Source organism: Panthera onca, chromosome D2 (genome assembly GCF_046562875.1).
Source record: "Panthera onca isolate mPanOnc1 chromosome D2, mPanOnc1 haplotype 2, whole genome shotgun sequence".
Lineage (NCBI taxonomy): Eukaryota > Metazoa > Chordata > Mammalia > Carnivora > Felidae > Panthera > Panthera onca.
Genome location: NC_138349.1, coordinates 76,876,832 through 77,021,010, shown reverse-complemented (window position 1 = coordinate 77,021,010; position 144,179 = coordinate 76,876,832). Strand labels below are relative to the sequence as shown.

General features: G+C 44.3%; 1 protein-coding gene and 1 non-coding gene across 2 annotated transcripts; one reads left to right on the top strand and one right to left on the bottom strand.

Moving 5' to 3' along the window:
* Positions 1-24,086: 24,086 nt before the first annotated feature.
* MTR (5-methyltetrahydrofolate-homocysteine methyltransferase) lies at positions 24,087-131,256 on the bottom strand. The gene is made up of 33 exons (XM_060642920.3): positions 130,774-131,256; positions 127,040-127,254; positions 123,174-123,263; positions 120,915-120,984; positions 119,069-119,161; positions 117,521-117,627; positions 115,220-115,279; positions 114,377-114,471; positions 102,794-102,894; positions 101,657-101,718; positions 99,665-99,732; positions 96,735-96,814; positions 93,915-94,027; positions 90,367-90,507; positions 87,420-87,605; positions 75,332-75,511; positions 72,844-72,960; positions 72,421-72,561; positions 66,599-66,688; positions 65,379-65,531; positions 63,269-63,376; positions 62,088-62,188; positions 54,002-54,069; positions 53,296-53,416; positions 46,033-46,114; positions 40,814-40,912; positions 39,677-39,752; positions 36,313-36,468; positions 34,857-35,053; positions 31,287-31,487; positions 30,494-30,686; positions 29,104-29,216; positions 24,087-28,657 (listed from the first exon to the last, which is right to left on the bottom strand). Exons 1-33 carry the CDS (start codon positions 130,805-130,807, stop codon positions 28,571-28,573), a joined length of 3,798 nt encoding a protein of 1,265 aa, XP_060498903.2. The 5' UTR covers positions 130,808-131,256; the 3' UTR covers positions 24,087-28,570.
* LOC132685662 (U6 spliceosomal RNA) lies at positions 109,672-109,778 on the top strand. Its single transcript, XR_009613251.1, has one exon. It is a non-coding gene; the product is annotated as a U6 spliceosomal RNA (small nuclear RNA).
* Positions 131,257-144,179: the final 12,923 nt, after the last annotated feature.

Genomic DNA, 144,179 nt, shown 5'->3' with positions numbered 1-144,179 from the left:
TTTGTTGTTCAACAGTTAACTGCATTTTTAAAAGCCACTGTACTTTTTGCCCAAAAGATTTTTTTTTTTTAATGTTTATTTTTGAGAGAGAGAGAGAGTGTGAGCAGGGGAAGGGCAGAGAGAAAGGAAGGGATTTTTTTTTTTTTACAGGATATAATTTTTAAAAGGAATTTTCTTTGGAAATGCCAAAACAAAGCAAAAGCTATCAGATATCTGAGATGTGGTCTTAGAATAATCCTAAGCTACAATCAACCCATATCAAAAGTTGTAACTATCAAGTTCCTGATTTTATGATGAATTTTCATTTATCCAAAATGTTTCCAAATTCTGGGATATTTTTTAAAAAATTCAGATTGAGGGATGCCTGGGTGGCTCCGTCGGTTGAGTGTCCGACTTTGGCTGAGGTCATGATCTTGCAGTTCATGGGTTCAAGCCCTGTGTCGGGCTCTGGGCCGACAGCTCAGAGCCTGGAGCCTACTTCAGATTCTGTGTGTCTCTCTCTCTTTCTGCCCTTCCCCTGCTCGTACTCTCTCTCTCTCAAAATAAATAAACAGACAAACATACATACATTAAAAAAATTAAATAAGTAAATGAATTAAATAAAATAAAATTCAGATTGAAAAAGACAAACCAGAGTGCTGGCTTTGGCAATAAACTCTCCTCCTTTCCATATTTGTGACTGCTTTCTCCAGTGGGGAGAAACATGCATTTTATTAATAAAAGGAGTTTTCTTCCAGCTTTTTTGAGGTATAATTGACAGAACTATAATATATTGTAAGTGTACATGTGATCATTCGATAGACGCATACATTATGAAAGAATTCCCACAATCCCACAATTACCACATCTGCACCTCACATATTTGCTTTTTGGGTTTTTTTTTTTTTTTTTTTTAGGTTTTTTAGCAGGTTTTTTGTTTGTTTTTGGTGAGAATAGTTAAGTTCTCTCTTGTAGTAAATTTCAATTATACAATACACTAGTATCAACTACAGTCACCATGTTATAGATTAGATCCTTAGACCTCATTCGTGTTATAATGGAAAGTTTGTGCCCTTTTATCAACCTCTCCCCTTTACCCCCACTGCCCACCATTCCACTCTATGTTTCTATGAGTTTGACTTGTTTTTGTAAGACTCCACACATAAGTGATACCGTGCAGAATTTGTCTTTCTCCGTCTGGCTTATGTCACTTAGCAATCTCACCACCGTTTGCTATCTCTTCTCTTTTTGCTAATGGACATCCTAACAGGTGTGAAGTGATATCTCATTGTGGTTTTGATCTGAATGTCCCTGATGGTTAGTGGTTCTTTTGTTTTGTTTTTCCTGATGGTTAGTGTTATTGACCACTTTTTCATGTATCTCTATCTGTATGTTTTCTTTGGAAACATCTTCAGATCTGTCGCCCATTTTTTAAGTTGGGTTGTTTGGTTTTTTGCTAGTGAGGTGTATGAATTCCTTGTATATTTAACCCTTTATCAAAGAGGTGGTTTGCAAATAGTTTTTTCCCCATTCTGTAGGTTGCCTTTTCATTTTGCTGATGGTTTGTTTCCTTTGCTGGCAATAAAACTAGTTTTAGAACTGTTAGCCCAGACCACTGCAAAAAGCAAACCTACTAACTAGAGTTCAGTATTCGTTAAATTCATTTCTCCCCTGAGGTACAATTTGCATGAAGTGCAATGCAGGCATGTTAGATGTGCAATTCATTGAGGTTTGATAAATCTACAGTCTAACCAAGATACAAAAAAAAAAAAAAAAAAAAAAAAAAAAAACACAACCAAAAACAAAAAAACAAAAACAAAAACAAAAAAACCACTTGTATTATTCCAGAATATTATTCCAGAAATTGCCCTTGTGCCCTCTTCTGGTCAATCCCAGTCACCATAGACAACACAGCTCTCAAGTCCATCACCAGAGATTACTTTCAGCCTACTCCTGAACGTCATATAAATGGAATCATCAAACCCTTGTTCTTCTATGCCTGGTTCTTCTGCTCAACAGAATGTCTGGTTTTGCCATCAAGATTAAGCAAAGGTCATAGAAAAAACTGAGGACTATTTGATCTTTTATTATTCTCTGGAAGAATATTTCTAAGATTAGAATGATTTGTTCTTTGAAAATATGTCAGAATTTACCTGTAAAAGTCCTCTGGTTTTGGTGTTTTCTTTGTGTGAAAAATTTAAAACTACTATTTCAATTTCTTTATAGATATTGGGTCATTTAGGCTTTCTGTTTCTGTTTTGAGACGATTTCAGTAGGTCATATTTTCCCATGAACTTGTCTAGCTTATCTAAGCTTCCAAATTTATCAGCATAAACCTGTTCATATATTCCTTATTTTAATTTTGGTTGGATCTGTAGTTACATAATTTTTTTCTTTCCTAATATTACTATTTTTTCCTTCATTAATCTCACCAGAGATGTAACTACTTTATTAGCCTCTTTTGAGGACAAAATTTTGGTTTTACTGATGATTTCTAATGTAATTTTTAAAATTATTATTGATTTCTGCTCTTATTTTGTATGTTCTCTCTCCTTCCACATTCTTTGGATGTATTCTATTGTTTTATTTTCTTCAGTTTCATTATATTGACATTATATAGCCTTTCTTCCTTTTCAAAATAAGTGTTTAAGGCTATATATTTCATCCTAAGTATCACTCATAAATATTTTAACATGTATAGCTCGCCTCATTTGAGAAAAGATTTATAAAGAGGCATACAGTACAAGATTTAAAAATAAGATTATGAAGGGGCGCCTGAGTGGCTCGGTCGGTTGAGCGTCCAACTCTTGATTTTGGCTCAGGTCATGATCCCAGGGTCATGGGATGGAGCCCCGCATTGCCCCAAGTCCACACTCCATACAGAGGCTGCTTACGATTCTCTCTCAGCGTGCCTAGGTGGCTCAGTGGGCCAAGCGTCCAACTTCAGCTCAGGTCGTGATTTCAGTTTGTGAGTTCAAGCCTCACGCTGGGCTCTGTGCTGACAGCTCAGAGTCTGGAGCCTGCTTCAGATTCTGTGTTTCCCTCTCTCTCTGTTCCCCCCCGCTCCCCCACCCCACTCACGCTCTCTCTCTCTAAAATAAAAAGACATTAAAAAAAAAAAAGATTCTCTATCTGCCCCATCCCTTGCTCATGTGCCCTCTCCGTAAAAGAAAATAATAATAATAATAATAATCAGATGAAGAGGAGATTCTTTAAAGATGGCAATGGTGGTTGCACAGGTCTGGTTTTAACTGAATTGCTTCTTCACATTTACAGTGGGTTTCTTGTTGGCAGCATGCAGCTGGGTATTGCTGTTTTTTCCAATCTGATAATCTCTGCATGAGAATTAGATATTTATACAATTTATATTTAATGTAATTACTGATATGCTTTGATTTAAATCTTCCATACAGCTATTATTTTTTGTATGTTCCATCTGTTCATTGCCCTTTATACTCTTTTTATGTCTTTCTTTCACTGAGGATTTTTTATTATTCAATTTTATCTCCTTTGTTGTCTTACTAGCTATAACTCCTTGTTGTGGTAGCATTTACTTTAGGGTTTACAGTACACATCTTATTTTATCCATCCACCTTCAAGCAATATCGTGTCACTTCACAAATAACACAAGAATCTTACAGTAGCATGCTTCAATTTCTTTGTAGGAATGTTTATTCAAGTACTTTGTCCATTTTGAAAATGAGTTGGTTATTTTGCTATTGAGTTGTAGGGGTTTCTTATATATTGTGGAAATGTACCCTTTATCAGATAGATGTGTGCAAATACTTTCTCCCATGCTGTAGCCTGCCTTTTCATTTTGTTGATTGTTTCCTTTGCTGTGCAGAAGCTTTTAGTTTGATGTAGTCCCAGTTGTCTAGTTTAGCTTCTGTTGCCTGTGTTTTTGGTGTCATTTCCAAGAAATCATTAGCAAGGCCAATGTCCAGATTTTCTTCCATATTTTCTTCTAGGAATTTTACAGTTTGTCTCATTTTATTTGTCTTTTTGAGGATCGCCATCCCAGTAAATATGAAGTAGCATCTCATTGTGCTTTTTGATTTGCATTTCTCTAATGGCTAATGATGCTGAGCATCTCTTCATGTGCTTGTTGCCCATGTGTATATCTTTGTTGGAGAATTGCTTATTCAAATATTTTGCCAACACTTAAATTGGGTTATTTGCTTTTTTTTAACGTTTATTTATTTTTGAGACAGAGAGAGACAGAGCATGAACGGGGGAGGGTCAGAGAGAGAGAGAGGGAGACACAGAATCTGAAACAGGCTCCAGGCTCTGAGCTGTCAGCACAGAGCCCAACGCGGGGCTTGAACTCACGAACCACAAGATAATGATGTGAGCCGAAGTCGGACGCTTAACTGACTGAGCCACCCAGGCACCCCGGGTTATTTGCTCTTTTATTGTTGAGTTGTAATTGTCTTTCTACATTGTACATGCAACTCCCTTATCAGATCTATGATTGATAAGAAATTTTCCCATTCTGTGGGGTGTCTTTTCATTCTCTTGATGGTATCCTTTAAGGCAGAAAAGTTTTAAATGCTTATTTTGTTAAATTTACTTGTTTTTTTTTCCTTTTGTGCTTGTCCTTTGATGTCATGTCTAAGTAACATTCCCTAATCCAAGGTTGTAAGGATTTATGCCTTTTCTCTTCTAACACTTTCACATGGTCTTTTAAAAAATAGTCTTTTGATACATCTTGAGTTAATTTATGCATGTGGTGTGCGGTAGGGGTTTTTCAACTTCATTGTTTTGCTTGAAGATATCCAGTTGTCCCAGTACCGTGTGTTAAAGAGACTATTCTTTCCCCCACTGACTGTCTTAGCACTCTCCTTGAAAATCAACTGACTATAAGTGTTCAGGTTTATTTCTGAACTCTCAGTTCTATTCTATTAATCTGTATGTTTATAGTTATGGCAGGCAGTACCACATTAGCCTGAAAACTACTCATAGTAATAAGACATAATAACTGTTAGTTATATGTATCAAATGCTTGGCAAGAATTTTCACAAAGGAGATGCAAGTAAAAAATGACAGAAATAAAATAATAGGAAAATTTAGTATACTTCTGTCAGTCCAAGACCAATCAAATGGATTAAAAAATTAGTAAAACTATAGAAAACTTAAGCAACACAAGCAACAAGATAGATTTTATAGATATACACCTAACTCTGAACTCTACTAATAAGGGGTACACATCCATTTCAAGTGCTCATGGAATAGTCAAGAATACTAGTCAGAGTTTAGGTCACAAGCAAAAAATGCTACTAATTTTTGGGTAAAAGGTGAAACATAAAATTAAATAGCAAAATTCTTTTTAAATAACAATAATAAGAACAGTATATATCAGAATCTGTGGGATAAAACTAAAGCAGTTATCAGAGCATTAAATGTCATACCAGTAAGTATTTTAAAATAAAATGAATTAAACACCCAAGTAAAAAAGAAAAACCAAAGAAAATGGAAGACAGAAGAAATATACGAACCAAACTTAATGATTTAAACAACAGAAAACCAACAGAAATAACAAATCAAAAAGCTGACTCAACAAAATAGGCAAAACACTAGCTAGGCTGATCAAGACAAAAAGTAATAGAACATAAATATACCGAAGTATCTGTGACAAATGGGAATAACCAACAAAGAGAAAGAAGTAAGGAAAAACCTATGAGACTACTTTGCACAACTCTCTACAAATAATTTTAAAACCTAGATGAGGGGCATCTGGGTGGCTCAGTCTGTTCAGCAACTGTCTCTTGATTTCAGCTCAGGTCATGATCTCCCAGTTTGTGAGTTCCAGCCCCACATCGGGCTCCATGTTGATGGTGTGGAGCCTGCTTGGGATTCCTTCTCCTCCCTCTCTCTCTGCAACCTCTCTCTGCCCTCTCCTGTTCGTGCTCTTTCTCTCTCTCAAAATAAATAAGTAAACTTAAAAAAAAAAAAAACTAGATGAAAAGGATAATTTTTAAAGGATAATTTTCAATTTGAAAAAATTGATCCCAGTAAATACAGAAAGTCTTAATAGACTACCTATCATAGAAAAAATAAAATGGTTATTCACATACACATGCATGCACACACACACAACATAAAGCAACCAAACACAGGTGGTTTCTCAGGGTATGTCCACCAAGCTTTCAAAGTTCAAATATTCCCAATTAGACTTAAATTATTGTAGAACAGAAACCAAATTTGTTTTATGAAGCAAGAATAACGTTGACACAAAAATTTTTAATGTGATTTTTAAAATGTATTTATTTTAGAGAGAGAGGTTGAGAGAGTGTGTGAGCTGGAGAAGGGGCAGAGAGAGAGAGAGAGAGAGAGGGTGGGTGTGTGTGTGTGTGAGAGAGAGAGAGAGAATCTAAAGCACATGGGGCTCCATCCCACAACCCTGAGATCACAACCTGAGCTGAAATCAAGAGTCAGACGCTCAACCAACTGAGCCACAGGGATACAAAATTCTGATAAAGATTGTTTCAAGAAGAAAACTGAAGAACAACTTTACTTACGGGTGCTGAGGAAATGATCTTAAATAAAATCATGAATATGAAAAGGTTCTCAACATCAATGGTCATAACGGAAAAGCAAATTGAAGTCACAATGTCATAGTACCATCATACACGAAATGGCTAAAATTTTAAAGGCCTGGCAGTACGAGAGTGACAAGGATGTGGAAGACCAGTATTTGAGCTCCCCCAAAGGCTGATGCTGAGACAAGGTTTCAAGGGCAGGTAATTTATTTGGGATGTGATCCCAAATAAAAGTGACGAAGACAGATAGGGAACGGAAGGCAGATAATAAATTACGCATGATCAAGCAAGTTACCACCGGGGGTAACTGAAGCTTAATCCCATGGGAACTCTGAGAGACACTGTAGAACACTTGCCTCAGAGTTACCCTACTTGAGGAGTGAGGGAACTGAGGGGTTATACACCAACTCCTGTCAATTATGGGTTGAGCGCGACTCCTGCAGGCAGTAACCTTATTTTCCGGGATGCCATCTGCATGGGCGCAGCAGGTCCCAGCCTTCAGAGAAAGTCCTGCAGCGGAGACAGATGATGACACTGGCAGCTAGAAGTCAGGGTCAGTCAGTCAGTCACCCTACAACCCAGAGTGACTACTAAATGGACCGACTGGAACTCATAAACTGCGTGGGGGTGTAAAATGGTACAATTACTTTGAAAAATGCTTTTGGAACGATCACGAAAGCTGAAAATACCCTCTAACTACTCTTAGGAATATACCCAATGTAAATGAGCGCATATGCGCACCAAAAGGCAGGCACAAAAATGTTCACAGAAGCTTCACTGTAACAGTAAAACCTGGAAACAACCCAAATGTCTACCAACCCGTAGAAAGAACAAATTGTAGTATATTCAAACAATAGCATACATCAATGAAAAATAAAAACTACTAGGACACACAACATGCTTTAACCTCAGAAATATAATGCAGAGCCCACGTACTAGCATTCCATTTATATACAAAAAATAATTCATGGTGCTAGAACTTAGAATGGGTACATTTGGGAGTGACAGTAACTGGGGAGGAATGAAAGGGAGGCTCCTCAGATGCTGGTAGATCTACTGTGCCTGGATTTGAATAATGGTTACACTGGTGTATACATTTGTAAAAATTCTCTAAGCTGCATGCTTAAGATTTGTGCCATTTTTGCATCTAAGTTGTGTTTCAATGGAAAGACTTTTAAAAATCATATTTCCTTGCTTTTCCCACTGAATAAATCAAGAATCAATGCATCAACCCAGTAGTAATCAGCACCCCTGAGCCAAGACTGTGGTTTCTAAACACGATTTCCCATTAAAAGGACAAGGGATTTTTGAGAAGTGTCTGATTCTAAGGGGAAGGAGATGTAAAAGATAAGCCTGGATCACACAAGAGCAAGGACACTACTAAAGATCACTATACTTCTATCACAGGGACTCTGGAATGAGTGAGTAATACCACACTGGTCAAAGGTAAGAAAATTTGAACAGCAAAATACAACAATAAATGAAATGGAGGAAATCATTTCAAATACGTTAGTATCTATGAGTTAGTTCATAGTGCCATCAAACAAGCCTCATTGGTCAACTTTGGAGACCGGAAACATTTGAAATATGACAAATAAGGTAAAAGAAGTAGCTATTTTTGCTGTTTCTATATTATCTGCACTGTAACCAAATAACTAAAGAGAACGAGTTTCTATCTGCATTAGTACTTGAGCTAAAATAATGAGCTGTCGGAATGAGAGTATCACCCTCTTGTAGCTCCTAATGAATGAAAAGATCTAGACGCTGGTCATCGATGGCAGGTAACGTCACAAAAAAGAGAGACTCCAGACATGATATCCCTCCTGATGGACATTCCCAACACCACCCACTCGGTGGTTGTGCAACACTACAACAAACAAAATCTTCAAATACGCAGGGATTCTGACAATTTACATGAAACAAAAGGAAAAGAGGAACACGCTGAACAGTAGTATGGGGACGAAGACCAAATCTAGACCAAGGAAAATCTGTAAGACAAACATCTTCCTTTCTTCAAAGAAAATTACAATAAAAAATACACAAGAAAACGAGGGAGAATCAATAAAGATTTCAGAGTCATTAAGTCAATTATAACATATGGGCCTTATTTGTATCCCAATTCAACAAACCATAAGAATATAAATAGCAAGAGATAATCAGGAAAATGTAAATACCAACTGGATATTAGAGTATTCTTAAATTTTAGGTGTCATAATGGTACTGTGGTCATTTTCTTTCTCTATAATTTATTTACTTTTTATAATGTACATCCGAGTTACTTAGCACATGGTGCAACAATGATTTCAGGAGTAGATTCCTTAAGCCCCTCACCCATTTAGCCCATCTCCCCTCCCACAACCCCTCCAGCAACTCTGTTTGTTCTCTATATTTAAGAGTCTCTTCTGTTTTGTCCCCATTTTTGTATTATTTTTGCTTCCCTTATGTTCATCTGTTTTCTATCTTAAAGTCCTCATATGAGCAAAGTCATATATTTGTCTTTCTATGACTAATTTCGCTTAGCATAATACCCTCTAGTTCCATCCACATAGTTGCAAATGGCAAGATTTCATTCTTTTTGATTGCTGAGTAATATTCCATTGTACATATATACCACATCTTCCTTATCCATTCATCCATCGATGGACATTTGGGCTCTTTCCATACTGCGGCTATTGTCAACAGTGCTGCTATAAACATCGGGGTGCACGTGCCCCTTCAACACAGCACACCTGTATCCCTTGGATAAATACCTAGCAGTACAATGGCTGGGTCGTAGGGTAGTTCTATTTTTAATTTTTTGAGGAACCTCCATACTGTTTTCCAGAGTGGCTGCACCAGTTTGCATTCCCATGTGGTCATGTTTTTGTGTGTGTGTGTGGGGGGGGGGGGGAAGTCCTTGTAGAGGTACATACTAAAAAATTTACAGATGAAATAATGTCTGGGACTTGCTACAATATGGAGTCCATGTTAGATGAAGTTAGATAAGGAAAGATTAGCCATGTTTTAACAATTGTTGAAGTTGAGCACGTTAGTTCACTAGAGAGGCCATAACTAAGTAACATGGATTAACCTCAGAAATTTAATTCCTCATAGTTCCAGTGGCTACAAGTCTGAGATCAAGGTGTCGACGAGTTCCGTTTCTTCTGAGGACTCTTTTCTTGGCTTGCAGGTGGTCACCTTCTCCCTGTGTCCTCACATGGCCACTCCTCTGTGCATGAATTGTCTCTGTCTTAATCTCCTCTTTTATAAGGACACCACCATATTGGATTAAAGCCCACCTGTATGATTTCATTTTAGTTTACTTACTTCTTTAAAGGACCTTTCTGCAATTACATCCATACTCTGCGGTCATGTCTCCGAACATATGAATTTGGAGGGAACACAATTCAGCTCCTAACACTGGGTGATGATGACAATGGGGTCATTACACTATTCGTTCCACTTCTGTGTAAGTTTGAGATATTCCAGAATAAAATTTCCATTTCTTAAATGAGAAAGTCGGTGGACGAGAAAAAATAGAGTTTGCTGTGAACTACTCCACCGAATCTAGATAGAAACATAGTCACTTATTCTTTATTTTTCCAATTAGTGGCTCAATAATCTGTAGGCCGACTAGTAGACCATCTTTTACGTTCTTGAGGTGCCTCCATCCCCAGAGTCTAAGAAACCCAAGAGTATACTGAATCCAAAGTGCAATCAGACCTCCCCCAGTGCCGGCCACAGAGGAAACTCGGGTCTCCTTAGTTTAACCACTGACTGGACTTTGCTGATGCACAACGCTATTCGTTCCTTCACAACACAGTACACGTGCTTGCTTAGCACTGCAAAAAAAGTGACCTTGATGGCCAATATTGTGACACTGGCTGAGATGTTTGAGGGAGGACAATTGCATCGCTTTATGCTGAGTTCAGATCGAAGTTAAAGTTCTCAGCTTTCAGCTCTTTTAGTGCATTCAGGCAGTCTCTCACTAAGACGCTTCCAAGAGAACTGAGTCAGGATTGTTCCAGCGCATCATGGATTCATGATGGGTGGATTCAACACTCAATTCATAAAGTTGAAATAAGATAAATATCCAAATTAGCTAAATGGGAGAAAGTGGTTAATACCCACAGAATCATAGAACAGCTGACTTCGATTTCTGGCAATAAGGTAGATTACAATAACTGAGAATCTTCCCGCCTGGAAATGTTGCACAAAATATAATAAACATCCTTTTAAATATATAACTAAATTTAAGATACAAAACAGGTGAACATAAGGGACGGGAAGCAAAAATAATATAAAAACAGGGAGGGGGACAAAACATAAGAGACTCTTAAATACGGAGAACTGAGGGTTGCCGCCAGGGTGTTGGGTGGGGAGGGATGGGCTAAATGGACAAGGGGCATTAAGGAGGACACTTGTTGGGATGACCACTGGGTGTTATATGTAGGGGGTAGATCACTGGATTCCACTCCTGAGTCATTACTGCACTATATGCTAACTGACTTGGACGTATATTTTTAAAAAGAGAGAAAAAATAATAAATAAATATATAACTAAACAGGCAAGAAAGTAAGGGAAATCCTTAAGGGAAAAGCCAGAAACAAAACCAAAAAGCAGACGTTCAGACAGCTCTCATGAATTCTGCTGGACTTGACAGCTGTTAGGGAAGGAAGACTTTTTCTCTATCCTTCAAGACTTTTCCAGCTCATCTAAAAATTAAATTGACGTGAGACATTAACAGGAGGAAAAAACCCAAAGATTAATTAAGTGCACATGGCAGCCCATGAGACCTAAAGAAATGACTGAGGCTGACAGTTTTTATACTTTTTAGACAGACAGACAATAAATCTGTGAAGAACTGTAGGACAAAGAAGACTTATTTCAGGTGCTTTAATTACTAAGGAATCCTAGAATTTGGGCAGGGGAAGTAATCAAAGTAACAAGACTTGTTTGTACAGCCGTCTCTACTCTGAATTCCCTACCTCTAGTAATTAGGATGTCTTTTTACCTTTCAGTTTTAGGGTAAGTACCTTTTCCGTGGTAAATTTATTTCCTGCTTTCTGGAGACAAAGGGGGCTTAGAGTCCTTTCTGCACCGGCTGTTTCTTAAGTAACTTAATTTAAAATCATCAATTTATCGAAATAGCACATTTGGTCGGCGGGGGGGTGGGGGGGGGGACTATCCTTGGCCCCTATATGGCCAAGCAGCTATCATTTTAATAGCCATGTTAGGACAAAAAAATAAACAAATAAAGACTTAGACCCATGGTAGAAAAATGGAGCAGAAGTTCTCAAGAGTCAGACCCTCCAGGCTGACGTCCCCAGTAAAAGCGTGAATTAAGAATATGGCCTATCAGCAATGCGATGTAACAAGAGAGCTTTCTGGTTTAATCCTGTGCTTCAAGTCTAAGTGTCTTCAAAATCAACACTACCTTGAGAGTTTGTCCATGGACCTTTTCTATCCTGTGTTTGCACACATTTGTACTACATTTGTGTAGGGATTTCTACATTGCAAGATTCACATAAAAAAGTCATTTCAGGCTGATAATACCCTTGGTATGCCTGAAAGAAAGAACTAGTTAGAGGGACACATCTTTAACCGAAGCCCAAAGGACTCCAGCAGATAAAACTCCACCAGATATGAGCTTACAACCCATAATTATATATGATACTTAAAGAAATGTGAGGACTGAACCCACTCATACATAAATGAACCAACCGAAACCCAGATATTTTAATGACTTGCCAAAGTCACGTGGTTTTTTAGTGGCTGAGCCAGAACAGAGCTCAGATCTTATGACTTGCTTGCAAATTATGTATTTTCTTCTAGCAACAGCCTTTTTTTTTTTTATGGTACTTCTCTCACTTCAGAATTCTAAGGGGAAAACCAGGTCTGTCTTTAAATTCAACGTTCCAACACTGAAAACTGAGCCTTCTGCCCCCAAATAAACAAGTTGATTCTGCTAGTATGATTGTTCAAGTCCACAGGTAGTCTTAATCTGTATTGTAGAAATACTCTGCACCTAAAAAAATACATTTTAAAAATGGGTTACTCAGTACTCTCATGGTCTGCTGATCGGAACATCCTTTTGGAAAGTAATTTTGTTAAACACACCAATAGTTTTCAATGTGATGCTCCCTTGAATAATTCATTCGTAGGATCTTCTCAGAGATGTGAGCAAAGGTTTAGTGCTCAATTAGGCTCACACTTTTGTAATCTAAATGGCAAAAAATTAGAAACGGCGTAATGTTCAACAAGGAGGAATAGTTATATAAATTATAGTACACAGAATAGATTGTTATAAAGCCTCAAAAATATCTTTGAAGGCTCTGATAGAAAACTGAGTGGAAAAAAGGTAATATAAAAATATATGTGTATAAACCACCATTAGGATGGCAGTTACAGAAAAAATAAGAAAATAGCAAATGTTGGCAAAGAGATGGAAAAACTATCTTGTGCTCTGTTGATTATAATGTAAACTGGTACAGCCCCTGTGGAAAACAGTATGGAGGCTCCTCAAAAAACTAGACACAGAATTACCACATGATTCAGCAATTCCATTCCTGGGTATATACCCAGAAGAAATGAAAGCAGGAATGTAAACAGATATTGGTACATCTATACTGTTAGCAGCATTATTCAAAATGGCCAAAATGCGGAAGCAACCCGAGTGTCTGTTGACAAATGAACGGATAAACAAAATGTGGTCTATCAGTACAGTGGAATATTATCCAGCCTTAATCAGGAAGGAAACTTTAACACATGCTACAAAATGAATGACTCCTGAAGACATTACGGGAAATGCCCATCACAAATGGATGAATATCATACGAGTTACAAATCTATGAGGCCCCTAGAGGAGTCAAATCGATAAACACAGAAAGTAGACCAGTGGCCGCCAGGGGCTGGGGGGGGGGGGGGGGGCGGGCAGGGGAGGGGGAGTGGGGAGTTAGTGTTTAATGAGGAGAGAGTTTCAGTTGTGGAAGATGAAAAACTTCTGGAGATAGATGGGGGTGTGGTTGCACAACAACATTAATGTACTTCATGCCATTGGGCTGTACATTTAAATGGTAAATTTGGTGTCTTATATATTTTATCACAATAAATAATGTAGACATGAATATATACAATATATATAAAACATTAACACATAGCATACATAATATATATTGTATCTATTGTTATATACGCATTTGTATACATATATAGTAACATAAATTGCATTAAAAAAGGTATGTGGTAAGTAGGTTAACAGGTAACAAAAACTGTCAAGATTTATGGTGTATTCATTCCTATTATTGCTATAACAAATTACCATAAATTTGGTATCTACAGTCATAGTCTCTTACAGTTGTGTGGGTCAGAAATCGGGCATCAGTATCACTGAGCCAAAATCAAGGTGTCAGGTGCTGGGCTGTCTCCAGAGGCTCTAGGGGAGAATCCATTTCCCGGCTTCTGGAGCTTCTAGAAGCTGCCTGCATTCCTTGGCTCACGGTCCTTTTCTCCATCTTCAAGGCCAGTGGCATTTTGCTTCACTGGTGACCTTGCCTTGTTCTGCATCACATCTCTCCCTGCTTCCCTCATCTAAGGACACCCATGACTGCATTTAGGCCCCACTGGACTATGCAGGATAATCTCCCCATTTCAAGATTCTTAATTTGATGTCATCCTTCACCACAGAAGGTAACATCCACCCTTTTGCCATAGAACACAGCTGTCTTTAGGGGCCATTATTCCGCCTACTCGCACATGGATGGAAAGAAAGAAGAAAGACAACAGAAGGAAATGTCATGAAACATTACTAGTAGCTAAATATGGATTCTAGAATCATGAATCGTTTTCCTCTGTATACTTTTATATAGCTAACATGCTTTTTGCAATGAACAAGTTTTATAATAAAAAAATACTATTTTTTAATGTTAATTTTTGAGAGAGAGAAGGAGAGAGAGAGAGGGAGAGCGCATGCATAAACACAGGGGAGGGACACACAGAGAGAGAGGGAGACACAGAATTTGAAGCAGGCTCCAGGCTCCGAGCTGTCAGCACAGAGCCCAACGCAGGGCTCGAACTTATGAACTGTGAGATCATGACCCGAGCGAAGCTGGATGCTTAACTGACCAGGCACCCCTGAATACTACTTATTTTTAAAAGGGCTTTTAAAATACAGATATAGCTCAGTGTGTTGGAGGTGCTTTTCCAGCTGTGGGTTGGATTTCGCTAAATCTCGTGTAACTCTCCCGACGACCAGAGTAACCCATCTGTAGATGTCAATCCCCTAACACGAACGTTGTCTATGATGTAGAAGCAAAGTAAGTTGCCCACTTACGACTCTGCTCAGGAATGAATCCAGTCAAAATTAAAATAAAACTCCTCTGTAGGGAAGGTTAATATACACAAATGTGATGCTGCAGTTAGAAGACATTTCGCAAAACCCAGATCTCAATTCCCAGCATGGCCTTGGTTTGCACCCAGTTGGCTCGTCTGTAATATTTATGGCTCCTTCTGGAAATCTTCCAGTCTTACCACAGTCAGGTCTCTCCTCCCTGAATTCCTCCTGGGCCACTAGCATTCATAATTAGATTTATACACATTGTCTGTAAATGAGGTATGTGTGATGTGGTGTTGCATCCATTATTTTGGTAGCGTGGTGAAAAAGTGAGAAAATTAAACCTCCCCCAAGGGTCTACACCACCACTCTTCAGTTAGTGAAGATTCTTTTCTTTAAAGTGAGGCACTGTGCTAAGTGTGCAACCACATCCCAGCAGACGCTCAGCCACAGGCGGGTCTTGGTCCAGAGAGACTAAGACAAGACACAGAGACAGCCATCAGGACACAGGTGCACTGGGGCAGCTTATGTCCAGGGGGTCTGGGAACAGCCTACTGCATGAGGCGCCTGCTCTGGGATCTGCAAGCAGACAGCTTTGATGGCGCAGCGACTACCCCAGCAGCGGTCTCTGGCCTCTCCCTCCTGGCACAGCCCGTGTTCCAAGGAGATCAAGGCCTGCCATCCACACACTCTTCATTGCAAAGGAGATGCTTCACACTGACCACCCCCGGAGCCTCTGACCTTGAGTGCTGAACAACGTGTCCCTCTACATAGTCTGCTTGCTGGGAATATGGCGGGAAGACAGGATCTCTACTCTCCAGAGATAGTGATTAATGGGCAGTCAGGGCCTTCTGGCACATCCCGTACAGCTGGATGCTTTCTGGAGAGTACCACGTTCAAGTTCTTGCACTCGCATCATGGTCATTTTATTGATGGAGAAGCTGCAGCTTAGAGAGGTCGTGTAACTTGGCCAAAGTCACCCAAGCTAGTAGTTGTTGGAAGCATGAGTTGGTGGGGGGGGAGGGGGGAGGTATTTGTGAAGCAACACGGAATATACACTATAATTCATCACACATCTCTCCACTGAGAAGACAGGAAGTCCAACCCAAGTCCCCTCATACCACTGGTCATCTTGGGGGGATTATTCATTAACAAACACCTGCTCTCTTCAAAGTTTCCAAACACACAAAGAAAGCAGAAGAGAGAGTTTTGTCCTTTTAAATACCCCACAATCTAATTGGAGAGACAATACATACAGCCTGTGATGTAAATACAGTGACAAAGCAGTATGTAATCTCGGGAGAGCCACACACGAGTGACCGATGAAGGGCTAAGACACGTGAACTGAGGCTGGCGTTCGGCACAGAAGGGGACCTGCTGGTTAAGAGCGTTTATCTTTGAGGGCAGAGTGGTTTAGCGTGATAAACCAGGGTTCTACAGATTTTACTCACCATAAATATGCTTTCATGGCAGAACCAAAAAGATGTTGTAAAGTAAGGCAGGGGCTTTTTAAAATTTATGTTACTGTGCAATTGCTACCTCCTCTGCACCGAGGCTCAGAAAGCAAATTTTTAGGAAAGACAAAGAGGAGGACAAAAAAGGGAATCGTGGTTGAGCGACGGCAGGAAGGCAGGCTGCGTCATTAATCTCTAAAGAGCAGTTGGTTAAATAAGTGGTTTCTCTTTGGAAGGCAGATGTTTATCAGTAAATACTCTCGGGAAGCACAGTTTGTTAATCTTTGGGGGGAGATGTCTGGGCACTTTTGTTCCCCCGGAGGCCGTGGTGTGATAAGGAGGAGGGAAGCCTGACAGCTGGTCTTGGATCTGTATTCGCTGAGCTGCATTTGTGCTCGTGGCTGATCACAGGCCCTTCCCTCTCAAACACAGGAGGAGGCCGCTTGGCCGTGCCCACGTGCACTTATCGTGCCTGGTTCTGGCATAGCAACAAGGACATTAATGTTCAGAACCAGGTCACCGGGGAATGCACCCGTGTTTTCAACAGCACGACATGGCATACTGGTTTCTAGCTGGGTTAAGCTAGAAAGGCAACCAAGCTTACTCAATGAGGTCTAAAACTGGGGGTGGTAAGGGGACAAAGCAAAAGGTCAAAGTTCCCCCCGCCTTTTTTTTTTTTTTAAGTTTATTTATTTCTTTTTTTTTAGAGAGAGAGAGAGAAAGAGCATGAGCAGGCGAGGGGCAGAGAGAGAGCTGTCAGTGCAGAGCCCGATGCGGGGCTCGATCTCACCAACCGCAAGATGACGACCTGAGCCGAAACCAAGAGTCGGACTCAACCGACTGAGCCACCCAGGTGCCCCAAGGTCAAAGTTTCCTAGCGGCCAGCAGTTGCACTCAGAAACATCAGTAAAATCTTGGGAAAGAGGCCTGAAACCTACGTGGGTGGTGCAATACTCCTCCAAGCCGTGCCCCTGAGACCAAGACAGGAGACGGATGCCTCCCCAGCTTTTAAATCTGCAGTGGAGATTCTGAGTTTAAGATGCGAATGACACAAGGTACTGGAGGGAGTCCACTTGCTACAAACTCTGCAGACAATGTTACTCTCCCCGAGCCCAGGAAGTCTGACTCACTTGCTACTGTTGTACACGACGCCCCAGAACAGGACCTCGCCCAATACATAAACTCATGAATGAGCATATAAATGGATGAATTGAATGAATATGCGTGAATGCATAAATGTCATCTCACAGTATACATTTCCCCTCTTGGGGATCTCAGCCAAAGCAAGAGAGAGGGCACTTGCCCAGCCAGCACCTCCTGTCTGTAAGATCTTAAGCACTGTTGGAGCTCGTGAGAGAAGAAAAAAGTACACGTAAATGGCTGCAAATCTTAGCAGGGCCCTGAGAGCCAGGTACCAATCACATCTATAAAATAATAGAAGTTTTTCATATTTTTATCTGAAAGGAGTGATAGAAATGACTGTATTCACATCAAAGCGATTAGCAACACAGCCCCACCCACTTTTTTTTTTTTCCCTATAGAAGGCAGGCTTTGTCCGTCTAATGCTGGTAAGAAAATATTTGGGTAAAGTCCCTTGTGCTCTCTCCCCATTGTTTGGGCCGTCATTATTCTTTCCTACTTCTTTCCTGCCCCCTCCCAAATATGCCCACAAATGTTTGCTCCTTCCATTATCCAACTCTTTGAAAGTTTTACCCTGGCTTCCCACATCCAGAAATATCACCTTTCCACATCTGCTCCAACCCTACACACTGAGCACAGACTTAAAGGTGGCATCCAAAGCTAATAAACTTTTCACTAAACAAAACCCATTAATTACTCTTTCTTAAGAGTCAGCTACTTCTGCTAATCTGATACAAACCATCCCAAATTAGCATCTTCCTCCCTCCTCAATGTCAACGGCACTAAATGACTCAACCTTGCCACGCACCAGCCCCTTCAGCTTCCAGGGGATGTGCTGACATCCTTGTCACGACACACTCCCTCACTCTGTAACCACATTTCTTCTGCATCTTTTCATACACCCTGATGAACCTCCTTCACTTCAGCAACCCTTTCTCTGGGTTAAACAACGTCAGGCTTGGCTCTTTTGCCACACAGTGATAGCAGAAGAAGATACTCTTGTTATCTGACATGATGGGGGAAGAATTCTTCTTGGTCTATTCTGGTTAAGGGAGAAGGATCACACTTCTCACACTTGGGTGGCCAACCTTCAAATATAGTAATTCGCACTAAAATGTACTTAATACTGAAGTCATGCTGAATTTTAACAAGTCTTTGATGATTCAGAAGGCACTGCAGGAATATTGCAATACTTGTGACTCATCGTGATGTAGATCAGTGATCACTGAGTAGTAGATTTTGGAAAGGCCACTGGTGGATGCATCAGTTTTGTTTCTGCCCAATTGTCGCCCTGCATTGAACAGGTGCAGCAAACCTGTGTCTGGAAAAGCTCCAGGGAGTCCTAGCTATGATTATTATTATTGAGCTATAACTGACATATAACACTGTGTAAGTCTAAGACCTAGGGATGTGTGGCTTGATACGTTTATGTATTACAGTAGGATTTTCACAGTAGCTCAGCTCGTACCCTTATCATGTCACATACCATTTCTTTGTTTTTAATTCCACATACAAATGGTATCATACGGTATTTGTCTTTCTCGGATTTATCTCCCTTTCTAGCTGGTTTCTTGATGTTTGAGCTTTTAATACGATTTCGTCCATCCAAGAAATATTTAAATTCCCACTACATGCCTGACGGAATTTCTCAATTTTTGGTTCTGGCTTTAACTATTGCAAATACTCTTCTTCCTTGAGGAGCTCAGCAAACAGAATAGGTACCATGCCTCCTTGCCTCCAACTTTCTGATAAAGGTTTGTTCTTGCCTGTTTTCTTCATGATGGTCAATTATAGCAGACAGATGGAGGGCTCGTAAGTTTTCATAGGGTTCTTCTCTCAACTCATCTAGTCTGGTGGGTAATAAGGCACAGAGTGGGAAACATGAATATTTTCCATTTATTGATCATTTTTCTAATTATAGAAGAGAATTGTACCCAAACCCATCCCTATGCCAAGCTGAGAGGGACCCAACTTCTAACTGTACCAACCTCCTTCCATTATAACTCACCAATTTGGGGGTGGGACGGAATATATTCACTCGTTGACATTTGATCCCTAACTGTATTCAAAACTTAATTAACTTGATGGCACATTGTGGGGGAAATGGGATTCTGCAAAGCAGGAACCAACACTGGCTCTGCTAATGACCAAACTCTCACTTAGCTTCAACTTCCTGAGCAGTTCGAGCAGATCTGTTACAGCCTGCCCATGGCAATGCACGGGGAAAACCGATGATGACTGAATACAAGTTTTAGAGGAGACACGCCATTGAAACAGGACTTGGAGCTAACTACTCCCTTTTCTCAAAAGAGTTGCAGTATTTAAAAAAATAACTGAGCATTTCTGACACTCGGGTATTTTCCACTGACATTCTTTTTTTTTTTTTTTAATGTTTATTTATTTTTGAGAGACAGACAGAGCATGAGTGGGGGAGGGTCAGAGAGAGAGGGAGACGGAATCTAAAGCAGACTCCAGGCTCTGAGCTGTCAGCACAGAGCCCAATGGGGGCTCGAACTCAAAAACCGCGAGTTCATAACCTGAGCTGAAGTTGGACACTTAACTGACTGCATCACCCAGGAGCCCCTCACTGAAATTCCTCAGATTTTTTTGATGTGCTCATTTCAACACAGTTGAAAAACAATCTATCACATCAGGGAAAACTATGTTTCATTAATGATATTTAGCACTATCCACCAAGACAAATGGATTTCCCAGGTTTTCACTGAAAACATGCACAAAATACATGGGTCTTCCATAATAAAATAAACAATCCCACGTGATTACAGATGGGTGAGCATTGAAATTCCTTCAGATAATTCAGAAGGAAATGTCACTTTTCTCTCTTCTGAGTTTCCCTCTGGGTAAAAGAACAAACAGGATTGTAAAAAGTTCAAAGTTCCTTCCTCAGCTGCCAACAGCTTCACATTCTGCAGGCTGACTTATGTATTGCATCATGGAAAGCAGAGACTGTGATAAACATCATTCATCAATCTGTCTGGTTTTTGTTTCTTCCATTTCGTGTAACATCTAATCTTAAGGTTCTCAAAAATCATTTGATCCAACCCTTTTCTAGGCAATAATTACAGAAAATCACTTGTTTTGTGAGTCTCCAAAAGGCTGTAATAATACTTAAAAGCAAAGAATGAGGCAAAAGATATCTTTGAAAATCACATTTTGAAGGGAGTATGTAAATGGAATGAGATATTCCATGTGTTGAGAAATGGGACCACGTCTAGGGCTGAATTGATTGAAATCCTAACTTTTCAGATTATTCAAAATCACATCTATTTCAAGCTGGCTTTGTTGCCACGCTCGTCTTTTTTTAAAAGGGTAACAATAGATGCTTGTTATAAAACTGAAGCCGTGTAGAAAGAATGAGAGATACCCAAACCCTGAGTCCCTCCCCGCTGGCCCCCCAATCCCATTCCCCAAAAGTAACCACTTGAGAATTTCTTGTATAACCTTCTAGGTATTTTCAGTGCACATACTAGCATTTTTTTAGACACACATATGGAATTCTAATATACCCTGTGTTCTGTAATTGGACAACACGTACAGTTGACGTGTGGCCATGACGTGAGCTTGAAGTGAGGTGACTTTTCTGCAGGCCGCCCATGTGCTATCTTCAAGGGGCAGTAAAGAGAGCATCAGCAGGGCTGTTTCTGCTACGACGAAATCCTGAAGGTGGGTGTGGAGGGTACTAGACCGTTTATGTCCCAGTCTCCTTCTGAGCAAGAGAAAATCACCACGGTTCTCCCTCTGCTCACTTAGAACACTCCATGTAGGGAACCACACGGCCGGTGCTGGGCTAGGCTCTGGGGGTTTGGAGCCCAGGCAGCGAGCCTTGGCCCCCACCCTCATGGAGCTTCACAGAATGCTCTCCCCGCAAAACACTGTCCCCCTGAGAGAGTCTGCTCGTCAACTCAAGCCAACCTTTACTGAGCACGTATCAGGAACCAAGCTCTAGTGAGACACACTAATACCAAGATGAACAAGGATTCCAACCTGCCCTTTCAGAATCACAGCCTAATGGGGACATAGATTATTCTGTCACCATGACAGCAGTGGGAAATACGCACGTTGCTACTGCAGGAAGGAAGAGGGGTCATGTAGCTTTGCAGCGGGGAGGTTGAAAGCTTTCCTGAAGCCCATGGATGGAGTGGGGGGGGGGGGGCGGTTATGTCAGGGGGAGGAGACCACGTAAGAAGATACCTCCTACAGGGCATGCAGGAGATGATTATCGAAAGTGTGTAAGGACCTTGGACATATCCTTGGCGAGGGGGACATATTGATCTGGGGAACAGGGCCAGGTGGGCATAAAGGTTCCGAGAGCTCATGGTAACAGCTGTTCGAGTCCAGGATACCCTCTTGGTGTTCTGAGTCCAGAGGAGAAATAAGAATCTTAGCCTGGGCAGGGGAGGAGAGAGGGGCTGAGAGGTATTTAGTGGGTAAAATCATCAGGGTACGGCAACCAACTGGATGTGAAGGTTCAGAAAAAGAGAGGGCAGGGACAACTCCCAGGTTTGAAATGTGGGGGACTGTGAGATGGAAGTCTCTCTGGACTTAGGTTAAAAGATAGGTATTTTCTTACTTCTGCACTATCTATAACGCTCTTAACTTGTATTTTCCCCTTGGCGTGAAAGCCCTTTTCTATATCAAAATACTCTCTCCATTCTTTCTTCTGCTCCAATGTAGTTTTTTGTTTCAAGTTTTTATTTAAATTCCAGTTAGTTAATATATAGTGTAATATTAGTTCAAGAGAATTCAGTGATTCATCCCTTAAATATGACACCCAGTACTCATCCCAATAAGTGTCCTCCTTAATGCCCATTCCCCATTTAGCCCATCCCCCCACCCAAGGCCCCTGTTTATTCTGTGTAGTTAAGAGTGTCTTTTATGGTTTGCCTTTTTTACCCCTATGTTCACTGGTTCTTTTCTTAAATTCCACATGAGTGAAATCATATGGTAATTCACCTTTCTCTGACTTATTTCACTTAGCATAATACACTCTAGCTCCATCCGTGTCGTTGCAAATGGCAAGATTTCATTATACACATCTTCTTTATCTATGCATCAGTCATTGGAAATCTGGGCTCTTTCCACAATTTGACTACTGTTAAAAAGGCTGCATAAACGTCGGGGTGCATGTGTCCCTCTGAAATAATATTTTTGTATCCTTTGGGTAAACACCTAGTACTGCAATTGCTGGATCATAGGTAATCCTTTTTTTTAACTTTTTGCGGAACCTCCACACTGTTTTCCAGAGTGGCTGCACCAGTTTGCATTCTCACCAACAGTGCAAGAGGGTGCCCCTTTTCCCACATCCTTGCCAAAGCTGTTGTTCCTTGTGTTGTTAATTTTAGCCATTCTGACAGGTGTGAGGTGGTATCTCATCATGGTTTTGATCTGTACTTTCCTGATGATGGGTGATGTTCAGCATCTTTTCATGTGTCTATAGCCACCTGTAGGTCTTCTTTGGAAAAATGTCTATGCATGTCTTCTACCCATTTCTTAGCTGGATTATTTGTTTTTTGGGTGTTGAGTTTCAACAAGTGGTGCCGGGAAAACTGGAGAGCAACATGCAGAAGAATGAAACTGGATCACTTTCTCACACCGTATGCAAAAATTAATCCAAAATGGATGAAAGACCTAAATGTGAGGCAGGAAACCATCAAAAGCCTAGAGGAGAACACAGCAGCAACCTCTTTGACCTCGGCCAGAGCAACTTTTTTTTTTTTTTTTTTAACGTTTATTTATTTTTGAGACAGAGAGAGACAGAGCATGAACGGGAGAGGGTCAGAGAGAGGGAGACACAGAATCCGAAACAGGCTCCAGGCTCTGAGCTGTCAGCACAGAGCCCGACGTGGGGCTCGAACCCACGGACCGTGAGATCATGACCTGAGCCGAAGTCGGACGCTTAACCGACCGAGCCACCCAGGCGCCCCAGAGCAACTTCTTTAGTAAGAAGTATGTCTCCTAAGGCATGTGGGGGGGAAAAAAAAAAAAAAAAAAAAAAGCAAAACAAACTACTGGGACTTCATCAAAATAAAAAGCATCCGCACAGCAAAGGAAACAATCAACAAAACTAAAAGGCAGCCTATGGAATGGAAGAAGATATTTGCAAATGACATCTCTGATAAAGGGTTAGTATCTAAAATCTATAAACAGCTTATCAAACTCAACACCCTATGTTCTTTAAATAACAGAGAGCTTCCTCACCTCCCATTCAATCATCAACCCAACAACGGTCCCCCAATGGTCCCTGCAGCCCCTAAAATGCCACAGCTGTGCCTGTGGCTCCTGGTCCTGGAGTCCAGCCCTATCTCGGGTTCCTCACATTCTCCACAAGCTGCCCGTCCACGATTGCAGCCTGAACTCCACCTCCATACCAAAGCCTCCCAATCCTAAGGCCAGTCTTCCTAAATTCCAAAGGCACGCATCCAAGTGCCTGTGTTCAATGTCAAATTTGTTTCCCCCGCCCTCCATCCTGTGCCACAGCAAATGATGCTGCCGTGCACTTGTTCACCAAAGCCCACCATGGGAAGCCACGCTGGCCCTTGCCCCACGGCACCACTGCGTGCACATAAAGCCCCCTCCGCCCCTGCCTCTGCATGGCTGTTCACTCTGGCCGAAAGGTCCTTCCTTTCTGAAAAAACAGCTTTAACAAATACGCAGTATTATGTAAAAAGTCACCATTCCAGATTTTTATTATTTTGTCTTTATTATTTTATAATACACTTAATACATGCATTAAATACATTTCACAAATATAAAACTGTTACATTATAAAGAATATCACAAACAGCCATCGACTACCATACAACCCAAGAACCAGAATCTAACAACCTGCATCCAGCGATGTGTCCCTCTGAGATCTGCTCGGCTTCCCTCTCTCAGGGTTAATTACTCTGCTGAATTTTGTTTTTTCTTCATTTACAACATAGTTTTACTGTTTACATATGCTTAGACAATATACTCTTTGGTTTTGCTTGGTTTTGAGCTCAATAAAAATAGCATCATAGCATATATGGTCTCCTGGAGCTTGCTTTTTTTTTTTTTTTTTTTTTTGGTAATATTTCCTGAGATTCACTCTGATTGTCGGGTACAGCTGCAGTTCACCCGTTTTTACTACTGAACAATACCCTTTAGCGTGACTATACCTAGTTTACTTAACCATTCTCCTACAGACAGATGGACGTTTTGGTGTTTTTGGTTACTGACTATCACAAAGGTGTTACTATGAACACTGTTGCACACACCTCCGGGGACAGGTAAGAGTTTGCTGGATCTCCAAGGGGCAGTCCGAGCCATAAGCCAGATCCTAGGACATGCAAGGGTTCAACTCTGGGAGGCAGAGGTGTTCACGCGCTCACACCATGCGAGCTCTCACAGAACTTCTCTGGCACCCGGTCCTGTCAGGCTCAAGTTCTGCAAATGTTACGGATGCAAAATAGGATCTTGCTGTGGTCTTAATTCGTATTTCCCTGATCTCCATTGCTGTGGAACATCCTTCTACTTATTTATAAGCCATGTGTACTTCCTCTTCTGTGAAATGCCTTTTCCGTCTAATTTTCTGTTGGGTTTGTTTCTTAAATAGGCACCCTCCATATATTCTGCTTGCTAATCCTTTGTCAATTAATTGTATTATAAACACCTCTAGTCAGGACTTGTCTTTTCCCTACTTTAAGTGGTTTATCAGCTTAATGTAAGTCTTTATTTTAAAAAGTTGATACAATCATCTTCTCTTTTGTGATTAGTCCTTTATGTCTCAGGGGATTCTTTCCTGCCCTAAGGTTTGCTCGTGTAAACGCTATTTTTTTTTTTTTTTTTTTTTTTTTTGTATTTAAGACCTTAATATATTTGGAATTGGTTGTTAGACAACACATGAGGCAGAAATCAAATTTCGCTCTTTCCATACGGTAGGCACAGCTCTGCGCCACAGATGGAGTCATCCTGTCCGTCTCTTATGCGCCCAGCCACCACCTCCTTGTCTCGAAGGCCAACACGCACAAGGGTTATTTTCCAGGCTCCGTATTTTAGGGCACTGCTCAGCATGCCCATCTTGGCACCACGTACGACAAAACTCACTACCTCGTAAACTCTGCTTCCCGTTTAAAGCATCCAGTCATTCTGAGTGCTTTGCTTTTTCCACATAAATTTAAATATCTGCCTGTCCCATGTGACAAAACCGCTATTGTAATTTCTGTTGGAAATGGCATTGAACCTATAGACCAATCTGGAGAGATGTGATACCTATACCGCATTAATATTCCTGTTCACAAAGACGGCTCTTCACTTGTTCCTACCTTGCATCTTCACCTTTATCCCACGGGTCCCAGATCAGGCCTTCGTCTAAGCATCGCCTTCCCGATATCTCTCTACCGCCATCCCCACTAAAGTAGGCTCGGTGTCTTCTGTGTGCTAACTCTTCGGACACCTGCTACAGTGTAAGCCAAAGGCGATATGGGCTGAGTGTGAGGGCTCTTGCTGGAGCGACAGCACTATTGTTCATGACTGAATCTCACCATTTGTGAGAAGGTGAGACACTCTGGGTCTGAGGTGTCTGCGTGCCCTCCTGGAAGGGGCTGTGGGATGTATGCTGTGCTCTGCAGGACAAGCTTAGATGGAGACACTGAGTCCGTGAGATCGTCCACTGAAACTATACCGGCGAAGAAGGTCGCTGATGACCGGCCCTTGAGGACACCAGGGTTTAAATGGGCAGAGGAAGAAAAACTAGGAAAATGGCTGAGAAGTGATCAGAGACACAGAAGGAGAATCAGAGAGTGGTGTCAAGGGGGGGGAAGCAGGGAAAGGAGGGTGTTGAAGGAAGTGGTTTGTATTGTTCAAGCCCACAGGGATGAGAATCACTGGGAAGGCCACTGGGTCTGACCCGAGAGGTCACTGATGCCAGGAGAGGCAGGTAAAAACCTAACCTCACTGGATTCAGGAGAGAAGCGGGGAGAAGGTGGGAGGCACTATATGTCGAACGCATACCAGAGAGAACCAGAAAGAAGGCGGACTACTCTCTATGTGAACTCAGCCATAAATGTAGACAGGATGTCGGGGAACATCTCAAAGGAGGAAGTGGGGTTTCATAAACCTGCTCTCACCACCACCTGACAAATCAGACTCCTCAGTGCAGCAGAGAGAGGGGAAGATTCCAAGCAAGGGCCTCTTTGGAAGGAAAAATAAGGTGGGATCCTCAGTGAAATGACGACGCCCACTGATGGTGACAAGAGATTCTGGACATGCAGGCACCGACATGGAAAAGACCCCGAGTTCAGAACGGCCACCTCCCTGCCTTCGAAGTGGCCTGACATTTAGGAAGGGAGGGGTTTTCAACCTGTAGCTTACATTCTTTCACGAACCTACAGGCACTCGAACTCGCACCAATTGTTTCTGTCTCTAGGAAAAAAGGCATCCGTCATGGGATTATATAAACAGTACATTTAAGGAAGCCATTCTAAGGGCAGTCGGTTAAGCGTCTTTCAGCTTGGGTCACACTCTTGGCCTTGCTCGCTCACACTCGCTCACCCTCTCTCTCTCGAAATAAATAAATAAACTTAACAACAACAACAAAAAAGGAAGCCATTCTACCACATAACCAGCTGAGGGAAGAGATGGCAACTATCGAATGAAATCAGGAGACTTAACAACTGTAACTCTGACAAAATACACTCAACTACCCGGAGGAGGTCTTCTTTCTCATAGAAGAATGTACCAAGAATGACACACCTGCTATGGAACCGAAAGTAAGTCCTCCAGCTAAGTGCCTGGGGAAACTGAGTCCCATGCTCACTCAAGAGACCAAGTGCACGTAAAGTCCATGGCTGTTTTTGCCTCGTGGGCCCGGGACGGCTGACAGGGGGGCGGCTCTGTGCGTCCGCGTGTGCACGCTGCACATGCGCGGGGGTCTCGTTTCCTACGGTTCCCCCTTCACCTCCAAGGTCCTCGAATGCACTTCTGACGGAGCTGCTCTGGGAAGCGGGACCGGCTCACCCCCCGAGAGCGAGGGAGGTGGCCGTCACACAGAAAATGGGTACCAAGGTTCACGGGACCCGGGAGGCAGGCTCTCTGTCCCAGCCGCAGTGTAAACGGGGTTCTAATCCCAGAAAGGGCCTCTCGTGCAGTCAGCACCGCCATCACCACCCGCACTCCCCAGGGTCTTTCCACCTCCATCGATCTGCCACCCTTTCCAGGAGGACTCACTGCGTGCCGAGCTCGGGGCACTACCCCCTGAACCCCACAGAGGCTACCGTTCACCAAGCAGCCCTGGGGGGCCAGGTCTACACTGCAGGAACCTGCAGCTGGGTTAGTGCAGACAGACTGAGTGGGATCACAATGCTCTTCACCCATCCAACTCCACCCAGGACAACTCGGCCAGGAAGCCTGCTCCGCTCCAGAAAACAGCTCTGAGATGTTAGCGACCCTCAGCAGCCCTGCTATCTCCCTATCTCCTCTTCCCCCTCGGGGCAAGGGAATGAGGAATTAGAAGATGGAAATGGTAGGAGAACCCACCGTATTTGGCCACACAGGGGCAAACGGCTAGTCAACGGCCTCCTGCCAAGGGGACTCTGCACCCACGTAATCACGACTTTCGAAGATGGGGTCTTCCTGATAGAGCACAGGGTCGCACTCCGTTCCCTGTCCGTTCATCGCTGCACCCTTCTAGATTAAAACACCCGCTTCACACAGTGTGATTTTGCCCCGGGGTCACATTTTTCTATACATTTCTCTATTTAGCTAAGCTTCAGGCTCTTTTCTAAGAGAGCGAGAAAAAGAAAAAAATAAGAGGCCTTCTCAACCCAGAGTAAAAATGAAACAAGCAAACTGCCTTGCTTTGAAATGCAAAAGACCTCTATCTCCAGCTTATCCTTGTCCCTGAAAGACCGGGGACACTGCTGGAGACACCGGCTTACTGCTCCTCAGTCAAGGCCCCCCGGAAAAGACCCTGGTTTCCCAAGGACACAGGAAGGCCCTGATCCTCCACACGGTCCCACCAGTCAATCTTCCGAACCCTGAGGCAGAGCGAATGTCACAGGACAGAGACCTGAGACCCGCGTGTCTGTTGCTACTGTTGTTTTTAAAGGCACTCTAGATTGTATTTCCGTGAGGATCAAGTGCAAAAAAGGATTTTTAAATAGAAGTTACTCTGTATCGTATCCCAAGATGGGTCCCAGCCATTTCTCAACGTCAGCCACAGACATGTTCTTCCTCAAAGCATAATCCTCAATCTGCAAAAGATTAAAAGCAGCGTATCAAACCACAACGGTAAGACCTTCTGAAGTGAAGTTTCCACGGGATTTGCCAAGAAACATTAAATGCCTTCCATTTCTTGTCTTAATAGCAATCTCTGAAGTTCAACAGGGATGGAGATCTATCTGTTCACCGAGTCGCCTTATTCTCTGGGCAGAAAACAACATGCAGTGCGTATGTGGTGCTGGGAGGCTGGCTGGACTGTGGGTATGAGTGCTGGGCGTGGGGGTGTCTATGTGTAAATGGGAGGGCGAGAATCGGGGTAACGGGCTGAAACAATTTAAGACGTTGACTGGAGTAAATTTTGTCGCACTTTCTCCCCTTAGTATTCTCATTCCCACGTGAAATAAAACCAGTTCCACGGTTCCATTTAAAACAGGACCGGCATCTAGGGAAGCCATACACAACGGAACAGCTAACTCACCTGGTCCTTGGAAATTTTCCCCACTGCAAAGTATTTGGACTTCAAATTGGAGAAGTAGAGGCCAGATACTGCTGAAGCAGGTGTCATCGCTAAAGATTCTGTTAACCTGATGCCTAGAGAGAGCAACGTGGGAAACACGGTCACTGCCTCAGTGCCCCGCACAAGCTATCAGCCATTCTTGCTGAACATGGGAATGGAAGGAGCTCATGCCTTCCAGGGGGACACATGACACAGCATGAAAGATGTGGCAATTCCTGCCAAGTGGATGTACCCCCCCACCACCATCAATCTTCCAGGATCGACTACAGAGGCCTCTGTCTGCGCCTCCACCTGGGCTCCCAGACGAGGAGCCCCAACCCCGCGAGGAAAGCTCCATCTGAACCCCAGGCTCCTGGACACCCACACGCTGAGAAGGAGCCCACGGCAGGACTCACAAGAGACGCTTCCTAGGAGCTGGGAACTCTGGGGGAACACCAGGGCTGTCCACGTCCTCTAAGCCATGCATCTCACGGACGGGGAACAGAGCGGCAGAGGGGAAAGAAATGCTCTGCCAGAGATCAGCAGATAGCTGATGGCAGGGAAGCACTCAAATCCATATGTTATGGCTCCGGGAGTCCACGCCATTCCTGCCAACCCACATGCAAATGCCTCCGTCCCTCACCTAAACCTATGTTCCTGTCACTTCATCGGCACTGATGGCATGCTTCTGATTACCGATTAATTCCACTGAAACTGTGAATTTTGTCAATAAAGAGTGAAAGCCAAGAGAGGAAAGAGCTGAGTGGCGGGTTGGGCCTGATGCAAGGCCAGTGTCCAGAGACACAGTCTGTGAGCGATGGGAGGAGGAGGAGGTGGTGCGGACTATGGTACTAAAGGTCACGAAGGTCGCTACTGGAGATAACAACAGTGACAGCCCTGTGACAGGACACAGGGCAGGAGGGATGCGGGGGAGTATGACGAGCTAAATTCTCATGTCCTCGGTGGAGATAAAGCAACTGAAAGTGATCAACCTGAAGATGGGGGAGCGGGGCGCCTGGGTGGCTCAGTCGATTGAGTGTCTGACTTCAGCTCAGGTCATAATCTCGTAGTACATGGGTTTGAGCCCCGTGCTGGGCTCTGTGCTGACAGCCTGGAGCCTGCTGCGGATTCTGTGTCTCCTCTCTCTCTGTCCCTCCCCAACTTGTTCTGTCTCTCTCTTTCAAAAATAAATAAACATTAAAAAAATGTTTAAAGATTGTGGCATAATGATATGGACGTAAAACACTATGACACACAGCTAGAGGTGAGAAAGGATGGGGTTCTGTGTTTCCAGATTTGTGCGTCACGGGGGTAACCGCACACCCGTGTCCTTGGCGGGGAGGGACGGCGCTCGCCAGCTCCAGGCACGTACCCGTGCAGCGCTCCACGTCGGCCAGTTTCCACATGGTGAGCTTCTCGGTGTGGTCGGGCTGGCTGGGGTAGCCAGGAGCCGGACGGATGCCCTCGTAGCGCAGCCTGCGCAGGTCGGCGGCGTCCAGCTGCTCGTGGCTGTGGTAGGCCCACAGCTCCCGGCGGACCCTCTCGTGGAGCTCCTCCGCAAAGGCCTGCAGCCAGGGAGAGGCGTGCTTGGGCAGAGGCGGGGGACCCCCACGTCGGTGCCCCCCGGTGCCCCAGAGGCCGTCAGGGGGGTCCGGGGCGCCCCTGGGGCACCCCTCCACCCCCGCCCCCCCGCACCGCCACGAGGACGGAGCAGGCAAGAGCAGACGGGCTGGGCTCTCGGCTCGCCTGTCGTTTCACTGGCTGCTCTGTAGCCGGCCTTGGCCTCAGCCTGGGCTCTGACGTATCATATTCAACGGTCCAAGGACTCCAGGCCCTTGAACTGAAACACTTCCCTGATGGTCTACAGCAGACAGGGGCCACGAGGAGAAGCCAGTTACTGCTTCCAGGTCCTCCGCTGTCAGCCTCAGGGGAAGAGGAGGGGACCTCTGCTTGGCTCAGGTGACCCCACCACGCACAGGAAGATGGGGAAGCCACAGAGGATGCCAACATGACAGCGAGGGGCCCTGACACAGGAAGCAGTTTTGAATCTTTCAGGCTCCTCGGGAGAGACAAGAACCGCAGCAAAGAGGTCACAGGTCCAAAGACGGCTCCAAACGACGGCACGGAACTGGGGCTCCCCACCCCGCCCAGCGCTGTGGCGCTACCTCGGCCAGCCGGTCTCCCAGGGCCTTGACCATGATGCTGCTGTAGTCGTCACACTCCTGCTCATAGGCCCTGCTCAGCTCCTCCACCCCGAAGCAGGCAACGGCAAACAGGCCCAGGTAGTCGCGGACGCCCGAGTGCAGTGGCGCGATGAAGTCTGAGAGGCAGTAGTAGGGGTCTGCGCTGGCGGCGTCCTTCTCGGCCTGAAAAGCAACCAGTGGCCAGACGGGTGATTAGCACGGGACAGCAGTCTGGTCTTTGCAGATGGCCCTAAGCTTCAAACAGGGGTGTCTGTCTTGTTCACGGTTACACCCCCAGCACTTAGAAGAGGGCAGGATACAAAGTGAGTATTCGACAAATAGTTGTTGAATAAACAAATGAAATTAGATTTTGAAAAAGCGCAAGAAAATGACACATCGGACAAAGGGCTAGTATCCAAAATCTATAAAGAGCTCATCAAACTCCACACCCGAAAAACAAATAACCCAGTGAAGAAATGGGCAGAAAACATGAATAGACACTTCTCTAAAGAAGACATCCGGATGGCCAACAGGCACATGAAAAGATGTTCAACGTCGCTCCTTATCAGGGAAATACAAATCAAAACCACACTCAGATACCACCTCACGCCAGTCAGAGTGGCCAAAATGAAGAAATCAGGAGACTATAGATGCTGGAGAGGATGTGGAGAAACAGGAACCCTCTTGCACTGTTGGTGGGAATGCAAATTGGTGCAGCCGCTCTGGAAAGCAGTGTGGAGGTTCCTCAGAAAATTAAAAATAGACCTACCCTATGACCCAGCAATAGCACTGCTAGGAATTTGTCCAAGGGATACAGGAGTACTGATGCATAGGGGCACCTGTACCCCAATGTTTATAGCGGCACTCTCAACAATAGCCAAATTATGGAAAGAGCCTAAATGTCCATCAACTGATGAATGGATAAAGAAATTGTGGTTTATATACACAATGGAATACTACGTGGCAATGAGAAAAAATGAAATATGGCCTTTTGTAGCAACATGGATGGAACTGGAGAGTGTGATGCTAAGTGAAATAAGCCATACAGAGAAAGACAGATACGATATGGTTTCACTCTTATGTGGATCCTGAGAAACGTAACAGAAACCCATGGGGGAGGAGAAGGAAAAAAAAAAAAAAAAGAGGTTAGAGTGGGAGAGAGCCAAAGCATTAGAGACTGTTAAAAACTGAGAACAAACTGAGGGTTGATGGGGGGTGGGAGGGAGGGCAGGGTGGGTGATGGGTATTGAGGAGGGCACCTTTTGGGATGAGCACTGGGTGTTGTATGGAAACCAATTTGACAGTAAATTTCATATATTAAAAAATTAAAAAAAAATAAAAAAGAAAAAAAAAAAAAAAAAGAAAAAGCACAAGACAGGACATGACATACGGTCAAGAAACCACTGAATCTGCTCACTCACACATGGACCAAACATTTCCCGAGTGCCTCCAGGCACCGTGCTAGAAACTGGAACCTCAAGCATTCATATCAGAAAAAATTTCCCCACAAGTGTTTCCAATTCCAGATCAACACTAGACCCTGAAGCGGCATCCAAAAGGGACCCACCAAATGCACAAGCCTCTGCTTCACGTTGACGGACGCGGCTCGACAAGCTCCCGGCCACAAGCCAAGGGCCACGTACCGCCCACCGTGGCAGTGGCTCAGGAGACGGCCGAGGACGCGCCTGGGCCAGCCTGGAACCAAACTGAGCACTGAGCCGGACCGGCTTCTAAGAGTCTCGCCTCTCACCCCACTGACAAATCAGGTCTCAAACACATTTCACAATCCACAAATACTTACGGAGAAGGTAAACACCTGAAACTGCTATTTACTGAGTGCTCACTACACTCCTGGCTGGTGCTTTACAGGAATTCACTGATTTAAGGCTGTCAACAACCGTGTGAAGGAAATACGTGATGCCACCAGCTCCGTTTCACAGCCAGGAAGCTGAGGCAGACAGAGCGTGACCGGTAGCCCAGGGTCAGACGGCGGCAGGTGCGGGGTCCGGCACCGCAGTGTATACCCCTGACTGCCGTAGGGCACAGGACCAGTCAGGGACTCGGTGGGCGGCACCAGAAGCTACAGGGCTCACTTGCTTGCTGGCCCTGGAAACAAGCACAGCTTCACCGACGCTGGGCAGGAAGTGGTTAAACGGTTGCCGGCCAGAAGGTGTTTGATAACAGCCTGTGGAAATGTCACCAAGCTCAGGGACGGGGACGGCTATGTGGGGAGAAGTGGCTCTCCAGCTGTACATTCTCTGCTAACAAAAGCCAGAGGGAGACACAAAGCTTCCCGGCCCCACAAGGGGAGACAGGTCATAGAGCCCCACAGCACTTAAGAAGAGACAGCCACCAGAGCCACTGAGACAGAAGACTCCCAGAGCAGCCAGAATCTTCCGGAGTGCTGGAAGAAAGAGCTATCGGAATGGGTACTAAATGCACATTGAGAAGTCATTACACTAAACGCCCTGACACAGCCTGCCTGGTTAGGACATGAATGGTTGGACGTAACAAGAGATCAGAGGACGCAGGACCTGAAGGATGAGAAACTGGGCGGAGGCCTTCGAGCCGAATCATACCCGAGAAAGCCAAGCGACCAGTTCCCTAGCAAGCAGGGGCGGGAACGTGGAGCCTGCTGCCTTGTGGCCTATGGTGTCGGCACCCCGTGCACACAGGAATGGTACAGCTGCCTTTGGTGATCCTATCGTGGCATCATTTCACGTCCCGAGTTTAAGAAGCCCTTCAGATGCGGTGACCATTAAAACACTATCGTTATGAAACACATCGCGGTGATGATTAAAAGCAGTAACACTGCTCTGCTTCTGAACGACCCGAAACGGTAGTGACACAGGGTAATTCACCGCGACCCTTTGTTAACGACCCTGGTGCATCCTGGTTCCAATTCTGGATGGGGACAACTGTATTTTGTAGCAGCTATGGGACACACACAGGACGTCTGTACTGTCACAGGGTGAGCATGAGAGGCGGCCGTGCCGAGGGAAGCCAGCGCGCACAGGCCGGGTTCACACTCTGGATGCTAAGCACTTAGTTCCATCCCATCGTCCTCTGTTCCTGCCCCTGCAGGATGGAGATGTGGACTGCCCGCAGCAAGGCCGTGTGGATGTGAAACACGATGGTCCGTTCAGCACCTCTAGAGCACCTGGCACCGCCCAGACATGCAGCAAATGTTTGTCCCCACCTGTCTTCCCCTTCAGAAAGGGAGCCCCCAGCCTGTTTTAAATAACACGCATGCCTGCAAACCCAGGTTTGGGAACAAGATGTGCGTCTGTGTGTGACGACCGAGGCAACGGTGGCATTCCTCACCCATGAGTCCCGCCGGTGCCCGAGGGGCCAGCCTCTCCACCCACACTGGCTGCTTCTCTCCATCGTCCTCACAAACGCCTTGGCCTCGGGCCTGTGCATGATCATTTGGGGGGGAGCTGGGGCAGCCCTGTCATTTGCACAAAGCTCAGACTTATTTAATTCTTATTTATGCTTTTTCAGTGCTTCCACCAAAGCAGCAGCAGCGGGGTGGTCAGTGCGGCTCCGTACCTGCTGCCTGAGCCCGTGGAAGGTGGCGATGGGCTCTGCAGCCTGGGGCTCCACACCCTCCGCGTACAGGTGGATGTCGTCTCCCACGCTCTGCGCTGGCCAGAACCCAACCACGCCCCTGGCTCGGAGCTTCTTTTGAGCAATCAGCGCCGTCAGCATGGTTTGGGCATCATCATAGACTTTTCTGGCCTCTTCACCTATTAGGAAAACACCGTTAAGAATTCACCTAAAAGAGCCAATGATCGTCAGCGAAAACCACTTCTTCCTCAAGCCACCACCCCTCCTGAGCCATCGTCTCTGGTCACCCTCCTTTCCCCTCAAATACTGCACTGGTGCCTGTGAGCAGCACGACTTAAGGGGAGCGGCTGGGGGCTGGTGGCTCCTGCTGACCACATGTCCCGCCCGTCTCCCCAGCACAAACCACTGACGTGCCTCCAGGCGGCAAGAGGCAGAGAGCCTAACATGTGGCTCCCAGCACAGTCACCAGACAGGGCAGGCCAGACCCTTCCTCGCCGACCTTGCTCGTGTGCCCATCACCCCACCGACCTCCCAGGGGCCTCTGGGGATGTGGGACAGGTTGCAGAGGCAAGTGTGGCCCAGGCCCTCTTAAGTGGCTTTAGCACCGCACACAGGTGGCCCCAGCTCAGGGGCCTCCCACAGTTGTCCCCGTACAGTGGGGACTGCCCTGACCCCACACTTCCAGCAGGCCACCTGCCACCTTGCTCTCATCTGGCTCTTTCCTGATCCTTTGACTGGCTTGGCACCGTGAACCCAGGCCTTTGGGGGCAGGTTCTAGGGGTGGGGCTACAACTCCACTCACCCCCACTTCTCTTGCTGATCGCCCCAAATCCCCTCCCCTGACCAGTGCTCCAGGAGCAAGGGACTCCTGGCATTTCCCCAAATGGGCACCTGTGACTGTGCCTTTCCGTGCTGTCTCCTTTGCCTGGGACGTCCTCTTCTCCGGTGCTGTCTCACATCCCCAGTCCCAGCCTCAGTAACTCCCCTGTGCTCTTCCAAAAGGAGTTCAAACACCACCCCCCCCAGGAAGCCTCCCCTGACCTCCCAGTCTGAGGTCTGTCTCATCTTGGGTCCACAGAAGCCCTGGGCTCAGCCCCACGGCAGGAGCTCGGCATGCCACGTGGGAACCGCCCATCGCCGTCGGCTATGCCAGCTACTGGCCACATCCCAGAAGGCAGCGGTGTGTTTATTCCCGGTGCCCAACAAAGAGCCTGGCTTATTAAAGAAGAGATAAATGAAATGCCAACTACAGTCCATAAAGACCCATCTAGCAGCTTCAAGCCACCGAAGAGGTAAACAACACCCCACACGTTAGACCACAACGAGAAACCATCTCCCACAGCATCTGAACTCTCGGCTCTCCACCTGTTCTCCCCTTCAAAGTCCCAACACTGTGTCTCGAGTATCCGTGCAGAAAGGAAGGGTCTGCTGAACGAACCTACAGTTTTGTCCTTAAATATCTTGGGAAAGTTCCGATTCGGGTACTTGCCACGGAGCTGCCAGACATCAAAGAAAGGCTTCCAGTCGATGTAGGCCACCAGCTTCCACAGATCGTAGTCTTCAAAGACCCGAGTCCCAAGAAACGTGGGCTTCACTGTAAAAGTGAAGTAGTCATGTCACACGGATGCCGCAGCCTGGGGCTAAGCGCCTAACGCGCACGGCAGGGGTCTGTGCCATGCCTCCCGGGCCAGCTCTGTACTGCTCCGGGGGCCCCACACTCTCTCTCCCCGCAGTCACCCACAGGAGCTGCTTTACAAGGAGGGGAACTGTAAATTTTGCAGTCAATCTTAAATAAAACTACCCTTCCCAGACAGCTGTCTACACCGGCCCTTAAAAATTCTTCCCTCTGCCCTTTGGTCAAAGAGAAAAGACTTGGGTTTCTCTTCACTTGTACAGACGGAAACAATACTAAAGTAAATGCCACTGTAGAGAGACACATAAGGTAAACCACTTACCAGAAGTGTGAAAACAAGAATCAGCAATCTCCACTTCCCACTGATACATGTGTATATGGGCAAAGTATAAGGACACGCACAGAAACAAGGCATCAAATTCGGGATTGTGCAGGGGAGGGAGGGGCACACAAGCAGCTTCAACCACTTATGTACTGGTTTTTTTTAATGTTCATTTTTGAGAAATAGAGAGAGCGCACGAGCAGGGGAGAGGCAGAGAGAGAGGGAGACAGAGGATCCGAAGCAGGCTCCGCACGGTCAGGGGCTCGAACCCATGAACCGTGAGACCATGACCTGAGCTGAAATCAAGAGTTGACGCTTAACCAACTGAGCCGCCCAGGCGCCCCGGCATTGCTTTGTTTTTAAAATGGGCACCAGGTTATTTCTGAGGTGGCTGGTGGTATTCGTGGACGTTCGACATATTGTGCTTCACACCCCGTGAGTGTAAAACAGGACCCGAGTTAACTAATGATGAGGATCCTGAGAAACTTAACAGAAACCCAGGGGGTGGGGAAGGGGAAAAAAAAAAAAAAAAAAAGAGGTGAGAGTGGGAGAGAGCCAAAGCATAAGAGACTCTTAAAAACTGAGAACAGGGGCGCCTGGGTGGCGCAGTCGGTTAAGCGTCCGACTTCAGCCAGGTCACGATCTCGCGGTCCGTGAGTTCGAGCCCCGCGTCAGGCTCTGGGCTGATGGCTCGGAGCCTGGAGCCTGTTTCCGATTCTGTGTCTCCCTCTCTCTCTGCCCCTCCCCCGTTCATGCTCTGTCTCTCTCTGTCCCAAAAATAAATAAAAAACGTTGAAAAAAAAAACAAAAAAAAAACTGAGAACAAACCAAGGGTTGATGGGGGGTGGGAGGGAGGGGAGGGTGGGTGATGGGTTTTGAGGAGGGCACCTTTTGGGATGAGCACTGGGTGTTGTATGGAAACCAATTTGACAATAAACTTCATATATTGAAAAAAAAAAAAAAATAATGATGAGGAATGAAGAAGAGCAGCACACCGGCACCCTGCTTGCAGCGGGGTCAGCGGGGTCGGGCCGGAGTCGGAAGTGATGCCCACACACGAGCTTCCTGGCCCTCAGTTTCCTGGTCTGTAAATAGGGTCAGAGAACTTACACCATCCTGCCCATCTCAGGTGCTTGGGACCAAAGTCCCAAGAGCACTTTTGTCTCGTCAGATGGTAAGAGGCGGACGTGAGGCAGCAGTACAGGAAAAGAGCAAGCTGCTGCTTAGTCTTGCCTGGAAATCGCTATCTTTTCACACATGTTCGCAGTAGCTCTTTCTCATTTGTTCCTGGTCGTGTTTTTACTATTGAGAATAATCACTTCTTCATCATATTCCAGTATGTTGCTTCGTTTGACAGACAAAAGAAACTACAGATTTCCTCCTGATGAATGTCTCCTCTTGCCTAGAAAGGCAGGGAGAAATGCCCTGTCACAGTCACTGAGGGATGTCAGTCTTGAATTTTACCGCCAACGACCTTGAGAGAACCCTCTGTCTCCCTTTCCTGACTTCCTGCAACTAGTCTAAGACTGGGGTGTCCTCAAAAACATTTCTGAGGGCTGTACGTCAGTGCCTCGATCTTCTCAAGCAGCAGGTCCAGAGCCTCGCAGAGGCCCCGCACTGGGGACAAGTGGCCGTTCGACTGCTGCCTGGCACCGTGGGCCTTCAGAGGAATGTCCCCACTGAACTGTGTCTGGATGTCTGACTTGGTTAAAATGGACTTCCCTTATGAGACTTTTCCAATTTCACAGTGAAAGGTAAAGAGAAAATAATAGACTATATAGTTATTTACATTTTTCGAAGGTTTATCTTTTCTTATCCTTACAACCTTTCACAGGGTGACTCCTTCTTACACATCAGAAGAGGTCGAACATGGATGTAGGATGCTCAAGGTCAGTGATTTGCAGCCGGGAGGCAAAGTGGGGTGAGAACCAGGCCTCCCGACTCCTGACGTGGCATTCCTCCTACTAAACCACAGCGGGCTCAGCAGGACTGAAATCAGAACTGAGCTCACCTACATTTCCAATTTAATGCTCTCAAGTCAGCCAAGGAGCCGCAGAACACAGATGTTGTGAGCAAGGAGAGCGGATCTGAGGTATTACCTTGGAGATACAGATTCAATGAATACAACCCCTGTTCACCCTGTCTGGGCTGTGCGTGTGTATCTCATGCCTCTCTGAGCGTGTCAAACATCTTCCATATTTTACTCCCTCGTGAACACCTCTATCAGGCAAGAGAGCTGGCTAGAAATAAGGGGAAAAAAAACAAATAAAAGAAACAAAAAGAGGGAAGCATGCAGAGAGACAATGGGAGAGAGCGAACAAGAAACAGGAGCTCCAGCTTTGCCGCAATGTTCTAAAGTTCTGTTCAGTGTGAGGGCATCTTCAATCTCAGAACTACACATCGGTCCTGGGGCCTGGCCTGTGACCCAGGCCACTCAGTGACTATACCACCCAGAACCTGCGTCAGGCTTGGGGGGGGTGGGGGGTGGAAATTGAGCACAGCACAGAGGAGGGAGTGTGGGTTAGAAGGGGCAGACCAGGGATAGAACCCAATAACCTTTCGGGCTCTTACCCGAAATTCGGGGTTTTCACATTTAAGCGGGGATAACAGCACATTCACTACGGGGTTGTGTCAAGCACTCAGACACTCCAAGCGGTCTCAGGACATAGTTTGGTCCTCCATAAATGGTACCTGTTTCCTTTCATTTTCAATCATCAATGTCCTTCATCACCATTATTAGACACGATAAAGCATCTCCAGCTGCCTGATTCCCAGCCAGCTAAATGCAAACGTCTCTCCAGTCACATTATCACCCACAGCCTTTCTCCAACTGACAGTCCAACAGACCTGGAGGAGCCTCCGACAGCCAGTCCATATGGAAACCGTTTTTTCTAGCCTGACTTAAGGTTAAGTATCTTCTCTCCTATGAAAAAAGAGAAGTTATTTAGTCAGAGACGCTTAGTTTTTCAGCTGCTACTATGAAAGTATGTCTGAAAAGCTAGTACATGTTTTATTTAAAAAAGGAAAAGGAAAAAAAAAACCCCACAAATGCTTTCATTAATGAAAATTCATTTCCTGAAAAGTTCTTCCTTTTCCACCCAATGTGAGGGCTTCACATCAGCACCAGAACAATGGAGAGTAAAGATTCAATAAATATCCATTAAATATTGATAGGTGGATACAAAGCTGACCTGTGCCCTTCTCAGAGCGGTGTCCTGCCGGTGCTTCTAGAATACCTGAGGCCAGGCTTATCTGGCCTGCCATTGACCGCCCCCTGGACCAGAGGGCAAAACTAAGAAATTTTCAACTGTGAGCAAACCTAAGAGGCGGAACGCCAGCCACAGTATCTTGGGCTGGTCACCATCTCACAAACACCTCTTTTCTTCCTGCTGTTTGTTGTCTCATTTCGCTTGCCTCGCCACCCCCCAAATGCACCCCTCTACGCACAAGGACCAACAGGCAGATGAACCAGGAAGAAATATTCCAGTGACTTCTAAAGAGTGATTATGCCTCCTTTCCAAGGAACCCCTGAAGCTTATCTAGAGAAGGGCAGTTGTTGAGACACTGCTCTGCACAGTCCGTGCTGGGCAGTCAGGGAGAGAGGCGGACAACGGTCCCCTCTAATGTCATTTTTTTCCATTATTTCAAGAACAAGGATCCGTGGGAGTCACTTTCTATACGCTGCTTCAGTTTCCGTTCTCCCGCTGCATATGTTTTATTCATTCTCATAGCTCTGCTGTCTAGCACAGCACCTAACACCTACTGTGTACCCGATAAATGTTTGGTGGAATAAATGAAATTAGTTTTAGTATAACCCCAAGTTATCAGGAACTTCGACACCAGAGAATTCTGATTTGAACATGAAAACAAGGCTTCTCTAAAATGATGCTAAACCTGTTGCCCTCCTTTAAACAGTGAAGTCACATTTTAAAAAAAAATGCAGGATCGGTTTAATACCCAAACTAGCAGGTATTTGTCACTTACCCTGAGAGACTCGTAATGGTCCTGTCTGATCTCTTCATATTCTTCTAAGATCTCCTCAAAATATTCATCCTTGAGATTCTCATCTAATAGCTGAGAGCACTGAAAATGCAAGATCAAAGTTCAAGAACCACAGAGGAGCAAAAGGAGATAAATAAAATATGGACAACACTGGTCAGTGCTGGCGACACCTCCTTCAGGAAGCTTCCCTTGTCAACGTCATCCCCCCTCCCTTCACCAGCTTCATGAACTCCTGCCGGGGTGTGCAGTTAAGAGCTGCCTCAGTGGACCTAGGATGTCCAAATCTCACACATTCGAAAGAAAGCCCTTCATGGTTCCTGAGAGATAAGCTCTAAGCCCTTGAAATGTCCTGCCTGATGAGACACTTCGTCTACATGGAGCCCTGGGCCACCCTGGATGGTCTATGCTAACTAACAACGTGACTAGGGACGAAGGGGGCCCCCTTATTCATGTTGTATCCGTCTGACCTCTGGAGTAACTAAGGTTCTGGTAACTAAGGTCAGTCAGGTCATTAAAGCACTCCTATGTGACTGACTCCCAACAGAAGCCCTGGATACTAAGGCTCAAGAGAGCCTCCCTGGTTGGCAATGCCCCCCGTACACGGTGTCACTCATCACTGGTGGAAGAATTAAGCACTGGCCACGTGACTCCGCTAGGAGAGGACACCAGGAAGCTGGTGCCTGGTCCTGCTTGGATTCCACCCTTTACATCCTTTGCTGACTCATGGCCATCCGCCATGATTATAACAGTGTTTCTGAGTTCTGTGAGTCCTTCTGGCAAATCACTGAAGGGGAGCGTGGTCCTGGGGACCGACACAGCACACTAGTTAGGCTTCTCTCTTCAGTGTTTCAAAGATACCCAGTTCACGTCTTCATCACTGCATTTACCTCAGGCTTTTAGTACCTGTCTATGTACCTCCTTGCCTCACTAGAGGACAAACCCTTTGAGGGCAGGGCTGCGCCTTAACCACTCCGTGTCCCTGGTTTCTAGTTCTGTGCCTGACACGTGCAGGGCGCCTCCTCACTAAACTCTTGCTGAAGGAATGAGGCTAATCTTCACAGTCAACTATGACTGGCTAAGAAAAGAACAGAAACCCGTCACCTGACAAATACGAGGCTACTCGGTAAACTGTAAAGCTAGGATCTGCGAAATATTATTTGTGACCAGCATTATCAAGTTGGTGGAAGTAGAGCCAAAACCAAAGCTCAAAAACAAGAAATGGCTGCTTCTGATCACGATCACTTCACGACGAGGCACCGCCCCACCCCTGCGCCTCCAGCTGGATTCCGCCCCCTCCCCTCCCCCCCCAACACACACACACACACACACACACACACACACACACACACACACACGAGGGCAGGGAAGCCGAGAACCATGACGTGAAACTGAGCAGGGCAGGCCGGACGATGGCTCAAGGGCCCACCGGCTTTAAGTGTCTATGATTCTGTGTGACTTTTCTAAGCATCTCTACCAGCAATCCGATCCCTGAAGAGTTAGTACAAAGCCAGACCACTTTCTTAAGGAACCTAATGAGAAAAGACCCTTGCGGTGAGCCTAAAAACAGGCTCCTGAATGGTGTTCACACCACAGGGTACCTCCCAGCCTTACATTAACCTCGGCTCAATGGAGTCCCCGTTTAGGAAAACCAGCAGAGCTCAATGAAAACAGCAAAGGGATGCCTACTCCACAGCTCCCCAAAGTACATGCAACCAGTGTCTTAAAATATTGTTTAAAATATTGCATTCTGCTAGGTTTTAGACTCTGAGAAGGCAAAAGCCTGCTTTTCTAAACATCCAAAGAACTTAACCATACGCTGCCACAGCGACTATTGGGAAGACGGAACACACCCTGGGGGGCCCCCTGTTCCCAGAGCCAAAGTGACAAGCCAGTCCCTCCATGCCCAGTCTGACTTGCTTGATGGAAACAAGTCTGTGGTCAATTATACAGGCTAATCTTCATGATCTTTCCATCATAAAACCACAGCCCAGTCACGCGTCTTCATGCCAACCATTTGGACACAGCACAGCTTCTCTCTTCCTCCTTTTATTCTTTGTTCTTGGTGACAATAGCAGTGAATGAGAGGGAATAAGTTGAAAATATATTTTATAATTTAGAAAGAACTAAATACTGGCACCTCGTTTATTTAAAAAGAAAGAAGGGGCACCTGGGTGGCTCAATCGGTTGAGCGTCTGACTTTGGCTCAGGTCATGATCTCACAGTGTGTGGGTTCAAGCCCCACATCGGGTTCACTGCGGCACAGCCCCCTTCGGATCCTCGGCCCCCCTCTCTCTGCCCCTCCCCTGCTTGCACTCTCTCAAAAATAAATTAAAAAAAAAAAAAAAAGAAGAAAGGAAAGAAAGCAGGGGCATCCCGAGGTCTAAAGCTCCAACTACCAGGTCGTTGCCATGTTTGGGACTCTTTCAAACACCTGCGCCAGTGACCCAGAGCACAGGCCGCTGGCATGCGTCTCGCAGCTGAGCCCGAAGACACAGAACCAAAAATCGGCCTAAACAAACTGTACCACTGATCCCGAAAAGCGTCACTAGCAATAACCCAAACAACTTACTGTTGGACTTATGTCTGAGTAATTTCAGAAGGCGGCCACTTCTCTGGACCCAAGAAGCACTAACCACTGCTGGCGGTCCAGCTGGACGGACCCATAAGGAGCACCAGTGCCCGTGCTCATCTTCTGGCTCTCCGCTCGGCCCTTACTGCTTAGCTCTTCTAGACGGCGAAGGAGGGAACTCAAAATGGAATCCAGAGGCTGGTTCCTCCCAGCCAAAGTCCTCTCCCGATGCAATGCTAGCACCATGTACTTGAAGAGGGCCAAGGGCCTGGTCTCCATATGAGAAATGTTCAGTCATTCATTAGTATTTGAAAATAGCAACAAGCCTTAAAAAGAGGTCCACTGGCTAGTCAACTATGAACTCCATACGAGCTCCTTATGAAGCACAATTCAAATATAAAATACAAAAACTGTCCTGAAACTAACTTGGAGACACCTACTTTATTTACACATTAGTTTACGTCAAGAGTAAATAAAAATGTGACTTTATGATTCCAGTCTGATTTAACCGTATCTTTTTTTTTCTTTTTTGAGAGACAGAAAGTGCAAGCAGAGGAGGGGCAGCGGGAAGGAGGGGACAGAGAAAGCAAGAGAGTGAGAGAGAATATATCTTATTCCAGGCCCAGCTCAGAGCCCAACATGGGGCTGAATCCCACGACCCTGAGATCACGACCTGAGCCGAAATCAAGAGTTGGATGCTCCAGAACAGATGAACATAAGGGAAGGGAAGAAAAATATTATAAAAACAGGGAGAGGGACAAAACATAAGAGACTCTTAAATATGGAGAACAAACAGAGGGTTACTGGAGGGGTTGTGGGAGGGGATGGGCTAATTGGGTAAGCGGCATTAAGGAATCTAATCCTGAAATCATTGTTGCACTATATGCTAACTAGTTTGGATGTAAATTCAAAACAGAAAAAAAAAAGAAAAAGAAAAAGAAAACTCTTTCTACAAAAGAAGCATACAGTATTAAAAGTACATAGTCATGTATATAGAGTGTTTATAAATATTCATAAGGAGGTCAGCAAGATTTGACAGTTCACAGAGGAGGATGCATGAATATAAAATTATTCACGCTAATTATTAAATAATTAAAGTTTATAACAACTTAAAAATAGAAACTAAACAATAATAATTTTCTTAAAAAAAAAAAAAAAAGGCTGGATGCTCAACTGACTCAGCCACCTGGGAGCCAATGATTGTATCCTTTTTAATAAGAATCACTGAACATTAATGGGAGCACATTTCGTGCAGCAGAGAGTAAGACCACCGGCCTTCACGCCCTACCCTACCGCTTGATAGACGTGTGGCCTCAAGAGAGGTGCTAACCTCTCTGTGCCTGTTTCCTCTACTCTAAACATGGTTAATGAGAGTATCTGCTTCATGGAGATTAAATTACAAATCCATGTAAAGCACTCACCACAGTGTCTGGCACACTATCAATTTTTAATAAAGTTAGCAATTATTGTACAACCTCCATATAAATAAATTCATAGATCTGGAAGGATGTCTTTGGAAAACGGTTCAGGCAATGTGGCCACCCGAGCTTCGGGCTGCACCATGTCACCTGATAGTTTCACAAATCACCAGACCCTCCTTGGTAACCCTCCTCACCTACAAATGTGAAGGCTGGACTAGATCAGCAGGTTTGGTCTGTTGTGTTTTTTTAAGTTTTTATTTATTTACATGAGAGAGACAGAGACAGCATGAGTGGGGGAGGGGCAGAGAGAGAATCCCAAGCAGGCTCCACGCTGTCAGCACAGAGCCTGATGTGGGGCTCGAGTTCAAACTGTGAGATCATGACCTGAGCTGAAATCGAGTCACATACTCAACCAACCCAGGCGTCCCCACAGATTAGCAATTTTCAAATTGTGCTCTTTCAAGAACTAGGTGTGGGGTGACGGATAGGAGGGGCTGCTCTAACTCATACTGTACTGAGCTTCCAAGTAAGACATCACTGGAAGACAAGCTTTCTGTCACTAAAACGAACTTGGAAACCACTGGACCACATGGTCGTTCAGATTCCCTCCAGCTATGATGTCCTCTTAGTCAATGAAAATAACGAAACACGTAACGAGAGAGGACGTTAGGCTTCAGTGACAGAGAAAAACCTAAAAGACCACTCAGGAAAGTGGTTTATTACATTCACCGAGAAAAAGAATCTATTATTCTGGATGGTGAACATCTAGAGAACGTTCTTCTCTCTTTGGGTAGGGTCAACCGGCCCATTCCAGATTAAATGTCTACCTGGAAACAGGTCGTTTAAAAGATTCCACATTCCTTCTAGCCTCGGCATGGAGTTAAGACAATATATGTTCACACTTGTAAATATATGTAAGTGGCTGAAATCTCTCTCCCTCTGGGTTGGTGTCGAGGTCACAGGGATCCTGGCAGGGCTTCTCGGTGACTCAGACGCGGTCTCTGAAAGCACAGGACACACTCACCTGGCCCCCCTCCAGCAATGCAGACGACCACAGCGACACCATCCTAACAAGCCCTCACACATTCTTTCACATATTTTAGTAGAACTGGACAAAAATAAAAGATCATCTTGGGAAATACCCCTTATTCAGAACACAATCTTTTCTCCTCTCCTTACATAGCGGAAATAACGGAAGGCCCCACACTTACCACCACCACACTCTTGGACGCGTCCAGGACGTGGATGACAGGCGCGCTGTATCTGGGAGCTATTTTAACTGCCGTGTGGGTTCTAAAAAGAGGGGTCAGGAAGAAAAACATATCCATCAGCGCTGACAGCTCCCACATGACCCCTGTCTGGAACCATCAGAGACAACGTGTTTCCACAGGGTGCTTTCCAGAGAACGAACTTCACGCGTCCCTCGTAAAACAAGACTGACTTCCTCCCCACCCTAAGACGGGGAATCCAAGGGGAGAAGACAGGGGTCTGTCGGCTCAGGCTACGAGAAATCTGACAAAACGAGGAAGACGCTGCCCTCAGCTCTCTGCCCTCGGGAATGAGACCGTGACGCCGCACTCATTAGCGGCCTGCCTGAACCGAGGGAGCTCACCAGCCCAGGTGACTGCCCTTGGCTGCCATACAGGTCAGACTGCGTTTCCTCCCCCAAATGAGCTGGGGTGGCAGCCAGGGCGCCCGAGAAACCAGACCCAAGGCGGCGGGCCCAGGCCGCACCGGCCACGCTCCTCAGCCCCGACCCCACCTCGCACTTGTAATAAGGGGCCCCGGACCCTGAATAAATTTGGCACGAAGGAACCGAGAGGCATAAGCAGCAACAGTCTTCTACTAACGTCGGCTCGGCCCCAAACCCCTCCTGCCAGACTCGGGAACATCAGCGGTGAGGAACACGCTTCAGTCCTTGAGACGACCTGACTGAAGTACGCGGCAAGCCGTCTCTGGGGACTCAGTCTTACCGCACAGGGTACACACCCGCTCTTGCCTCACAGAACACGGCCCACTACGTGAGGGGTGAGGATGGACCCGCGTGCCCTCCCGACTGCGGTTAAACCAGGGCCCTGAGCACAGGCCGCAGTGCCGCGTCCAAGGGCGGCAGCCGTACATCCCCCAGGACGGGCAGGGAGGGGGCCGTCCCTGCCGGTCTCTGCTGGACCCACGTTCGCCCCCAAGGCAGCTCCTCCCCGTGTCAGATGCTTTCACATTCTCCGCCTCGGCCCAAACGCATTTTGTTCGGGAAGAATGTCCAGACTATGCTACTATGTGGGGAAACAACAAAATACCAAACAGTACGTTTGTGTTTTAAAAACCACACTACCACCCTCAACCCGCCCTAACCCTCCAACCTTACACAGGAGTTTCCGTACATTTAGCAAAAACCAGATACACCTCAGGTGTCAACACTGGTTACACAGCGGCTGGAGGTGGGACGGAGGACGGGAAGGGAGAGAATAAATTTTACTTTACGTTCCTCTGAAGTGTCTGACATGTTCTAATAGTAAGCGTGGACTACTGAGGAAATTTTTAAAACCAAGAGGATATGAGAAGCCTGAGGTATGTGTGCGTTTTTAATAGACTTCTGAGGGATGACTAAAAATTCATTTGCGGTGAGACAGACAAGACTGACATTTCACCTGTCCCCTTTGTGCAAGTATCTCCACACACGGACAGGAAGCAGGGGACAGAAGCCGGAAGTCACAGGAAGTGAGCCATCGAATGGAAGTGCAGGCTTAAGCCACTGAGTGCAAGAGACTCTTCCAGAGTCGGGCGCTGGGGCGCAGAGCAGCAGGGAGAACCAGACCGTGGTCCTGAAGCAGCCACGCCAACTCCACTGCGTCCCAAGGATGTGTTTTGTGTCCGCTGCGTGCCCAGGGACCAAAGATTTGAAAATATCTTTGGTATTCTACAAAGAGAAGATTTTCTTTTTTTTAAGTTTTTTTTTTTTTAACGTTTATTTATTTTTGAGACAAAGAGAGACAGAGCATGAACGGGGGAGGGTCAGGGAGAGAGGGAGACACAGAATCTGAAACAGGCTTCAGGCTCTGAGCTGTCAGCCTAGAGCCCGATGCGGGGCTCAAACTCACGGACCTGAGACGAAGTCGGACGCTGAACCTACTGAGCCGCCCAGGCATCCCAGGGGAAGATTTTCAAATAGTAGGAATACTTTTGTTTTTTTAATTAAAAAAAAAATTGTTTTTTAATGTTTATTTTTGAGAGAGAGAGCGAGCACACACGCAAGCAGGAGATGGGCAGAGAGAGGGAGACACGGAATCTGAAACAGGCTCCAAGCTCTGAGCTGTCAGCACAGAGCCCGATGTAGGGATCGAACCTACAAACCGCAAGATCATGACCTGCGCTGAAGTCAGATGCTCAACTGACTGAGCCACCCAGGCGCCCCAGGAAATTTTAAAGAAGAAACTGCTTCCAGTTTGACAACAGAATATAAGTGAGACTATGTTTGCTTCCTCTTCTTTAGGTGGTCAGTTCTTCAAGCACACAAATGTACCTCAATGTATATTCTGCATGGAGTTCCTCTAGGAAACACTAAGCCTAATGTGACTTAGTTGACATTTCTCTTAAAGAGAACCAGTACAGTTTTAAACCTTCAAGTCAACATAATTAATATTTATTAAGCATCCAAGCGTTCTCTGTGCAATTCCGGCCATTCTCGCACTGGTGATCTCTGGACAAGGGTACCAAGAAGAAACTGATGGGTTCCACTTTTTAAAAACACTACCACCACCACCACATAAAAGCACAGTGTTGCTTTCCAGCATAAAAAAATGACAAAGCCAAATGAGGGCAGCCATTAAATCTGTGCTTGCTTGGCCATCAAGAGTACTTTTGGTTTCCTTATAAAACGGCATGATATTGATTCCACTTTCTCCTAAGCTTCCATTTATGCGGCCCTCTCCAGTTGGAGGCAGACTTCTGTCTGAAGTCTGAAAAGATATATAATGTTGGAATCCCTCCTGCCCTCCTACAAACCAACAACACAGGGCTAGCCCCCTGAGGCTCAGTCTCAAATCTGGCTCTGCTAAGTCACTCACCAATGCCGGGGACCCAGTTAGTCGCCTCTCATACTTGCCAAATGGGCATGACAGGGTTAACTTTAGGTCTTTTTGAAAAGCACTGAAAAAGAACAAGTACTCCAAGCATTTATTTCATGCCTTATCCTTCCAGAATTAAAATGTTTTACCTAAATGCAGCATCTCACACACACACACACACACACACACACACACACACACACACACACAAATAAATAAGAAATAAGACCTTAGAATTTGGTGAGAAAAACGAGAGAGGAAATAAAGGCACGAGCACTGAGCAGTGGGTCAGAGGCAGAAGTCGGGTCCCTGAAATCCTACACCCAGGCCTGAGCTTCGAACTTCCCTACAGCCAACTCTAAGAGGAAAACAGTACAGTTACATCATTCAGCATCTTCCCTCCTAACAATTAAAAAATATTTAAGTTCGGAAAATTACCTCTATTTCTGGGCACTGAATTCCTTCTGAATTCTCCATTACTCACAAAAAATAACTGAAAAAGACACTTTGCAGTTATTGGCTCTAAACCACTTAGAAAAGCTAACTGCCACACTTGTGTCTTTGAGAAGGTATGTAGCTAACAGGGCCAGATGGCCATTAAAGTCAATTCCAGTTTGTGACACGAAACCATACGCATTACAGACAGGAGAATATTCGGTTTTCCGTTCTCTTACGGCTACGGGTTCAAAAGGGAACTCTGGGCCTACTTGCGTGCCCACGTGACCCCTAATCGGTACAGTCCTTTCGGCTTCTCCAAGGATCCATCAGACAGCCTTAAGGCTCACTGTGAATGTCTTGGGAGTACAATTCTAATTCTATCATGCCAGCACAGGCCACTGAGATCTGGAAGAGCCACGGAGTTATACCTCCTTATCTTCTTTCGTGACAACTTGGAAGTCCTGAGCTGCCGTCCGCTCAAAGAACAGTTAGCAAAGGAAAAAAATGGAACACTGCTGAGCTCTCAACAGGTCTACAGGAGGCAATAATAAGGGCTCTCAGAGGGCTTCTAAGACATTCAAACTCTGAATGCCTTCTAGCAAAGCTGACTCTCCCAGGAGCAGACGGCATCTTACACAGATGCAAAAAGCACTAACTGTAAAGGAAGAGACTGATAAATCAGACTTCATGAAAATTAAAAACTTTGTTATTTAAAAATACAACTAAGATAGCAAAAGGCAAGCCATAATGGAAGAATCTACTTGCAACATATATTTCTAATAAAGGGCTTGCGTCCAATATAAACAAAAAACATGTACAAGTCAGTAAGAGGCAGAATACCCAATTAAAAAAAAAAAAGACTTAAAAAGCATTAACAGTCAACATACACATGAAAAGGTACTCAGCATCATTGATCAGCAAGAAAATACAAAGGAAAACCATACCAAGATGTTATTACATACCTACTAAAATGGATAAAATTGAAAAAGGTGTGGAATAACTGGAACTCTCATAATTGCCGGTGGGAACGTAAATTAATACAATCACTTTGGAAAACTACCCAGCAAAGTCTAACGCCAATGATCATGTGCGTATGACCCAGCAAGTGGCATTCTTCCAAACAGCCCCAAACTGGAAAAACCCAATACCCGCCAACAGTCACACGGATGACTAAGCCACCGTGTATTATACGACGGAATATTGCACCACAACGGAACAGCAACCACTGCAACTGCTGGTTTGGGCCTCCCAGGTAGAACACTGCGCAAAATAAGCTAGGCACAAAAGAGGACATGCCACAGGACTCCATTTATATGAAGCCGACATGCGGGCAGAACCAACCTACGGTGACAGGGCAGTGGTTACTCCTGCCGTAAAGGATGACTGGGTGGGGGCACCCAGCAAAGTTCCCAGAGTGCAGTGTTACCGGGGGTTCATTTCTGTAAACGTTCATCAAGTTGTGTATCTGTGATTTGTGCACTTTTCTGTATGCCTGCTACATTTCAGTCAAAGGGCTTACTCAAATATGAGGGCCGGATTAAGCACCGTTAAGTGAGGCCTCACCCACTGTCACTACTTTAGAATGGAGTCAGAAGGGGGGAGGGTTACACCAAGGCTCTGAGAGATTGCACAGGAAATCTAATCGGCACAGGCGTTTCTGGCACCGCAATGGAGAAGGGAATGGTTATCTGGAAGGACTGCCACTAGCTTTTATTTTCCAAGTAATTTCCCGGAAACAGCAACAGGTATGGAAGAGAACAGAACCAGAGAAGGCAGAGCTCATAAAGAGAAGAAGGAACTCTGGCAGGTCAGGGGACCCAGCTGTCCCAGCGCCCTTCCCCAGACCCCGAGAACAGAAATTCTGCAACCGCACAGAGAGACAGTGGGTGACTTCCAATCTGATGAATTCTAACTTGATATCCCAGCTTATAACTGTGAGGAGGCACTGATGGCTAATTCTGCTTATGATGGATCTTAGGAAAGTAGTTATGTTGCCTCTGGATATTTTTTTTTTTTTTTTTAAAACCTCTTTAATCTGGTGGCTTTTACTTGGTAAAAGATATAACAGAATGCACTATTTTGTAATGTTCCAATTTGCACATCACATTTACCTACTCATAATACGTTTCGTTACATCTGCTTCTTTAAATATTTATCTATTCTGTTTTACAACCATGATCCGAAAAGTATTTCATGCTCATAAAGGTCTGTAAGTTCTCTTATCGTTCTCTTTACTAAGCTAATGAATATTCACGTTAAAATAATCAATTACCCAAGACTATGCTCATTGAAACTCCAGCTATCAACGGTTGGTCACATCCCTGGAGAATAATCTGCCACATATCCTAGTGGGTAAGTCCTTGGTGGGAAAAACAAACTCAGCTTTCCAAGGTGAGCGACAACAGCCACCTTATTGAGTCCTTCAAGCATGAAAAATACCTAGTGAATAAATGACATATAACACTGTTACTACTTGTGAAAATAATCCATTCAGATTATAAATGGGATGATGGTTAATTTTATGTGTCAATTTGGCCAGGCCACAGGATCTAGTTTTTGGTCATACACCAATCTAGATGTTTCTGTAAAGATAATTTTTAGATGTGATTAACATTTAAACCAGCAGGCTTTGGGGTGCCTGGGTGGCTCAGTCAGTTAAGTGTCTGACTCTTGGTTTTGGCTCAGATCATGATCTCACAGTTTGTGGGTTCAAGCCCCGCATCAGGCTCTGTGCTGACAGTGCAGAGCCTGCTTGGGATTCTTTCTCTCTCGCCCTTTCTCTCTGCCTCTCCCCCACTTATTTATTTATTTCAAAATAAATAAAAACAGACTTAAAAAAAAAGTCAGCAAACTTTGAGTGAAGCAGATCATGCTCCATAATGTGGGTGGACCTCGTCCAATCAGTTGAAGACCTTAAGAGGAAAGACTCACGTCCTCTGAGAAAGAAGGAATTCTGCCTCCATATAGCCTTTGGAATCAAGACTGCAACATCTGCTCTTGCCTGGACTCCAGCCCTCTGACCTTCCCTGCAGATGTCAGTCTTCCCAGGCCCCGTGATCACATGAGCCAATTTATTAAAATACATCTCTCTGTGTACGTATTATATTAATAATATAATACAAAGTGATATATAAAATCTACATAAAGAAAAAATGTATACACAACCTACAGATTCTGTTTTTCTGGAAAACCCGGCTTAGTGCACAGTCATTTCTAGTGTAGGATCAAGTTCAGTGTTCCCCCTGGGCATTATTCCCTGCCAAAGTAAACAGTATGGGGCATAAAGAACATGTCATAAAAAGTCTAACAGTGCCCATAATTAACATATTTCCCCCCAAACATCGTTATGATCATGAGCCAGGAAAAAATCTGACAAACTCTGTAATGGCCATGTGACCAACTTAGAACTTTCTCCTCTCTAAACTGTTTAATCCAAAGGTTCTCAAAAGGTTCCCCCTTTCGGAAACAACTTCCCAAGGTGATTCTCTAATTCGTTCTTGCTAGGCTGGCCTTCTGCCTCAACTATTTCCAGGTTGGAGTTTCTTCAAGGGAACCTGTAATTACTCAATCAGACACCTGCTTCAAGACAGAGAGTGGGCTAAAGTTCAAGAAATGTCTTTGTGCCAAAAAATACACCTTCTCCACCTGGCTTGATTTCAAGAGGAGAGTTTAACAGAAATCTCAGGAACTGAATGGGAGGGGAGAGGATTAAGGAAAAGACAATGACAAGCCAAAGGAATCCCAAAAAAGACAAAGGGTGGGGAGATCACAGAGGAAGTTTCCTACAGTGTGCTGCAGAAGTGTCCCGGCCCAGGTTCTTGTCCAAGTGAAGACTGAAAGCTCGTGAGCTTCTAGAACAAGGAGCCGATGAGCTAAGCATAATAAAAAACAACCCAGGTTTCATCACTGTTTGTAAACACTGGCATTTAAATGAATTTAAAGGACAGCAAGGAGCTCATTAGCATGACTTACCTCGATGTGGTCGCCCCTCCAATCAACAACGGAATCTTTATGGCCAATCTCTCCATTTCCTTGGCAACAAAAATCATTTCATCCAGGGAAGGAGTGATGAGTCCTGACAGGCCTATTATATCTAGTATTTCAAAAAAGAAGAAAGGACAGTGAGAATGAAGATGAGACAAAAGCAGAGAAGTATGGAAGACTCATTTTAGCAACTCTGTAATAAAGACCGTGAGACCTAACTAACATCGACTCCCCATTTCTAATTGTAAGACATCTTTCCTGACTGGGGAGTTTCGATTTACCATTTGTTTGCTTTACATAATAAATGGGATTTGTAACTTAAAGTTACAACAGTGTACTTTCCACAGTTGGGGGAAGCCATGCAAATAAAATACATTGTTCATGATTTCCCAGACTTGGACGTGTCACGGTATCTGAAAAAACATTAAAAACGATGAGACGATGAGATGTGGAGGAAAATATCTAATGCAACCCTGTAATAAGAAGCCTGTTTCATTCCCCATCTTCCAAGCTGCAAGGAGTTTCAAAGTCACCTATTCACTGATTCGACCCCCACCATCAATGACAATGAAAGCAGTCCCTCACCCCCCACAGGAGCTGGCACCTGTTGGATAGGTTGGGGCATCACCACTTACTGACAGACAGACACAGGGGAAAGGACACTCGGAGGGCCCAGAAGTCTGAGGCACAGTACCTGCTTTGTGCTCAACGGCAGCCTTCAGTATCTTGTCGCAGGGAGTCATGACCCCTAAATCAATAACTCTGCGGTACAGAAATGAGAGGTGAGAAAGTTGGGGAGAACCCAAGAGAGACAAAGCCTTACTTAGCCATCAAATACCCCTCTAATGTAAATTGGAATCACAGTGACTCACTAAGGACAACTACAACTACCATTTATTAGGTACTTACCACATGCCGGGTGCTAGGCTAAGATTTTTAAAGCAGCTTTATTGACATAGAATTCATACAGCATAAAACTCACCCATTCAAATACATGATTCAGTGATTTTTGGCATACTACATTAGTTTTTTAAGTTTATTTATGTTGAGAGAGAGAGAGAGAGAGAGAGAGAGAGAGAAAGACAACAAGCTGGTGAGGGGCACAGAGAAGGAGACAGAATCCCAAGCAGGCTCCACACCATCAGCACAGAACCCAATGCAGAGTCTGAACTCATGAACTGTGAGATCATGACCTGAGCCGAGATCAAGAGTCAGATGCTTAACCGACTGAGCCACCCAGGTACCCCTACGTTATTATTTGTTTTAAGCTCTAGTAAAATACATAAAGTACCATGTGCCCTTCTAACGATTAAGTTTAAAATTCAGTGGCCCTAATCAGAGTCAGTCACAGTGCTGTGCAACCATCACAATACCCGGTCATCTCCCCAAATAGCAACTCTAATCATCTGGCAACAGTTCCCCCTTCCCAGTGGTCCCTGTGAATCTGCCAACTCTAGACATCTGTGTAAGTGGACTCATACATCATTTGTCCTTACATCTGGCTTATTGCACTTAGCACAACGGACACACACGTTCTGCCTATTCGCTCGCCTGTCAGTGGACACGTGGGCCGTCTCCCCCACGCTGAGCTTTTTGCACAATCAATCCCATTTTACCTTCAAAGCGGCTCCAGGATGCAAGTACCACCATGGGCTCCATTTTACTGAAGAAGGGCCCAGAGACATTAAGCAACTTTGTCCACACAACTAATTAGCAGTAGATTTGGGACAAGAACCACGATCTGACACCATAACCCATTCTCTTGGCCACTGAGGCCAATAAAAACGTTGGGCAAGTTCACTCAGTAAACACCTACTGAACAGGAGAGACTAGCTGGAAGCCAATGTGAAGGATCATCAGGAAGGTCGGTTCCTGCTCACGGAAAGCGGACAATATGAGAATCTGGTTACTGAGTCACAGGAGAGGGAGACAGAACCAGGGAGCAAATCACTGAGGGAGACAGGGTAAGAGACTCAAAGGAAAAGCTGACCCGAGGGCTTGAGGGCCACATCCAAGATGGAGGGCGGGCACGGAGCAGAAGTGCAGGGGCCCGCTTTGTGGGAACACAGTAAGACTGGAGGGGCTCCAATTGATAGAGGAGGCGCTTTCTGAACTCAAGAGGATTCCCACCCTGGACAACATTCCATGTACGACTCCTCTATTCGAGTCACCCATCATGGTGGTCATTTTTACAATTTAATTTCATCATGAGTATGCATTTCACAGCATGATTTTCACCTCTTTCATAATGTCAACAATTAAAATAGGCAAAATAATTGGGGGCACCTGGATGGCTCAGTTGGTTAAGCATCTGACTTCAGCTCAGGTCATGATCTCACAGTTTGTGAGTTCGAGCCCCGTGTCGGGCTCTGTGCCGACGGCTCAGAGCCTGGAGCCTGCTTCAGATCCTGTGTCACCCTCTCTCTCTGCCCCTCCCTTGCTTGCACTCTGTCTCCCTCAAAAATAAACAAACATTTAAAAAAAAACTTTTTTAAATAAAACAGGCAAAGTAATTTAAAAAAAAAGGAAATCAACGAACTACTACTGGACACACCATCATCTGGTCAGAGGGGATGCCTGACAGGAAGGAGTCTTGCTTCTCGCTATGTATCTTTTTATACTCACTTTCTAGCTTGCTCCCATTATTACTTGAAAAGAAAAGAAAAGAAAAAACTGGCCCATATGAATCCCCAGTAAAAAGCAAGACAATTTCAAATCAACGATAACTACGCTCAGCTTTGTCGGCACTAACCCAGCAGAAAGTAAACGCTGTGCGTTTTACTGATGTGGGACGGCAGGTCCTAACAACAGTGAGATGACGCCACGTTTTTGTTTTTAGCAAATTAGGAAAGGCTGGTGACTACACCTTTTGTTAAACTAGGACTAAATATAGACTGTTGCATACAAAATTGAGTACAATAGCGTATTGCTTTTTAAATCAAGACAAGACGGCATACATTTCAAAGCTGTGTTCAACGTCATATGGTATTTTCAAAATTCAATTACAAATCATCAGTCTGATGGCGAGAATCAACTTGCTCTCATTTCTTTTTCTTGTTTTAAGCAGTGTGTCCTTCGGGAACATCTTACACATGCTTGCTTTGTTTGAGGACACTGAGGAGACCTTGTGGCTGGACAGAAATGCGGAAAGGGGGAAACTGTAGGCACAGAGGTCAGAGAGGGCATCTTAAGGGGGGCAACTAGTGCAATTTTCAAAATACCGGGTTTGAGATTTCTTTAGATATCCAAACGGAGCTCTCAGGTAGCCGACTGGATACGTAAGTCTGGAGTTCTGGTAAGGGGTCCATGCTGGAGACAGAACCTGGCACCTGGCACCAAGGTGTTAGAAAGTCACGAGACTGGATGAGATAAGGCCGTCCCGGGCCTTGTTGGCCTGGATGTGCCCCCTGGAAACTCAGAGCCTTGGGTCCAGACCTACTTTCATCGGGTCTTTTAACAAGAGCCCCAGGGGAGGGGAAGGCACATGACAGTCTGAGAAGCACCACTGTGGGTGGCAGGACAGAGAAGAGGTCCAAAGCCTGAGCCCTGGAGCACTCCCCTATTTGGGGGTCGCACAGAGAAGAAAAAATCAGCAAAAGAGAGAAAACCCATGACGAGTGAGGAAAGAAGAGTTCTGAAAACAGTGGGCTAGGCGACTGGGACACAAGTTCAACTTCCAGTTTATTAGCCTGTCTTAAGAATACTGGGAAACAGTCAAACAAATCATTCAGCGGGGGCGTACTTCCTGACCTTCCAGGCACAGAGAGTAATACTTACAGCCCTGAGATGCATGGAGGTGGTTGCTCACCATCAGGGACAAGCAAGCCCAGACAGAGGCCACCCCCAGCCCCACCCTCAAGGGAAAAGGGATGTTCCCCACACATCTGGGCTGAGAAAGTATTGGCAGGTTCGGAATATGCATACGGTGTGACATTCGTGGAGTGTTGTCACCTAAACTGATGACCATTAGAACCATCCGAGGAGGGGGGATACCTGGGCTGAATCTTGAAAAAAGTAAGTAGGTATTAGCTCAATGAAGGAAAAAAGAGGGTAGTCTACACAGAGACTGGCACTAAAGGTCCAGAATGATGAACGAGCTGGCCCTGGGGAACTTCAGCAGAAGGAAATGACCTGAAGCGTTGGGGGAGGGGCTTCTATGGCTGCGGCCATTCTTCCTGCCATCCCTTTCCACTGTCCCTCTGCTTTACTGCAACTTCCTGTTTCCCCCACATACATATCCATTCCCCCTGGTTTCCCCTGGTTTCTTCAATTGGAGCCATGTGCCCATGTCCACAGGCCTCTTCTAATCCACATTCTTATATTATGCCACAGGAGAGACTACAGAGAATAAAAAATTAATGTTATGGGAAAATGCTGATTTTAGGAATCCTCTTTCTAAAGTGTTTATAAGAGGGCTTTAAACACAAGCATTTACTTTGGGCTTTTAATTCAGAAAAAAAAAATGTAAGCTGCACTCGATGCTTTAGCGAAGGCATCCGATACTAGATGAGAATACATACGATATTATAATAGATAAGAAGTCCCTTTTACTCTCTACAAAAATTAAAAAGGAAAATCAAAGCCACGCACCTGCATCCATCATCAAATGCTTCACATTTGCTGTCTCTTGAAGAGAACTGAAGATGACATTTGTCTCTGATCCTGCAATTCACACACACTACCACTAGATGGAAGCACCCAACCACTCTGCAGTCCCCAGCCAAAGTCTCCAATCTGTGCTTAAGCGGTGCTGACAGTGTCTGTTTCCATTTCTCCTTTTTTAAAACAACGAATGAGACAAATTCTGGAAAGTCTCCCTTTCAAATATAACAAGTTGGGCAGAGGAACCGAATAGCTATTTTTCCAAAGAAGACATCTGAAGGACCAACAATGTAGATCAGAAGACGCTCAGCATCACTCATCATCGGGGAAATGCCAATCAAACCCAAAATGAGAAACACCTCAAACGTGTTAGAATGGCTGTTATCAGAAAGCCGCGTGGTAACAAGTGTTGGCCAGGATGTGCATGAAATGCTGTCACCGTAAAAAAAGAAACGGTAACTATATGAAGTGAAAGTGCTGTTGGCTAACACTATGGCGGTAATCACACTGCAGTATGTAAGTGTACCAAACCAATACGTTGTACACCTTAAACTTATACCATGTTTTAGGTCAATTACATCTCAATAAACCAGGAAAACTGTGTAACACCCCCCACCCCTATATATACATATCAGCTTGAAAATCTCTGAATAATTATCTAGTGAGCATGTGTGGAGCATAGGACTAGACTAGTCTGCCCTTGACTTAGATAGTCATTTTTCTCACTCAGCTGAACACTCTAATATTACTCAGTTTGAAAGTATTTCATTTATAGCCATCTGTATATTGCTTAATTTTTACTCAGACAGATTAGCAACAACTGGTTAAATATAAACAGGCCTCTGTTATTATTATCTTCTTCACCAGATCCATATTTTTAAAGTACTAGATATAGGATATCTAATTTTATTTTATATTTAATTTTTTTTAATATTTATTTATTTTTGAGAGACGGGAGTGAGACAGTGCACAAGCAGGGGAGGGGTGGGGTGGGGGGAGGGGGGACACACAGAATCCAAAGCAGGCTCCAGGCTCTGACCTGTGCTAACACAGCTAGCACAGAGCCCAACGTGAGGCTCAAAGTCAGGAACCATGAGATCATGACCTGAGCCGAAGTTAGACACTTAACCAACTGAGCGATCCAGGCACCCAAATATAGGATATCTAATTTTAAATTTTCTGCTGACATATCCTACTTTTTCTTACACAAACAATGTGCATTAACTGTGTTTACAGTGTGCGTTTACCTGTGCTTTACCAGTGTGCATTTTTTTAAAACGTTTATTTTGAAAGAGGGAGCACAAGCAGGGAGGGGCAAAGAGAGAGGGAGAGACAGAATCCCAAGCAGGCTCCATGCTGTCAGCGCAGAGCCCGATGCAGGGCTTGAACCCACAAATCGTGAGATCATGACCTGAGCCAAAATCAAGAGTCAGACACTCAACCGAATGAGCCACCCAGGTGCTCCCACATTTTCTTTTTATATAAAAATTATTAAGGAGCATATTTAAAATCCATTTTCAGGTACTATCTGATCAAAAAACATTTTTAAATACTTTATATTACTTAAGAGGAATTTAACTAGAATGTTAACATTAAACATTACAGTTAAAGTTGTTTAACTTTATAATCAATAGTGGAAGATAAGCTGAGAGAGCAGAGTCCTCCCTTTTGGAATCAGAAGCCCTGAGTGTATGGCTTGCCACTTGCTGGCTGTGTGACCATGAAGAAACTCCTGAACTTCTCTAAGCCTCAGTTTCCTCATCTGTAAAATGAGAAAGACAATAACTGAAGCGGGCAGCACAGGATCAAAACCATAAGAAGGAAGGAAGGAAGAAAGAAAAGAAAGGAAAAGAAAACCATCAGGAAAAGAAGACAGAAAACAGAAAAATCAGTGATGTAAAAACACTAGCTCATTTGTGAAGTGGTAACCAAATGTTAGGTATTAGTGGTCTCTTGGTGGATCTATCCCTTAGGTCTATTCAAATTCTCAAATTTACGTGTTCTACTAGATCACAGAATCTAATGCATCATCCCCATAAAAATGTTCTCTGTCTGGACAGAACTATCATCTTCAGTCCTCTTGACTTCTTTTTCCTTCAAAAAGAAAAAAATCCTTACCACCTTATGAGATTTTCTGCATCGATGACAAAGAGCCTGGAACTAGAAAGCTGCCTTAAGATTTGGTTCTGGATGGTTTGCTAGACTCACTCACTAGCTGCGTGGTTCACTCCAGATCCAGCCTAGAACCTGGAGGCTCAGCAAAAGTATACATTTAACTACATAAGGTAGATGCCGGGGGTGGGGTGGGGGGGCACTTGCCTACTAGCTAACACCACAAAATGAAACTGATCAGGGGGCCACGTGTTAAGAGGCACAAGACCCAAGAGGGCGTCTGTCGCGATAGAAAAGGTTTGTACGTTCACTCATGTTTTTATAAAAGGGATAATTACAGTTTCACTAGAAGATGTTTCTCCAGTTAGACTTATGAGCAAAGACAAGCACCCCTTCAATGCACAGGACAGAGGAACTGGATGTGCTGGAGGAAAGCCTCGGGTTTAATAAGCAGGTTTCACAGATGCTGACATTCAGCCGGAGCAGCACCCTGGAGAAATGCCACAGTTCTCCCCGGCCTCTTAGAACGTCTTTAACTGGAGGAAAAAACATTCCTAGTGTGATTCTTTTGGCTACTTACCCATTTTCTGAAAATAAAAAATTATAAACTCATGACAATAATATCTCAAGAATTGCTTTAAGAAGTTTACCTACAAGCTGCTTTTTTTCAACAGTTTCTGGACCATGATCACAACTGTATAGGTACCTGGCTATTTAGCCTCCTAAACAGTAAATTTCTTGAGTTTCTTGAGAGAAGTCAACTAAATCATTTTGGTGTCTCTAGTGCAATGTGTGGTCTATAGCAGACGATCTATAAACATTTGTAAGCTGAATTCAGTGCTGACTAATTATGATGAATGCAAACAGAAACCAACGACATCAGGTTTGAAAAGGTGAGACCAGAGCAGAGATATCTTGTAGATTTCAGGAAGGAAACCCCTCATCCAAATACTTACTCTATAGTTGAAATCTCATGACAACAACCTCCGATGTATTTACCTTTTAAAAAAGAATAAATACATCCCAAAATTCCTCATTTGCAAGACTGGGAGAGGGTACTAAGTGTTCTGACAGCGAGTGGGCAGAAAACAGAAATGTCTGTGAAGAAAGAGGCAAAAGTCATCCTGATACCGTTCTCGTTCCTGGCCTCCAGCCTTCCTGAGGGCTTCTTGGTTGCATTAAATGGGCCTCGAATACAGAGATGGTTAACCAAGTTGAAAGGAGGGAGGGGCTGGAAGGGTAACTGTCACGGGACAGCCGGAGAGACCCGTGAGGGGCCACGGCTGCGCCACAGGCCTGGCTCTGTTCTTCAGAGAGGACAGAGTACGGTGGAAGGAAGTCCATGACTCACAGGGACTGTGGTTGGACATGGACCGGAGAAGGCATTAGTTGTACTAGGCTTTGGATCATAAAGAATACGTTGAAATCTGAGCAAAACATACACTTACTATAGGTCATCAGCTCTCACATGGAAATAACTTAGTGCCGAATATGTATCCACTATAAAGAGACACATCAGCAAGAGATTTTACTTCTGTACGTTCCAAAATCTAGCTTCATCATTTCCAAGAGGCATGCACAGTCCTGTTCTAAGCAGAGGAAGGAGAGAATTGTACAGTCAAAGCCTTCTTATAAAACCCCATTTAGCCGAAGTCTCAGCTCTAAGATCTCCGCTCTGAGACTGCCATCGTTTACTGAGGAGAAAAACAGAACACGCTCTAGGCCACTGGCTGCAGGCAGGAGCCCAGTGTTCTAGTAATTAGAGCCTCCGGCCCAAGGTCAATTCTCAAGAAGCCTCTTGGTTATTCTGACCTGGCTTGAACAGTTTTTACTGTTCCTTTTGTCCTTTTCAACCAGATTAACAGGTGACAAACTTACTCGTTTATTTCATTTGAAAAGGTGTGTTCAATGTGGAAGTGCGAAAACACAGTCAGGAAACAGAAATTAAAAATAACCTCCAACATCCACGGCTGGACCCTACCCCTCCCAAACAATACAGAATCATTGCTGCAAATGCTTTAAATTTTGAATAAGAAAGGGGATGAGAGAGGTGGGTCTTGACTCACCTGAAATTATTGCAGCCAAGGACAACGCCAACTATGTTCTTGCCTATGTCGTGCACGTCTCCTTTCACGGTGGCCAACACGATGGTGCCCTGGTAGGGGTCCTGGGGAGCAAACCAAGCAGCTGAGCACTGCTGTGGTCACTTAGAACAGATCAACTTAAATCTCTAGAAGTAGACAAGTGTTGCCACAGAAAGCACTCTAATACAACAAAGACAACCTCAGAGACTGACCCAGAACCCACATCACATGCTCTGCAAGTACAAAGCTGTGCCCCCGAGCACTTCCAAGGCAGCCTGCCTAGCAGGGGAGCTCAGGGAACTTCAAGCATGGGTTCCATCACCTCGAAGAACAGTTTAAGTTCGAATCCAACACGGTCCCATAGCTGAACGACGGATCTTAAACTGCAAAAACACTGTCTGAGAAATATTTATTGTGAGCAGGAAAGGGAGAGGCGGGGAACAGAGGGAGAAGCCTCATCAGAATCTGAACCACCATCTCAACAGCATTTAATTATCTTTTGTTTCTTCAATACCATTGTCCTAAGCCCTGCCAGCAACCCCTTCCTCAATTAATTAGTTAATTTTTAAAAAGAAAAGGAAAAGGCACACAAGGCAAGTGGGAGGTCTGTCGGAGCCATTCACAAGCTCACACCAATTTAAGGATTCAGAATCCCACGGGCCAAAGCTGGCTGAGCTTCTCAGGGAGCTGAACAAGGTCAAAGCTTCATGAATGACTCTGGAGGCACAGCCAACAAGATTTAAATTAGATCCGGAAGCAGTGCCAAGGACATTACCAGTATACAGAGAAAAATCAGTGAAGAGGTTTTCCAAAGCCAAACCTGACTCAGTTACCTCAAGGGGAGGGACCGATCTCTACAGCTACAGTGTCTAGCACAGCATCTGGCACATAGTAGGAGCCTTGTGAACGGTCAACAGGTAAACAAAGTGGTTTTGTTTTGAAATCACGGGCTCGGTTTGAAAAACTACGCTCATATTAAAAATTCAGAGAGCCACATTCACAGGAAAATCCCAGGGTATTCTGATATCTGGTAAAAGAGATCACCGCTCTATTTTATCAATCAGTGACAGGCACAGCCAAGCCCCGTGGTCCCTACCCCCACCCAGTAACCGTCTCTGAGGCCAATTCCTCCCAGGGCCCACCGGCCTGGACAAATGACTTGCCTCCTCCTCTTCTATGCCAGCATGCGTTTTATTTTCTTCTCTTTCTTTTTCCATGAAAGGAATAAGGTGGCCAACGGCCTTCTTCATGACTCGAGCTGACTTTATAACCTAGGAAAAATACACAGAGTCTGGCATCTTTTACCAAACCCCCTGAATGGTTGCTACTGGCCCCTCGTAGCCTCTTAACTTAGCATAAATGAAGAACGCAAGCTTTGGCCTCGGGTCAGCCACACCGGAGTCCACTTTTGACAGCAGACAGGATGAGGAATGAGTTCCTCGTGGAGAAAGACAACGAATGAGGCACAGAAGGAAAACAAGGCTAGGACCCCCGTGCTGCGATTCCTGTCCTCTGAACCCCTCTGCACACTATTGTTTCTCAGCCTAGAAGGCCGCCCACCACTTCTCCAAGTTCTGTGCGCCCTTTTCCACTCACCAGAGCCCCTTCTCAGCCTTCCCGTCTTGCTCCCCAGCACTACAATTCACTTATAATTAAGGCTTATGCTGAAGCAAGAACGGGGCCTTTTACAGAATCCATTGACGTATGCTACTATTCATGGGTGGGAGTACGATGCACCGTCTCCAAGTGAATCCTCAGAGCAGAAACCCAGCAGACACCGTTAGCCAAATGATCAAGGTTAATATAACCAGTAATGAGACACAGCAACATTCTTGGCCTCCTCATAGGATCCACTGAGAAGGGCACAGCATCACCCTGATGCTTGCCAAAAACGAGCAAACATCGGACAAACCCAAGCTGAGTGGCAGCTATGTAAACACTCTGCTGCACTCTTCAAAAATCAAGGTCATAAGGAAAGACTGAGGAGCTGTCACAGAGACCAGGATAAGAGCAGTGTGGAGCCTGGAATAAAAAGAAAACAGTAGTGGGAAAACTGGTGAAATCTGGGGCAGCTGGGTGGTTCAGCCGGTTAAGCATCCGACTTCAGCTCAGGTCACGATCTCGAGGTTGGTGGGTTGGAGCCCCGCGTCGGGCTCTGTGCTGACAGCTCGGAGCCTGGAGCCTGGAGCCTGGAGCCTGGAGCCTGGAGCCTGCTCTGGATTCTGTGTCTCCCTCTCTTTGTCTGCCCCTCCCCAGCTCATGCTCTGCCTCCTCTCTCTCTCTCTCAAAAATAAACAAACATTAAAAAAAATCTGGTTAAATCTGAGCAAGGTCTTTATTTAACAGCATTACACGGCTGTTAACTGCACTCAGGTCAAGGAAAAATGTTTACCTTTGGGGAAGAAGCTGGGGGAGGGATATACAAGCCATTTTTCAAGGTATGTTTGCAGTGTGTCTGTCTAATGTCACCTCAAGAATGCAAAGTTAAAAGTAAGTCAACGTCACGAAAAACAAAGGCTGAGGAACTGTCACAGGCTGGAGGAGATGAAGACAGGACCACAAATCGTTCCTCGTCTCGTGCGTGGTGGTAGTTTGGCTGGTGCATACGTGTGAACACTTTTCACACCGTCTCCTCCACAAACATGCACTTCATGTATGTTAATCATACGACAAAAAAAGCTGTTAGAGAAAGGGTGAATATTACGAAAGAAAGTGGGCATTTAGTTAAATACAGGAAGAGTAATCAGAAAAACCAAAACAGGGCCTTGTTCTGTATGCCTCGCAGCCCCGACCCTGATGGCCCCACAGACGTTTTGTTAACTGATATGGTTAGTAGCTCCTATAGATCAAAATAAGAGTTCTGGTTTTCTCGAAACATAAAATTTAATGTTTATCACTATTCTAAACGCATCCTTCAAAATGAATACTGGCTGGTCAAATCAAATGCTAACGTTATTAACTTTACATGAAGCAGGGGTTTTATTTTAATTTGGGGGAAGAGCACACAGGTGCTGGGAGTAAGATGTGGTGGCACTTCCTCCTCACAAAGCAAAGGATTTCCAGATGACCTCTAACCTCTAACCTGCACATCGCCCTGAAGACGGACCTCCCGGACGTCACTCGTAGGACATTTACAGAAAGAATGACCACATCTCAGCGCCCACGAGCTCTTGTCAAACTCCAAACTTGAGAAATCTACCCGAACTTACTATTTACTCAAAGACAAAGTCTTTTTCTTTCAATTGTGAAAACCACCCCCCATCTTTTGCCAACCTGAGGCAGAAACATTTTTCCAGCTCCAAAAAGGTCACCGACAACTTTCATGCCGTTCATGAGAGGCCCTTCGATTATATTCAGAGGCCGGGGATATTTTTCCTGGTTTAACCTGGCTTCTTCAGTATCCTCAATAATATGTTTTTCGATACCCTATTTAAAAAAAGGATAAAAATCACATTAAAAATTGGCCTAAGGCCAGTCAATAAAGAATGAATCATAGAAATGCTTACGAGTACAGGGTTTGGAATTAGAGTACGCGGGTTCAAATCCTGGCTCACTAATCTCAGCAATTTATCAAGCCTCAGTTTCCTAAACTGTCACACAGTACCTGCCTCATGCGGTTAGTTTTGAGAATTAAATGAAATAACCTATGTAAAGTGCTCAGCTGGCTTTACTGATACAAGGTAAGCACTCCCTAAAAGTATGCAGAAGTGAAAGAAGGAATACTGTGAGTAAAGTCCAAATTCATCATAAAATACACTGTGTCCCACCTGAACGTTTAGCAGAGTATGCGTTACTAACGACCTCCTGTGGAAGCAGTGTGTGTTGTCAAGGTAAAGTTCTGGGGCTGGGGAGGAATGACAGTGGGCAGGACCCTTAGGCGAAGTCCAAACCCACAAAGCCTCCGCTGACTCACCCAGCCTTCACTGATCAAGCCTTAATCCTCGGTGTCCCCAGTTCAAGGTCCCTTAAATGTGGCTCAGTGATTCCTCAACCTGAAATATGTGCATCTCAAAAAAGTTTCAAGAGGTTGAAAGTTAAATTCGAGAGCCAAAAAGAGAACTCGCAAGTTCTCCGGACCACAAATGAGGACACCGAAGCCAAGAGCTTATGTTGTCTGAAGTCCAAATTATCAGCAGAAGATCCAGGACTTGCTCGTGGATCAAATGACGGCAACTTGGTCTAGAACAGCGTTTCCCGACCTTGGCAGTACGGACATTCTGGGCTGAATAATTCTCTGTCACGCGGGCCCGTCCTGTGCACTACAGGAGGTTTACGGGATCCCCCGCCACTGGATGCCAGGAACACCTCCCACCCCCTACTGTGACGACCTAAACTACCTCTAGACACCGCCAACTGTGCTCCGTGGGGGGGGGGGGGGGGGGGGACAGTGTCCAAACTGCTCAGGAGTGTTCTAGGGAATCTCCCCTCCAGCAACCACCTCGAGGCTCTACCAGCCAGCCTGTTCTCACTCACCCCGTGCTCCCACAGCTCACCTTCACAAGGGCATACTCGAGGCGTTCTTCAATGGGGCCATTCCTCCACTCGTCAGTCTGGACGACTTTCTTCCCTCCTTTGCCATGAGTCTGAGTTGAAATTAGGACAGAGAGTAGGTACAACAAGCCCTCACAGCAGAAAACTATGGCTTATTCTATTTTTATATTGCTGGTGCCTAGTTGAATGTCCAGCATGAATTAAGATCTCAATTAATGTTTGAGGGAAGGACAGAGACAAGGAGAGGTGTTTTAGGATTTAAGCCTGTGGTGGAAGGGTAAAATGAGGCTCCCCGTTCCTCCTTTCCTAAGGGAGCAATTTCAAACGAAGTATGGCCAGGCAGAAAGAGAAGCTGTTCCCACACGTGCTGGGCCTCCGAAGGCCTCCACGTGGAGCACCACTACCCACAAACACGTGCGGAGAGGCCGTCATGTGCCAAGCCACACGGCACCCGGGACGCGGGCACACCCAAGGGGTGCAAGACACGGCCACGCTCTCAAGGACCCCGCCACATTGTAAGGAGGCGGAAGGGGAGCCAGCAGAGAAAGCACGTGCCAGGGGCTGGATGAGTATGATCCAGACAACTACGTGCTACAAACCAGACCCAGGGTTTCGAGGAATGAGTCGTCACCACAAACCCGGGGGGAGAGAGACTTTGAGGAAACGGACAGATTCAGCAAAGGGACAAAAAGTGCAATGACCGTGGTCCATGAGGTGAATTGCATGGCCTTATCTGTTTCTCCATCTCAAGTGGTGGCATCACTTGCCCAAACCAAAAATCTAAGTACATTTGTGAACATTCATCCCTTCCTCTCTTTCGGTCACTCACCGAGCCCTCAAAATTTCTCCCCGCCGGGCGCCTGGGTGGCTCAGTCGGTTGAGCGACCGACTTCGGCTCGGGTCATGATCTCACCGTTCATGAGTTCAAGCCGCGCGTCGGGCTCTGTGCTGACAGCTCGGAGCCTGGAGCCTGCCTCAGATTCTCGATCTCCCTGTCTCTCTGCCCCTCCCCCACTCATGCTCTGTCTCAGAAATAATAATTAAAAAAAAATTTTTTTTTAATTTCTCCCCGCCGTGCTTCCAAGGTCCGAGCCGTGAGCTGGTCTCTGCAGCCCACAGCCGCCCCGACCCCAGTGCACCTTCTGCACTGGAACCAGAGGGGCCTGTCCAAAATGCAAATCACGAAGCACCCCTCCCCGCTCCCCACCTCCCCCCCAACCCCTGTGAAAAAATTCACCGTAGGTGTCCTATTCTTCCAGGGATATATTCCCTTTCTAGGCCAAGGACCTCTGGCCACGGCTCCGCTCCGGGCCGTGCCATGCGCCAATCTGGCTTTCTCCCCCTGACCGCGTCGGCTGCGTCTTCTGCCCCGCCGGCCCAGCGGCCCAGCGAGCCCAGCTACCCAAACGCTGCAGCTCCTCACACTCCCCATCATCTCCCTTGCCCCTGGGCCTTCACAGTCATTCACCTGACACGCGTTCACTCAGCACCCACCTATGGGCCAGCCCCCCCCACCCGCTACATGCAAATGCCCCTCCCCGGGGGACCACCAGCACCGCACTCCAACACCAAATCCTCGCCCGCCGGCTGGCTCCTCTCTAGCTTCCAGGCCTCCCCTGACCCTCGGCTCCGGGAGGCTTTCCCCGACCACCTGTGCGCCTTCAGGTTCAGTGTCCCTCCTGTGCGTTCTCACGGCGTCCCGCGCTCACCGCGCTGGATTACACCTGTGCTGTGCCTTTCTGTGCGTCTCACTCAACCGCAGAGCACATCTCTCTTACTACTTGGATCCTCCAGGCTCAGTGAGGCACACAGCACAGAACAAGAGTTCAGTAAATACTGGCTGAGTGGTTTAATGCTGAACAAAACCAGATTTTCTGCAGCGGTGTTTTACAGGACAGTAGAGGCCAAGTCACGGAGCACCAGAAATCCATGTGATGGAGCCTGGATTTAACCTCACAGGCAACTGTGGGGCGGGGGCAAGGGGCGGGGGCGCAGGACAAAAGTTCTGAAGCTGCAGAATAACGAAGCAGTATTTTTATTTATTTATTTATTTTCTTTTACGAAGCAGTATTTTTAAGAGAAGCCCAGAAGGGGGAGGTTTTAACAGTCCGGGATAAAGGCCTGGACTACAACGCCGGTAACAGGAAGGAAGAAGACAAACACAAAGACATTAAGCGACAGACCATGTGTAAGCAGAGATGGAAGGACCCGGGAGAACCCCAGAACTGCAGGGTTGGGGTGCTCACTGCAGTAACGATGGCACAAGGGTCTCCTCACCTATCGGAAAAACTACAGATGGCGATTTAAAAAGAATAGTTTGCAGCATGAGTCACGGGAGTCGAGACACGGAAGCAAACTAAATGTCCGCTGGTGGACAGACAGATCCAGAAAATGTGGCAGAGGCATACGCAGTCACACTGTCCAGCCACGACGATGGCAAAGCCCACAAAACCAGAGCTGTGTGGCACTGCAGAAAGAAACAGAACGAGAAAAGAAAAAGCCCTGCTAAAGCTCACATTCATGTCACCTGACACAGAACACCCCATTTGCTCTATGAGCCATCAGACAATGCCTGCCTGCGGGGTGGTCTTGGAGGAGTGAAAACAGGGCAGTGTTGCAAACACTCTTGGAACAAGGACCTGGTGTGTCCACAGAAACGCCACGCTGTGCAGCACTTACGTGGTGGGGAGGGGTCCAGACGGAACGTGATTACAAACAGCGGCCAATGAGGACACAGGGAAGGCCAGTGAGGATTTCACCAAAGTGTTGGCGGCTGCAGCGAATGAAAACCACCCCACCCAATGAACGTGCTGCAGAAAATCAGTGCTTCGAGCAAGAGGGACACTGGAGGGCGGCTTTTTCAGAAGCACAACATGGCACGCGGAGTCCACCTTGCTCTCCAACTAGTTGCTCAACAGGATGTTCGCCACGAGCGAAACACAGAATGCCTCACGGGTGAAACACACACAAGACCCACTGTGGAAGCTCAGCAAATACAAAGCTACCAAGTAAAGCGACCAATCAACTGTCATGTCCATCTGGCTGCTCCTTGTATCCATATCTACTGCTCTAGGGAAGCTTCTGTGTCACGGGGTCCTCACGGTGATTGCTGCTTCGTTTCTGGAATCAAGGGGAGTAAACTGCTCCAGAGGAAGACAGAGAAGAAGGCGACCTCCAATGGCAATGAGGAAGATGAAGGCTAGATGAAGGATCAGATAACCTTTTTCACAGAAAAGTATCAAGAACAGTCTCACAATCCAAGGTCGTTCAGGAACGACTGTGTTCAGAACAGAGATCCTTCCAGCCCAAAGGGCTCATGACCTCCATTAGGGTACTGCTTGGTAAGGAAACTGCTCAAAGATCACATGGTACCATGCCATCTCCAGATGTCGTTACCAACAATAATTTATTCATCACAGGTCAGTCTGCACCCGATTAAAAGAATTATTTTTCAACAAACCCATTAACTCCCCCAAAGTGGGATTAGAGAGCTTAGTGAGATCAGAGAGAAGATGCTTTCCACCTGTTCAACAAGGTATCACACAGGGACTTGGGTGCAGACCGCATCGTTTAATAACAAGAAGAGATAATCATTTTCTTACAAAGAAAAAAAACCTTCGACCTTTACTTGCCCCTTAATATCACTGCTTTTTATGCTCCATTTGCACTTGGTACATCCTGAGAAATCGCTACAGAGCTGGCAACTCGTGGGACTTATTAAAGTATACCTGTTTTGGTTATTAATTCCCTTAATGGTAACAGAAGTCACCTTGAAGGTAGACAGCCTACTCGACAGACGGGTCAATGGCTTGTAGTAAGTCCTTGTGGCTACATTAAGAGGGAGGAAATTTCTTATATGATGGATTGTTAAGCTCTTGCAATTGCTGTTAAGATCTCCCTCAGTTTGGCTGTGCCCCAGGGGCAAAACCTCTTCACAGCTCAGCAGGATACACAGAAACAAAAATCTGTAAGCAAACTCTAAAACACAGATGGAAAAGAAGGACTGACATCACCTACAAAGTCAACAAAACCTTAAATGAGAACAGCCTTACACACAAGGATTCCCACCTTTCTTCAGTGAGAGCTGGCTCATCTGGACAGTGGAGGAAAAACTGAAACAGCACATCACTGTGTGGGTAAGAACACTCTGGTACAACTTTATAGTTATAGAAACTCAGATGCCCTTTTGGCTTCACCGGAACCCCAAGTTGCTAACGGACAGGTCTCCCCACTCAGTGGAAGACAGGCTCAGGAGAAAATTGAATAGCGTTCCACACTCAGGTTCTTGATGTCTGAAGACTATTCAAGGGCTAAGCACTCTGTCTAGATGAGCAGAAACAGTTCTGGAAAGGGGGGGTGGGAGAGATCTAGAGACTGTTTCGTATGCAATGAGGTGAGAAGCACAACTTGATTATATTTGCGGTATTCAAGACCGGATCCATCCTGGCCTTGGCCCACAAGAGAAATCGGAAATGTGTTTAAGGAACAGGAAGGAGGAGCTCACTGGCACACAGTCTGAACTCCGTGAGCTTCACTGAGCCCACAGCAATTTCAGAAACTTAAATCTTGTCACCTGTAAGCTGACAAGGAGGCAGTTAACCCTGAACCTTCCTAGCCTTCCTCCAGAGCTCTCTAGTACTCACTCTTCGACGGAAGCGGAAAGTGAGCATCTCTGCCAGAGTTAAATTCAGATTTTAACACGGAAAACGTTAACAAGGGAGACAACATCCACGAGAGCACTCTACCGCCTTCACAACGTGACAATAACGTCCTCCTTTGCCTTCACTTTCAGAAATAAATGAGAAAGTTTTTTTGAGGTAAAGATCTCATCTAATTTAGACAGAACAGTAGGAAGCCACACCCATGATACATACTTAATGTACCCAGGACTGCCTGACACATAATAAGGGGAAACAAGGAACCGATTTTCAGACTCACTGTAATTATTCTCATGTCTATAGATCAGAGGTGAACAGACCACAAGCCCTCAAATGCAGAACACTGCCACAGGTGGACCAGACCCTAGTATCAACAGGCACAGACATAAACACGCCACAGTGGGAACCCAGAAATAACACAGCCGCACAGGAAAATCCAAAATAGCTAATTTAAATTACAAGGAAGAAAAATATCTCATAAAATGGAAACGTGACTAGAAAGTTATAAGAAAATCTCAACAGTGGTTAACTTTGGATGGTAGGATTCTGATTTTTATTTTCTTCTTTTGTTTATCTGTATTTTGTAAATTTTCTAGAATTAACATGTGTGACTTTGGTATGAGAAAAAACTAATTTTACCTTTCATTTATTTTTTTTACAAATACACCATTTTTTTGATTTTTAAAAAAAATTTAAAAAAAATTTTTTTAGAGACAGAGCACAAATAGGGGAGAGGGACAGAGAGAGAGTGAAAAAGAAAGAGAGAAAGAGAGAAAGAGAGAAAGAGAGAGAGAGAGAGAGAGAGAAGCTCAAGCACAATCCAAGCTCAGTGCAGAGTCTGATGCAGGGCTCGATCCCACGACCCTGGGATCATGACCTGAGCAGAAAGAGCCGGGCACTCAACTGACTGAGCCACCCATGTGCCCCTAATTGCATGTTTTAAAATAAATGTACAGAAGCCTAAATTCAGAACACTGAAGCAGGCTGGGTATGGCCTGCTTCTGCTTCCTTACCCTTAACTAAGACACCTTCGCTGGAACTCTCTGTAGAAATTAAGTGATCCAAAGACTGGATTAGACACTTGCTTCTAGTCTACGATGGTCTAATGAACCTGAGTGACGAGTTCAGACAGGAAAAGCCATCTGTCAGAACACTTTTCTCTCTACCTGCGCATAGCGTAAGAGCTTCTCAGTGGCCTCGGGGTCTTTATTCCAGATGAGATCTTCACAGAGCTGGAGGAGCTCCTTATGGATATCATCATAGACAGGGAGGCTTCCGGCATTCACTATCCCCATGTCCATACCAAACTAAGGGCAATACAAAGAAAAAAAAAAAAAATGAGAATTTCCAGGGAAATTCAGAGGTCAGCAAACGTTTTCTGTAGAAAGTATTTGAGACCACGGTGTCCGTCACAACTACTCACCTCTGCTACTGTACCGTGAAAGCAGCCACAGACGATGTATAAAGCACAGATAAAACGTTAGCCACAGAAGCTGCAGCAGGCCAGCTGCGTGACTCTGTCCCCACATCTGCAAACCCCTGTCCTGATTAAAAACTGGCTCCAAGTGCAAACAGGTGTTGTACTGTACCTTGATGGCATGGTAAAGGAAAACCCCATGCATTGCTTCTCGAATGGCTTCCATTCCGCGGAAGGAGAAGGACAAGTTGGAGAGACCTCCACTTACTCTGGCTCCAGGTAATGTTTCCTAGCAAAAAATTTTAAAGGTGAACAGATTACCCTATTTTGCCAAAAGTAGCAATCACATTCCTCAAGCTACATATACAAGAGCGGAAAGTAAAAAACGTGAAGTTCGAAGTAATTCAGGGCTTCTTGGAGCCAGACGTAGACTCAACTTGCCCTACCACGACGTCGCGGGAGCTCTTTCATAGACGGTCTTTCCTCCTACGCTCTGATCCCCTATGGGAAGATAAAAGATTCTGCTGTATCCACTTCATCTCTACAGGGAGCCAGACGGGGCCACAGTACATGGTGAGTGTGCCATAAAATACTTGCCGAATAAATCACAGAGAAAAGAATCAGAGATGGAAAACACAGAGAGAGAGTAGTCGGTCATTCACTCGAAGGCTTCTGTAGCCTAAATCAACCAACTCCCTAGTTCACCATAAACTTGGCTGATTATACCACAACGTGAAACTGAGGCTCCCAGCACACGTGATGACAATATCAAGCATGAGCATGCATGTGGAACAATAGGAACCCCTCCTTACGTTGGTCAAAGTACACACCAGCTCAAGCACTTAGGGAGACAGCTCACCTTATCTACTGCTGTGACCCAAGCACCCCACTTCTAGGTGTATGCTATAAAGAAACTCATGCACGTGCACCCAAGTTACACGTACAAGAATGTTCACAGCAGCACTGCTTATATGGTCCAAAAACTGGAAACAAACCAAATGTCTATCAACAGCAGAACAGTTGATTGTGGAACAGTTACACAATACGATATTATACATCAATAAAAATGAACAAAGTATGACAACATAGATGAATCTTTTAAGTAAGTCTGGGTAAGGAAAAGAGACATACAAATCTTAAGATTCTATTTAAAGGTTTTTTTTTTTAATGTTTATTTATTTTTTTTGGGGGGGGGGGGGGAGAGACAGAATGTGAGAAGGGACGGGGGAGGGGCAGACAGAGAGGAAGAGACACAGAACTCGAAGCAGGCTCCAGGCTCCGTGCTGTCAGCACATAGCCCAATGTAGGGCTTGAACTCAATGAACTGTGAGATAGATCGTGACCTGAGCCAAAGTCAGACACTTAACTGACTGAGCCACCCAGGTTCCCCTAAAGTTTATTTTTTGAGAGAGAGCATGTGTGCAAGCTAGGGAGAGACAGAGAGAGAGAGAGAGAGAGAGAGAGAAGGAGAGAATCCCAAGCAGGCTCCTTGCTCAATCTCACAAACTATGAGATTGTCAGCTGAGCCGAAATCGAGAGTCAGACACTTAACCAACTGAGCCACCCAGGGGCCCCAAGATCTTATATTAAGCTCAAAACTAGGCAAAGCACTGGGTACACAGTTGATTATTTGTGGTAGTTTTGTTCCATAAAGTCACCGTGAACAATGAATCCAGGAATATCGGAATCACTGCTCCGAGGGAAAAGCAGAGTTCTGTTCGCGTGAACCTCTGGTCACACAATTTTCATCTACTCATCAAAATATAAACTTGTCTTATGTGTGTTTGTGTAAAGACATCTTGTTTAACGTATAGTATTGATTCACTAACACTGAGCTCACAGCCAACAGCACTACAAGTCCCATCTAAACAAAGCTTACCTAATGCAAGTATTTTCTCTGCAAGGCATGTCCAGCCTTCCCACACTCAGGCACATTAGATGCCACTGCAGCACTATACTTGGGGGCCATTGAAACAGGGAAAGAAGTTACCAAGAAAATGCTCAAAAATGTGAAAAACATGGCACTTAAATAGACCACGAAATGGACGCTTGTTTGCAGGATGATAGCTGAGAAAAGCAGGAGAGTATGTCCTTGTTGACCTCATCTGGGAACGTGTAGGTGGGGCCGCTTGAATTTTTCACCTCTCTGCACACGGGCATGTCCGTGAACGACTGCAAAAGTACCATGAGTACTGATTCTGGGGTCACGAATAAATTTTACCAAGTGGGTGAATTTGCAAATACAGACTGTACATAAGCGATAAAATTCTAAAGAAAAGCAACAAAGTGGTATCATAAAATTCAGGATGATGGTTACATCATAGAATTCAGAATGAGAGCGTAATCTGAAGGGAGACTCATGGGAGCACTAGGCACGTTCTATTTCATGACCTATGTAAAAACTACTACGTGATTCATATTTATTTATTATACTCTGTACCTTTTATATATTTTCTCCAGTATGTATGTTATACTCCATAGTGTAAAACACATACGTGAAAAATAAAAAAGGCCCCTAAATTTCCGAAAACCAATTTACTACCTAAGAGTAAAATGTCGACATTCCCAGCCAATGATCATGTAGCTCCAACTACTCACTGGAGCCATGGGATAAATGTGAGGGATGTCTTGGGGAGGAAAGAGAAAACATCCATACTTACTTTAATGATTTTTGTGGCGTGGATAAAATTAACAGCATACAGGTTATGTTCTTCCATCCCAGTACCAATCGTGAGGATATTAGGGTCAAAGATGATGTCATTTGGATTAAAGCCCAGTTTTTTCACAAGTAGATGGTAGGCCCGGATGCACACTCTGATTTTGGCATCCGTTTCTGTCGCCTGGGGAAGGGAGGAAAAGACGTTAATTTGAGATAGAAAAATGAAGTGTTATCTATGAAAGCAGAAGCACATTTCACTTGTCGAAGGCACTCGGGTACCAATGCTTGGGTTTTACAGACTGTCGCCAGCACAACAGCTACACTGAGTCCGTGAAAATAAAATCTCACACACACACATGTGGTATATTAATAAATAAGTTTCTTAAAAAATACACACACACGGTAAAAACTCAAACGCTACTGAGGAACAAATTAACGAGTCAGCGTCCCTCCTGTCGAGATCTGCCTGCAGCACCTTAACTCATCACCCAGGCAACACTTCTGAAGGGTTTCTGGCATTTTCCTGCTCCAATACTCCACAAAGATCCAAGAATCCCCACCTTCTTCCCCACCCCCCATGCACTGGCTAATTAACGTGTGCCTTAAATCATAAATGTAAATAGAATCCATATTACTCTTCAGAACGGTGACACTAGAAAGCAAGGAACAGATTCCAGCAAGACTCAAAACTCCCAGCTGCTGCCCCTCAAGCCTTACAGCCAGGGCTCACGTCTCCGGGTTTATTTCCTAACGTTTGCTCTCATCTACTCTACTCTTCCCCCTGCTCCTCTGATGGTCTGGACACCTGCCAAGCTTCTACGTTAGAGCGAAATGCACTGCTGCCACTGCCGGGGACACACAGGGACATGGCTCTGTGCTTCGCATCACACACGTCCCAGCCCAGACAGCTCTTTCCAGTTTGGCCTTCCTTACCGTCCCCTCAGCCACCCTGCCTGTTTCCCCCATCCCATCCCCCTCGTGGCACCTCTTTCTAGAAATGGCATTTATTTGGCAACTTATTATTCTTATGTTTTATTATTTATTAACTTGTTGAGCCAGAACACCAGTCCTGCTGTATCCCCTGTGCCTAGAACTGTGCCTGCCAAAGTATGTGCTCAATACTGTTTACTGAATCAACACTGCTTTTACTCAAAGCCCTTCTGAACTTTGTGATGGAGACTATCTTCAGACCAAATTTACAGCCTCAACACAGGGCTTATTCAACAAATTACATTCTGAGTTATTTTAAATATTTTTTTAAATATTTATTTTTGAGAGACAGTGTGAGTGGGGGAGGGGCAGAGAGGGAGAGAGGGAAAGAGGGAGAGAGGGAGAGAGGGAGAGAGGGAGAGAGGGAGAGAAGGAGGAAGAGAGAGAATCCCAAGCAGGCTCCACACTTTCAGCACACAGCCCAAGGCAGGGCTCAAACCCACAAACAGTGAGATTGTGACCTGAGCCAAAACAAGAGTCGGATGTTCAACTGACTGAGCCACCCAGGTGGCTCACCCAGGTGATTTCTTGCATAAAAAATCAAATCTGCTCTGAAGAAAAACTGAACACTTGCTATCATGACAATCCAAAAAAATAAGCCACACACAATTCTGTGTGCAAAATGTTACTGACAAATGGCCAACACCACTGAACTACGTGTTGAGTCTACAAGCTATTTTGAGGGAGGGCGCCCTTGCCTAGACGTGGGCACTAAGTGTCCTGACCTCCAGAGAGCAAGCTCTCCAGGTGAGCACACAGATGAGGGCCACTCAGAGAGGCCCCACCCCCCAGAAAAGGCACGGCCGGAAATTACACAAAGAATTCACCCTTAGATCCAGGCTTTCAATAGCTTGCCTACTTTGGTATTCTTTCAACTGTTCCCTTTGGTTTCCGATCTCTGCCGGCGTCCTGCAGCTGGTGGGGTTAGATGTCGCCTCAGCTGGTTCAGTGCCCCCATGACTCAGCAGGACCAAGGGCGAAGGGAAAGGGAGACAGGAGTGGGCTCTGTGGCCCCACCGCTCCAGGGTTTAGGGAAGGTGGCAAGCTCTCTTCTTCCCTAAATGAATTTCTTCAACAACTTACTCCTTCAGTTAGAGTGACAAGGTTAAGGCCAAGATGTAGGCCTGGAGAAAGCAGTCAGGAGCAGGCCGTCCAGGGCTGGCTTTAGTCTTGGACTTTGGTTCACCCTTCACCAGTGAGCCCAATAAGGGTTCTAGCTTCTAGGTTCATGGCCCAACCAAGCTCCTTAAAAGAGGAGGCAGAGGGGCCTGGGGCTACCAGCACTGCCAGTGTCTCTTACAGCCTAGTTTGATTGGTAGGTCAAGAGATCCAGGTCCTGCTCACTTCTCTGAGCCACGAATGACACGCGGCCAAGTGTGGAAGGCTCAGGGTGTCGTGCGCAGGCGAGCAGGGAAGCCCAGCCGTGTGCCAGGAGGCAGCGTTGCCCACGGAACAAGCAGGAGGGTCCTCACAGGGCAGGAATTCGTTATTCGGGCCAGAACAGAATCACCAACTCTCAGCCCCGTAAGGATACATCCTTGTCAAACTGTTCCTGTAGCACCTGGAATAGTCCCGTCACATTAACAGACACTCAACTCCCGGCCACTGAATAAACAAATGAATCTCAGAATGAACAGAGGCTCGGTGTGCAGACCTTTGCCAGAAGCAGGTCATATCACGTTAGATTCGCCAGGATTTTTTCTGTCATGTTCCTCAACCAGGGTTAGGAGATAAACACGCTAGCAAGCTACAGTCATGCCAGAGGATCTCACAGGATCCAGAAGAGAGGTCCAGGGAAAGAAGAGAACGGGAGCCTCCCTCTGTTCACAAGGGTTCTACACTCTGGTCACACACTGTCATCTGTGGGGCTCCTTGTGTGTTTTCTAATACCTGGACCTCCCCCTAGACCGGTTAGATCAGGACCTTGAGAAGAGAGCTAAGCAACGATATCTTTAGGAGCCCCTGGCGATTCTCCCGTAAAGCCAAGCTGGGGTCCTGGATCGGTGAGGCGGCACCTTTTCAGGTCAAGCGATGAGAAAACCTCAGGGATGAGTCCACAAATCTCAGGGTCAAGAAGGAAGGAATAAAGGCCATTTATGATCTCGCCATCTACCCGATTTACTCTTAGGCTGCAGAAAGCCGGACAGCCATCAGTAGGCAGATGCTTTAGTTAAGAATGAGCAGGAGGCCCATCCTGCTGCCACGAAATCCAAGCCAGAAGTGATAGGGACATGGGTGCCACCATCAGCAGGGCACCGATGAGTCAGAAGGAAGAAACCTGAAGAAAGAAGTTTACAAGGAAAAACACTCTGGCTTTCCAAAACCACAGAGGGCGTGGGCTTAGTTCAGAAGCCTTCTGAGTGGATTCTCCATGGTGGCAAATGTGTGGACGGACACAGGCAGCCACGGGCAGGTGTTAGGAAACCCAGCATCACGAGGGCAGAAGTGAAAGCCAGGGATGAAGACGGTGGAGACCCTGCCCACGGTGGAGGAGTGCACTGGGGTCGCTGGAAATGCAAGGCCAACCTGGAGGGCCCCTGGTTCACCCCTCGCCTGAAGGAAGGGAGGGGTGCCCCTGGCACAGCTCATGCGCAAGGCAGAAAATCTGGCTGCCAGGGACTCAGACTTTGAGGGGGAAATGGACGAGACAGGAGACAGGGCAATGAGACACAGAGACAATCTCCACAGTATGCTAACACTAGGGAGGACAGGGTCTCAGATGTGACCACTGGGGACACAGCAGATGAGGAAATCAGAGGCCAGACTCATTTGTGTAGTCATGATCATGATCCAACGCCTACCCGTGGCTTTTTCTCCAGAAACTACAGATAGAAGCCGCGTGCTGGAAAACCGTACTCTGCAAGGCCAATGCTAAGGCCCAGGTGAAGCAGCACCATTTCCTAGCTAGGGCCAAGCGACCCCATTCAAATCTTCTCCATCACAAAGAGGAAAGCCAGGCGCGCTGGGAAGCCAGAGCCTGAGCTGGAGGTCCCCCAGCTGTGCTGTTACTCCTGTGAGGTAACGAGCGTCCCAGGCTCCGTGGAGGCCTGGGGACCAAGAGAGGCACGGAGGCCTTCTGTTCCTCACATCCCTGTCATGAACTCCCGCCTCCGAAAGCAATCTGGAAAAGTCTTTGCAAGGACTTCAGACCTATAGTCCACCTGAGAAGGAAAGGCCCAAGAACAGAAATATCCAATCACGTAAGCTTAACTGGGCAGTGGTGACCTCTCCATAGCCACTGAATAGGAGGCCTCTGAAATGCAGAAATACTTGTAGGATGTTAACAAAGCTCGGAGAGGATCAGAGGAGAAAACGTTGAGAATGAGCTCCTAGGCGTGGGTCAACTACCTTCAGCAAGGTAAAAATAAAGGGAAAACTGAGAACTATTACTTCCCTTTCCTAGAACCATTTACGATACCATGGTGCATAGCTTCCTGGAAAATACAAGACATTCAACTGAAAAACAGTATCAATTTATCTAAATTCAACAGAGAAGCTGTCATGAAATAAAAATCTAAAAGATCATTACCAAAGGAAAAATATTTACGAAAGGAAAAAATAAGCCAACCACAACAACAAAGTGACACAAAACACCTAGGAAGGTTCCCGAAATTCTCTATTTAAGAAAAACTATAAAACCTCATTAATAATAACTGGAAAGACATCCTATGCTCCTAAATGACAACTAGGAATATTGCTAAGATATCATCATACTCTAGGTTAGGGTTAAATTTTAATCACTATCCCAATGGGGCTTTATTTCTCCATAAGTTGGAAAATTATCTTCAAATCATTTAACAGAGGAAAATGTGAATATAACGGATGCATTTATAGGATACTGATCCTTTGAAATTAGTTTGCACACGTGCAAACAAAAATGATATAAGCCCATCCTTTTAGGTGATAATTATATTTCTAAGAAACCTCACATTATCAAAAATTATTCTATCAAAATAATCATTTCAATTAGAAAAGGAAAATTAAATCTAGTAGTAATAACATTATTTTCCCATAGAAATTTCAAGGATAAAGGAGTTAAAATAACAGGCAATCAAAACTATGAACATCAGCAAAAGACAAAGAAACGCTTCCTTATTTGCCTTTTACTCCAGAAGTCTCAGGGCCAGAGCCCCCTCAGCCACATCCGACCTTGACCTCGCAGTTTTCAGTGCAACATGAATCACAAACATAAACCGAAGACGGCAGCCAGATACTGCAACAAAAGCAGGCGTGAGTTCCCCCTTCTGTTCAGTTCCAACAGTTTTTCCATTTAAGAGAGAGGCTTTCGGGGCGTCTGGGTGGCTCAGTTGGTTAAGTGTCAACTCTTGATTTCAGCTCAGGTCATGATCTCACGGGGGTTCGAGACCCGCGTCGGGCTCTGCGCTGATGGTGCAGAGCCTGCTTGGGATTCTGTCTCCCCCCTCTCTCTGCCTCTCTCTCTCCCTCTCTCTCTCTCTCTCTCTCTCTCAAAAACAAATGTTTAAGAGAAAGGCTTTCTCCTTAGAAGCAACCATGTCATCCAAGCAAAGCAAATCTTGGTTCTTAACTGTTTCTACACCCAAGAGTGTGAGGAGAATTCACTGACAGAAGACATGCCTTTACAATAACCAAAATATCTGTATTGTTGGCTTCTGAGCTTTGCAAATACGTGAATTTTTTTTGTTTTGTTCTTTGTAATTTCTTATAATTCTTCAGTAAACATATATGTCTATAATCATACAGAAAAATTATTTTTAAATAGGGAAAGCAGTATTTAAAAGGAATCTTTAGTTCTACTGCCTTATAGTAACAATTATTTTCCTTTACAGCATTTTCTTCTGATCTTTATTAAATGTAGTTTTTACGTTGTCATGTATACAGTGTCTAAATAATTTTTGGTTTTATGTTTTTTATTTACATTTTATAAGCACTGTCACCCTGCCATAGTCTTCGTAATTAATATTTGAATACTCTGAATAATATCCCAACAGAATGATGTAATCTAAGCTAACAATTTCTCTCCAGCTGGGCATTTAGGTGTCTTTTTCTTCAATAAAGCTGGTGAAAAATCTTTGCGTATATAGTGTTCTTAATGCTGCCGAATTCTTTTATTGGGATAATTTCCCAGAAATGAGATCATTAGCTCAAAGGGTATGAACGTTTTTATATGTCTTGGCAGGTATTACGGCATCTTTCAAAAGGACCGTCCCAGCCTGATACTAGGCTCTAGGATGAATAAGCTTTCTGTTTCTACTGCTGTACCAGCACAGGCCTTGATCATTTTTAAGTTTACTTTCACCGACTTAGTACAGATAAAACATTACCTTAATATCGCTCTAATCTGCATTCTTTCGTAACTAGGTTAAAACGATTCTTTCCCTACACTTGCTTTTTACTTCTAGTCACATTCAAATCTACATTGGGAAAGCTCGTTCTCAGACCAGACCGGACACTGTGCAATGCGAACGGACAAAGCGTGGGGTAAGTTACACAGGACTTGGAAACACGCATCAGTATTCAAACTGGCAGATCAGGGATCCGAACTACCTCCAGCACGTCCTAACCATCTGACCTTGACTCACTCTAACATGGGAGGACAGCTACCCCCAGGTGGTTGCTCCGAGGACCGAGATACACGCTGCTGGTTTCCAATCACAGTATACACATCACCTCTAAGGCCTCAAAATTCCTGAAGCCAGATTTAAGAAACAAAACAAATGAGCCAAGGAACGAAAAGAAGAAAGGGACAGGCTAGGCAAGAAATAGACTCTTGTTAACTACAGGGAACACGCCGACAGTTACCAGAAGGGAGGTGGGTGGGGAGACGGGTGAAAGAGGTGATGGGGATTAAGGAGGGCACTCGAGGCGAGGCGCACAGGGTGATGTACAGAATTGCCGAATCCCTACATGGTACATCTAACACGAATGTAACGCTGTATGTTAACTATACTGGAATTTAAAATTAAAAAAAATTACTTAGCCCAGGTCTCACCCCAGACCACACGAGCCAGGAACCGAAAGCGGGGAGTCCAGGGCTGTGCATGGTTTTTAAAAGCCCCGGCAGAGACCCCTTCTCCATGGAGGCTGCCGGCTACACACAGACTGGCTACACACAGACGCACTGCTGGCAAAGCACACGACACTGCATTCCCATTCTGAGCTGACCTTGCTGCCTGCTTCACTGAGAAAACAAGCAGTTACAGACTCCCCCGGAACACCGCCTAGCGTGCCTCTGGATCTGCACGCTTCCAACTTCACTCCAGCAGTGTGAGCACACTGCCCCCCCGCCCCCAACCTGCACACTGATTGCCGGCCCTCCCCACTTACAAGGTCACAGAGCTAGCAAACACCCCCTTTCCCTGGTGCATTAATTCCTCTTTCTCTACCAGATCAATCCCATCGGCTTGCAAACACATATCGTCACATCATCCGTCTACACACACACGCGCGCGCCCTTTCTTAACCCCCTACCCATCTCTGGTTTCCACGCTATTCCTCTGTTCCCCTTTAGAGCAAAACTCTTCAAAAAAGGTTGTTTACACCTGCTGCCTCCAATTCTCCTATTCTCTCTTGAACCCACTCCAATTAAGCTTTCATCTCCTTGGAAACAGTACAGCAAGATCATCAACTACCCCAGTTCTAAATCCAGTGATAAATTCTTTGTCTCATCCTACTTGATCTAACCACAGCTCTTTAAAATAGCTCATCGGGCCCTTCTTGCTTGTTCTTCACTTGGCTTCCCAGTGAAACCCGTCTTCTGGTTCCTCTCCTACCAAACGGGCTGCTCCTCCTCGAACTCTTCTCATGGGGTCTCCTCCTCTCCCCGGCCCTGAGCACTGCAGCTCCAAGATGCACTTGGTCCTGGGACCTCTGCTCTACAGTCATTCCTTTGGAGACACAGTCGTCCTGCTTTAAATCCCACCTATGTACAAATTATTCCCAAGTACTGTACATCCAACATGTTTATGTTGACCGGTGTGTGTGACCTGTGTTTTTATTTCTTACTCCCTGTGCACCCTAAAAATGCACATTGCACATTTATGCCCTATCTTCCTAGGGCCTGGCACACACCAGGGGCTCAAGATGCACTTGAAAGAATTAAAGCCAGTATCTGCCTCCATCAACTAATAACAGATTTCTATACCAATTTCTTACAGAACACTTAGATAACAAAAAGAGAAAGAGCTCCTAGAAATAAGACTCGATAGAGAGTCTGGAGAATAAATACAGGTGTAGAAATCTCACACTGAGCACAGCAAAATGCTAGGGCTGAAAAAACAGGAAAGAAAAGAAAACTAGGCAACCTTTCCAAAACATGCAATATCTGAATACCACATGTGCGAAAAGAGAAGATAAAAACATTCAAGAAAACTTGCTGCAACTGTGGCCTCAAGTTTCCCAAATCAAAAGAGACCACTGAGTGTACCTCATGAGAGATGGCTCATCATCAAGAGATTTCAGAACACCATGGACAGAGAAGATCCGAGAAGCATCCAGAAAGTAGGAAAATAAATAGGTTTCACAATAAAGAACGAAGGGTTAGAACAGCCCTAGTGGAAACCAGAAGACCATGTTTTCAAAGCAAAGGGGAAAGAATTCCAAGCCTCTATCCTATACCCCCGTCCAACTGTCGATTAGTATAAAAGTAGAATACAGCCATTTTCAGACACGTAGGGTTCAAAAAATTTTACCGCCATGTTTTCTTTCTTAGGAAGGTGACAGAGAATGCACTTCACCACAGGAGAGCTCAAACCAAGAATGAGGCAGGGGCACCCAGGTGGCTCCGTCGGTTGAGTGTCCAACTTCGGCTCAGGTCATGATCTCCCAGTCTGTGAGTTCGAGCCCCGCATCAGGCTCTGTCCTTACAGCTCCGTGCCTGGAGCCTGCTTTGGATTCTGTGTCTCCCTCTTTCTCTGCCCCTCTCCTGCTCGCACTCTCTCTCTCTCTCAAAAATAAATAAACATTAAAAAATGTCTTAATTAAAAAAAAAAAAAAAAGAATGAGGCAATTAGGAGATCTAAAAATCTAAGGGAGGAGTAAGAGGAATACCCAGGAGGACGGCGAGGGACGCTTCACAGGGCCAGCTGCCAGTCAGACTACGACCTTCCCAGACTGTGTCAGAAGACCTGAAGACAGCATTCCTCAAGAAATTTAAATGACCATCTTCTGACTGTGTTTGGATACACTGGATACTGGAAATTTACACAACTAGAGGATATTTTGAAAATAAACTGTACGAGAAACAAAGCAGACGGAAAGTACTGATTTCACGGAAAGCAAACAGGGTGCAGGAAAGAAAAGGAACTGTCGCATACGACCACATGTCTGGGCTTGTACGTTGCTTAGTGACGTGAGCACCGAAAATAGACACAACTAAAATTAACCGTAGTGGGAGGATGGGGGGGATACAAGTAAAGATGTGTGAAGTGGGGGTACAGAGGATAGTAAAAACGCCAAACTCATCCCCACTATAGAGAGGCAATAAATAATACCTAAAACTGGGATTCGAAGACAAGGAGGGAACTGCTGTGAGTATCAGATAAAAGCTGACATGGTTGCCGCTGGGGGGCTAGAGGGCTGGAGGCTTCTGGGTATTAGAAAAACCCACACAGCGGTAGTTGCCTCTGTAACTACCTACATAGACATCTTAGATAAAAATAAAAACAATGCCAGAAGGTCTCACCACACTGAACTGGCAGGGGAAGAGGCCTGGATAACAACTTTGCAGGAGGACTTAATGGTACGTGTCCAAATGTTAAACACCCGCACATCCGAGGACAACCATCTCCCAGAGGAAATAGCTGAATGAATTCAGGAATTTGCCGGCCATGTTCCTTTCACTAAAAAATTAGAAACAACTGTAATGTCATTCAATATCAGACTAAGGAAAACACAAATCCTGGAATCTAACGCAACCATGAGAGACGGAGTTATAACTCATATTTACCAAGATAGGAAGATGCCGATACTCTGCCGAGTCGGGGGAAGGTTCCAGAACGGCAGGTGTAAATTCACTTATATAAAATGTTTAATTCTTGAGAACTTCTCCTCTTTTCCTAAATGGTCCCACGGCTTTCTCGTTTAGTTCAGGTTTTTAATGTGTTTCCTCTTCAGAAGGACTTTCTGAGGTGGCTTTTTCTAAAACAGCCAACTCTTCCCCGGATAGCCTTACCCTGGGTTCTTTCACCCGACCATTTAGCAAAGACGCTGGTGAATGACACCAGATCCGGGCTCAAATCCTAGCACCAGCCACCTGTGTGACAACAGGGACGCAAGCGCTTTGGTTTCCTCACGTGGATTACGAAAAAAATAATAAAACGTAGCCAACACTTCTATGCTGGGGCAAAAAGCTGATTTAACGTGCGTAGCGTGCCTGCTTGGTAGGAGTCAAGGTTCAATACATGTCCATTACCAAAATCATCTCTTTTGCACTCTTCTGGATTATTTGAATTTTTCTCCTAGTGAAAATATATCTTTTGGACAAAATCAGTAACACTTTAGTCACAAACAATTTTACTCTAAAACTACAAAAAGCAGAGAAAGGAAAGAAAATGGACATACAATTCCACTACTCATAAGTCATACAAAATAAGAAGTCAGTATGTCCCGATCTGAAACCACGCCTACCCTCCAGTTAACTGGCATTTTTTTCCTCAGCTTATACAGACATACATATATCCACATAAGTCTTGTTTTATTAAATAAAACCGGGATCATGCTGCCTTTTTTCCCCATTTTTCGATATATTGTGGACCTGGTTCCACACCTCATCCCGTTTAGCCGGTACGCAGCGCTCTGTGCGGCATCCGCTACTCATGGACTGTCAGACTCTTTGCCAGTTTCTGCTACCATAACACCACGAGGAGCTTGAACACGTACCTTCACGTATCAACCTATTATGAGATTCCTGGGGTCGGGGGGTGGTGGGGGCTGACTCACAAGGGATGGAATTTTTTTTTCATTGTTTTTAAAAAATACTGAAGAGACACAAAAATGGTTCTAAAAGTCACGTGAGGTATAAGGCATCAATACAACATAATCACTGCACACCCTTCGCTCGCTTGACATTATGTTTCAAGCTTCCCACTGCCCCTCCCTGATACCGTGGCAGGGACATGACGAGAGGAGCCATTTGACAACATGATCCCGGTTTTATTTAATAAAACAAGACTTATGTGGATACATGTGTGTCTGTATAAGCTGAGGAAAAAAATGCCAGTTAACTGGAGGGTAGGCGTGGTTTCAGATCGGGACATACTGACTTCTTATTCTGTATGACTGACGAGTAGTGGAATTATATGTCCTTTTTCTTTCCTTTCTCTGCTTTTTGTAGTTTTAGAGTAAAATTGTTTGTGACTAAAGTGTTACTGATTTTGTCCAAAAGATATGTTTTCACTAGGAGAAAAATTCAAATAATCCAGAAGAGTGCAAAAGAGATTTTTCTCTTTGGTTAAAAAAATAAATATCCTATTAATGCTTCATTTTTTATTTCCTTAATCACTACAAACTATAGTATCTTCTCCTAGATTTATTAGCTCTTTGCTTTTCTTTTTCTATAAACTGCTTATTCACTTCCTTTGTCTAGACTTCTTTTGGCTTGATTTGGGTGTTTCATCTTCCAATTTACAGAAACGTTGCATGTTGGGGATGTTAACCCACTGCTACCACTCATGTTGTAGATGGTACCATGTCCTTCACCCCAGAAAGTTAAACATTTTCAGGTGGATACCTCTATTAATTTTCCTCCTGGCTTCCCAAGTTTAGATGGGTAAGTGCCCATATACTCCTCAGAATTTTGTTTTTTCCGTTAAGATCGTTCACTGACGTAGGCTGCGTTTTAGGATACGGTGGGAAATGGGGCTCTACTTTATTTTCTTCCAAACGCACAGCCAGTCGGTCTAATAGCATTCACTGAATAATACCTTCCTCAACTGATACAAAGACTTCAGAATATGTCAGATTTTCCTACTTGTAGCGACGAGTATCTGTACACGTGCGTGACGTGTGTATCTACCCGTGCACACCCACATGGTACTTATGGTGTTCTGGACTCTACTGTCTTCCGCTGCCTGGTCTAGCCCGTGTAACGCGATGGAGCTCAGTCCAAAGTCCTCACTCACCTGCCCTTCTTCATCAAACGCCATGACCACCACAGCAGCTCCAAACTTCTTAATCTTTCTAGCCTTCTCCAGGAAGTCGCCCTCGCCCTCCTTCAGACTAATGCTATTGACAATGCACTTCCCTTGGCAGCATTTCAGCCCGGCTTCAATCACAGCAAAATTGGAGGAGTCGATGCACAAGGGCACCTGAGATCAGAAGGGCAAGAAAAGTCACAGAAAAATTACAAGTCACTACAAACTCCCACCCAAGGGCTCCCAAATATTCCTTATTTCTTATTTAGGAAAACAACAAACAAATAATAGTAGTGTGGCAGAAAGAGGATTTTAAGGTACTCGTTCTTAAAGCCCAAAATACTTGGGAGTAATTCCAGTCTTACAAGAGACCCCACGTAGAAACCAGGAATTTATAAATCAAAGATCACGACTAAACACTGAAATGAAACCAGAGGTCAGCTCACCGGCTTCATTTCCAGGTTACGCTTTCGAGTGCCTAAACTAAATCTCCAACAGGATTCAGAAAATCCCTGATCTGACTCTGGGGTTAATGCTCAGCCTTGTACACCCTTGGGAACAGCCTTCCAGCCAAGTTATTCAAATTCAATCTTCCCTTTAGAAAATCAAGTTCTTGGGGTGCCCGGGTGGCTCAGTCGGTTAAGCATCTGACTTCAGTTCAGGTCATGATCTTATGGTCCTTGAGTCTGAGCCCCACATCGGGCTCTGCATTGACAGTTCAGAGCCTGGAGCCTGCTTCGGATTCTGTGTCTCCCTCTCTCTCCGCCCCCTCCCATGCTTACACCCTGACTCATTCTCACAAATAAATAAACATTAAAATTTTTTTTAAAAAGAGAAAGAAAAGAAAATCAATTTCCTGACTGGGGGCGGGGGTGTTTAGAAGAGTTCTAGAAGTAGAAGCGTTTTACTATTAGAAAGGAAAAGATGTAATATTTAATAAAAGCATATAACTAAAATAAAGGACAAAACTGGAACGCACAGATGAGAACGGGTTCATTTTTAACAGTCTCTGTGCATTCGTGCCTCTGTTCCAGGAAAAGTAAAAGTAAGTAAGGGTTCCAAGGCAGGACTAGCTTCAAGCAAAGAAATGAAAGAGGGCAGCTGATCTAAGCTCCATTACTTAAAGTGACGCCCACGTCAGGCCCCGTGCTAGACTGGGGGGCACTGATGGAGCAGGAGGCTCCCGGGCTTCCCCAAGCTTGTTAAGATAAACGACTAGACACACAGTGCCATGAAGTGTGGGTAACGTTGGGGCAGGTGAGCAGCATGTCTCGGAGGCACCTCGCCTCCCAAGGGCACCTAGGGCAGAGAGAGAGCAGGGCAGGAGAATGCAGGGAAGGTTCCCAGGGCAGTCGGCTCGTCCGTAGGCCACTCTTCCAAAGCAGAGCATGATGGAACAAGGGAGCCATCGACTCTGCTCTTTCTTACCACACTGGCAGTGACAGGTTTGCTAGGAAAGGGGTCAGGCACCAGTGACGATACCAGGCCCACTTTCTAAACCGCTGGCTGAGTTTGGTGTCCCGGCTGTGCTGGTAATATGGGCTAGTCACACGTTTTTATGCTCGACTCCAGTCGTTCATAATTTGGTCTCAAGTAAATTGTGGTAGGAGGGCAAAACCAGGAGAGATCAAGACAAAATTACTGGACCAATCAGAACAGTAATTCATAAGGTCTTCGGTTACTTAAGGCTGGTCCTTGTTGAGGCACTCCTATGTTCACGATTCACGAGTCAGACAAAGCAGCGGAAAGAAACTCGGGTCAACAGTCAGCGGACTTGCCTGGGACCGTGAGGAGAGTCTTCCGACCCCAGTAGAGCCCCCTTCCCACCGCTCAGCAGATAAAAAGCTGCTCCCCCGCTCATTCTGATGGACTTGGAACAAGTCATTTGGTTTCTCCGCACCTTAAATTCTCAAAATATTTACTCCCAGAGGAGTGACAGGGCTTTTTACTGAGGAGTTTTAAGACACAAATGAAAGACGGGTCGATGTAATTCACTGCTTACCACAAGATGTCTAACTTAAGCGTTTGCCATGGGCCTAATGAAAAGCAGACAGCCTCGTCCCTCAAAGCACTAGGAAGTTTCCTTTAAGAAGAACTTCACAAATCACTTCTCACCACAAATTCAATGGTAGAAAATGAAGTAAAATGTTTAAAGATTTTAGAATCCATCTAAAAAATATTTTTTAAACTGGACACAATTAACTTTCATCTTTTAAAGAACAAATGTAAAAGCTCACATAGAATGCTTCAATTTAATCTTGTTTTATAATTTTGTTTACTCTGATAAGCCCAAATGGGTCTCTTCTTCCTGCAATAAAGAAGAACTGGCTGGGGCGCCTGGGTGGCTCAGTCGGTTAAGTGTCCGGCTTCAGCTCAGGTCACGATCTCGCGGTCCGCGAGTTCGAGCCCCGCGTCGGGCTCTGGGCTGATGGCTCAGAGCCTGGAGCCTGCTTCCGATTCTGTGCCTCCCTCTCTATCTGCCCCTCCCCCGTTCATGCTCTGTCTCTCTCTGTCTCAAAAATAAATAAACGTTAAAAAAAAAAAAAAAAAAAAATTTAAAAAAAAAAAAGAAGAACTGGCTGAGCGCCCCTGTGTTAGAAATGGAACCCATGACTTGGTAAAAGCGGGTGATTGCATCCTTCAGAGACATGGTAAGCAGGTTCCTAGGCCATCCCGATATCAGAGGAAACTCAATTCTTGTGAGCAATTCCAGAAGCCTTGGAAACAGCCGAGCTGAAGTCACAGCTCTCTCTGGTTTATATCAAAAGGCTGCCATTAAAGGAGAAACTGACAATCAGAAACTGTTGGGTGTTCACCGTAAGAAACCAGAAAACCAGTGTATGAGAGGACAGACCCATGGGACAAATGACAAGGTTAAATGAGTGACAGAGTGAGGGCAGGTGAACTCCCTTGGGGAATAAACATTTTGTACAACCTTGGCAATGTCAGGCTCAGAAGCAATAAAGTTGCAAAATCTGGTCATTGCACTTGTACCATCCAGCATCCCATCATCCATGTTGATATCCAACACCTGGGCTCCCATTTCCACCTGCACTTTGGCAATGCTCAGAGCTTCCTGAGGAAAGAATGCCAGAGGAGGCAGCATTAGGAGAGGGCGACCCGAGAGAAGGCAGGCAAAGTCATCCCTACCTTCCCGGCAGTCCTTCCAAATCAGACTAGACTGGCCAGCCACCCCAACCCTGGGCCCGCTCTCCTCCCACCAATCATCACAGACGGATGACTGACCCTTCTTTAACATCTCCTCCGTCACGTAATTTCATCACTCGGAATCCACCAAGGTGCTGTTTTTCCTGCCATAGAGAAGCTACACTCCCCAGCCTGGTGTCCCAGGCCTGCCGTGACCTGGCCCCGTCTTCTTACCTAACTGAACTCCCCCATTCCTCCCCTCCTGGTTCCCTTCACCCAGCCACGTCTTTTCCACTTCCGAGTCACAGGTCACATCGTCCCCCTGCTTGAAATACAATCTCCTTCCCTTCTATACTGTTTAGGACCCAGCTCAAGCCCCATCTCCTCCAAAAGAAGTCCTCAGAGAAACCATCCAAAACTTCTGTTGCTCTTCAGTGTTTGCCAAGACATGCAAAGCATGTTGCCGCCTATTGGTAAGAGTTACATGAAATAGGAGTTAAATAAAACTCAGCAGATTTTTATACTGGAAGGTTTTTCAAATCCTGTAATACACTATTACGCACTGCAAATATCCAAGAACAGGATATAATACGCAGCATTTCCCATTTACGACCATTTAAGGAATATCTTGTAGGATCAGTGTTCCAGAGAACATCCTTCAGGTGGGAAACACTGCTTATTCCACAACGCTCTGCCGCCTCCCAACTTCTGTGACAGCTGTGATCATTATGGCATGGTTTACGACATCATCCTGTCCTCGTGATTTCAGGAGTATCAGCTTATTCCTCAAAATAGAGCGTTAAGTGTTTAGGACTCTAGAAAGGTCCTGCTTTCCTGCTCTCCTCTGAACAATGCTGGGCAAAATATACACGTTCTATAAATGCTAATTGATAAAACAGAGTTTATTTTGGGTCTTCACAGTCCACTTCATAACGTAATAAAATAAGTAAGGATAAAATCAACGGTAGCTTCTGATGTTGTCCTAATTTTTCCCTGGCTTAAGCAAGCCACATAGAAACTGTCAAGGCATCACTATGATAGAGCAGACATGGGAGCCTCTGGCATTGCCCAAGGAAAGACCATTCGTGATGACCCAAGGTTACACGGGAAAAAGACAACAACAAAATTCAAAATCAAAACCAAAAAGTGTTTTCCAGCACGCGTCCCCATCCCTATCCTGGAAGGGCTCGCACCTGGCCGGGGGCGGACGACACCGGCCCACAGAACAGCTGGCAGTGCTCCCCCACTCGGGGTGAGTCCAGCGCCAAGGCTGCCCGAGCAGCAGGGAAGGGCCAAGTCTCTGCGAACTGAAATGGAGGAAGCCACCCGAGAGGGAGAGTCTTCGGCTGGCCCCTGGGGGACAGACTGGGGGAAGCAGAGAGGAGACGGGGCAACCTGGCAAGACTGGCGATCAAGAGTCGGACAGCAGAGATGCCAACACCCCGCCTCTCTATTCCAGAAGAGTCACGGAGTGAGAGCGTGGAGGTCCGAGCCTCCCACACGGGCTCACTACGATGAAGTCATGTGTACAAGGTGAGCAACACTCAGCACTGGGGTTTCTTTTAGGCCAGTGCTCTTCCCAGCAAACCGCCAAGCCTTGAGGGATCGTTACTTCAAGGGAAATTAGAATCAAATAAGGAGTCACCCCTACTGATCCCATTCCAGCCTCCACCGCCTCCTCGTCCTGTGGACTCTAGGCAGAGACAGCAGAGAACACTGGGGGTCTATCACTTACTTGACGGAAAACAACAGGCAAGTAGTTTAACTTGCCCCAAAGGCCCATCGGTAAGATGGGGATAATAATAATACCCATCTCACAGGTCTGTGTGGGTTCAACAGTGACGTAAAGTGCTGAGCACCACGACTGGCCCATAGTAAGACCTTACTAAAACAAAAAATTTTTTTAATGTTTGTTTATTTTTGAGAGACAGAGAAAGTGCGCACAAGCGGGGGAGGGGCAGAGAGAGAGGGAGACACAGAATCCGAAGCAGGCTCCAGGTTCTGAGCTGTCAACACAGAGCCCGATGCAGGGCTCGAACTCACGAACCGTGAGATCATGACCTGAGCTGAAGTCAGACTTAAACGACTGGGGCACCCAGGCGCCCCTAAATGCTAGACACTATTACCCCCATCTGCTTGCATCTTCCTAAAACGCCCTCTGTTCTCCGTGTCAAATCTGTCAAATCTGAGGGCTGAAAGGGATGCTACAGAATGACCCTAAGAATCAAAACATAAATAGAAACATGGCACGCCATAGAACCACAAAGGCTCATGAGGATTTTAGAGGGGAAGAGACATGTAAAAAAAAAAGGCACGGCATGGGGGAGGGAGGGGCGGGGCAGAAGCAAGCCTCCTGGAATATTCGAATGACAGACCAGGATATGAGAGAGGTCTGGTGCCTGCATGGAGAGAACTGAATAGTGGCCTAAGGAGTCTGGATTTTATCCCATCTGCAAAAAAATGTCACCCTGTGGCAGCTTCTGGCCTGGGGTGACAGAAGCACACAGTGGCAGCGAGCAGCAGCAGGAGCACAGGGAAAAAGACTGACACGATGGCCAGGAACCGGCTAAGAGGCTTGGCTGGAGGGCCGCAAAGGATGACAGACGGGCCCTTTCTCGGTGAGTAAAACTAAGTCCGGTTTGATACTGGTGTCTGGAAGACCTACTTCCTAAAGCAAAACCTCGGTGACAGCTGATGATAAGATAAATCAGACTAAACTCCTCCAATTTTAACTTCTGATTTTAATAAGAAAAAAAAAAAATCTATCCAGATGCTTAGGGGAGGCACTTTTGGGATCAGATTTTGCTTACGCGCAGGGTGACTGAGCCTGAAAATACTGTGGCTAAACTATCACGTAAACTTTCCAAGACAGGGGCCTCGTCCTTCTTTTCTGTTTGCTTGTCTGTGTCAGTCCAGAGCCAGCAGAATCAGAAACACTACGAGTCACTTGGTTGATGCGGTTATGAGGAAGTGGACAGGAATTTTCTCGGCTTCCTCTTTCCCTAGAAGGATTTGTGAGAGGCCAAAATGCAGAGTACCCTCAAATTTTTAAATTTATCTCACAATTAACAGAAAAGGTCGGAACGCGGATCCCTCCCATCTCACCCCACTTCACATCCCCAGGGAGGTTCTTTTCGACCAACGTTAGTAAGAACGGCTTCGGTCTCCCGAAGCCTCCCCTCCCAGCTGCCCAGCCCGCTGCTAACATGCATGACCGTTCTCCTCACAGTCCCCACCGCGCTGCAAATCACTCTCTCAGAGGCAGAGCGGTTTCACTGACAGGCCGTCTAGCCGACGACATGGCAGTTGCCTCAAGGGTCTTACTAAGATGCTCACTTCATAGTTTCCTGCCATGATGAGTTTAGCAAACCTCCTGGATCCTGCCACGTTACAGCGCTCTCCAATGTTAACAAAGTTGGTGTACGGTCCGATCCTGAAGGGCTCTAGACCTTAAAAGGAGAAGCATTTTGAGAACTTTCTGGAAATTCACATGATGATACGAGACAGACAGAAAACAAGCGCTTTCATGAGAAAGAAAAGTTTTGGCGGCACAGCGCACCTGGCTACACAGGACGCCTAATGCGGGGTGAGGAAGGACCACGGCCTTCTTCCCCCAGAAATCTTTAAACATGACAAAGCTGTATGTTACGGCTGCACTTACAACCACAACTCTCAAAACAAGTATTTCAGGGCTTTTCAGTTCAAAATTTTTCTAAGGAACTGCATCATACCAGCTTTGATAAACAAGGAAAAATTATCATCATACCCCTATTTCACCAAGAGCGTGGGGCCAAGGCCGGGAGGTCAGGAGCCAAAGGATTGCTCGCAGCTGGCCACTTGGGAGATCAGCGGGAAGCCAGCCGGGGCAAGCTTCCTTCATCCCCCCGGCAGCGTGCTCAGAACTCTACCTGCTGTCTTTGACCCAGAGGCCAAGAGCCCGGGACCAGCAAGGTCGGACTGGGTCACCAGGAAGGACCCAGGATGAGCCCTGGGAGACCGGAGTCGCCACGGCACACCCTCCACTCGTGAGCGGACTCTGGGAAACGCAACTCGGGCTGTCTGCACCTCTTGCCTTATTTGCCAAGGGGACGTAACATCTCCCCTGGTACGGGCCACGTTAGGGGCAAATACCAGCTTTACAATTAGGAACACATTAACCGAGGTAAAAAGCAACAGGCGGTGCAAAGTTATCACTACAGAAAACGCTGTTATCTGTTTCTGTTCCAATGATATTTAAAGCACGAGGAGACAGGGTCTGGCAGGATCTGGGGACGGCCAGCCCCGGGTTCCAAGCCCCGTCCAGCTATTTCAGCACACAGACCAGGGCCGCTTCTTTTGTGGCCTCTGATTGTATAAAAGAGAGACATAAAAGGATGTTTTTTCACACTTTTTTCATACATTTCATAGCAATATTGTAAAAACGAGACTAGATAATACTGATAAGCATAAAATTAGCATCTGCAGTCATCGCTGGTGTTGTTAATGAGAGAAAATGGCTTTTGCATCCTTTGCCAAAGCACTGGTTGAAAAGGAACAAGATATCGGGGAGAGGAAAATAATGAATACAAGATGAGTAATTATGACGGTCTTCCAGACTGGTTAACAGACTGGGGAGACATCCCTTCCCAGTTCTGTCTTATGATTTCTTCCCACTGGTAGTGACTCTCCACGTGAACCTCGGGGTACCCCTGATCCGGAGGCAGACGCCAAGGTTCACAGGGCAGGCAAACAGGGGTGCCAACATTTACGTGCTGAGGGGGACCCTGCGCCACCGCCCTACAAGCATTGTATGCAAAGTGCTTCTCAACTATTATCAATGTGAGGTATCTGACATAAAAGCTCCATTTTCCTTACGTCTGCAATCTATAAGAGAACCATTTAAAGGAGTGTGTCGGATGTCATTCTTTTAAAATCTGATTGAAGGTGATTTTTAAAAGCAATTTAGAAATAGCACTGGAAATTCAAATTGGAAGAAGAGGCTTCTTTGATTCTTCCACATAAATTCTTTTTAAAAGTCCTATCTAAAAGGTTCTCTTGTTTCAATCTTGGCAAAGTCAATCAGTAGTCTTAAGATCTAAGGATGAAATCAACTATCCTACCACACCTCTCCCTGGCAGAAGCCACGTTCGGGGGTAAGGGGTGTGCCATCACCCCCTAAATCCCACTCCCTCTAGGCTTGCTCTCCGGCTTCTGGAAAATGAACAGAAAGCCAGGAAGACTGCAGAGGGTTTTTAACCCAACTTCACACTCACTCACTGGGATGAATTCTATGAAATATGTTCTGACTGAGAAAAGGAGGTGCTGCTTTTGCTGTCCTTAGATTTTATTTCAACTTCCTTAGAGGAACATAAGGAACACACATATTTCAATTTTGAGAAATGTTAAATTCTAAGCTATTAGGGTGCATAATTTCCCACGTGCACTATTTGCAGATTCTCTAAGAATCTGTTAGTGTATACATATAGCTGTATATCTATAAATATATATACACACACACATTTTTGTTGTTGTTGCTTAAAAATGCCATCTAAGAATATGTCATTTTAGTATTGTGGAGAAAATATAAAACTTAAAGTTATTTCTCTAATAGTCGGCATAATGGACTACTTTACTGATGTTCCTTATTTGAACATCAAAACTCATTCCAGAAAAGGGAGGCTGCCCACCTTACAGGACTGATGAGCACCCAACAGAACAGTAACTACACCTCTTTGTAAAGTCCTGAACACACAGCAAATGCAGGATCATGGCAAGAATATCATAGAAGCAAACGATCTCCTAGGAAGAGGCTGCCGTCATTACAAACCACTGTTTGTGGAGGTTTGGAACTTCCAATAACTAACGGCAAATCCGACGATTCAAATGGTTAGCCTGTGGCCAAGAGCGTGTTTTCAAAGCGGTGCGTAACAGAGCCGCGACTGTGTGAGTTCTAATTCTGAGCAGAGACCCCCCGACCTGGGCAAACCACCTGTGCCTTCTGCACATTTCCCACCTCTACTCTCCACTAGAAGCCACTTAAATGCCAGAAAACACGCACGCCTCTTGACCTAAGAAGCAAGTTACTTGGCACACGTATCACCACCGCTCGGAATAAACGTACGGAATTAACCCACAAGTGGTTTCTGAAATCCTAACAATCGTGTCTCTACCACTTACCAGAGAGTAACATATGCTGTTCAAAAACAGTGGCAGGTGGAACTCTAGGCTTACAGTTTTTCACAGCTTCAGCAATTTCCCTGAGTTAAAAGACAAAACACTACATCCATTAATTCAGAAGAAAATAAATTGAATTAAGCTAATTTCCAGCTATGAAATTAAGTCTATTTAACATAATTATGCACATAATTATGTACCTAATTCCAAACGTGCGGCAGCAGCTACGCCTTTTAGTTTTCTCAGCAAGGCCCAAAATGAACGTACAAACTTGAACTTTTCTCTACCTGCCCAGTCTGCTGGGCACTGACTGTACCAGCTTCTGCACTCAGAGATACAAACTGAGAGACGGATGGGATGGTTTATGCAAATGCCAACAGCAAATCCCCTCCTTTCTTTCCCAAACCCATAGGTGTCCTTCCCTCCATGAACCATGTACTTGCTTCCTAGTAGTTTGACAGAAAAAAGGCTTCCTCGTAGAGGAGGAGCACACCAGCAGACGGGGTGCCACAAGTGCAGGCCTGTGTTTTAGGTCTGTTTTCTCCAAGCATAAGCACACAGTAGGGAGGGCACGTAGTAATAAATCACTTAAAACCTCAAAAGTAATTACTCTCAAAAATTTGCTTTGATTGTGCACACACTTCTTAACCTTATTGGCTTTAGTAAATCAGGTCTTAGATCAACTTGGAAAAATCAGGCTACTCCACTAAATTTATCAGGACCTGTATGAAATACTCACTCTGCTGACCTAGATTAGTATGCAGATGCCCCAGTAGAAGCAGCAGGAGAGCGTGTGCGTGCACACACACACACACACACACAGAGGTGAATAGACAGAGAAACATATATGCCTACATGTATATACACACAATCACACAGGTATTTTTTTTTTAATGTTATTTTTGAGAGAGAGACAGAGACAGAGTGCGAACGGGGCAGAGACAGAGGGAGACACAGAATCTGAAACAGGCTCCAGGTTCCTAGCTGTCAGCACAGAGCCTGATGTGGGGCTCAAACTCACAGACTGTGAGATCCTGACCTAAGCTGAAGTTGGACGCTTAACTGACTGAGCCTCCCAGGCAGCCCACCCCACAGGTATTTTTAAAACAACTCTCTTTAGGGGTGCCTGGGTGACTCTGTCGGTTGAGCATCTGTCTTTGGCTCAGGTCATGATCTCACAGTTCATGAGTTTGAGCCCCACATCAGACTCCACGCTGACAGTGTGGAGCCTGCTTGGGATTCTCTATTTCCCCCTCTCTCTCTGCCCCTCCCCTGTTCATGCTCTCTAAATAAAACTTTAAAAAATAAATAAATAAAAACAAAACAACTCTTTTTAAAAAGGAGAGGATAACCTTAAAAACAAAAGGAGACCGAAAGATATACTATATTCAACTACTGATAGCTTTTAGATATTATTTAAAAGATGTTTTAAAAATTACATAGGCTCGGGGCGCCTGGGTGGCTCAGTCAGTCAAGCAGTTAAGCGTCCGACTTCGGCTCAGGTCATCTCACAGTTCGTGGTTCAAGCCCCGTGTTGGGCGCTATGCTGACAGCTCAGAGCCTGGAGCCTGCTTCAGATTCTGTGCCTCCCTCTCTCTCTGCCTGTCCCCTGCTCATGCTCTGTCTTTCTCTGTCTCAAAAATAAATAAAAACATTAAAAAAAAAATTACATAGGCTCTTGCGGTGCCTGGGTTGCTCAGTAGGATGAGCATCTGACTTCGCCTCAGGTCATGATCTCATGGTTGAGTGTTCGAGCCCCGCGTCAGGCTCTGTGCTAACAGCTCTGAGCCTGGAGCCTGCTTCGGATTCTGGGTCTCCCTCTTTCTCTGCCCCTCCCCTGCTCAATGCTCTGTCTCACTCTATCTCAAAAATAAATACAAACATTAAAAGCAAATAAATAAATAAAAATAAAAATTATATAGGCTATTAACAGAGTCTATCACAGAAGCCAACAAAAACAGTGAAATGTTAGATACATCAGAACAGTGGACATATCATGTGCACAGACTCAGCACAGTGGGATGACTGGCTCAAAACCGACCGTCACTCTAGGGAAAAAGCAAGTTACAAACAGTCCTAAACTGTATCCTATCTCACTGAATTGCAAGCCTCTTTAAGCCACACACTGGCAAGGACTTGAACACATGCTCTCCTTCACACCCTGTCCCTCAGATGCTCGCTCAACAACACGGGTTAGGCCAATGACCGGGCGACTTCTCTTGACCTCAAGGAGCTTGGTTGTCTTGTCGTCTTTTCCTTCCATGAGAGAACTAATGGGGATGTGTGTTTGCCCACAGAAAATATGAGCTGTCCTTCCTTGACTTTCTGAATATTAGTCAGGTATTTATGGATAGAATATCGTGATGGAATTTGCTTTACAATGTTCTCAGGGGAAAAAATTGGGAAATAGATAAAAAAAAAGAAAGAAAAGCAAAATACTGAAAATTATGGAAACTCTGTCACAGGCACATGGGGATTCATTTTATTAATCTTCCTTTGTTTTTGGAATTTGTCACAGTATAAAGGTATCTTAGTTTGCTGGGGCTGCCATAATGAAATACCACAAGACTGAGTAGCTGAAACGGCAGAAATTTTTTTCTCGAAGTTCTAGAAGCTAGAAGTCTGAGAAGAAGGTGTTGGCAGAGCTGGTCGCCTCTCTGGCTCGCAGATGTCTTCCTCTCCCTATGTGTTCACAGGGTCCCTTCCTCTGTGCGACTGTGTCCTCATCTCTTCTTACAAAGACACCAGTTATGTTGGATTAGGGCCAACCCACATGATCTCATTTCACCTGAATCGTCTCTTTGAAGATCCTATCTCCAAATACAGTCACTTCAAAGGAACTGGGAGGTTGGGACTTCAACATACGAATTTTGGGGGGTGGGGACACAATTCATCCCACAACAAAAGGTAAAATACTTAGAAATGATTACCACCTGATATGATCTGGTGTCGTACCACAGCACCCACCAACTATATTGACCAAGCCATCCACAGCAAAGGCCTGCATTTAGGAAAAGAAACAGTTTCAGAGTCCGTCTGAATTCGAAATTCACCACCACCACTTCAGCGGAAAAGAGATCTACATTTCATAAATGAATGTTTCACTAAAAAGAGGGCTAAACATAATCCAAGATACAAAGCTTTCACATGCCTTAGATAGGTTTAAAGCAGGGAACATAGCTCAGATAACTATGAAATCCTTTGTACCATTTAAAATGTGATGATGTAATCATTTGCCTACTTGGACATAATAAAGACCTTTTTTTTACCTATATACTGAGCGGAATCACATGATGAGCTGGATAGCACATCAAATAACACATGAAGTACATACCAGCTTTTACATTTACATTAATTTAAAATTTTATGGGGGTGCCTGGGTGGCTCAGTCGGTTAAGCATCCGACTTTGGCTCAGGTCACGATCTTACAGTTGGGGAGTCCGAGCCCCACGTCAGGCTCTGTGCTGACAGCTCGGAGCCTGGAGCCTGCTTCGCGTTCTGTGTCTCCCTCTCTCTCTCTGCCCCTCCCCCACTTGTGCTCTGTCTCTCTCTCAAAAATGAATCAACATTTAAAAATTTTTTAATTAGGGGCGCCTGGGTGGCTCAGTCGGTTAAGCGTCCGACTTCAGCTCAGGTCACGATCTCGCGGTCCGTGAGTTCGAGCCCCATGTCGGGCTCTGGGCTGATGGCTCGGAGCCTGGAGCCTGCTTCCAATTCTGTGTCTCCCTCTCTCTCTGCCCCTCCCCTGTTCATGCTCTGTCTCTCTCTGTCTCAAAAATAAAAATTAACATTAAAAAAACAATTTTTTTTTAATTAATTTAAAATTTTAAAGAATTAAAAATTCAGCTCCACAGTCACATCTCAAGCTCTCGGCACACAGCAGTGGCTGCATACTGGACAGTGTGGTGTAGAATTTAACCACACGCTAGTTAGGGAAGGACAGGAACTGAAACAGGAAGTCAAGGAACTGAGATGTCGGAGAACTGGAAAGATCATCTACTAGAAAGGTCTTGAAGTCTCAAGAATTAAGTCAGAAATCATTTAGGAGATAATGTTAATGAGCCAGAAGCTAAAACTTCAAGGAATGAGGAAAAGAGACCCAGGAGTTAGTGGGTGGTACGGTCCTAAGACCTGGGATTCAAAGGTGGGAGGTATGTGGGCAAGAAGGTATCCTTGTGACAACAGGGAGCAAGAAGACATTAACGCTCCCCAACAGTATGCTTGAGGCAAAGTGGGGGAGGGGAGCCACCACGTGAGGGCCTTGCAGAGAACAGCCTAGTTTCAATGAGTTCGGGTTGGACCTGACTGGGAATTTTGCAACAGACACCAGTGCCTGATGGGAAGAAAAATGCTGTCATCAAGCCCCTCCCTCTGCCTCCACCACCTTAATTCAGAGTAGTTAAGCCATTTTTTTGTTTGTTTTTAATATTTATTTATTTTGAGAGAGAGAGGGGCGCCTGGGTGGCTCAGTCGGTTAAGTGTCCGACTTCGGCTCAGGTCATGGTCTTGTGGTTTGTGAGTTTGAGCCCCACGTGGGCTCTGTGCTGACAGCTCATGCTCTCTCTCTCTCAAAAAGAAATAAAAATTAAAAAACAAATTTTTTTTTAAAGAGAGAGAGAGAGCAGGGGCGGGGCGAGAGAGAGAGGGAGACAGAGAATCCCAAGCAGGTCCCATGCTGTCAGCACGGAGCCCAATGCAGGGCTCAATCCCATGAACTGTGAGATCATGACCTGAGCCAAAATCAAGAGTCGGACACTTAACAGAATGAACCACCCAGGCACCCAGAGTAGTTCAGCTTTTGTTATACATACACTGGGATTGCTTTAGCAGAAAATTTTAAGTTTTCTAAATATTCTCTAGATACTCTAAATCTAAGATTTCATTTCTCTATCTCTTAAAAACTGAAGGGAAAGAGAATGGTTAACCTTTAGTTGCACGGCCATCATGTGTGGAGTTTCATCGTAGTCACCGAAAGTGTTGGGAAGACCTAGGAAAGCAGATTACAAGCATTATTGAAAATCGCCTTGACGCGTAGACTAATGTTGGCGAAGGCTTTAGGTTTAAAAGTGAGAAAAGTTTATAATTATATGATGATTGCTTGCAAAATCAAACTATAATTCTTAATAATGAACACAGTAAATGAAGAGGTATCACACCCCCACCCCCCAAAAAACCACAGAGGCAAATAAACAGTGACTATTTCTCTTCCATCTGAAAGAAGAGTCACCACCCCCAGCCCCTTCCCATGAAGGAAACTCAATCTCGTCAGCTAGCTGCTTGGGGGCGGGGGTTAGGAGAGTACTACATATCCTCTGAATTGATGAGAGCACCGGCTATAAAATTAAAAACAAAACAAGCAAAACACAACTAATCACCTCTCAAATAAATTTTTCCAAGTAAAACTTTAGCATCTAATTAACCAATTTCCTGTTTTATTTATTATCCCCTTCTAGTTTTCTTCTTCTGGTGGGAAAGAAAATTTATTAAGCATTAAAATGTATGTATTTTGGGAAAGAAAGCTGGAAAATGATGTTTACCCCTAAGGAGCTAAGCAAATGCTCAAAAACATTCACCAGGAAATCTGGTTAATCCAAAATGGGTTACCAGTTTCTAATTGGATAGTTTGAAAACTGCCTATAAATATCTTAAAATTTCTTACATATAGTAACATAGAAGAGCTACCTTTTAGAAAGGAATAATTTAACACACAGGTTGTTAATACAGCGGAATGGACAGGAGGGCTCCCTCTCCTCTTTCTTGCACTCCTCTCTTTGGCCACATTCACTCGGCCAGCACTGTCACCAAAAGCAAGGCTCTGCTCGGCTATGTACTGGGATTCATCCCCCAAAGTTCTGTCCAATTCCGAGGCTTTCAGGATGAGTCAAACTATTCCTTCAAGTCTAGAGGGAAATAGTGGTCTAGACCCACTGTATTTTCATTTAGAAGATTCCCACTGAATGTCAACTATATACCAAGACCTGCAAAATAAACTCTTTTAACCCTACCTACCCCTGTCTTGTGTATTTGGATTTCCTCAGGTGCAACTCCCTAGAAATACACACCTGCATTGGGGTAACAAAGGACATAGGCTGTTGTACATTTTCCAATTGTTTCAATAAAAGGTCTCATTTCAGCTGCACCCAGAGCACAGTTTAATCCAATGCTGTAAAAACAAAAAGATATTAGGAGCATCATCTTGCATACAAAATATTTTCATATAGAAAAAGTCACAATAGGGGCGCCTGGGTGGCTCAGTCGGTTAAGCGTCCGACTTCGACTCAGGTCATGATCTCATGGTCCGTGAGTTCGAGCCCCGCGTCGGGCTCTGGGCTGATGGCTCGGAGCCTGGAGCCTGCTTCCGATTCCGTGTCTCCCTCTCTCTCTCTCTCTGCCCCTCCCCTGTTCATGCTCTGTCTCTCTCTGTCTCAAAAATAAATAAACGTTAAAAAAAAATTTTTTTTAAAAGAAAAAGTCACAATAAAGAAAGGACCATATCTAAAACCAAGCAGATAATAAATCTCCACTTCAGCTTTAGCACCTCCATTCAGATATAAACAAAGCCATTTCACCAAAGTCCCCAGAAGCACTGAATGTTTCTGTCTACGTCTCCCACGTCAGGTGATGTTACAGCTAAAGGACCCTGCCTCGGATATCTCCTCGAATAAGTTCACGGTTTGGTTAATGGTATCCTGTGAAGCAGAAATGCCTACAAACTACCACTGCTAATAAACATCTGATCTGAAATCAACACATAAGAGAAAGAAAAAGGACAATTATGGAGGTAGAAGGCACATTAATGACACATAGAAGCCACTGTGGGAGTGTAGAAGACCAAGATTTATTAGTCTTTGTTCTATAACCGACTTGCAAGGTGACCTTGGACTTATAATTTGTCCTCTTATAAATTAAGCTAACTTCTTTACTATAAAATGAAGTTTCGTTTTGCAAATGAAACTTACTGTGGACTCAAATAACACAGATCTAAGCAGAGCTGCTCTAACAAGTAATCCCACCAATCCCACTCTCAGCTGGGGCCCCTAAGGCCTTCAGGAATTCAGAAATTAACTATGAAGCTACTAGTCTAGGAGATCTTTTAGTTTTTCATATTTCACTTTTTTTTTCTTTTGCTATGATTCCTAAGTGCAATGCGGTATATACTAGATTAGATCTTAAGGCAGAAAAGGGGGCATTAGTGGAAACACTTGAAAGCTGAATAAAGTCTGGAGTTTAGTTAATAGCAATACTATTCTTACTTTTGACCAAAGGACCATAGCTATGTAAGATAGTAACATTCAGGAAAACTAGATGCAGAGTATATAGAAATTCTCTCTGCTATCTTTGCAACTTTTCTACAAATCTGAAATTACCGCCCCCTGAAAAAAGTTTATTTAACACACACACGATACCCATTCATGATAAAAACTCTCAGGAAACTAAGAACAGAGGGAAACTTCCTCAACTTGATAAAGAACATTTACAAAAGACCTATAGCTAACATCATACTTAATGATGTAAAACTAATATCCCCCTAGTATCAGGAACAAAACAAAGGATGTCCATTTTCATCTCCTACTCAACATTGTACTGCAAGTCATAGCTAATGCAAAAAGAGAAGGAAATTAAATGTATACAGATTGGGAAGGAAGACATAAGTCTGTCTTTGTTCAAAAATAAGATTGTCGACGTAGAAAATCACAAGAATCAACTAAAAACTCCTGGAATCAGTACACAATTATATACAGCAAGGTCACAAAATATAAGGTTAATATACAAAATTCAACTGTTTATCTATATACCAGGAATGAGCAACTGATATTAGAAATTAAAAACATGGGGTGCCTGGGTGGCTCAGAAGGTTGAGCGTCTGACTTCGGCTCGGGTCATGATCTCGTAGTTGACGAGTTCAAGCCCCGCATCGGGCTCTGTGCTGACAGCTCAGAGCCCGGAGCCTGCTTCTGATTCTGTCTCCCTCTCTCTCTGCCTCTCCCCTGCTCATGCTCTGTCTCTCTCTGTCTCAAAAATAAAGATAAACATAAAAAAAAAAAAGAAATTAAAAACACAACACCATTTACATCAGCACGAAAACAAATGAAATACCTGGGTGTAATTCTAACAAAATATGTACAAGACCTACATGAGGAAAACTACAAACCTCGGAATAAAGAGATCAAAGCAAATCTAAATACGTGGAGAGATATTCCATGTACATGAATAGGAAGTATTGTTAAAATACCAATTCTTCCCTATTTATAATATAATATAATTTATATATTCATTCACACAATCCCAATGAAAATCCCAGCCAGTTATTTTACAAATCAACTGATTCTGAAGTTCACATGGACAGGTGAACAACCCAGAATAACTAGTGCAATACTGAATTAGAAGAAAAATGGAAGGACTGACACTACCTGGCTTCAAGACTCACTACCAGCGAAGGTAATCAATGGTATCGGTGAAAGAAGAGACAAATAGATCAATGGAATGAAAAAGAGAGTCCAGAGAAAGAACCACACAAATACAGCCAACTGATGTTTGATGAAGGAGCAAAGGCAAACCAATGGAGAAAGGACTTCCTTTTCAACAAATGATCCTGGAAAGATGGGACATCCATATTTGAAAGAATTCAAGGACACACAGACCTTACAACTTTCACCAAAATTAACTCGAAATGGATCACAGTTAAATGTAAACTACAAAACTATTAAAGATATAAAGATATATATGAAGATAACACAGCCTGAAACTAATATTACACTGTATGTTAACTAACCGGAATTTAAATTAAAACTTGAAAGAAAGAAAAAAAGATAACACAGAAGACTTAGGTGGTTGTCAGTTTGGCAATACTGAAAGGAGGATCAATGAAAGAGAAACTGACAAGCTAGACTTTACTACAATTAACAACTTCTGCTCAGCAGAGGACACTATCATGGGAAGACAAGCCACAGACTGGGAGAAAGTATTTGCAAAACACATATCAGATAAAGGAATGGTAATTAAAAGACAACAAAATCTTAAAATTCAATGATAAATACATATGCACCCAACACAGAAGCAACAAAAAACATAAAACAATTATTGACAGACCGAAAGGGAGAAATTGACAGCAATACAACAATATAGGACTATAACATACCACTTCCATCAATGATGATCATCCAGACAGAAATCCATAAGGAGGCCTTAATATGATACATGAGACCAATGGACTTAACAATGATATATACAGAACATTCCACCCAAAAGCAGAAAACAGGTTCTTCTCAAGTGTACATGGAACATCCTCTAGAACACATGTCAGGCTACAAAATGAGTCTCAAAAAATTGAAGACTGAAATCGTGTCAAGCTTCTTTTCCAACCACAATGATATAAAACTAGAAATCAATTACAGGAAGAAAACTGGAAAAACTACAAATATGTGAAGATTAAACATGTTACTGAACAACTACTGTGTCATAGAAGAAATCAAAGGAGAAATTAAAAAGCTACACAGAGACAAATGAAAAGAGAAATATGACACACCAACATCTCTGGGATGCAGCTAAAGCAGTTGTAAGAGGAAAGTTCAGAGCAACAGAGGTCAACCTCAAAAAAACAAGAGAAATCTCAAATGAGTAATTTAACTTTACACCAGAGGAACTAGAATAAGAAGAATAATTGAAGCCCAAAGTTAGCAAAAGGAAGGGAATAATAAAGTTCAGAGTAAAAATAAATGAAATAGAGGCTAAAAAGACAAATAGAAAAGATCAATGGAACAAAGAGCTGGTTTTTTAAAAAGATAAATGCAATTGACAAAACTTAGGTAAACTCCCTAAGAAAAAAGGAGAAGACTCAAATAAATCAGAAGTGAGAGCAGAGAAGTTACGAGTGATAACAAAGAAATACAAAAAAAGTCATAAGAGACTATTATGAACAATTATATGCCAGTAAATTGAACCTACAAGAAATGGATAAATTCCCAGAAACTTACAATCTTCCAAGACTGAATCACGAAGGAATAGAAGATCTCAACAGACCAATTATTGTACTAGTTTGGAGACTGAAGCATAAAAGTCCAGGATCAGAAGGCCTCACTAGTAAATTCTACCAAAATATCCAAAGAAGATTTAATATCTATCCTTTTCAAACTCTTCCAAAAAATTGAAGAGAAGGAAATGCTTCTAAACTTACTTTACAAGGTATTACCCTGATACCCAAAACCAGGCAAGGACACGCCCAAAAAAGAAAATGACAGGCCAATATCCCTGATGAACAAAGATGCAAAAATCCTTAACAAAATACTAGCAAACAGAATTCAGCACTACATTAAAAGGATCACACACCACGATCAAGTGGGCTTTATCCCTGGGATGCAAGGATGGTCTAACATCTGCAAGTCAGCCAATGGAATATACCACATGCACAGAATGAAAAATAAAAATCCTATGATCTCAACAGATAAAGCAACTGACAAAATTCAACATCCACTGACGATAAAAACTCTCAACAAACTGAGTACAGAGGGAACATACCTCATCATTATAAAAACCATATACAGCAAACCTATAGCTAACGGCATTCTCAATGGTGAAAAGCTAAAGCTTTTCCTTAAGATCAGGAACAAGACAAGGACGCCCACTCTCTCCACTTTTATTCAACACAGTATCAGAAGTCTTAGCCACAGCAACTAGGCAAAAAGAAATAAAAAGCATCCAAATTGGAAAGAAGTAAAACTCACTATTTGCAGATGATAGGATACTATATGTAGAAAACTCTAAGGACTCCCCCCCAAAAACTGCTGGAATAAATTAATTAAGTAAAGTTGCAGGATACAAAATTAATATAAAAAATAAGTTGCATTTCTATACACTAAAACTATTGGAAAGAGAAATTAAGAAAACCATCCCACACATTACATCAAAAAATAAAATACCTAGGAATAAATTTAACCAAGAGGGTGAAAGAACTGTACATTGAAAACTATAAGATGCTGATGAAAAAAACTGAAGATGACACAAAGAAATGGAAAAATATCCATGCTCATGAAATGAAAGAATATTGTTAAAATGTCCACAGTACCGAAAGCAATCTACAGATTCAGGGCAATCCCTATCAACATTCCAATGGCATTCATCATAGAACTAACGAATAATTCTAAAATTGGTATGGAGCCACAAAAGACCCTCAGAAGTCAAAGCAATCTTGAGAAAGAAATACGAACCCAGAGATATCACATGCCCTGATTTCAAATTATACTACAAACTTAGAGTAATCAAAACAGTATGGTGTTGGCATAGAAACAGACATACAAATCAATGGAAAAAAATAAACCCATGCATACATGGTCAATTAATTTACAACAAAAGGGGCAAGAATATGCACTTGGGAAAGGACAGTCTCTTCTTTTTTTTTTTTTTTTTTAACATAATTTACTGTCAAATTGGTTTCCATACAACACTCAGTGCTCATCCCAGCAGGTGCCCTCCTCCATGCCCATCACCCACTTTCCCCTCTCCCCCACCCCCCATCAACCCTCAGTTTGTTCTCAGTATCCAAGAGAAGAACAGTCTCTTCAATATATTGTGTTGGGAAAACTGGACAGCCACAAGCAAAAGAATGACCTTGAACCACTTTCTTATACCATACACAAAAATCAATCAAAATGGATTAAAGACTTGCATGTAAGGGGTGTCTGGGTGGCTCAGTTAGTTATTTAAGCATCCCACTCTCAATTTTGGCTCAGGTCATGATCTCATGGTTTGTGAGATTGAGCTCCGCATCAGGCTCTGTGCTGACAGTGCAAAGCCTGTTTGGGATTCTCTCTCTCCTCTCTCTCTCTCTGTCCTTCCCCTGCTCACACACACTCTCTCTCTATTTCTCAAAATAAATAAAATAAACATTAAAAAAAAAAAGACTTGCATGTAAGACCTGAAACCATAAAACTCCTGAAAAAAAACACAGGCAGTAAGCTCCTTGACATCAAACTTAGTGGTGTTTTGTTTTGTTGTTTATTTTTTCACTATATAAAGTTTATTGTCAAATTGGTTTCCATACAACACCCAGTGCTCATCCCAAAAGGTGCCCTCCTCAATACCCATCACCCATCCTCCCCTCCCTCCCACCCCCCATCAACCCTCAGTTTGTTCTCAGTTTTTAAGAGTCTTTTATGCTTTGGCTCTCTCCCACTCTAACCTCTTTTTTTTTTTTTTTTTCCCTTCTCCTCCCCCAGGGGTTTCTGTTAAGTTTCTCAGGATCCACATAAGAGTGAAACCATATGGTATCTGTCTTTCTCTGTATGGCTTATTTCACTTAGCATCACACTCTCCAGTTCCATCCATGTTGCTACAAAGGGCCATATTTCATTCTTTCTCATTGCCACGTAGTACTCCATTGTGTCAAAAACACACTCAGATATCACCTCACGCCAGTCAGAGTGGCCAAAATGAACAAATCAGGAGACTATAGATGCTGGAGAGGATGTGGAGAAATGGGAACCCTCTTGCACTGTTGGTGGGAATGCAAATTGGTGCAGCCACTCTGGAAAACAGTGTGGAGGTTCCTCAAAAAATTAAGAATACATCTACCCTATGACCCAACAATAGCACTGCTAGGAATTTACCCAAGGGATACAGGAGTACTGATGCATAGGGGCACTTGTACCCCAATGTTTATAGCAGCACTCTCAACAACAGCCAAATTATGGAAAGAGCCTAAATGTCCATCAACTGATGAATGAATAAAGAAATTGTGGTTTATATACACAATGGAGTACTTAGCGGTGTTTTTTGTTTGTTTGTTTGTTTTTGGATCAGATTGAAAAGTCAAGGGAAACAAAAAAAGAAAGTAAACAATTGAGACTACATCGGACTGTAAAGCTTCCGCACAGTGAAGGAAACCATCAACACAACAAAAAGGCACCTACAGAACGGGAGAAGGTACCTGTAAATCGTATACCTGGTGCTCACTTTGGCAGCACATATACTAAAACTGGAATGATACAGAGAACATTAGCATGGCCCCTGAGCAAGGATAATGAGCAAATTATCTATCTGATAAGGGGTTAATATCCAAAATATATAAAGAACTCATACAACTCAATAATACAACGAAAGACGTCCAATTAGAAGATGGGAAAATCTGAATACTTTTCCAAAGAAGACATCCAGATAACCAACAGACACATGAAAAGATGCTCAACACGACTGACTCATCATCAGGGAAATACGAATCAAACCCACAAATAGATACCACCTCACACCAATCAGAATGGACAATATCAAAAAGACAAGAGATAACAAGTGTTGTCAAGGATGTGGAGAAAGGGGAACCCTTGTGCACTGTTGGTGGGAATATAAACTGGTTCAGCCACTGTGGAAAACAGCATGGAAGTTCCTCAAAAAGTTAAAACTAGAGCTACCCTATGATCCAGCAGTTCTACTACCAGGTATCTATCCAAAGAAAATAAAAACTCTCATTCAAAAAAAATGTATGTATCCCTATGTTCATTGCAACATTATTTACTATTGCCAAGATATGAAAACAACTAAAGTGTCCGTCAATGGATGAATGGATAGATGTCACACACACACACACACACACACACACGAATATTATTCAGCCATAAAAAAGAATGAAATCTTGCCATTTGTAGCAATGTGGATGGATCTTGGGGGTATCATGCTAAGTGAAATAAGTCAGACAAAGACAAATATTACATGATTTGGCTTACACACAGAATTTAAAAACCGAACCAAACAAAACCCAGACTCACAAATGCAGAGAACAGACTGATAGTTGCCAAAAGGGAGGGGCTTGAGGTGGGGGGGGGGCAGTGACTTGGGTGCAGGAGATCGAAGAGCACAAACTTCCAGCTATAAACGAATAAGTCACTGGGATGGAAACGCAAGGCTTGGGGAATACGGTCGGTAGTATCGTGTCAACTTCGCATGGTGGATTTACTGTGGTGATCGTTTTACAACGTACACAAATGTCAAACCACTATGTTATCCACCTGAAACTAATATAATATCTTAAGTCAACTGTACCTCAAAAAAAAAAAAAAAAGATTGCTAGGTCCTACGCACGGCTAAGTCACAACCTTGAACACATCTATTCAGTTTTCCCAGTTTACCAGCTCTACCTGGAACACTCTTAATCTATTTCTAATCTTATGCTACGTCATCCACACTCAACACCAGGTAATAAACTAAAAGGTTTTACATCACCACATTATCATTAGAAAGGACCCCAGCCTGGGGCGCCTGGGTGGCTCAGTCAGTTAAATGTCCAAATTTTGATTTTGGCTCAGGTCATGTTCTCCTGATCATGAGATCAAGCCCCTCGTTGGGCTCTGCACTGGGCATGGAGTCTGCTTAGGATTCTCTCTCCTCTCTCTCTCTCTCTGCCCCTCCACCACTGTGCACTCTCTCTCTCAAAACAAATAAATAAACTTTAAAAAATAAATAAATAAAAAGAAAGGACCTTGGACTTTTTCTAAACTTCATTCCAATCCCAACTCCTCTCTTCAATAGTTAGGTGGCTCCAGTTCCTCATTTGCTGCGTGAGAAAGTTATGCCTAACTAGCAATCTGGGTCCCAGTAACGTTAAAGTAAAATAAGATACACGAAAACGTTTCAGAAAAATAGTCTTTATATTGCTATTTGCTCATTCTGATACTTCCATATGCCTCTGCCAGGCCAACTCTGACCCAGGTTTTAAAAATTAGTTTCAGAGGCGCCTGGGTGGCTCAGTCGGGTTAAGCATCTGACTTCGGCTCAGGTCATGATCTCCCGGCTGGTGAGTTTGAGCCCTACGTCGGGCTCTGTGCTGACAGCTCAGAGCCTGGAGCTTCTTCAGATTCTGTGTCTTTCTCTCTCTCTCTGCCCCTCCCCTGCTCACACTCTCTCTCTGTCTCTCAAAAATAAATTAAAAAACATTAAAAAATTAAAAAATAAATAAAAATAAAAATGAGTTCCAACGTCACCTTCTCTACAAAGCCGTCCTTGAATCCCACGAGAACACCATCACTCCAACCCATCTACTGCAAGATTTTTGTTCATACTTCTGTAGAGCAGTTGACATTTTATATTTTAATTTACTTACGAATTTCTCCTACTGTGGGCTGTTTCACATTTGCCTGTATTCCGGGGCACAGGGTTTCCATTAATGCTCGATGAATTAATAATGATAGTAATAATGATACAAAGACACTGTCCCACTGTACTTTGTTAACACATGTACAGTTTGTGATGACCAAAATCAGCAAGCAACGGTTTCTTACAGTCACCTTATTACATACTATCTGCTTATATACACACAGGTATAGGTATGTGTATTTTAAAAATTCTCATAGATTTGTCAACCAGCCTCCTCAATACTGAGATCAACTCTTAGTCCTGAACCAGAAAGCAAACTGCTGGGTACCACTCAGAGTTCCAAACCCAGAACAATACAAACAGGATCTGATAAAACTCTCCAATTCCTGGGCTGCTTTCTATCTGTCCATCCGCCCCTTCGGTCCGTACGATTCATAACAAATTGGAGACCAGATCTATTCTGTGAGTGGGCTATAGATGGACGTTGAAGACACAGAAAGAATTGTAGGATAACAACGGAAAAAAAAAAGTAACCGCTGAGTGGGTCGAAAGTCAGAATTAACTGCATGTTTGCTGAAGGAAGAGAAATATGTATTTTCGAAACTCCATAAAAATATCCTCCTTGGATTTCTGCAGGTGAGGCAGGGGCAGGGAGAACACCCTCTAAGGGTGTCCTCTGAGAACGGTCAGCAGAACAAAGACCAAGAAGACACCTGGGCCAACGTAGGGGTTTCACCTACATATCGAGGGATGCGACCAGATCATGATTAAGAGTAAAGGAGATGGGGAAAAGAGCAATAGAATAATACTCAAAAATATCTGAGGAAATACAGGGGCACTTGGGTGGCTTGCTGGCTGAGCGTCCGACTTCTGCTCAGGTCATGATCTCACGGTTTGCGAGTTTGAGCCCTGCGTCGGGCTCTGTGCTGGCAGCTCAGAGCTTGCTTCGATTCTCTGTTTCCCTCTCTCTCTGCCCCTCCCCTGCTTGCTCGCTCCCTCAAAAATATATGAACATTTAAAAAAAAAGGTTTTTAAATATTTAAGGAAAGACAAAAAAATTCAAAAGTAAACTAGGTATAGTTTGTCTTCAGAGACCCCTACATTTTCCTATCCTTCAGGTTTTCGGTTGAACATTTACTGCATCCATTCTACACACCAAGGACTCTATTAAGCGTTAGAGATGTGCAGATGATTAAGAGATTGCTCTGGAAAAGCTCATGAGCTGTTCAATCAATCACAGTCAAGTTCGATACAGTTAGTTTCTTAACTACCAGTCCCAATCAACTGTATAACAATGCACTCTAAATTAATAGCAGCTTTTAAGAAATCACACTGCCACATTAACTCAACTGTAAGACGTGTCATGAAATTAGAAACATTAAAACATGAATAAAACAACAAGAAAATAATTGATGAAATGTGGAAGCACAGTCGCTAAGAGCTGCTCCTATCCCTAGATCACCTACTGACTTACAGCCTCTGAGTCTCTGTTCCAGTCTCATTAAATGGGGACACAAACAGCAGTGCCTGCCTCCAGGTGGTGCTGCTAGAATTAAAAGAAATAACTCACAGAAAGCACTTAAAACAGAAAACTCTCAATAAATGTCTACTACTATTATTTTTATGGCAGAGACGATGATAAAAGTAAACAGAGTGCTCTGAAAACATCAACCTGAGCTAATCAGAGAGGGAAAGTTCCCTGAAGAGGACTCTGGAGATGATTCGTAAAGGCTAACAAGGAGTCAGCAGAGTCGGGGAGGGGGGGGGAGGGAGAGGGAGAGGGAGAGAGGGGGAGAGGGGGAGGGGGAGAGGGGGAGAGGGGGAGAGGGGGAGAGGGGGAGAGGGGGAGAGGGGGAGAGGGGGAGAGGGAGATGGAGAGAGAGAGAGAGAGAGAGAGAGAAAGAGAGAGAGAGAGAGAAGGGGGCAGGCACAGCTTCCAGGCAGGAAGAACAGGACGTGTGTGAAAAAAAGGCACAGGTGAAAAGAGTATATATTCTGGGAGGTTCCATTTCACTTGTGGTATGTAATTTGAAACATTTTGATCAGAAAAATAGGGAGATAGTTTAAAATAGAACGTAAAAGCCAGGTTAATCTTTATTTAAAGATAAAAATCTGAGCTAGAGAATTGCCATCTGATCCCACACTGAACTGCTTCCGTTTGCTCCCTAAGCTGGGGGGAGAAAACACCTTGCAAAGCCCTGTCCTACCAACGTTAATAGTTGGTAATAGTTTTACCTATTAGCACTATTAGCGCTGGTAATGGTTTTGCAGAATTAGGACTCTGCGCCAAGCGCAGCCTGCAACTGTGAGGGGCACGCTTACAGCCAAACAGGCAGCCATCTGCCCGATCCAGGAGGTACGAGCCCAGCCCCTCCAAATGACCCATTCTGACAGTGGTCTTCTGACGCCCTTCGGAAAAGTCTGAATGCACTTCCCGGAAAGCCAACGTCCCATGCAAGCTTTTCAGTGGAAATACGCAGGACCAGTCCCCTCCCAGGCCCCATTTTGTAGCCATCCAAAAAGATAGCCCTAAAAGGAATGGGGTCAAGGAAAGAATGAGCACTTACCAGAGTGGGTCTGCATGAGACACACTGATGACAAATGCCTCTCCCGTCTGTCCAGAAAGAGTTCGCCCACTTTTATCGATAATTGTCCCTGAAATCTGAATTAACAAAGTAAACTCCGTCAACGACAGAGGCTCAAATTAAGAATACGGTCACAAACGTGAAATAAAATGAGCACGTTGACTTTGTTCTCTTACGAGGAAGGGAACCGTGGAGCTCTAACAAAAGGAATCACTTCCCATCGTGGTCAGAAAGGACGTGGGTAAAGTGACTGTGGGGAGGAGCCGGTAAGCCATAAAAACAAAAAAACAGGGAAAGTCACTGAGGCAAACCCAGTGACCAACAAAGCTTCTGAGTTCACACATCCGGTCCCACAGCAGAAGGCCTTCCCAGAGACCTCTGGCTGTCCTGGCTGACACATAGCTGGTTCGTCCAACACCCCTTGATTTCATCCTATTCTTTTCCCACCATCAGCCTTCGGCCTCTCCCGTGGGTCTGCCTACTCGCAGGCTGGGGTCGTCAGCACTGGTCCTGTCAGTCAGCATGCAAGTCCACTCCTCCGGGACCCTTATCAGGAGGAGTCCCTAAGCCCTGGACTCCAGGGGACCAATTCGGCCATGCTTCCTTGGAATGGTCTGCTTCTGCCAACCACTTCTAGGTTCATTTTCTTAGCATTTCCAGAGCTTGGCCTGCTACTGGTCTAGAGCGGGTGGTAGGAGGAAGGTGAACAGAGGAGGCTAAAAGACACTAAAGACAGTTGTCCTGGGCAAGGAAAGGCAAAACCCTATCCTCGAGATGACAGTATTAATAAAAGGCACGATACATCATGCAAATTTTAGAACTTACAAAGATAGGTCGGGGGGAATACTCCTCTTCAAAAAGTTGCTGGAGTGCGAACAAGGCTGCCTGTTGGGGGTAAAAAGAAGAACATCTTTATTTCTGAGAGACTGTGTCCCCGGTCAGTCTAACTGGCTCATCAGACGTCTCCCTTTTCCAAAACCCTGCTAGGTAAGATAAACATCACAGTCTCTGGGGAAGAAGCATGTCCGCCCTGCAAGGTGCAATCCCGACACACGTTTCCCAAGTATAACACTGTACACATTAAAACAAAGCAAATGCTGGCTCAGAGTTTACCTACGAACAAATATTCCCTCCAAAGAGGAGCTTAAGAGCTACACTCTCTTCCTTCTCCTAATCAAAATTAAAAATAAAGAAGAACGGGGGTGCTCGGGTGGCTCAGTCGGTTAAGTGTCCAACTTCGGCTCAGGTCATGATCTCATGGTTTGTGAGTTCAAGCCCCGCATCGGGCTCTGTGCTGACCGCTCAGAGCCTGAAGCCTGCTTCGGATTCTGTGTCTCCCTCTCTCTCTGCCCCTCCCCTGCTCATGCTCTGTCTGTCTGTCTCTCTCACAAAAATAAATAAAACATTAAAAAAATTAAGTTAAAAAAAAATATTTGAAAATCACTGGTTTAAAAATACAATCTGTGAGGGACACTTGGGTGGCTTGGTTGGTTGAGCATATGACTTTGGCCCAGGTCATGATCTCATGGTTCATGAGTTCAAGCCCTGCGTTGAGCTCTGTGCTGACAGCTCAGAGCCGGGAGCCTGCTTCAGATTGTGTGTCTCCCTCTCTCTCTGCCCCTCCCCCACTTGTTCGTTTTCTCTTTCTCAAAAATAAACATTAAATTTTTTTTAATTACAGAATTAAATACATAAGTAAGAACGCCTCCACCTTCCACACCCTCAAATATCCACAGTAGGTACAGAAACTAACAGTGTGCATCACCACAAAAGAATGTGAGCTTGGAATGTGCTGTAAAGGTACAAATCCCAAGTTACTGTGTACACGCCCATGTTTTATTAAGTTCCAGGGAACTGATCTTCTCCTTCTTTTCATCATTACATCTCTTGATTCTAAGAGGTTTACATTTTCACAATTTTCGGAAATCAGAATGCAACGTGTACTCAATGTAGATCTTCACTGTGATGGTGAGGTTCTCTGGCATAAAAGGTTACTAAATCGACAATGTGAGAATTTCTTTTTCTTTTTTTTTTTTTTTTTTTTTTCCAGAACTAGGCAAGTTGATCCTAAAGATCTCATGGAAAATATATGTGTAAGAATAGCCAGGAAAATTCTGAGGGAAAAACAGAGGTTCTGGGAAGGAGGTGAATAAAAGCCTACCAGTCACTCAGACATATTTTAATGATAATGTACAGAAAATAGCAGGATGGGAGCGTGACATCTGACAGATTACTGGAACAGATTCTACCCAGATGCACTTCTGAATTTAGGATGGTCTGGGTGACATTCCACAGGATTCCTATCACTGGGAACTAATAGGTTATTTAATAGATGATGTTAAGAAAAAACTAGGTACACCTTAGAGAAAAAGACTACTAGGTACATCTCTACCACATTCCTCGCCCCAAAATAAATTCCAGAGGCGCCCGGGTGACTCAGCCAGCATCTCACTGACTCTTGATTTCGGCTGAGCATCTGACTCTTGATTTCAGCTTAGGTCAGGATCTCAGTCGTGAGATCAAGTCCCACATCGGGCTCCACATTCTCTCTCTCTCTACCCCTCCCCTGCTCATGCACACACACGCTCGCTCTCCCTCCTAACGAAATAAATAAATCTCAAAAAACTTTATCAAAAAAAAAAAAAAAATTCCAGATGCATCACGGGGGAAACCAGTCCCTCGATAACCTAAAGGATGTTATCACACTTTCTACACCTGCACAGCATCTCTACCAGGCCCCCACACTGGTTAACAGTGGCTATCCGGGAAAGACCTGCATCCCAGGGAACAGGAGAAGGAAGGACATTGCTTTTCACTCCATATTTTTACATATCTTTCACATTTAGAACCATGTGTGTGTATTTACTACATCTGCATACATGTACCTAGTAGCTGTACCTATAAATATTTACTTTCATAATTTAAAAAAAAATTTTTTGCAACTTCAAAAGATAACCTTTTGACATTTTTCTCATTCCACTGGCCGCAATTAGAAATGTTCAAGAACAGAATGGAACAGAAGACTTTTATCTAACTTTGACAATGGCTGTGACGGTCTTCTCGCCACACTGGGCGATCATCACAGCCCCACCCCACTCACCATCCCTTTCACCTCCCTTAACTCACCTTGGCGTTCGCAGTGTCAAAAATAGTTTCAATGAGTAAGATATCAACCCCACCATCCAGGAGCCCCTGGGCCTGCTCTTTGTATGCTTCAACAAGCTCGTCAAATGCTGCAAAAAATAAATAAATCACATCCAGGACTCAGTCATCAAAATCCTCTCGGTGGCCAGGACGTGAGTTCAGGCCTGCGCCGTCAACTAACTATTGTTGGTTTATGATGCTTAATTTAAGGACAACATCACCTTTTGTGAGAAACCAAATAAAGGAATAGGGCCGTGGTGGAAATTACACCTGTAAACCGAACACAGTTGCTCCTACTAAACACCGCCTACGAGCCGAGAATGAGTGAGCGAGGAGGCAGGCATATGGTCTCTTGAGCCCCGTACCTTATTTCCAACATCTTTAGAGTGGATCATTCATTCCAGAGGTGGTTTTAATCAGTCAGTTAAGGGATGAGTGTGAGGGACAGCTACAGAAACATATCACACTGACGTGGAAACATCGCAGGCCTCGTCCCGTTCCTCACACTTGCCTTGGTGAGAGGCCACAGTCCCGTGGACTTCACTCCTGCCCTCTGACACCAACTCTGCCAGAGAGGAAACCTGCCTGAAGGGCAAGTTCAGCCTGTAACCAAAGTGCTCAATCACTGCCGCGTAAGATTTCTGTTAGAAACATCTTGAGTTGTCCATGTCTGTCTGAGAGGTCATCCCTCTCCCCATTCACCTCCCAACCAAACAAGAAAGAAGCTTGGATATTCCAGAGAAAAACCTCAACAGCACCTTTATGCTTGCTGTATACAGCACAAGAGAAAGGAGAACTCAGCCCCTTGCTGTCATGTTAGATCAAAGAGGGCATCACCAGGCATAAGCCCAGTATGAGAGAGCAATCCCTGGTGAAAAAGTATGGTATCACTACATGGAAAGTTCTAGAATCAAAAACCTACAAACCATACTTGCCTGAACTTGTCATCTATACAAAACTCTTTACCATACAGAGTATCAGTATTATTCAGCTAAGTTTCATTCTTTTTGTTTTTTTGTCTTGATGTTTAAGAAATTGACCTAGATCTGCAGATTTTTCATAAAATCTCAATGTAAGTGTTCATATACACTAATTTATAATGTCGACCGTGCTAGTATGTTTATATGGTTTGGGTTGCTTTCTGACATGAAATGGAGATTCAGTGAGTTATTCTGTAATAGACCAAGGCCTGGTGTCCATACTTACCCAACTGTTCCGTGTAAAGCTTTTTTTTTTTTTTTTGATTGTTTTTATTTCCTCAGCAGATAAAGAAGCACCAACACAATACCATGTACATTTGAAAACAAACTCAATAACAATAATAATGATGATGATGACAGTAATATAAACAAGAGCTAACTCTTTGTTTAGAGGTTAACTACATTCCAGGGACCGTTGTAAGCCCTTTATGTCAATTAAGTCACAATAACCCTGAGGAAGATCCTGTTACTCGTCCCATTTTACAGATTTTAGGATCACTGAAACACAGAGATACTGGCAGGTCAAAGATTATATACCAGAAATACTCACTAATGTTCCTGTAATCTGGTTTTTCCACAGATGGGGACACAGAGAGGGTCTTATTAGTTGGACCCAGGGCTCCTGCCACAAACCTCTTGATTCCTTTGGGAAAAGAAAAACAAGCGTAAAATCTCTAAATAGGCTGAACTTTGTGTTGTGAATCGACAGGCGCTAAGATTTTTCCCTCCAACACACGTCTATAACCCCTTATCTACAACTCTACAAGACAAAAGCACAAATTTTGTTCTTAATTCATTTGACGACAAAACATGATGCGACCTCTCCTGAACCACAAGAGGCTATTTATAGTCTTTATCGCACTTAGTGAGACAATTCATAGATTTTACTGCAAACACTCGTTTGGTTATCGCGGCCCCCACCAGGAAAACGATGAACCATAGGGGATGTGCACGTATTGTTGCCAAGCCAACCCAAAAGACTCTGAATCCTTGCATATCTGACTTCAAAGTGTTTCAGTGAGTAACCCCTCTTCTATCACCACAGCCGTGTTTGGATAAATCATCTCCCCTTATTCTTAAGAAATCTCAAAGGTCCTGAACTTGACACAGAATCTGTGAGAGCTCCTCATGGAAACATTCCACTTGAAATGCTCTCCAGCATTGGGCTACAGGCCTGTCACTGTGGGAGGATATTAAGCCAGGATTAACAATTATAAAGCCTAAATTAAAGTATGAGAGATCAAATCTTAATCACTCTTTTAATAATCCTTTAATAACTTTTCCTCCAGGCTAGAGTCCAGGTGCTTCTAAAAGAGCCTCCAATGTTATGTCCATTTACATGTCATGACAGAAGCCCGAGGAAGGGGTGCACTGCCCCTTGCCTTTGGTGACAGTAACCACTCAGTAACCTGGGTTATGCTGTATCATTTAACTGGAGAAGACCACTGACTAGTTGATAACCCAATCTTTGAACAGGTTACCTTTCCCAAAGCTGAACAATAATGAGGACATAAGAAAAAGGTCCTTCTCTTTCCCCGCTTCAGCGTGTTTAACATTTTCTGACCTGCGACCCTGTCGGGCTGACAGTCTGTGCGTGCCCCTGGATTTAAGCATTATCTCTCAGAAGCAGAGCTCCCATGAACTGCTTCAGTCTTCATTAGTATGCTGTATCTAACTTCCTAACAATTCTGCTTTACATTTTCTCCTGTTGGCAATAATCTTACATTTCCAAATCTTTAGGGGCTCCACATATTTCTTGTATTCCTCTCCCTCCCTCAAAGCCTCCCCACCAGCTGGCGCCCAAGTCATGTGAATGGCAGCCAGCCAGAAGGTTAGTTATTTCAGGGAGCCACTTTCAAGTCCCAGCAAGACTAAATCTAATGCCACACTCCTGGGTGTGCGGCACAAAGCCTTTAAGGACATCAGTGGTATGAGGCAGAAAATGCTCAAAAGGCAGTATCTCTTTACCTAAATAAGCCAATCATGGGGATGAGGTAGCTTTAAAGGGTTAAGATCAGGTATCTTAATGTTAACCATGATAACCAGTCAGCTGTCACCTTAACTACCTAATGACGTGCTTCCAAAGGGAGAAAACTTGTTTTAGCTGCAAATACGCAAGGAAGCTACAGTCCTAGCTACAAAGGTAAGCTGTAACCCCCAGTAAAGCAAACACAGCGTCAAGCCTGAGCCCATGGGCATGGAATAAATCCAGAGAGACACTGAGCGGCTTCTTAGGGAAGGGCAGAGAGTAACTTACACACAAGTACAAAGCAGCGTCTGCGGCGTGGCCAGCAGGCCGATGGTCACAGGGGGAAAAGGGCCATGAAGACAGAGCCTTGTAACTCAGAATCTCAAAGGAAGCATCTCCGTGAACCTGGGAGGATGATGTTCCTTACCTGTCTGGAGAGACACCTCCTCGGCCGCTTTCCTGGCCACCGCCGCAGAACACTTGTTCATCCGGTAGGCCTAGCAGATCAAACGCAAACGTCAGCTCGCTCTTCTTTTCCTCCCGTACGAGTAAGAACTCCTGACCTTCAAAAACCCAGTTTTATTCAGTAAGGAAGTACAGAGGGAATTAACAGAAGCTCTGAATGAAATCTCAGCCAAGAAGACCTATCAGCTGCCCCAGCTGTGAGGACAGCAGGAAAGACAAGAGTCTTTGAGACCTGGTTTTAGCTTCTTCCCCTAAACTGTGAGCTAAATGATAAAAAGGGCAATGCCTGGACATGTGGTATGTCAAAGAGTAAGCTGATGCAGTTACATACTCTGCGAATCAGCAAAAAGCATGGTGATGGGAAAAGACAGGAGGCCTGGGCTGGAGGACCGATTGTGTGGCCCGGTCCTTTTGCAGTGTCTCTGGCCGTGACTTCCTTCACTGGATGGTGGCTGAACTCAATGGTTCCCAACTTTCTACAGATCACTAACCTCTTTAGAATTTCGTAAAGGGCCATGAACCCTCTCACTGGGAAATAAAAAGTATGCACAAACCTCAATTTAAAGAAGTTTATAGGCCTCCTCAAAGGGGTTCACAGACACCGCTTCACAGGTTAGAAAGTCCTAGACTTGTGGTCTTCAGGATCCCTTCTAAGATCCTATGTGTCATGTATCCGCAGAGTTAGTAATTAAGAAGCCAGAATATCCTAAAATACGGGGTGGCAAACTATAGCCCCTGCGGCAAATCTAGCCTGAGCCTGTTTTATAAATAAAATGTTACTAGAATACAGTCAAGCTCATTCATTTGCATGTTGTCTATTGCTGCCTTTGCACTATAATGGCAGAGTTGAGGAGTTGCTGTATGTGACCAACGAAGCCTAAAATATCTACTTAACTGGCCCTTTACAGAAAAAGTTTGCCAACTCCTGCCCAATAATCACACGAAACTCATCATTTTCCCTTGATAACCCAAAAGACACAAGATCTCACAAAACATCATGAGAAAAATCAGTATTGGAGCACCAGGACTTCCTGCGTGAAAACAGAGGAATGTGTCTGGAAAAATCCCACACAAAAATGGGAACGGCAGCATCTACTACATATTCCCATCATCCACATTTTATAAAATTTGGAAAAGGGGCATCATGTTGATTAAAGAAAGAAACCAGATCTCCACCCCACACCCATGAGGATGGCTACTTTCATAAAACAAAACTCAAAAACCCCCAAAACAGAAGCGAACAAGTGTCGACAGAGCCGTAGAAAACTCAGAACCCTCGTGCACTGTAGGTGGGAATACAAAATGGTGCAGCCACTGTGGGAAACAGCATGGTGGTTTCTCAAAAAATGAGACACACAATTACCGTATGAAGCAAGCAATTCCCCTTCTGCGTACAGAATCTCAGGAAACAAAAGCAGGGAAGCAAGGAGATCGTGGGTACGTAGTAGTAGCATTGTTCACAATAACCGAAAGGTGGGATCAACCCAAGTGTCCCCAACAAATGAACGAACACACAATATGGAGCATGATCTGGCCTTAAAAAGCAAGGAAATTCTGACATAGGCTACGGCATGAGTGAACCTGGGAAACATACTGAGTGAAATGAGCCAGTTGTAAAAGGACAAACACTATGATTCTACTCACGTCACGCACCTAGAGGAGTCAAATTCATAAAGAAAGTACAGTGGTGGTTTCCGGGATGTAGGGGGGTGGCAGGAGAACGGGGAGTTACTGTTTAACAGTTACGGAGTTTCAGCTCCACAAGATGACCAGAGTCTAGAGATGGGAGGTGTGATGCCTGCGCACCATGAACGTACTTAACGTCACCGAACTGTACGCTCAAAATGGCTAAGATCGTCAATTTTAGGTTACGTGTGCTTCCCCACAACTAAAAAAAAAGAAAATCAAATCTGCCACCCAGTGCATGAAAAGGCCTCCCCAAACTGCACACACAGCCAATCATTATGCCTTTATCAGCAGCCACTATAAGTATCATTTTTATTTGATTACGTGCCCATGAAAGAAACCAGTTACAAAATGAACAGTCTGCCATGTTCAGAAGCAGAAGAGATTCAAACTGTTTTCCAAGTCTGACCACGAAAAGTAGGCATCTGGGCACTGGCTGGACTCCGCGCTTCTGGTGGTTTTCTCACTAGCAACTACCACCAAGGCAGCAAACGCGCAGAAATGTCTCAGACTTGAGGCACAATGGAGTTCTTACCAAGTGTTCGAGGCCATAGTCGGCTTGGGCGACATTAGTGCTGCTGAAAGTGTTCGTTTCAATGATATCCGCTCCAGCCAGCAAGTAATCCTGCAACAGGAGACAGTGATGTCAATGCTGTGAGTTTGAGAACCCCCGTCCCCCAGCAGCAAATAGGACTTTCCACTGGCACCACCACCAGACACCCCGGGACCACTTACTAAGCGGCCGGCACTACACCAGAGGCTAGAGGTACAAAAAGACATAAGGATGTCACAGAAAGGAATGTGCTCTAAACAAACTCAGACCCTGAACTGACAGTTCACATGCTAAGTTGTACGAGCTGAATCAAGTTCCTTAGACTCCGGTTTCCTCGCTGGAAAGTACTAGAATCTAACTCTACACAGTGGCTGTATGATAACACAAGCATCGAGTTCTGGCCCGAACAGCACTCTCCGGCCTGAGCACGAGCTGGCTCCCACTGACAACCGCACTATGAGAGCCCAGTTCTGCCGGGAGCTGTCTCCACCCCAGTTTCCGGGTCCCTCTGAGCCAGAGCTACACTCTTGCAGAAGCCTGAGGGTCTCAGCATCAACCTGTCCTCAACCTACCTTCCGCACTTCACTCTTTGGACAACACCTTGTCAACCTCAATCTGATGAACACTCGGGAATCTCTCAGCTCCCCTGACTTCCAAGTACTGAGTTAAACACAACCCTTCCCAAACTGATAAACACTGTTTGCAGAACAGCTAGGAAATGAAAACCAAGATTTACCTATTTATAAGTTACAAACATCCTAAATATCCACCAGTTGGGAAAAACTAAATAAGCTAGAATTAATCCACTTTATAACATGCTTGGTGGCAGCTAAAAAACATTGTGTGTATCTGCATATACCGACATGGAAAAATCTCCAAAAAGTATCGCTGAGTAGAAACCAAAATTGACTGATGTGTAAAGTATGACATCATGAAGTTTAAAACATACACGTACACAAGCAGTATGAATTTTCTACCAATATGTATGCATACACATACATGCATGTACACACACATATACATACATATAAATGCATAACAAAGTGATCCGGAAAGACACACACCAACTAATGTACGTGGTTAGGTCAGGAGAAAAAAATAGAAATTTGGAGTAGTGGTCAAAGCAAATTTATTCTTACCTATGGGTTTCGTTTTTTTATAAGAGCAAATTATATTTAATTTTTCAAAAAAAGAGCAAGAAAAATTGGAAACAACATTAATGCCTAGGAATAAATTTATTAATAACATATACACAGAATATATTATGAAGTTCTTAAACCATGTTTAAGAATATTTAATGCTCATGTATACAGATAAAAAAAAACCCAAATTCTAAAACAGTATAAAGTAATCCCAATATAATCCCATTTAAAACCCCAGTATAAAAAAAAATTAAATAAAATATAAATTAAAATATGTGAGTAGTTATTTATTGGTGTTGATATGTCCTGGTTTTGATTTTCTCTTTTATGGTTTTCTATTTATCTAGCTACTTCATTTTTTAAGCAATAAACATGTATTGTCTTTACAATTGTTTCTTCTGGCTCTTCATCCTCTCTCTACACCTTTTTTCCTGGCTCAGAATCCCACTCAAGGGCCCTAGGCAGAAATCATGTGATCAGGGGCAAGCTGCGTAATGTCCCTGCTCCTCACTCTTCTCCTGGAGAAAGCTGTCAAGACTAAAGGAGGACTTTAAGGAGAGCATTTGGAGAGGCTAACAGAGGTGTTGAATTCTGTTTTGTGACAGTGATATTTAAGGCAGGGTAGTCCTCGTGGCCAGCTCCCACAAACTTTCCCTGGGTAGAACCAAAGTTGTGGCCACATCACCCATTGTGGTTCTTATAACCGCAAAACACATCTCAGCAACAACCACAGGGCACTTTGGGGAGAAAAAGGTATATTACTCCCAAGTCCTGGAGGGTACAGGCATGCCCAGGGCCACATTGCAAGGGGTGAGGGGCACATGGGGCGGGGGGAGCACAGGCATGGGGTTCTGCCTCTTCCGGGCTATAGGGATGGGGAGCCTGGGGTTTCGCAGTTTCACTCTTTATTGCCGAATTTAAGACATGAGTGGGAATCAGGCTGTGGAAAGGGGAAAAATGGGGTCAAATAGCTGGCTGTCCGGGTCACCCAGGACTCTCTAAAAGCAGAACTTCATGGGTGGGAACAGCCTGGCTTCTTATCTAAGTGTTTAGTCGGTAGCTGTAGTACGTTAATTATGAGATGGATGTCTTTGAAATGGGTATCTTGGCAGCCAAAAGCTTCATGTCAGGCACTTGCATTACAATCACAGAAGCTTCCGGTCGGGCACCTACACTACAAACATAACCGAGACATTCGATTAAAATTAGCCATCAGGGGATCTGATCCGTGGTCACTAACGCCACTAGAAACAGCCAAGTGTGAAAACAACCCAGTGTTTCCTTTCTTCATCCAAGAACGTGGTAGGTTCTCTGCACTCGAAGAACTCTAGCTAGAAAATGCACCCCCAGAAATGGGACACCCACCTACACTTTATTGTATTTACAGCCATTTTTGCTTCATGTGCCTATTGTGGGTACCTTGTAGTTCGATCTAGATGCCTACCTAATACAGACGGCAAGGATTCTTTCTCTAACAAATATTTACTGAGTACTTACTACGTGTGAGATGCTCTAGGTAGTAGGGATTTGGCAGTGAAAAACAGGCATCAATTCCTGTCCTGCAGAAGCTGATAATCTAATGATAATCTAATGATAATCTAATGATAATCCACACGAACAATATGACGAAGCTACATGTCATGGTAGTTCATATGATCTTATCAGTTGCATTATAAGAACTGTATTTGTAACCCTAACAAGCAATTCATACCCATGAGGGCATTCCTGTAGTTAACAGGATTTAACTACACAGTCTCAAGGCCAAGCAGAAAAACTTAGGTACCATTCTTCCTGCAGAACCAACACCTTTTCAAGGACCAATTCTAAATCTTCTGGTACCTAGAATTCCCATTATGAGCAAAGGAAAGGCATTTTCTTCAAATGAATGCTATCCTTCACCTTACCTAGAAAAAAGTCTTGACCACACAATAAAATGATCCCTTCCATACTCACTGGAACACTTAATCACTTGTTTAGACATTTTTTTTTTTTTTTTTAAGAAGAGCTTGAAACACCTATAACAATGCCCCTCTCCAGAAAATAAAACTCTCTCGCTTAACTGGTAAATACACTTTGTCCTTCTAACTGAATCCAGACCAGGAAAACAGATTTGATCATCTTAATACCTCTTCCAGTCACAGTTCTGTGTAATTCCTATGATAATCTATAAAACAATTTCGTTCTGTGTTTAATTATGTTATAAAAATGTATCGTACCCAGTTACCTCCTCCTGATCTCTTTATGTTGAGTAACCATTTTTATTGGACACAGAAAAATGGAATGAAAGGGGATGGGATTTCAAGTCAGGGAGGCTCCCTAATGTCAGATAAGTTCCTTAACCTCTGTCAGGCTCAACTTCCAAATCTACAAAATAAGAATAACCACCTTTGATTTTACTTCATCAGGGCTGTTGTGGTGACTTAAGTAGGATAGCATATGTGAACCCCCCAATTTGTCCAAGATCTTTGTGGTTTCTCACTGGACTTTAAATGCCTCGAAGGCAGAAAAACTACCTTTCTGAACTCCTTATCCTGAATGCTCATCCCAGCGCATGACCTTTACTTGATGTCCAACAAGCCTTTCTGGTGAACAAACCACCTCTTTCTTCTGTCCCCTCCAGACACTGGGGACAGTGGTCTGCCCTCCGTACGCGAAACGACTTACAGAATAATCAAATGAACACAGAAGACCCTGGGGATACTTGACCTTATGGATTTGGTAAATGACATTGGGTTGAGTTACACTTAAAATGTCATTGTTGCCTTTCAGTGGCCTGGCATGATCTTTAAATTCGTGACCTCGGAAGTCTTCTTCACTGAGCTTATGCCGCTGGATCATGGTGCCCATCCCTCCATCCAGCACCATAATCCTCTCCCGCAGAAGGGCTTCGATCTCATCCCGCAGGGTTTTCTTCACACCTGCTTTAAAGAAAGGGAAAATCTGACTTTCAAAACTGAAAGGGGAAAAAGACAGGGGGAGGAGGTTTCTAAGAACTACTGAAAAGCCACAGAACTACACTTATGGGAGTCCCTGAAAATTCCCTGTTGAGCCTCCTCCCTGGTTCATCTTTTCCTGGCTGCCCTCAACATGTCCCGTATCTACTGTCCCAAACCTGCTTACTTTTAGCTTCAAGTCCTTTTCCCTCTGTAGGGGATTCTACCTAATCCTGCCCAAAGAAGTCTTCTGTTGGGAGCTCCAAAATTCACCCGCCTCTGCCTCAAAACCCTCTTACGGCTTGGCTCACTCCATTTTCCTTCTCTCTCCACCTAGGGAGGGAGCACTTCTCCACTCACTGCAGATCTGACCACGGAGTGTGCCTCTACTCCTCCTCCCATCTTCATAAAAAATCTAAGCGTTCTTCCACGGGGGTCCCTACTGTATTCACTTTTTAATCCAGAAATACACAAACTGTTCTTGGTCTTTAAGACAGTTTACTATTTACCATAAAACAACCTTGCCCCCACATATACAAACCCTGAGATCTTGTTAAAGCAGCCTTCATATATGCAAGAGATCAAAGTTTTTTTTTTAACTAAACAAAACATGATTTTCTATGAGAAATTTGACATATTCCATAATTTATGTGGAAAACTAAAAGCCCAGAAAAAAAGCTGAATTAACTTTGAAAAAGTAGAGTTTACTTGGCCCACTAAATAGTCTACCATAAAACTATATTCGCATAAGGAAAAATAAAATATAGGATATCTTCATTACTTAGAATGGGGAATGACTTCAGGCTCAAAAGCCCAACCTATAATATTTTTAAAAATGATGAATTTGATTCCATAAAAACTAAGGATTCTTATTAAATGAAAGTCACCATAGACAAAAATAACAGATTACAGATTGGAGGAAGGTTCGGCAATGTCTAAAACTGAAAGGGACTAACATCTATAACATACAAGGAACTCTGACAAAGATGTGAATAGTCAAGTCAAGGAAGGATAAAATAATACTCAACAACTACTGAAGAAATGCTCAAGCTTATTAGCGATTAGATGTGAATTAAAACAAGCTTAGGGGTGCCTGGGTGGCTCAGTCAGTTGGGCGTCCGACTTTGGCTCAGGTCATGATCTCACAGTTCGTGGGTTCGAGCCCCACGTCCAGCTCTGTGCTGACAGCTCAGAGCCTGGAGCCTGCTTTGGATTCTGTGTCTCCCTCTCTCTCTGCCCATCTCCTGCTCACTCTCTGTCTCTTTCTTTCTCTCTCTCTCAAAAGTAAACAAACATTAAAAAAAAAAAAAAGATGATACTTATTTACACTCAATAGATGAGCAATAATTATAAGACTGGATAACGTCAAAGAAAATCTGAACCCTCAAGTATGCTTGCTGGAACACAGACAGCCATTCTGGAGAGAACCTGAAGAGGTCTTCCTCCCAGATTTGCCGGTTTAAGTGTTCACAGTTCTTATCTTTTGTAATCCTCATGCTTTTCCAGTAGAGGATTATCTTTCACTGGCTTCTAATCACCTTGCCCTCCAGAACCTTCTCATAAGAGTTAAAAGTCACATGGGGCGCCTGGGTGGCACAGTCGGTTAAGCGTCCGACTTCAGCCAGGTCACGATCTCGCGGTCCGTGAGTTCGAGCCCCGCGTCAGGCTCTGGGCTGATGGCTCGGAGCCTGGAGCCTGTTTCCGATTCTGTGTCTCCCTCTCTCTCTGCCCCTCCCCCGTTCATGCTCTGTCTCTCTCTGTCCCAAAAATAAATAAAAAACGTTGGAAAAAAAAAAAAAAAAAAGAGTTAAAAGTCACTTTAAGAATTCTCCTTTCCCTTGCAAGGGTAAATGGTCATTGAGATCTTCCCTGAAGAACAACAATAACCAAAATACACTCGTGCTTATCTGCGTTCGGTTCATTATTTTTTTTTTTTTGGAAAAAAAAAAAAAAAAGAGTTAAAAGTCACTTTAAGAATTCTCCTTTCCCTTGCAAGGGTTAATGGTCATTGAGATCTTCCCTGAAGAACAACAATAACCAAAATACACTCGTGCTTATCTGCGTTCGGTTCATTATGCACAGAACATCCTGTACATTTTACTCCTGACTAGTCAGGTTCTTAACAGGGCACATTCTCCCCAACATCTCTCACAGTGGAAACAAATATCGAGTTTTTGCACTTCCCCCATTTAGCTGAGGCCTTCTGCTGTTGATACATTTAGATGAAAGGGAAATCACGTATTTCCTTTTTTAATTAAATGGGAAGGGAAAAGTAAGAAGTCATGAAGCAGAGGGGCGCCTGGGTGGTTCAGTCAGTTGGGCGTCCAACTTCGGCTCAGGTTATGGCTCAGGTTAGGCTCTCGTGTTGAGTTCGAGCCCTGGGGGTCAGACTCTGTGCTGACAGCTCAGAGCCTGGAGCCTGCTTTGGATTCTGTGTCTCCTCTCTCTCTGCCCTTCTCCGACTCACACTCTGTCTCTCTCTCCTTCAAATATAAATAAACGTTAAAAAAATTTAATAAAAAAAAGTCATGAAGCAGAGATATTAAAGAGCTGTAACATAGGCCTCTGTACATCTTATTTGATAGCATCAGTGACAAAATGTTTCTCAGTTACATTTCCACTGGTTTCAACACCCACATCAGAACCCCAGAGTCAACAGGCTCACTAGCTCACCTGTGTAAATTTCCTTCTGAGTTAGGACTTCAGTATTCACCCCTGCCCAAGATGAACACCCTCTTTCTGTCACAGGCAGCTACTGTTCTGTCCTTATCACTGGTTCTCTTCTTGCTACATTGCCTACCTCATGGCTCACATGTTTTCATGGGTAGACTTGACCACACATTTTAACCAGGGACGACCTTAGAGACCCAGAGCTCATTATAAAGCTGAAATTATTTTCAGTTCTTGAGCTAGTTTTTTTCTCAAAGTTAATCTCAGAGCCCCCGGCATCACCATCAGCTGCGATTACTACTTCCCATCACGACCTTCTATCTGCTTTTACACAGTGATAATTCTGTGCACACTGGAGTTTGCTCTAACCCTGATGCTGAAAAGAAACGTTCGCTGCAGTTTCAAATAGTTCTCTGGGTTTGCTTTCTGTCTCAGCACGTGGACTTTCTTTGGATGAGCACATGCTCAAAAAGTACTGACTAAGAACGTTAACTCATGCAAAACTTCCAAAGCGCCCTGCTGGAATATGGTGCACCAAGCTGCAAAAGTTTCGTTACTTTGACATTAAGAGCGTGTTTCAGGGACAGGACGCGGGGACAGGGCGGTGCTTCGCGGCTGCTGATGGTCTGTCTGGGGAGCGAGGGGTACAGGTGCGGAAGGAACCAAGCGGAACAACGTGGGACCTCAGGGCTGCTCCGCAGGTTCAAAGGTGCCGCCCGCCCGCGGGGAAACCTGGTCGCGCGTCTCCAATTGGTGAGGAGAATCACCCTAGGGATTAGGAGCCCATAGCAGGAGTCAATAAACAACTGAACCGCTGGGACCGGGTGGCAACGTTACCGGAAGGCGTCAGCTCTGGCAGCGCGGGTGACATGCCGCCGAGTCTCCTCCTCCTCCTCAGGCCAGCGGCAAAGCCGGGAAGTCGCGCTCTGCACAGGAGACGGCCAAGAGCGACGCCAGCCAGCGCCCGGGAGCCTGCCTCGGAGGCCCGAGTCGCTGGGAGCGCCAAGGGCCCCGGAGCCCGCCCCGCCCCGGGCCTTGCGCGCACCGCACGCCGCGCGGGAGGTGCCCCCGCAGGACCTGGGCGCGGCGCGGGGATGATACGCGCGCCCTCGGCCGCTACAACGCTCGAGCACGTGCTTTCTTCGCGGTCACCCGGCTTGTCCTCCGCGCGGGGCTGGCGGCCAGATACGGGCGGCCCGAGGCCGGGTCGCGGGCAAGGCGCGGACCGAAACCGAAGAGGAGGACAACGTGGCGTCCGAGACGCGGGACCGAAGCTCTCAGCCGCCTTGGGCTTTGGGACACATTACAACGCAGTTAGTTTCTCCGCTCAATCTAGCCTCTGCGTGGGAGGTCCCGCCCCTTCCAGCCTGTGATTGGTCTGTACGGGCACGTCACGGCTGTATTGGCTGATCTGTTTGAACCAATCATCTGAGGGTTCTCCCCAGGGTTCTCTGGGAGATGTAGTTCAGGATCCCAGGCGGTCAGTGTTTAGATAGAGCCCAGAGGAGGCTTTGCTCATCTCCAAGCCCCATATCCAGACGTGCGGCCAGAGTGACCTCTCCAAGTTTAGGTCGTAGTGCGAAGTTGACGATGGTTTTCAACGTGTTTTGGTGTCAAGAGACAGGAACGTGGAGTCAGAAGACAAAGTACCAGTCACGTTTTGCTACTGACTGGCGCTGGGCAAAATAATTAATCTGAGGCAACACCACTCTACACTCTCTAAGCATGAAATGATAGGTTTTGCTATTTTATAAGGTTGTAGTAGGGAGAAAATGAGATAGTGTGAACGCGCTGTGAAATCTATAAAGTACGTATAGGCATGTTAATTGTCACTTATTGACAATGAAATTTTATTGAGCATTTATTATGTATCATGCATTGAGCATGCAAAGAAATGCTTCCATCTTGGAGAGATGAAGAAGGAACTCGCAGGAAAAAAAGAGAACCACGTATGGATACAAAAGAGCTGCAGTATTCTAAAGGTGTTGGGGCGAAGCTTCAAGGAACTGAGCCTTGAAGAGTAAGAAGTGTGTGCCAGGTAAGGCCATTCCTGATGGGACAAACTCCCTGGGTGGAACACAGTACTTGAGAGAATTTGAAAATAAAGGACGGCTCTGTAAGGATCAGCCTGGTAGATGGGAGGAAAGCAAATGAATCTAGAAAAATAAAATTGAGACCAAATTGTGACATTCACAAAGCTTTTTTTTAAAGTACAAATTTGCCTGCCCTTCTCATTTTACTGTGTGTAGTTATACCTCAATTTTTTAAATGTAAAAATTATAATAATGTGTATGGCATCTTTACCAACAACGGTCACACTTGGAGATGGGAAAATCGGAGGGGGTGGGGAGTGAAGGGAACAAAGGAGAGTGTGGGCGGGATAGGATGGCCCTGAACAGCTGAAGATCTTGTTAAGATTGTAAGGGCTAGTTTTAAATTATTCCCCGTGTCACAGTTTGTTGATGAGTCCCTTGAAAAATAATCTTTTAGGTACCTAGTTACTTAGTATCCTCTGTCTTAGCAGAAATTGCAGGAATTGTGTATCAAGTGTGTATTTTTAACAAGTCGTCAGATACTTGCTTTGTCAGCTAAAACTGACCAGATCCAGTGTTCTCTTAGTCTTAAAGGGGTAACAAATTAGACTAAAGGGGCAGTGAATTACTAGTACAGAAACTCACACAACCTAAAGAAAAGTTCCAAGGATACCGTCAGGGGTTGACCTGTGTCCCCCAACACAAATGTTGAAGTCCTCTAAACGCTAACACTTCAGAATATGAACTTACTTGGAAATAGGCTTGGTGCACATATGGCAAGTTAAGATGAGGTCCAAGTGGAAGGGACACTTAGCCCAATGTGACTGGTGTCCTTATTAGAAGACGAGAGAAACACACAAGAGAAAAAACAGCCATGTGACAGCAAAAGCAGAGGTTGGCATAGCCTGCTGACACCTTGGTTTTAGACTTGTAGTTTCCAGGACGGTCATACAATACAGTTTTGTTGTTTTAACCGCCCCCCCCCCCCCATTGTGTGGTACTTTGTTAGAGCAAGCCTAAGAAACTGATACAAATACATCTTTAGATGAAGTGAGACCACCAAGGCAAAGCCTCAATTTCTCTGTCTCCGTAGAAAAGGACCTATTGTCTTATTCTGATGATAGTCTGCTAGCCCACCCCCCATCTTCACCCCGACTCTCATTAAGCTCATCCATCATACCCATTATGTAGAGGTAAGGCTCCAAACTTCCCCCTGGTAATTTTGGGCTTCTTTCCCAGTGGGTTTGTCTTACAGAGAAAGAAGTTCTGATTGGTGAAGCTATATATCCCAATCTCACCGTACACCAGGGGTAAACTGTATTCCAGCTTTATACGTTATTCTATGGGCTTGATTGTGTATGTCAACCCCATTAGATTGCATTGGTGTCCTGCCAGTCGAGAGTCCTGGGACTGTAAACTGAGAGCCAGTTCTGGAACAAGGTATTGCTTGCCCTGGGGTGTGGTCAAGGTGATCATCGACTTTCCCCAGAAGATCCCTGACTTTGTCCTCCCTCCCTCAAATCCTTTCGTAATCTCAAGATTTTGACCCATCCTCAGAGGCACAGAGGTCAACAAGCATTTTGATTACTGACACGGATTGCACTAATTGAGGTGAATTTACCGAGTCTATGATATACAGTCTTGTCACCAAGTACAGGGAAGTAAAAAAGAATATAAATGAAACCTGAAGGGTTTTTTTTAAGCTTTTTAATTTTTTTTTAACATTTATTTATTATTGAGAGACAGAGAGAGACAGAGCATGAGCAGGGAAGGGGCAGAGAGAGGGGGAGACACAGACTCTGAAGCAGGCTCCAGGCTCCGAGGCATCAGCATAGAGCCTGACGCAGGGCTCGAACTCACAAACTGCAAGATCATGACCTGAGCCGAAGTTGGATGCTTAACCGACTGAGCCGCCCAGGCGCCCCAAGAATTTGTTCTTAATTAACTTTTCAGTTTAAAAATTATTTCTGGCGTGCTCTGAGAGCACCCACTTCTCTCTGACTGGCTAGGACAGCTGATCAAGACTAGGTACTACTCCCTCTTTCTTTCATCATAAATTGGAAACTGTGAATAAAGTAAGAAAAAATAAGATAAATAAATAAAAAATAAATAAATATTACTTCTGATTCCGCTTCATGTCTAGAATAGAAATTTCTAGAATTCAGGGGCACCTGGGTGGCTCAGTCGGTTAAGCATCTGACTTCAGCTCAGGTCATGATCTCACAGTCCATGAGTTCAGGCCCCACGTCAGGCCCTGTGCTGACAGCTCAGAGCCTGGAGCCTGCTTCGGATTCTGTGTCTCCCTCTCTCTCTGTCCCTCACCCCCTCATGCTCTGTCTCTCTCACTCTCGAAAATGAATAAATGTTAAAAAAAAAAAAAAAGAAATTTCTAGAATTCAAAGATAAGACTTTACAAAGTGTTTATCAGGTCACTTTCCCTTCTATCTCATTGATAAAAGTAAAAGTTTAGCAGTTAGCTAAAAGTTTATCTCTCAGCTCATCATCTCAAGTAGATTAAATACCACAGTCCTGTTTATTAAACAAAAATATTGGTACTCATAGGCAAAATCAAACCAAATCAAGACAAACCGACAGCTCCCAAAAAACCCAAAACCCAAAATCCAACTCAAAGCAGATTTAGAGCAACCCCCCCCCCCCCCACGCTTTGGGTTTTCTTAAAAAGTTTTAAATATCCTTGCAATTAAATTTATAAATGTTCTCCTCTCTGTCTTCTGAATGATGATATTTTCAGTGTTTGGAATTAAGTTTTGTCTAACCCATAACTTACAGTGTCGGATGCTGGTGTCAGGCTGCTGGGGGCCCCTCTCTACTGCTCTCTAGTTGTGTGAGCTCTTGGTACTTCCTTTTTCCGTAATTTCTGCCTCTCTAAAAGGAACAAATATATGAATCCTATTTTATAAGCATGAAGATTAAAATAAGAGTTTGCTCATAAGAACTGAAGAGTTCAACACCCGAGAGCTAGTCTTAGCAATGTTACTAGATCAAGCCCATGGTTTGCATTTTAGTTAAGTGATGTCTGCATACAGGTGCTGGCATAATTAGGCAGGTCAAGGGTGAACTGCCTTGGAGAATTAAGGCTGTTTTTGCAGTCAGGGGAGCAGGAGGCAGAGATTGAGCCAACTGATTTCCCCAGGTGCCAAGTCCTAGAGAGAGATGGTAATTCTCTCAGTGCAGGAGAAAAGCGAGGCCTCCTCAGGGCTATTGATGACGGTAAAATAACTTCAGGGATGCCTGGGTGGCTTAGTCGGTTGGGTGTCTGACTTCAGCTCAGGTCATGATCTCACGGTTCCTGGGGTTCAAGCCCTGAGTCAGGCTCTGTGCTGACAACTCAGAGCCTGGAGCCTGCTTCAGATTCTGTGCCTCCCTCTCTCTCTGCCCTTCCCCTGCTTGTGCTCTCTCTCTCTCAAAAATAAATAAACTTGATGTTTATTTATTTTTGAGAGAGATAGAGAGAGAGTGGGCGAGGGGCAGAGAGCGAGAGGGAGACAGAAGTCCAAGCAGGCTCTGAGCTGTCGGCACAAGCCTGACTCGGGCTCAAACTCACAAACGGTGAGATCATGACCTGAGCCCAAACCCAGAGTCAGATGCTTAACTGTCTGAGCTACCCAGGCACCCCAGAACAAATTGTTTTTTCATAACTACAAAAGGAAACTGGTTAAGATTCAGTGCTTAAAAATTTCAACAATCTAGAGGCCCCTGTGTGGCTCAGTCGGTTGAGCATCTGACTTCAGCTCAGGTCATGATCTCCTGGTTCATGGATTTGAGTCCCGCATGGGGCTCTGTGCTGACAGCTCAGAGACTGGAGCCTGCTTCAGATTCTGTGTCTCCCTCCCTCTCTGCCCCTCCCCTGCTTGCACTCTGTCTCCGTCTCTCCCTCAAAAAAAACATTAAAAAAATTTTTTTTTTTTTTTTAGATTTCAGCAATCTAAGCCAGGTTAGTATTTTGGTTTTGGTTTCCTTTAATGGGCAAATTTTCAAATAGGGATGGGGTGGGGGGGGGCATCTGGGTGGTTCAGTTGGTTGAGCATCCAACTTTGGCTCAGGTCATGATCTTACGGTTCGTGAGTTCAAGCCCTTCATCAGGCTCTGTGCTGACAGCTCAGAGCTTGGAGCCTCCTTTGGATTCTGTGACTCCCCCTCTCTCTCTGCCCCTCCCTGGCTTACATTCTGTCTGTCTGTCTCTCTCTGTCTCAAAAATAAACATTAAAAAAAATTAAAAATAAAATAGGAATGATTTAAAACATCGTTTTCTGGCTTTGCCTGGGCGGCAGGGAGGCAAGGTCCAAGTAAGATAATCAGGGTGAAATGTAGAATTGCTACGGTATTTGGGACATAATTCAGAGATATTAAAAAAAAAATAAGAACTCTTGGTGTATGGCATTTAAAAATCTGTTTAAATCCTATGAATTGTTGGCATTTTATTTGTTCTTTTGGTTAGCAAATATTTATTGACACTGGCCAGACACTGGAGCTAAAATAATGAGACAGACCCAGGTCCTGCAGCCTAGAATGTAGGAAAAATGATAATCAATTATATCATTATAAAGCAAGATTAGTGCCGTGGTGCTCTTATTATCCTTGTTTTAGGATGAAAAAAAACAAGGGAAAGAAAAGTTGGCTGATGAGACTGCAGTCCTGTTTACACGTAGTTGATCACAACCAGTTAACAGATTTCTTTGTTCTTTCTGCACCTGCTCTCTTTACTGATTAACCTAAACGAAAAGGAAAAGAAAGCGAGAAGAGTTAAACCCAAGGTCACATTTTCAGTACTTGGCAGCTGGTCCTCAAACCTGGAAAACTGGTTTCAGCACTCAGCTAAGACTTTCCTTTGAGCAGTTCATGCAAGAGCCCTCTCCCCCAGAAAACTGGACATCCCGAATCGCTGGTAATGTCAGCTGTTACACAGAATCCCTGGCCCTCGTTTACAATATAGCATGAGTTTACAAAACATTGCTGCTTTCTTAGTAGTTAAATAAATGCCATTCATATTCCTGAAACCCTGGAATTTTACTATGCTACGTTTTCAATGGGAGATATTCGGGGCGAGACAAAAATTTCACGTTCAAAGGACGTTCAACATACGGCCTCCCCAGGGTGTGAGTACAAGACCTTCCTGAGGTCTGGGAGGTCAGGCACTTGCCTACTACTCTGCCTGTCCTTTTGCCTTGCGTATTTAATTAGTCTTTTATTCCGTTTAAGAAAGTCTTATTCATGTACAGACTTTTTCTGGCTTGGTCTCAACTACGTCTACAGCAACGTCTAATTACTGGCACACAGTGGCAAGTGAATTAATGTTTGCAAGAAGAAATTACTGGGGAGCGCCTGGCTGGCTCAGCCGGTAGAGCATGCGATTCTTGATCTCAGGGTTGTAGGTTTGAGCCTCACATTGGGTGTAGAGATTACATAAAAATAAAACCTTAAGGGGCATCTGGGTGGGTCAGTCGGTTAAGGGTCCGACTTCGGCTCAGGTCATGATCTCACGGTGCGTGAGTTTGAGCCCCATGTCGGGCTCTGTGCTGCCAGCCCAGAACCTGGAACCTGCTTCCGATTCTGTGTCTCCCTTTCTCTCTGCCCCTCCCCCACTTGTGCACACGCGTGTGCACACACACTCTCTCTCTCTCTCTCTCTCTCTCTCTCTCTCAGAAATAACTAAATATTAAAAATAAAAATAGATAAAACATAAAATCTTTTTTAAAAAGAATAAATTACTGGAGACATATGGCCGTCACCATTTTTCAGATCTTATCACATAAACACTGCTAGCTCAAATTTCACAGCAGACTATAAAAGAGAGAGGAGTTTGTTTGTTTTGTTTTTACAAGGATATACTTAAAAGTTGTAATCATTCTCTAAAATTGGAGATACGATTCTTTCGTTTTCCAATGGTAAGATAAATCTCACAAGGTTAATATTAAATACAGCAAAATAATCCCCAGATCAAGCTGACTGTAATTCAATGAAAGGTACTAATCCTGGTAAAGAAACACTGTGTTCCTCAGAAAATGTGGGCACTGGGTGAAGCTGAATATTGCTTAGGAACGGAGGCACAGAGAAGGGACTCAGGAATGTCCGACTTGCTAATGGGATCTTTAACCGTTTCTGGTGTAGCGGGTTTCTATACTAGTAGGAGATCCATGCCTCAGGCTATCAGGGTTTGAGACCACTAGCCTTCAGAGTCCTCTGGCTGTTGCCTGGGTGGCCAGCTAGTTCCTCTCTGGGGACAGACAACCATACTGGGACATGTAAGCTCTTTCTACTTAAAGTGGGACATAAATATACCGGTATACCATTAAGAATACCCATGTGTAAATATCAAGCACTTCTAATAATATCTAACATACCTTTTACACTTGGATGGCCAGTTGGTATTAAGGACCTTGATATAAAGTCCTTATTAAAGCCATTAATTTGGATAGCTCTCAAAAATGAAGTATTGCCTGAAAACATTAAAGTTACATAATGTATGTTTTTCTTCAAGTAAATATTTAATCACCAATTACTTATTCCATTGATCAAACGCTATTAATTTACAGTGCAGGGTTAATTCTGTAGTATGTTAAATCTTGGCATGTTTTTATTAGGGACTAATTTAATTTCAAGTAAATTGAAACCCATGGCATTATTCAGATTATCAAAATGTGTAATTGATATATTGACATCAGAAGGGTACCTGGGTGGCTCAGTTGGTTGAGCGTCCAACTCTTGATTTCGTCTCAGATTATGATCCCAGGGTCTTGGGTTCGAGTCCCGCCTCGGGGGCTCAGTATGGAGCCTGCTTGAGGTTTTTTTTCTTTTCTCTCTCTCAAATAAAATTTAAAAATATTGACATCAGAGCTTTAGAAAGTCAATAAAACAAGTACTAATTAACTACCTGAACTAGATAAGTAATGTGTCAGGTGCTTTGGGGGGGATGCGGAGATGTTCAAAACAGGATTTCTACCCCAAAGATCAAAGAGAGATAATAAATGAGGAAGACAAAGCAGAAATTGAATAAGGGAAGTACAAATGAAAAGCTACCGACCAGAGAAAAGGAGGAAGTTCATTCAAAATATAAAGAACTGAGAAGGATTCAAGGAAGGAAAGGGTTTGGACTACAATGTAAAAAATTGGTGCTTATGGGCTGAAAGTTTATGGGGCACCTGGGTGGCTCAGTCGGTTGAGCGTCCGACTTCGGCTCAGGTCATGATCTCACGGTCTGTGAGTTCAAGCCCCGTGTCAGGCTCTGTGCTAACAGCTCACAGCCTGGAGCCTGCTTCAAATTCTGTGTCTCCCTCTCTTTCGCCCCTAACCCACTCGCATTCTGTCTCTGTCTCTCTCAAAAATAAATAAAACATTTAAAAAAAATGAATGTTTACGCCATGCCTACACCTCACACGAATTCGTATGTTGAAATTCTAATGCCCAATGTGATGGTGGTGGGATGTGGGGCCTTTGGAAGGTGTTTAGGTTATGAGAGTAGAGCCTTCGTGGATGGGATAGGGCTCTTCTAAAAGAGGCCCAAGACAGCTTCTTTGGAAAGGGTATTCCTTGGTCGCAAGTAATTGTTTGAAGGACACATAGATCATAGATGTTATAAGCTCTGCCATATGTAACTTGTCTTTCTACTGCTCATATGCTTGAACAACTGACTGATCGCCTGTGAAATTCTTGAATCACAGCTTTTTCCCCTCAAAATTGTTTGCTGTGTTGTCTTTCTTTCTAACAGCTCTACTGAGATATAATTCACATACCATGCAATTCACTTATCTAAGGTGTACAATTCAATGGGTTTTGGTGTATTACATTATTAAATTTTTTTAAATGTTTTAATGTTTTTTTTATTTTTGAAAGAAAGAGGGAGAGAGAGAGACAGACAGAGCATGGGGCGGGGGAGGGGCAGAGAGAGAGGAAGACACAGAATCCGAAGCAGGCTCCAGGGTCCGAGCTTCGAGCTGTCAGCACAGAGCCCGACGTGGGGCTCAAACCCATGAACCATGAGATCATGACCTGAGCTAAAGTCAAACGTTTAACTCACTGAGCCACCCAGGTGTCCCACATTATTAATTTTTTAAATTGTGGTATAATATATAACATACATTTGCCATTTTAACCTTTTTTAAGTATATAATTTAGTGGCATTCATTACAATCACAGTATTGTGCAACCATCCCCATCATCCATTTCCAAAACTTTTTCACCACCCCAAATAGCAACTTTGTAACAATTAAGCCCTACACTCCCCAATCCTCCTCATCCCAGTCCCTGGTAACCTATAATCTACTTTCTGTCTCTATGAATTTGACTACTTTAGGTACCTCACAGAATTGGAATTATATAACATTTGTCCTTTTGTACATGAGTTATCTCAGCATGATGTTTTCATGGTTCACTCGTGTGTAGGTTCACTCGTGTGTAGCATACATCAGAGCTTCATTCCTTTTTAAGGCTGAATAGTATTCCATCGTACGAATATACCACATACTGTTTACCTATTCATTCATTCATGGACCCTCGGATTGTTTCCACCTTTTAGCCGTTGTGAATAATGCTACAATGAACATTGGCATACGAGGATTTGCTCCGGCCCCTGCTTTCAATCCTTTGTGTATAAACTTAGGACCTGGAATTGCTGGGTCATTTGGTAATTCTACGTATTGCTTCTTGAGGAACTGCTCAACTATTTTCTGTAGTGACTGTAGTGTTTTACATTCCGACCAGCAACGTGCAAGCCTTCCAATTTCTCTGCATCTTTGCCAACACTTGTCACTTTTTCATTTTCCTGATAAAAGGTATCTCAATAGGAATGACATGATATCTCTTTGCAGTTTCGATTTGCATTTCCCTAATGATTAGTGATGTCGAGCAACTTTCCTGTGTTTATTGGCCATTGTATATCTTGTGTGGAGGAATATCTGCTTAAATCCTTTGTCTATTTTTGAATTGGGTCGTTTATTTTTTGTTGTTGTATTGGAGTTATTTATGTATTCTAGATACCAACCCCTTTTCAGATACACGATTTGTGAAGATTTTCTTACATTCTGTGGGGTGTCTTTTCACTCTCTTGATGGTGTCCCTTGAGGCACAAAAGCCCTTAGTTTCGTTGAAGTCCAATTCATCTATTTTTTCATTTTGTGAACTGTGCTCTTGGTGTCATACCCACTAAATCATTGCTAAATCTAATGTCATAAACATTTCCCACTACGTTCCCTATGTTTTCTTCCAAGATTTTTGTAGTTGTAGTTAAGATTAGGTCTCTCATTCATTTTGAGTTAATGTTTGCATATGGTGTAACATAAGGGTCCAGATTTATTTTTTGCATGTGGAATCCAAATTTTCCCACCACCATTTGTTGAAAAGACTGTTCTTTCCCTATTGAATGGTCTTGGCACCCTTGTCAAAAATCAATTGACCATACATGTCAGGGTTTATTCTTGGGTCCTGCAGTTTATTCCATTGGCCTATATGTCTCTCCTTATGCCAGTACCACACTGTTTAGCTTTGCAGTAAGTTTTGAAATGAAGAAGTGTGAATCTTTCAACTTTGTTCTTTTTTTCTTCAGATAGTTTGGCTATTTGACATTCCTTGAGATCTCATATGAATTTTAGGGTGAGTTTTTCTGTTTCTGTAAAAATGCCATTGGGATTTTAATACAGATTGCATTGAATCTGTACATTGCTTTGGGGAGTATTGACATTTAACAATATTCCAGTTCACGGATGTGGGATATCTTTCCATTTATTTAGGTCTTCTTCAACTCACGGAAATGTCTTGTAGTTTTCAGTGTGCAAGTCTTTAACCTCCTTGATTCAGTCTATTCCTAAGTATTTTGTTCTGCTTAATGCTATCGTAAATGAAATCATTTCACTAGTTCCTTGTTAGATTGTTCACCGCAAATGTATAGAAATACAACTGATTCGGGAGTGTTGATTTTATATTTGAATCCTCACTGTATTCATTTATTGGATCTAAATTTTTTGTGTGTGAATTCTTTAGGGTTTTCTATATATAAGATCGTATCATCTATGAATGGAGACCCTTTTACTTTCTTTCCAGTGTAGATGTCTTTTACTTGTTATTCTTGCCTAATTGCTCTGGCTAGAATTTCCAGTACTCTGTTGAATAGAAGTGGTGAAAGCAGGCATCTTTGCCTTGTTCCTGATCTTGGAGAAAAAGCTTTCAGCCTTTCACCATTGAATGTGATGTTAGCTGTGAGGTTTTTTTGTGTTTCTGTATTTCGTGTGGTCTTTATCATCTTGAGGGAGTACCTACTATTTATAGTTTATTGAGCATTTTTATCATGGAAGGGTGTTGAATGTTACCATATTTTTTCTTTTTCTTTTAATTTTTTTTAAGTTTATCTATTTTGAGAGAGAGAGAGCATGTAAGCGGAATAGGGACAGAGAGAGAGGGGAGAGAGAGTCCTAAGCAGGCTCCGCATTATCAGCACAGAGCCTGATGTGGGGCTCAAACTCAGGAACCATGATATCATGACCTGAGCTGAAATCGGGAGCCGGATGCTCAACTGACTGAGCCATCCAGGCACCACCCCTATGGTATTCTTTTTCTGTATCAATTCAGATGATCATGTTTTGTTTTATTTTGTTTTGTTTTGTTTTCCCTTCATTGTGCTTCATTATGTCATGTTAGATAAAAAAGATAAAACTAGGCAGGGACCCTAAACTGAGTGGTTTCGAATTAGGATTGGAAGGCTCAGCTGAGGTGCCTCTGTTCTTCTGCCTCTGCCTTAGGCCAGGCCCTTGTCTTACACTTGGACTCTTAACAACAGCCTTTTCAAAATAGTCCTCATTTTACTGTCAGCGGATCTTGGGATGATTGTCTTTGAAGAACTTGCAGTCTGCTGGGAATAAAGAATTTCTTTAAAAAAATTTTTTTTAATGTTTATTTTATTTTTGAGAGAGAGAGAGCACAAACAAGGGAAGGGCAGAGAAAGAGGGGGACAGAGGATCCAAAGCAGGCTCCGTGCGGACAGCAGAGAACCTGATGTGGGGCTCGAACCCGTGAACCGTGAGATCGTGACCTGAGCCCAAGTCGGGCGCTTAACCGACAGAGCCACCCAGGTGCCCCGGGAATAAAGAATTTCTAATTCAGTTGATCTCATTGGATACTGGCCTTTTAATGAAAGATTTGGTTTGTCCCTGGTCTGCAGACTATAATAACCTGTTTCATTTCTAACCTCATCATAATATTGAATGAGTACATATGTTAGGACATAAATATAAATCTTAAATGTAAATTCAGTGTTTTACGTTTAAATCCGGAGTCTTCAGGGCTTTCACACATCTGAAGCAAACAAATAGTCACTTCTTATATGTTTATTGCTTAAATAAATACTCCAGCAGGCTGGGGATTCATTTGGTTTTGCAAATTTTATGCATATCTCCATTTAATATCTTATTTTCTCCTGAACCATTCGGGATGGAACATTTCATGTATAGAACAGAATTGGGTTGATTCAGACACCCAGCCCCTAAGGGGAAAAGTGTCGATTTTTGATATATTGAAGAATGGCTCCTACAGTCTACACCGTGGAAGGAAATGGAATGTGGCCTATGTGTGGTATTAGAATAAGACTTAGAATTGCCTACCTTCAAAATTCATCTTAGGGTAACAGGTAAGAACAGTTCTGGAAGTCTCAACTCTGCTGGCTGGGTGATCATAGTCACTTAGCCAAGGTGGTCTCAGTTTTCTGTAGAATGAGGATCATAGTGAATTCAAGGGGAATGCTGTGAGGAGCTGTGATCGTGGCTATCACATTTCTTCTCTGAGCCTCATTTCTATCAAAGGAAGGAATCTGGATGAGATTATCGCTGGGCCATAATTTCCTGAAATCCTGTTGATATGTTTAAGTCGGTATTTCCCAAAATATGTTTCTCAGGAGGGAATGTGATAGGACATTCCTTACTTTTTTAATTTTTAAAAATTTTTATTCTTGAGAGAGAGAGAGAGAGAGAGAGAGAGAGCATGAGTGGAGGAGGGACAGAGAGAGAGAGACACACACACAGAATCTGAAGCAGGCTCCAGGGTCTGAGCTGTCAGCACAGAGCCCGACGTGGGGCTCGAACCCATGAACCATGAGATCGTGACCTGAGCTGAAGTTGTACACTTAACTGAGCCACCCAGGCGCCCCAGGAGATCCTATATTTTAATAGTTATGGCAGACAAGGTAGAGTTGACAACAGGGCCGGCACA

Bases quoted from the DNA above. Each gene is read 5' to 3' on its own strand.
- MTR (XM_060642920.3), bottom strand. From the start codon at position 130,807: ATGTCACCCGCGCTGCCAGAGCTGACGCCTTCCG. The intron at 115,280-117,520 runs GTGAGTTAAGGG...TACCCCCAACAG, and splicing joins TTGACACTGCGAACGCCAAG to GCAGCCTTGTTCGCACTCCA. The intron at 62,189-63,268 runs GCAAGTCATTTG...TTTGCTCCCCAG, and splicing joins CTGGCATAGAAGAGGAGGAG to GACCCCTACCAGGGCACCAT.